Source organism: Narcine bancroftii, chromosome 13 (assembly GCF_036971445.1).
Source record: "Narcine bancroftii isolate sNarBan1 chromosome 13, sNarBan1.hap1, whole genome shotgun sequence".
In the NCBI taxonomy this organism is placed as follows: Eukaryota; Metazoa; Chordata; class Chondrichthyes; order Torpediniformes; family Narcinidae; genus Narcine; species Narcine bancroftii.
In genome coordinates this window covers 41,447,376-41,591,554 of record NC_091481.1, presented here as the reverse complement: position 1 = coordinate 41,591,554, position 144,179 = coordinate 41,447,376, and positions in this window count along the sequence as shown.

Here is a 144,179-nt window from a genome sequence, read left to right as displayed (position 1 = left end):
CAGGGACACATGCAGCTGGATGCACCTCTGTCCGGTGTAATTATCAGGGTGGAGTAATTATCAGGGACAATTGTAGCTGGATGCTCCTCTTGCCGGAGTAATTATCAGGGACACATGCAGGTGGATGCACCTCTTGCCGGAGTAATTATCAGGGACAAGTGCAGCTGGATGCAATTCTTGCCGGAGTAATTATCAGGGATACATGGAGCTGGGTGCACCTCTTGCCGGAGTAATTATCAGGGACACGTATAGCTGGATGCATCTCTTGCCGGAATAATTAACAGGGATAAATGCAGCTGGATGCACCTCTTGCCGGAGTAATTATCAGGGTCACTTGCAGCTGGATGTAACTCTTGGCGCTGTGATTATAAGGGATACGTTCAGCTGGATGCACCACTTGCCAGAGTAATTATCAGGGACACATGCAGCTGGATGCACCTCTTGCCGGAGTAATTATCAGGGACATGTGCAGCTGGATGCACCTCTTGCCACTGTAATTATCAGGGACACGCACAGCTGGATGCATCTCTTGCCGGAATAATTATCAGGGACACATGCAGCTAGATGAACCTCTTGCCGGAGTAATTCTCAGGGTCACTTGCAGCTGGATGTAACTCTTGCCGCTGTAATTATAAGGTTCACTTGCAGCTGGATGCACCTCTGGCCAGTGTAATTATCAGGGTCACCTGCAGCTGGATGCACCTCTTACCATAGTAATGATCAGGGACACGTGCAGCTTGATGCACCTCTTGCCAGAGTAATTATCAGGGACACGTGCAGCTGGATGCACCTCTTGACGGAGTAATTATCAGGGACACGTTCAGCTGGATGCAAATATTGCCAGATTAATTATCTGGGACACATGCAGCTGGATGCACCTCTGGCCGGTGTAATCATCAGGGTCACTTGCAGCTGGATGCACCTCTTGCCGGAGTAATTATCAGGGACACGTTCAGCTGGATGCAAATCTTGCCAGATTAATTATCAGGGACACATGCAGCTGGATGCACCTCTGTCCAGTATAATTATCAGGGTCACTTGCAGCTGGATGTAATTCTTGCCAGAGTAATTATCTGGGACACGTGTAGCTGGATGTTCCTCTTGCCGTAGTAATTATCAGGGACACGTGCAGCTGGATACACCGTTGCCAGAGTACTTATCAGGGATACGTGCAGCTGGATGCACCTCTTGCCAGTGTAATTATCATGGACACATACAGCTGGATACAACTCTTGCCAATGTAATTATCAGCAATACTTGAAGTTGGATGCACCTCTTGCCAGAGTAATTATCAGGGACACATACAGCTGGATGCACCTCTGGCCGGTGTAATTATCAGGGTGGAGTAATTATCACGGACACGTGTAGCTGGTTGATCCTCTTGCCGGAGTAATTATCAGGGACACATGCAGCTGGATGCACCTCTTGCCGGAGTAATTATCAGGGACATGTGCAGCTGGATGCACCTCTTGCCACTGTAATTATCAGGGACACGCACAGCTGGATGTATCACTTGCCGGAATAATGATCAGGGACACATGCAGCTGGATGCACCTCTTGCCGGAGTAATTCTCAGGGTCACCTGCAGCTGGATGCACCTCTTACCATAGTAATGATCAGGGACACGTGCAGCTGGATGCACCTCTTGCCAGAGTAATTATCAGGGACACGTGCAGATGGATGCACCTCTTATCTTTTTAATTATCAGGGACACGTGGAGCTGGATGCACCTCTTGCCAGTGTAATTATCATGGACACATACAGCTGCATGCAACTCTTGCCAGTGTAATTATCAGCGATACTTGAAGTTGGATGCACCACTTGCCAGAGTAATTATCAGGGACACATGCAGCTGGATGCACCTCTGGCTGATGTAATTATCGGGGTCACCTGCAGCTGGATGCACCTCTTGCCACTGTAATTATCAGGGACACATGCAGCTGGATGCACCTCTTGCTGGTATAATTATCAGGGACACGTACAGCTGGATGCATCTCTTGCCGGAATAATCAACAGGGATAAATGCAGCTGGATGCACCTCTTGCCGGAGTAATTATCAGGGTCACTTGCAGCTGGATGTAACTCTTGGCGCTGTAATTATAAGGGATACGTTCAGCTGGATGCACCACTTGCCAGAGTAATTATCAGGGACACATGCAGCTGGATGCACCTCTTGCCGGAGTAATTATCAGGGTCACTTGCAGCTGGATGTAACTCTTGCTGCTGTAATTATAAGGGATACGTTCAGCTGGATGCACCACTTGCCAGAGTAATTATCATGGACACATACAGCTGGATACAACTCTTTCCAGTGTAATTATCAGCGATACTTGAAGTTGGATGCACCTCTTGCCAGAGTAATTATCAGGGACACATGCAGCTGGATGCACCTCTGGCTGATGTAATTATCAGGGTCACCTGCATCTGGATGCAAATCTTGCCAGTGTAATTATCAGGGACACATGCAGCTGGATGCACCTCTGGCCGGTGTAATTATCAGTGTGGAGTAATTATCAGGGACACGTGTAGCTGGTTGCTCCTCTTGCCGGAGTAATTATCAGGGACACATGCAGCTGGATGCACCTCTTGCCGGAGTAATTATCAGGGACATGTGCAGCTGGATGCACCTCTTGCCACTGTAATTATCAGGGACACGCACAGCTGGATGCATCTCTTGCCGGAATAATTATCAGGGACACATGCAGCTAGATGAACCTCTTGCCGGAGTAATTCTCAGGGTCACTTGCAGCTGGATGTAACTCTTGCCGCTGTAATTATAAGGTTCACTTGCAGCTGGATGCACCTCTGGCCAGTGTAATTATCAGGGACACGTGCAGCTGGATGCACCTCTTGCCAGAGTAATTATCAGGGACACGTGCAGCTGGATGCACCTCTTGACGGAGTAATTATCAGGGACACGTTCAGCTGGATGCAAATATTGCTAGATTAATTATCAGGGACACATGCAGCTGGATGCACCTCTGGCCGGTGTAATTATCAGGGTCACTTGCAGCTGGATGCACCTCTTGCCGGAGTAATTATCAGGGACACGTTCAGCTGGATGCAAATCTTGCCAGATTAATTATCAGGGACACATGCAGCTGGATGCACCTCTGTCCAGTGTAATTATCAGGGTCACTTGCAGCTGGATGTAATTCTTACCAGAGTAATTATCTGGGACACGTGTAGCTGGATGTTCCTCTTGCCGTAGTAATTATCAGGGACACGTGCAGCTGGATACACCTCTTGCCAGAGTACTTATCAGGGATACGTGCAGCTGGATGCACCTCTTGCCAGTGTAATTATGATGGACACATACAGCTGGATACAACTCTTGCCAATGTAATTATCAGCAATACTTGAAGTTGGATGCACCTCTTGCCAGAGTAATTATCAAGGACACATGCAGCTGGATGCACCTCTGGCCGGTGTAATTATCAGGGTGGAGTAATTATCAGGGACACATGCAGCTGGATGCACCTCTTGCCACTGTAATTATCAGGGACACGCACAGCTGGATGTATCACTTGCCGGAATAATTATCAGGGACACATGCAGCTGGATGCACCTCTTGCCGGAGTAATTCTCAGGGTCACTTGCAGCTGGATGTAACTCTTGCCGCTGTAATTATAAGGTTCACTTGCAGCTGGATGCACCTCTGGCCAGTGTAATTATCAGGGTCACCTGCAGCTGGATGCACCTCTTTCCATATTAATGATCAGGGACACGTGCAGCTGGATGCACCTCTTGCCAGAGTAATTATCAGGGACACGTGCAGATGGATGCACCTCTTATCTTTTTAATTATCAATGACACGTGGAGCTGGATGCACCTCTTGCCAGTGTAATTATCATGTACACATACAGCTGGATGCATCTCTTGCCGGAATAATTATCAGGGACACATGCAGCTGGATACACCTCTGGCCGGTGTAATTATAGGGTCACTTGCAGCTGGATGTAATTCTTGCCAGAATAATTATCTGGGACACGTGTAGCTGGATGTTCCTCTTGCCCGAGTAATTATCAGGGACACGTGCAGCTGTATACACCTCTTGCCAGAGTACTTATCAGGGATACGTGCAGCTGGATGCACCTCTTGCCAGTGTAATTATCATGTACACATACAGCTGGATACAACTCTTGCCAATGCAATTATCAGCAATACTTGAAGTTGGATGCACCTCTTGCCAGAGTAATTATCAGGGACACATGCAGCGGGATGCACCTCTGGCTGATGCAATTATCAGGGTCACCTGTAGCTGGATGCACCTCTTGCCACTGTAATTATCAGGGACACATGCAGCTGGATGCACCTTTTGCTGGTGTAATTATCAGGGTCACTTGTAGCTGGATGAACCTCTTGCCGGTATAATTATCAGGGACACGTGCAGCTGGATGCACCTCTTGCCGGAGTAATTATCAGGGTCACTTGCAGCTGGATGCACCTCTGGCCGGTGTAATTATCAGGGTGGAGTAATTATCAGGGACACGTGTAGCTGGATGCTCCTCTTGCCGGAGTAATTATCAGGGACACATGCAGCTGGATGCACCTCTTGCCCGAGTAATTATCAGGGACACGTACAGCTGGATGCATCTTTTGCCGGAATAATTATCAGGGACACATGCAGCTGGATGCACCTCTTGCCGGAGTAATTATCAGGGTCACTTGCAGCTGGATGTAACTCTTGCCGCTGTAATTATAAGGTTCACTTGAAGCTGGATGCACCTCTGGCCAGGGTAATTATCAGGGTCACCTGCAGCTGGATGCAGCTCTTACCATAGTAATGATCAGGGGCACGTGCAGCTGGATGCACCTCTTGCCAGAGTAATTATCAGGGACACGTGGAGATGGATGCAGCACTTGTCTTTTTAATTATGAGGGACACGTGGAGCTGGATGTACCTCTTGCCACTGTAATTATCATGGACACATACAGCTGGATGCAACTCTTGCAGTGTAATTATCAGCGATACTTGTAGTTGGATGCACCTCTTATCCAGAGTAATTATCAGGGACACATGCAGCTGGATGCACCTCTGGCTGATGTAATTATCGGGGTCACCTGCAGCTGGATGCACCTCTTGCCACTGTAATTATCAGGGACACATGCAGCTGGATGCACCTCTTGCTGGTATAATTATCAGGGACAGGTACAGCTGGATGCATCTCTTGCCGGAATAATTAACAGGGATAAATGCAGCTGGATGCACCTCTTGCCGGAGTAATTATCAGGGTCACTTGCAGCTGGATGTAACTCTTGGCGCTGTAATTATAAGGGATACGTTCAGCTGGATGCACCACTTGCCAGAGTAATTATCAGGGACACATGCAGCTGGATGCACCTCTTGCCGGAGTAATTATCAGGGTCACTTGCAGCTGGATGTAACTCTTGCTGCTGTAATTATAAGGGATACGTTCAGCTGGATGCACCACTTGCCAGAGTAATTATCATGGACACATACAGCTGGATACAACTCTTGCCAGTGTAATTATCAGCGATACTTGAAGTTGGATGCACCTCTTGCCAGAGTAATTATCAGGGACACATGCAGCTGGATGCACCTCTGGCTGATGTAATTATCAGGGTCACCTGCAGCTGGATGCAAATCTTGCCAGTGTAATTATCAGGGACACATGCAGCTGGATGCACCTCTGGCTGGTGTAATTATCAGGGTGGAGTAATTATCAGGGACACGTGTAGCTGGTTGCTCCTCTTGCCGGAGTAATTATCAGGGACACATGCAGCTGGATGCACCTCTTGCCGGAGTAATTATCAGGGACATGTGCAGCTGGATGCATCTCTTGCCACTGTAATTATCAGGGACACGCACAGCTGGATGCATCTCTTGCCGGAATAATTATCAGGGACACATGCAGCTAGATGAACCTCTTGCCGGAGTAATTCTCAGGGTCACTTGCAGCTGGATGTAACTCTTGCCGCTGTAATTATAAGGTTCACTTGCAGCTGGATGCACCTCTGGCCAGTGTAATTATCAGGGTCACCTGCAGCTGGATGCACCTCTTACCATAGTAATGATCAGGGACACGTGCAGCTGGATGCACCTCTTGCCAGAGTAATTATCAGGGACACGTGCAGCTGGATGCACCTCTTGACGGAGTAATTATCAGGGACACGTTCAGCTGGATGCAAATATTCCTAGATTAATTATCAGGGACACATGCAGCTGGATGCACCTCTTGCCGGTGTAATTATCAGGGTCACTTGCAGCTGGATGCACCTCTTGCCAGAGTAATTATCAGGGACACGTTCAGCTGGATGCAAATCTTGCCAGATTAATTATCAGGGACACATGCAGCTGGATGCACCTCTGTCCAGTGTAATTATCAGGGTCACTTGCAGCTGGATGTAATTCTTGCCAGAGTAATTATCTGGGACACGTGTAGCTGGATGTTCCTCTTTCCGTAGTAATTATCAGGGACACATGCAGCTGGATGCACCTTTTGCTGGTGTAATTATCAGGGTCACTTGTAGCTGGATGAACCTCTTGCCGGTATAATTATCAGGGACACGTGCAGCTGGATGCACCTCTTGCCGGAGTAATTATCAGGGTCACTTGCAGCTGGATGCACCTCTGGCCGGTGTAATTATCAGGGTGGAGTAATTATCAGGGACACGTGTAGCTGGATGCTCCTCTTGCCGGAGTAATTATCAGGGACACATGCAGTTGGATGCACCTCTTTCCCGAGTAATTATCAGGGACACGTACAGCTGGATGCATCTTTTGCCGGAATAATTATCAGGGACACATGCAGCTGGATGCACCTCTTGCCGGAGTAATTATCAGGGACATGTGCAGCTGGATGCACCTCTTGCCACTGTAATTATCAGGGACACGCACAGCTGGATGTATCACTTGCCGGAATAATGATCAGGGACACATGCAGCTGGATGCACCTCTTGCCGGAGTAATTCTCAGGGTCACTTGCAGCTGGATGTAACTCTTGCCACTGTAATTATAAGGTTCACTTGCAGCTGGATGCACCTCTGGCCAGTGTAATTATCAGGGTCACCTGCAGCTGGATGCACCTCTTACCATAGTAATGATCAGGGACACGTGCAGCTGGATGCACCTCTTGCCAGTGTAATTATCAGGGACACATGCAGCTGGATGCACCTCTGGCCGGTGTAATTATAATGTTCACATGCAGCTGGATGCACCTCTTACCAGAGTAATTATCAGGGACACTTGCAGCTGGATGCACCTCTTGCCGGAGTCATTATCAGGGACACGTTCAGCTGGATGCAAATCTTGCCAGTGTAATTATCAAGGACACATGCAGCTGGATGCACCTCTGGCCGGTGTAATTATCAGGGTGGAGTAATTATAAGGGACAAGTGTAGGTGGATGCTCCTCTTGCCGGAGTAATTATCAGGGACACATGCAGCTGGATGCACCTCTTGCTGGTGTAATTATCAGGGTCACTTGCAGCTGGATAAACCTCTTGCCGGTGTAATTATCAGGGACACGCACAGCTGGATGCATCTCTTGCCGGAATAATTATCAGGGACACATGCAGCTAGATGAACCTCTTGCCGGAGTAATTCTCAGGGTCACTTGCAGCTGGATGTAACTCTTGCCGCTGTAATTATAAGGTTCACTTGCAGCTGGATGCACCTCTGGCCAGTGTAATTATCAGGGTCACCTGCAGCTGGATGCACCTCTTACCATAGTAATGATGAGGGACACGTGCAGCTTGATGCACCTCTTGCCAGAGTAATTATCAGGGACACGTGCAGCTGGATGCACCTCTTGACGGAGTAATTATCAGGGACACGTTCAGCTGGATGCAAATATTGCCAGATTAATTATCTGGGACACATGCAGCTGGATGCACCTCTGGCCGGTGTAATCATCAGGGTCACTTGCAGCTGGATGCACCTCTTGCCGGAGTAATTATCAGGGACACGTTCAGCTGGATGCAAATCTTGCCAGATTAATTATCAGGGACACATGCAGCTGGATGCACCTCTGTCCAGTGTAATTATCAGGGTCACTTGCAGCTGGATGTAATTCTTGCCAGAGTAATTATCTGGGACACGTGTAGCTGGATGTTCCTCTTGCCGTAGTAATTATCAGGGACACGTGCAGCTGGATACACCGTTGCCAGAGTACTTATCAGGGATACGTGCAGCTGGATGCACCTCTTGCCAGTGTAATTATCATGGACACATACAGCTGGATACAACTCTTGCCAATGTAATTATCAGCAATACTTGAAGTTGGATGCACCTCTTGCCAGAGTAATTATCAGGGACACATACAGCTGGATGCACCTCTGGCCGGTGTAATTATCAGGGTGGAGTAATTATCACGGACACGTGTAGCTGGTTGATCCTCTTGCCGGAGTAATTATCAGGGACACATGCAGCTGGATGCACCTCTTGCCGGAGTAATTATCAGGGACATGTGCAGCTGGATGCACCTCTTGCCACTGTAATTATCAGGGACACGCACAGCTGGATGTATCACTTGCCGGAATAATGATCAGGGACACATGCAGCTGGATGCACCTCTTGCCGGAGTAATTCTCAGGGTCACCTGCAGCTGGATGCACCTCTTACCATAGTAATGATCAGGGACACGTGCAGCTGGATGCACCTCTTGCCAGAGTAATTATCAGGGACACGTGCAGATGGATGCACCTCTTATCTTTTTAATTATCAGGGACACGTGGAGCTGGATGCACCTCTTGCCAGTGTAATTATCATGGACACATACAGCTGCATGCAACTCTTGCCAGTGTAATTATCAGCGATACTTGAAGTTGGATGCACCACTTGCCAGAGTAATTATCAGGGACACATGCAGCTGGATGCACCTCTGGCTGATGTAATTATCGGGGTCACCTGCAGCTGGATGCACCTCTTGCCACTGTAATTATCAGGGACACATGCAGCTGGATGCACCTCTTGCTGGTATAATTATCAGGGACACGTACAGCTGGATGCATCTCTTGCCGGAATAATCAACAGGGATAAATGCAGCTGGATGCACCTCTTGCCGGAGTAATTATCAGGGTCACTTGCAGCTGGATGTAACTCTTGGCGCTGTAATTATAAGGGATACGTTCAGCTGGATGCACCACTTGCCAGAGTAATTATCAGGGACACATGCAGCTGGATGCACCTCTTGCCGGAGTAATTATCAGGGTCACTTGCAGCTGGATGTAACTCTTGCTGCTGTAATTATAAGGGATACGTTCAGCTGGATGCACCACTTGCCAGAGTAATTATCATGGACACATACAGCTGGATACAACTCTTTCCAGTGTAATTATCAGCGATACTTGAAGTTGGATGCACCTCTTGCCAGAGTAATTATCAGGGACACATGCAGCTGGATGCACCTCTGGCTGATGTAATTATCAGGGTCACCTGCATCTGGATGCAAATCTTGCCAGTGTAATTATCAGGGACACATGCAGCTGGATGCACCTCTGGCCGGTGTAATTATCAGGGTGGAGTAATTATCAGGGACACGTGTAGCTGGTTGCTCCTCTTGCCGGAGTAATTATCAGGGACACATGCAGCTGGATGCACCTCTTGCCGGAGTAATTATCAGGGACATGTGCAGCTGGATGCACCTCTTGCCACTGTAATTATCAGGGACACGCACAGCTGGATGCATCTCTTGCCGGAATAATTATCAGGGACACATGCAGCTAGATGAACCTCTTGCCGGAGTAATTCTCAGGGTCACTTGCAGCTGGATGTAACTCTTGCCGCTGTAATTATAAGGTTCACTTGCAGCTGGATGCACCTCTGGCCAGTGTAATTATCAGGGACACGTGCAGCTGGATGCACCTCTTGCCAGAGTAATTATCAGGGACACGTGCAGCTGGATGCACCTCTTGACGGAGTAATTATCAGGGACACGTTCAGCTGGATGCAAATATTGCTAGATTAATTATCAGGGACACATGCAGCTGGATGCCCCTCTGGCCGGTGTAATTATCAGGGTCACTTGCAGCTGGATGCACCTCTTGCCGGAGTAATTATCAGGGACACGTTCAGCTGGATGCAAATCTTGCCAGATTAATTATCAGGGACACATGCAGCTGGATGCACCTCTGTCCAGAGTAATTATCAGGGTCACTTGCAGCTGGATGTAATTCTTGCCAGAGTAATTATCTGGGACACGTGTAGCTGGATGTTCCTCTTGCCGTAGTAATTATCAGGGACACGTGCAGCTGGATACACCTCTTGCCAGAGTACTTATCAGGGATACGTGCAGCTGGATGCACCTCTTGCCAGTGTAATTATGATGGACACATACAGCTGGATACAACTCTTGCCAATGTAATTATCAGCAATACTTGAAGTTGGATGCACCTCTTGCCAGAGTAATTATCAGGGACACATGCAGCTGGATGCACCTCTGGCCGGTGTAATTATCAGGGTGGAGTAATTATCACGGACACGTGTAGCTGGTTGCTCCTCTTGCCGGAGTAATTATCAGGGACACATGCAGCTGGATGCACCTCTTGCCACTGTAATTATCAGGGACACGCACAGCTGGATGTATCACTTGCCGGAATAATTATCAGGGACACATGCAGCTGGATGCACCTCTTGCCGGAGTAATTCTCAGGGTCACTTGCAGCTGGATGTAACTCTTGCCGCTGTAATTATAAGGTTCACTTGCAGCTGGATGCACCTCTGGCCAGTGTAATTATCAGGGTCACCTGCAGCTGGATGCACCTCTTACCATAGTAATGATCAGGGACACGTGCAGCTGGATGCACCTCTTGCCAGAGTAATTATCAGGGACACGTGCAGATGGATGCACCTCTTATCTTTTTAATTATCAATGACACGTGGAGCTGGATGCACCTCTTGCCAGTGTAATTATCATGTACACATACAGCTGGATGCATCTCTTGCCGGAATAATTATCAGGGACACATGCAGCTGGATACACCTCTGGCCGGTGTAATTATAGGGTCACTTGCAGCTGGATGTAATTCTTGCCAGAATAATTATCTGGGACACGTGTAGCTGGATGTTCCTCTTGCCCGAGTAATTATCAGGGACACGTGCAGCTGTATACACCTCTTGCCAGAGTACTTATCAGGGATACGTGCAGCTGGATGCACCTCTTGCCAGTGTAATTATCATGTACACATACAGCTGGATACAACTCTTGCCAATGCAATTATCAGCAATACTTGAAGTTGGATGCACCTCTTGCCAGAGTAATTATCAGGGACACATGCAGCGGGATGCAACTCTGGCTGATGCAATTATCAGGGTCACCTGTAGCTGGATGCACCTCTTGCCACTGTAATTATCAGGGACACATGCAGCTGGATGCACCTTTTGCTGGTGTAATTATCAGGGTCACTTGTAGCTGGATGAACCTCTTGCCGGTATAATTATCAGGGACACGTGCAGCTGGATGCACCTCTTGCCGGAGTAATTATCAGGGTCACTTGCAGCTGGATGCACCTCTGGCCGGTGTAATTATCAGGGTGGAGTAATTATCAGGGACACGTGTAGCTGGATGCTCCTCTTGCCGGAGTAATTATCAGGGACACATGCAGCTGGATGCACCTCTTGCCCGAGTAATTATCAGGGACACGTACAGCTGGATGCATCTTTTGCCGGAATAATTATCAGGGACACATGCAGCTGGATGCACCTCTTGCCGGAGTAATTATCAGGGTCACTTGCAGCTGGATGTAACTCTTGCCGCTGTAATTATAAGGTTCACTTGAAGCTGGATGCACCTCTGGCCAGGGTAATTATCAGGGTCACCTGCAGCTGGATGCAGCTCTTACCATAGTAATGATCAGGGGCACGTGCAGCTGGATGCACCTCTTGCCAGAGTAATTATCAGGGACACGTGGAGATGGATGCAGCACTTGTCTTTTTAATTATCAGGGACACGTGGAGCTGGATGTACCTCTTGCCACTGTAATTATCATGGACACATACAGCTGGATGCAACTCTTGCCAGTGTAATTATCAGCGATACTTGTAGTTGGATGCACCTCTTATCCAGAGTAATTATCAGGGACACATGCAGCTGGATGCACCTCTGGCTGATGTAATTATCAGGGTCACCTGCAGCTGGATGCAAATCTTGCCAGTGTAATTATCAGGGACACATGCAGCTGGATGCACCTCTGGCCGGTGTAATTATCAGGGTGGAGTAATTATCAGGGACACGTGTAGCTGGTTGCTCCTCTTGCCGGAGTAATTATCAGGGACACATGCAGTTGGATGCACCTCTTGCCGGAGTAATTATCGGGGACATGTGCAGCTGGATGCACCTCTTGCCACTGTAATTATCAGGGACACGCACAGCTGGATGCATCACTTTCCGGAATAATTATCAGGGACACATGCAGCTGGATGCACCACTTGCCGGAGTAATTCTCAGGGTCACTTGCAGCTGGATGTAACTCTTGCCGCTGTAATTATCAGGGACACATGCAGCTGGATGCACCTCTGTCCGGTGTAATTATCAGGGTGGAGTAATTATCAGGGACAATTGTAGCTGGATGCTCCTCTTGCCGGAGTAATTATCAGGGAAACATGCAGGTGGATGCACCTCTTGCCGGAGTAATTATCAGGGACAAGTGCAGCTGGATGCATCTCTTGCCGGAATAATTAACAGGGATAAATGCAGCTGGATGCACCTCTTGCCGGAGTAATTATCAGGGTCACTTGCAGCTGGATGTAACTCTTTGCGCTGTGATTATAAGGGATACGTTCAGCTGGATGCACCACTTGCCAGAGTAATTATCAGGGACACATGCAGCTGGATGCACCTCTTGCCGGAGTAATTATCAGGGTCACTTGCAGCTGGATGTAACTCTTGCTGCTGTAATTATAAGGGATACGTTCAGCTGGATGCACCACTTGCCAGAGTAATTATCATGGACACATACAGCTGGATACAACTCTTGCCAGTGTAATTATCAGCGATACTTGAAGTTGGATGCACCTCTTGCCAGAGTAATTATCAGGGACACATGCAGCTGGATGCACCTCTGGCTGATGTAATTATCAGGGTCACCTGCATCTGGATGCAAATCTTGCCAGTGTAATTTTCAGGGACACATGCAGCTGGATGCACCTCTGGCCGGTGTAATTATCAGGGTGGAGTAATTATCAGGGACACATGCAGCTGGATGCACCTCTTGCTGGAGTAATTATCAGGGACATGTGCAGCTGGATGCACCTCTTGCCACTGTAATTATCAGGGACACGCACAGATGGATGCATCTCTTGCCGGAATAATTATCAGGGACACATGCAGCTAGATGAACCTCTTGCCGGAGTAATTATCAGGGTCACTTGCAGCTGGATGTAACTCTTGCCGCTGTAATTATAAGGTTCACTTGCAGCTGGATGCACCTCTGGCCAGTGTAATTATCAGGGTCACCTGCAGCTGGATGCACCTCTTACCATAGTAATGATCAGGGACACGTGCAGCTTGATGCACCTCTTGCCAGAGTAATTATCAGGGACACGTGCAGCTGGATGCACCTCTTGACGGAGTAATTATCAGGGACACGTTCAGCTGGATGCAAATATTGCCAGATTAATTATCTGGGACACATAGAGCTGGATGCACCTCTGGCCGGTGTAATTATCAGGGTCACTTGCAGCTGGATGCACCTCTTGCCGGAGTAATTATCAGGGACACGTTCAGCTGGATGCAAATCTTGCCAGATTAATTATCAGGGACACATGCAGCTGGATGCACCTCTGTCCAGTGTAATTATCAGGGTCACTTGCAGCTGGATGTAATTCTTGCCAGAGTAATTATCTGGGACACGTGTAGCTGGATGTTCCTCTTGCCGTAGTAATTACCAGGGACACGTGCAGCTGGATACACCGTTGCCAGAGTACTTATCAGGGATACGTGCAGCTGGATGCACCTCTTGCCAGTGTAATTATCATGGACACATACAGCTGGATACAACTCTTGCCAATGTAATTATCAGCAATACTTGAAGTTGGATGCACCTCTTGCCAGAGTAATTATCAGGGACACATACAGCTGGATGCACCTCTGGCCGGTGTAATTATCAGGGTGGAGTAATTATCACGGACACGTGTAGCTGGTTGATCCTCTTGCCGGAGTAATTATCAGGGACACATGCAGCTGGATGCACCTCTTGCCGGAGTAATTATCAGGGACATGTGCAGCTGGATGCACCTCTTGCCACTGTAATTATCAGGGACACGCACAGCTGGATGTATCACTTGCCGGAATAATGATCAGGGACACATGCAGCTGGATGCACCTCTTGCCGGAGTAATTCTCAGGGTCACCTGCAGCTGGATGCACCTCTTACCATAGTAATGATCAGGGACACGTGCAGCTGGATGCACCTCTTGCCAGAGTAATTATCAGGGACACGTGCAGATGGATGCACCTCTTATCTTTTTAATTATCAGGGACACGTGGAGCTGGATGCACCTCTTGCCAGTGTAATTATCATGGACACATACAGCTGCATGCAACTCTTGCCAGTGTAATTATCAGCGATACTTGAAGTTGGATGCACCACTTGCCAGAGTAATTATCAGGGACACATGCAGCTGGATGCACCTCTGGCTGATGTAATTATCGGGGTCACCTGCAGCTGGATGCACCTCTTGCCACTGTAATTATCAGGGACACATGCAGCTGGATGCACCTCTTGCTGGTATAATTATCAGGGACACGTACAGCTGGATGCATCTCGCCGGAATAATTAACAGGGATAAATGCAGCTGGATGCACCTCTTGCCGGAGTAATTATCAGGGTCACTTGCAGCTGGATGTAACTCTTGGCGCTGTAATTATAAGGGATACGTTCAGCTGGATGCACCACTTGCCAGAGTAATTATCATGGACACATACAGCTGGATACAACTCTTTCCAGTGTAATTATCAGCGATACTTGAAGTTGGATGCACCTCTTGCCAGAGTAATTATCAGGGTCACATGCAGCTGGATGCACCTCTGGCTGATGTAATTATCAGGGTCACCTGCAGCTGGATGCAAATCTTGCCAGTGTAATTATCAGGGACACATGCAGCTGGATGCACCTCTGGCCGGTGTAATTATCAGGGTGGAGTAATTATCAGGGACACGTGTAGCTGGCTGCTCCTCTTGCCGGAGTAATTATCAGGGACACATGCAGCTGGATGCACCTCTTGCCGGAGTAATTATCAGGGACATGTGCAGCTGGATGCACCTCTTGCCACTGTAATTATCAGGGACACGCACAGCTGGATGCATCTCTTGCCGGAATAATTATCAGGGACAAATGCAGGTAGATGAACCTCTTGCCGGAGTAATTCTCAGGGTCACTTGCAGCTGGATGTAACTCTTGCCGCTGTAATTATAAGGTTCACTTGCAGCTGGATGCACCTCTGGCCAGTGTAATTATCAGGGACACGTGCAGCTGGATGCACCTCTTGCCAGAGTAATTATCAGGGACACGTGCAGCTGGATGCACCTCTTGACGGAGTAATTATCAGGGACACGTTCAGCTGGATGCAAATATTGCTAGATTAATTATCAGGGACACATGCAGCTGGATGCACCTCTGGCCGGTGTAATTATCAGGGTCACTTGCAGCTGGATGCACCTCTTGCCGGAGTAATTATCAGGGACACGTTCAGCTGGATGCAAATCTTGCCAGATTAATTATCAGGGACACATGCAGCTGGATGCACCTCTGTCCAGTGTAATTATCAGGGTCACTTACAGCTGGATGTAATTCTTGCCAGAGTAATTATCTGGGACACGTGTAGCTGGATGTTCCTCTTGCCGTAGTAATTATCAGGGACACGTGCAGCTGGATACACCTCTTGCCAGAGTACTTATCAGGGATACGTGCAGCTGGATGCACCTCTTGCCAGTGTAATTATGATGGACACATACAGCTGGATACAACTCTTGCCAATGTAATTATCAGCAATACTTGAAGTTGGATGCACCTCTTGCCAGAGTAATTATCAGGGACACATGCAGCTGGATGCACCTCTGGCCGGTGTAATTATCAGGGTGGAGTAATTATCACGGACACGTGTAGCTGGTTGCTCCTCTTGCCGGAGTAATTATCAGGGACACATGCAGCTGGATGCACCTCTTGCCACTGTAATTATCAGGGACACGCACAGCTGCTTGCATTACTTGCCGGAATAATTATCATGGACACATACAGCTGCATGCAACTCTTGCCAGTGTAATTATCAGCGATACTTGAAGTTGGATGCACCACTTGCCAGAGTAATTATCAGGGACACATGCAGCTGGATGCACCTCTGGCTGATGTAATTATCAGGATCACCTGCAGCTGGATGCACCTCTTGCCAGAGTAATTATCAGGGACACGTTCAGCTGGATGCAAATCTTGCCAGTGTAATTATCAGTGACACATGCAGCTGGATGCACCTCTGGCCGGTGTAATTATCAGGGTGGAGTAATTATCAGGGACAATTGTAGCTGGATGCTCCTCTTGCTGGAGTAATTTTCAGGGTCACTTGCAGCTCGATGTAATTCATGCCAGAGTAATTATCTGGGACACGTGTAGCTGGATGTTCCTCTTGCCGGAGTAATTATCAGGGACACGTGCAGCTGGATGCACCTCTTGCCAGAGTACTTATCAGGGATACGTGCAGCTGGATGCACCTCTTGCCAGTGTAATTTTCATGGACACATACAGCTGGATACAACTCTTGCCAATGTAATTATCAGCAATACTTGAAGTTGGATGCACCTCTTGCCAGAGTAATTATCAGGGACACATGCAGCTGGATGCACCTCTGGCTGATGTAATTATCAGGATCACCTGCAGCTGGATGCACCTCTTGCCAGAGTAATTATCAGGGACACGTTCAGCTGGATGCAAATCTTGCCAGTGTAATTATCAGTGACAAATGCAGCTGGATGCACCTCTGGCCGGTGTAATTATCAGGGTGGAGTAATTATCAGGGACAATTGTAGCTGGATGCTCCTCTTGCCGGAGTAATTATCAGGGACACATTCAGGTGGATGCACCTCTTGCCGGAGTAATTATCAGGGACATGTGCAGCTGGATGCAATGCTTGCCGGAGTAATTATCAGGGATACATGCAGCTGGATGCACCTCTTGCCGGAGTAATTATCAGGGACACGTACAGCTGGATGCATCTCTTGCCAGAATGATTAACAGGGATAAATGCAGCTGGATGCACCTCTTGCCGGAGTAATTATCAGGGTCACTTGCAGCTGGATGTAACTCTTGGCGCTGTAATTATAAGGTATACGTTCAGCTGGATGCACCACTTGCCAGAGTAATTATCAGGGACACATGCAGCTGGATGCACCTCTTGCCGGAGTAATTATCAGGGTCACTTGCAGCTGGATGTAACTCTTGCTGCTGTAATTATAAGGGATACGTTCAGCTGGATACACCACTTGCCAGAGTAATTATCATGGACACATACAGCAGGATACAACTCGTGCTAGTGTAATTATCAGCGATACTTGAAGTTGGATGCACCTCTTGCCAGAGTAATTATCAGGGACACATGCAGCTGGATGCACCTCTGGCTGATGTAATTATCAGGGTCACCTGCAGCTGGATGCAAATCTTGCCAGTGTAATTATCAGGGACACATGCAGCTGGATGCACCTCTGGCCGGTGTAATTATCAGGGTGGAGTAATTATCAGGGACACGTGTAGCTATTTGCTCCTCTTGCCGGAGTAATTATCAGGGACACATGCAGCTGGATGCACCTCTTGCCGGAGTAATTATCAGGGACATGTGCAGCTGGATGCACCTCTTGCCACTGTAATTATCAGGGACACGCACAGCTGGATGCATCTCTTGCCGGAATAATTATCAGGGACACATGCAGCTGGATGCACCTCTGGTCGGTGTAATTATAGGGTCACTTGCAGCTGGATGTAATTCTTGCCAGAGTAATTATCTGGGACACGAGTAGCTGGATGTTCCTCTTGCCGGAGTAATTATCAGGGACACGTGCAGCTGGATACACCTCTTGCCAGAGTACTTATCAGGGATACGTGCAGCTGGATGGACCTCTTGCCAGTGTAATTATCATGGACACATACAGCTGGATACAACTCTTGCCAATGCAATTATCAGCAATACTTGAAGTTGGATGCACCTCTTGCAGAGTAATTATCAGGGACACATGCAGCTGGATGCACCTATGGCTGATGTAATTATCAGGGTCACCTGCAGCTGGATGCACCTCTTGCCACTGTAATTATCAGGGACACATGCAGCTGGACGCACCTTTTGCTGGTGTAATTATCAGGGTCACTTGCAGCTGGATGAACCTCTTGCCGGTATAATTATCAGGGACACGTGCAGCTGGATTCACCTCTTTCCAGTGTAATTATCAGGGTCACTTGCAGCTGGATGCACCTCTTGCCGGAGTAATTATCAGGGACATGTGCAGCTGGATGCACCTCTTGTCTTTGTAATTATCAGGGACACGTGCAGCTGGATGCACCTCTTGCCGGAGTAATTATCAGGGTCACTTGCAGCTGGATGCACCTCTGTCAGGTGTAATTATCAGGATCACCTGCAGCTGGATGCACCTCTTGCCAGAGTAATTATCAGGGACACTTGCAGCTGGATGCACCACTTGCCTGAATAATTATCAGGGACACGTTCAGCTGGATGCAAATCTTGCCAGTGTAATTATCAGGGACACATGTAGCTGGATGCACCTCTGGCCGGTGTAATTATCAGGGTGGAGTAATTATCAGGGACACGTGTAGCTGGAAGCTCCTCTTGCCGGAGTAATTATCAGGGACACATGCAGCTGGATGCACCTCTTGCCCGAGTAATTTTCAGGGACACGTACAGCTGGATGCATCTCTTGCCGGAGTAATTATCAGGGTCACTTGCAGCTGGATGTAACTCTTGCCGCTGTAATTATAAGGTTCACTTGAAGCTGGATGCACCTCTGGCCAGGGTAATTATCAGGGTCACCTGCAGCTGGATGCACCTCTTACCATAGTAATGATCAGGGACACGTGCAGCTGGATGCACCTCTTGCCAGAGTAATTATCAGGGACACGTGGAGATGGATACAGCTCTTGTCTTTTTAATTATCAGGTACACGTGGAGCTGGATGTACCTCTTGCCAGTGTAATTATCATGGACACATACAGCTGGATGCAACTCTTTCCAGTGTAATTATCAGCGATACTTGTAGTTGGATGCACCTCTTATCCAGAGTAATTATCAGGGACATATGCAGCTGGACGCACCTCTGGCTGATGTAATTATCAGGGTCACCTGCAGTGGATGCACCTCTTGCCAGAGTAATTATCAGGGACACTTGCAGCTGGAAGCACCTCTTGCCGTAGTCATTATCAGGGACACGTGGAGCTGGATGCACCTCTTGCCACTGTAATTATCAGGGACACGTACAGCTGGATGCATCTCTTGCCGGAATAATTTTCAGGGACACATGCAGCTGGATGCACCTCTTGCCGGAGTAATTATCAGGGTCACTTGCAGCTGGATGTAACTCTTGCCGCTGTAATTATAAGGTTCACTTGCAGCTGGATGCACCTCTGGCCAGTGTAATTATCAGGGTCACCTGCAGCTGTATGCACCTCTTACCATAGTAATGATCTGGGACACGTGCAGCTGGATGCACCTCTTGCCAGAGTAATTATCAGGAACACGTGCAGATTGATGCACCTCTTGTCTTTTAAATTATCAGGGACACGTGGAGCTGGATGCACCTCTTGCCAGTGTAATTATCATGGACACATACAGCTTCATGCAACTCTTGCCAGTGTAATTATCAGCGATACTTGACGTTGGATGCACCTCTTATCCAGAGTAATTATCAGGGACACATGCAACTGGATGCACCTCTGGCTGATGTAATTATCAGGGTCACCTGCAGCTGGATGCACCTCTTGCCAGTGTAATTATCAGGGACACATGCAGCTGGATGCACCTCTTGCTGGTGTAATTATCAGGGTCACTTGCAGCTGGATAAACCTCTTGCCGGTGTAATTATCAGGGACACGTGTAGTTGGAATCACCTCTTGCCAGTGTAATTATCAGGGTCACTTGCAGCTGGATGCACCTCTTGCCGGAGTAATTATCAGGGACACGTGCAGCTCGATGCACCTCTTGCCAGAGTACTTATCAGGGATACGTGCAGCTGGATGCACCTCTTGCCAGATTAATTATCAGGGACACGTGGAGATGGATGCAGCTCTTGTCTTTTTAATTATCACAGACACGTGGAGCTGGATGTACCTCTTGCCAGTGTAATTATCATGGACACATACAGCTGGATGCAACTGTTTCCATTGTAATTATCAGCGATACTTGTAGTTGGATGCACCTCTTATCCAGAGTAATTATCAGGGACACATGCAGCTGGACGCACCTCTGGCTGATGTAATTATCAGGGTCACCTGCAGTGGATGCACCTCTTGCCAGAGTAATTATCAGGGACACTTGCAGCTGGATGCACCTCTTGCCGTAGTCATTATCAGGGACACGTGGAGCTGGATGCACCTCTTGCCACTGTAATTATCAGGGACACGTACAGCTGGATGCATCTCTTGCCGGAATAATTATCAGGGACACATGCAGCTGGATGCACCTCTTGCCGGAGTAATTATCAGGGTCACTTGCAGCTGGATGTAACTCTTGCCGCTGTAATTATAAGGTTCACTTGCAGCTGGATGCACCTCTGGCCAGTGTAATTATCAGGGTCACCTGCAGCTGGATGCACCTCTTACCATAGTAATGATCAGGGACACGTGCAGCTGGATGCACCTCTTGCCAGAGTAATTATCAGGAACACGTGCAGATTGATGCACCTCTTGTCTTTTTAATTATCAGGGACACGTGGAGCTGGATGCACCTCTTGCCAGTGTAATTATCATGGACACATACAGCTTCATGCAACTCTTGCCAGTGTAAATATCAGCGATACTTGAAGTTGGATGCACCTCTTATCCAGAGTAATTATCAGGGACACATGCAACTGGATGCACCTCTGGCTGATGTAATTATCAGGGTCACCTGCAGCTGGATGCACCTTTTGCCAGTGTAATTATCAGGGACACATGCAGCTGTATGCACCTCTTGCCGGAGTAATTATCAGGGACACGTGCAGCTGGATGCAACTCTGGCCGGTGTAATTATAATCTTCACTTGCAGCTGGATGCACCTCTTACCAGAGTAATTATCAGGGACACTTGCAGCTGGATGCACCTCTTGCCGGAGTCATTATCAGGGAGACGTGCAGCTGGATGCAAATCTTGCAAGTGTAATTATCAAGGACACATGCAGCTGGATGCACCTCTGGCCGGTGTAATTATCAGGGTGGAGTAATTATCAGGGACAAGTGTAGGTGGATGCTCCTCTTGCCGGAGTAATTATCAGGGACACATGCAGCTGGATGCACCTCTGGCCAGTGTAATTATCAGGGTCACTTGCAGCTCGATGTAATTCTTGCCAGAGTAATTATCTGGGACACGTGTAGCTGGATGTTCCTCTTGCCGGAGTAATTATCAGGGACACGTGCAGCTGGATGCACCTCTTGCCAGAGTACTTATCAGGGATACGTGCAGCTGGATGCACCTCTTGCCAGTGTAATTATCATGGACACATACATCTGGATACAACTCTTGCCAATGTAATTATCAGCAATACTTGAAGTTGGATGCACCTCTTGCCAGAGTAATTATCAGGGACACATGCAGCTGGATGCACCTCTGGCTGATGTAATTATCAGGATCACCTGCAGATGGATGCACCTCTTGCCAGAGTAATTATCAGGGACACATGCAGCTGGATGCACCTCTGGCCGGTGTAATTATCAGGGTGGAGTAATTATCAGGGACAATTGTAGCTGGATGCTCCTCTCGCCGGAGTAATTATCAGGGACACATGCAGGTGGATGCACCTCTTGCCGGAGTAATTATCAGGGACATGTGCAGCTGGATGCAACTCTTGCCGGAGTAATTATCAGGGATACATGCAGCTGGATGCACCTCTTGCCGGAGTAATTATCAGGGACACGTACAGCTGGATGCATCTCTTGCCGGAATAATTAACAGGGATAAATGCAGCTGGATGCACCTCTTGCCGGAGTAATTATCAGGGTCACTTGCAGCTGGATGTAACTCTTGGCGCAGTAATTATAAGGGATACGTTCAGCTGGATGCACCACTTGCCAGAGTAATTATCAGGTACACATGCAGCTGGATGCACCTCTTGCCGGAGTAATTATCAGGGTCACTTGCAGCTGGATGTAACTCTTGCTGCTGTAATTATAAGGGATACGTTCAGCTGGATGCACCACTTGCCAGAGTAATTATCATGGACACATACAGCTGGATACAACTCTTACCAGTGTAATTATCAGCGATACTTGAAGTTGGATGCACCTCTTGCCAGAGTAATTATCAGGGACACATGCAGCTGGATGCACCTCTGGCTGATGTAATTATCAGGGTCACCTGCAGCTGGATGCAAATCTTGCCAGTGTAATTATCAGGGACACATGCAGCTGGATGCATCTCTGGCCGATGTAATTATCAGGGTGGAGTAATCATCAGGGACACGTGTAGCTGGTTGCTCCTCTTGCCGGAGTAATTATCAGGGACACATGCAGCTGGATGCACCTCTTGCCGGAGTAATTATCAGAGACATGTGCAGCTGGATGCACCTCTTGCCACTGTAATTATCAGGGACACGCACAGCTGGATGCATCTCTTGCCGGAATAATTATCAGGGACACATGCAGCTGGATGCACCTCTGGCCGGTGTAACTATAGGGTCACTTGCAGCTGGATGTAATTCTTGCCAGAGTAATTATCTGGGACACGTGTAGCTGGATGTTCCTCTTGCCCGAGTAATTATCAGGGACACGTGCAGCTGGATACACCTCTTGCCAGAGTACTTATCAGGGATACGTGCAGCTGGATGCACCTCTGGCTGATGTAATTATCAGGGTCACCTGTAGCTGGATGCACCTCTTGCCACTGTAATTATCAGGGAGACATGCAGCTGGATGCACCTTTTGCTGGTGTAATTATCAGGGTCACTTGCAGCTGGATGAACCTCTTGCCGGTATAATTATCAGGGACACGTGCAGCTGGATTCACCTCTTGCCAGAGTAATTATCAGGGACACATGCAGCTGGATGCACCTCTGGCCGGTGTAATTATCAGGGTGGAGTAATTATCAGGGACAATTGTAGCTGGATGCTCCTCTTGCCGGAGTAATTATCAGGGACACATGCAGGTGGATGCACCTCTTGCCGGAGTAATTATCAGGGACATGTGCAGCTGGATGCAACTCTTGCCGGAGTAATTATCAGGGATACATGCAGCTGGATGCACCTCTTGCCGGAGTAATTATCAGGGACACGTACAGCCGGATGCATCTCTTGCCGGAATAATTAATAGGGATAAATTCAGCTGGATGCACCTCTTGCCGGAGTAATTATCAGGGTCACTTGCAGCTGGATGTAACTCTTGGCGCTGTAATTATAAGGGATACGTTCAGCTGGATGCACCACTTGCCAGAGTAATTATCAGGGACACATGCAGCTGGATGCACCTCTTGCCGGAGTAATTATCAGGGTCACTTGCAGCTGGATGTATCTCTTGCTGCTGTAATTATAAGGGATACGTTCAGCTGGATGCACCACTTGCCAGAGTAATTATCATGGACACATACAGCTGGATACAACTCTTGCCAGTGTAATTATCAGCGATACTTGAAGTTGGATGCACCTCTTGCCAGAGTAATTATCAGGGACACATGCAGCTGGATGCACCTCTGGCTGATGTAATTATCAGGGTCACCTGCAGCTGGATGCAAATCTTGCCAGTGTAATTATCAGGGACACATGCAGCTGGATGCATCTCTGGCCGATGTAATTATCAGGGTGGAGTAATTATCAGGGACACGTGTAGCTGGTTGCTCCTCTTGCCGGAGTAATTATTAGGGACACATGCAGCTGGATGCACATCTTGCCGGAGTAATTATCAGGGACATGTGCAGCTGGATGCACCTCTTGCCACTGTAATTATCAGGGACACGCACAGCTGGATGCATCTCTTGCCGGAATAATTATCAGGGACACATGCAGCTGGATGCACCTCTGGCTGATGTAATTATCAGGGTCACCTGCAGCTGGATGCACCTCTTGCCGGAGTAATTATCAGAGACATGTGCAGCTGGATGCACCTCTTGTCTTTGTAATTATCAGGGACACGTGCAGCTGGATGCACCTCTTGCCGGAGTAATTATCAGGGTCACTTGCAGCTGGATGCACCTCTGTCTGGTGTAATTATCAGGATCACCTGCAGCTGGATGCACCTCTTGCCAGAGTAATTATCAGGGACACTTGCAGCTGGATGCACCACTTGCCTGAGTAATTATCAGGGACACGTTCAGCTGGATGCAAATCTTGCCAGTGTAATTATCAGGGACACATGTAGCTGGATGCACCTCTGGCCGGTGTAATTATCAGGGTGGAGTAATTATCAGGGACACGTGTAGCTGGAAGCTCCTCTTGCCGGAGTAATTATCAGGGACACATGCAGCTGGATGCACCTCTTGCCCGAGTAATTTTCAGGGACACGTACAGCTGGATGCATCTCTTGCCGGAGTAATTATCAGGGACACATGCAGCTGGATGCACCTCTTGCCCGAGTAATTTTCAGGGACACGTGCAGCTGGATACACCTCTTGCCAGAGTAATTATCAGGGACACGTGGAGATGGATACAGCTCTTGTCTTTTTAATTATCAGGTACACGTGGAGCTGGATGTACCTCTTGCCAGTGTAATTATCATGGACACATACAGCTGGATGCAACTCTTTCCAGTGTAATTATCAGCGATACTTGTAGTTGGATGCACCTCTTATCCAGAGTAATTATCAGGGACACATGCAGCTGGACGCACCTCTGGCTGATGTAATTATCAGGGTCACCTGCAGTGGATGCACCTCTTGCCAGAGTAATTATCAGGGACACTTGCAGCTGGAAGCACCTCTTGCCGTAGTCATTATCAGGGACACGTGGAGTTGGATGCACCTCTTGCCACTGTAATTATCAGGGACACGTACAGCTGGATGCATCTCTTGCCGGAATAAATTTCAGGGACACATGCAGCTGGATGCACCTCTTGCCGGAGTAATTATCAGGGTCACTTGCAGCTGGATGTAACTCTTGCCGCTGTAATTATAAGGTTCACTTGCAGCTGGATGCACCTCTGGCCAGTGTAATTATCAGGGTCACCTGCAGCTGTATGCACCTCTTACCATAGTAATGACCTGGGACACGTGCAGCTGGATGCACCTCTTGCCAGAGTAATTATCAGGAACACGTGCAGATTGATGCACCTCTTGACTTTTTAATTATCAGGGACACGTGGAGCTGGATGCACCTCTTGCCAGTGTAATTATCATGGACACATACAGCTTCATGCAACTCTTGCCAGTGTAATTATCAGCGATACTTGACGTTGGATGCACCTCTTATCCAGAGTAATTATCAGGGACACATGCAACTGGATGCACCTCTGGCTGATGTAATTATCAGGGTCACCTGCAGCTGGATGCACCTCTTGCCAGTGTAATTATCAGGGACACATGCAGCTGGATGCACCTCTTGCTGGTGTAATTATCAGGGTCACTTGCAGCTGGATAAACCTCTTGCCGGTGTAATTATCAGGGACACGTGTAGTTGGATTCACCTCTTGCCAGTGTAATTATCAGGGTCACTTGCAGCTGGATGCACCTCTTGCCGGAGTAATTATCAGGGACACGTGCAGCTCGATGCACCTCTTGCCAGAGTACTTATCAGGGATACGTGCAGCTGGATGCACCTCTTGCCAGATTAATTATCAGGGACACGTGGAGATGGATGCAGCTCTTGTCTTTTTAATTATCACAGACACGTGGAGCTGGATGTACCTCTTGCCAGTGTAATTATCATGGACACATACAGCTGGATGCAACTCTTTCCATTGTAATTATCAGCGATACTTGTAGTTGGATGCACCTCTTATCCAGAGTAATTATCAGGGACACATGCAGCTGGACGCACCTCTGGCTGATGTAATTATCAGGGTCACCTGCAGTGGATGCACCTCTTGCCAGAGTAATTATCAGGGACACTTGCAGCTGGATGCACCTCTTGCCGTAGTCATTATCAGGGACACGTGGAGCTGGATGCACCTCTTGCCACTGTAATTATCAGGGACACGTACAGCTGGATGCATCTCTTGCCGGAATAATTATCAGGGACACATGCAGCTGGATGCACCTCTTGCCGGAGTAATTATCAGGGTCACTTGCAGCTGGATGTAACTCTTGCCGCTGTAATTATAAGGTTCACTTGCAGCTGGATGCACCTCTGGCCAGTGTAATTATCAGGGTCACCTGCAGTGGATGCACCTCTTGCCAGAGTAATTATCAGGAACACGTGCAGATTGATGCACCTCTTGTCTTTTTAATTATCAGGGACACGTGGAGCTGGATGCACCTCTTGCCAGTGTAATTATCATGGACACATACAGCTTCATGCAACTCTTGCCAGTGTAAATATCAGCGATACTTGAAGTTGGATGCACCTCTTATCCAGAGTAATTATCAGGGACACATGCAACTGGATGCACCTCTGGCTGATGTAATTATCAGGGTCACCTGCAGCTGGATGCACCTTTTGCCAGTGTAATTATCAGGGACACATGCAGCTGTATGCACCTCTTGCCGGAGTAATTATCAGGGACACGTGCAGCTGGATGCAACTCTGGCCGGTGTAATTATAATGTTCACTTGCAGCTGGATGCACCTCTTACCAGAGTAATTATCAGGGACACTTGCAGCTGGATGCACCTCTTGCCGGAGTCATTATCAGGGAGACGTGCAGCTGGATGCAAATCTTGCAAGTGTAATTATCAAGGACACATGCAGCTGGATGCACCTCTGGCCGGTGTAATTATCAGGGTGGAGTAATTATCAGGGACAAGTGTAGGTGGATGCTCCTCTTGCCGGAGTAATTATCAGGGACACATGCAGCTGGATGCACCTCTGGCCAGTGTAATTATCAGGGTCACTTGCAGCTCGATGTAATTCTTGCCAGAGTAATTATCTGGGACACGTGTAGCTGGATGTTCCTCTTGCCGGAGTAATTATCAGGGACACGTGCAGCTGGATGCACCTCTTGCCAGAGTACTTATCAGGGATACGTGCAGCTGGATGCACCTCTTGCCAGTGTAATTATCATGGACACATACATCTGGATACAACTCTTGCCAATGTAATCATCAGCAATACTTGAAGTTGGATGCACCTCTTGCCAGAGTAATTATCAGGGACACATGCAGCTGGATGCACCTCTGGCTGATGTAATTATCAGGATCACCTGCAGCTGGATGCACCTCTTGCCAGAGTAATTATCAGGGACACATGCAGCTGGATGCACCTCTGGCCGGTGTAATTATCAGGGTGGAGTAATTATCAGGGACAATTGTAGCTGGATGCTCCTCTCGCCGGAGTAATTATCAGGGACACATGCAGGTGGATGCACCTCTTGCCGGAGTAATTATCAGGGACATGTGCAGCTGGATGCAACTCTTGCCGGAGTAATTATCAGGGATACATGCAGCTGGATGCACCTCTTGCCGGAGTAATTATCAGGGACACGTACAGCTGGATGCATCTCTTGCCGGAATAATTAACAGGGATAAATGCAGCTGGATGCACCTCTTGCCGGAGTAATTATCAGGGTCACTTGCAGCTGGATGTAACTCTTGGCGCTCTAATTATAAGGGATACGTTCAGCTGGATGCACCACTTGCCAGAGTAATTATCAGGTACACATGCAGCTGGATGCACCTCTTGCCGGAGTAATTATCAGGGTCACTTGCAGCTGGATGTAACTCTTGCTGCTGTAATTATAAGGGATACGTTCAGCTGGATGCACCACTTGCCAGAGTAATTATCATGGACACATACAGCTGGATACAACTCTTACCAGTGTAATTATCAGCGATACTTGAAGTTGGATGCACCTCTTGCCAGAGTAATTATCAGGGACACATGCAGCTGGATGCACCTCTGGCTGATGTAATTATCAGGGTCACCTGCAGCTGGATGCAAATCTTGCCAGTGTAATTATCAGGGACACATGCAGCTGGATGCATCTCTGGCCGATGTAATTATCAGGGTGGAGTAATCATCAGGGACACGTGTAGCTGGTTGCTCCTCTTGCCGGAGTAATTATCAGGGACACATGCAGCTGGATGCACCTCTTGCCGGAGTAATTATCAGAGACATGTGCAGCTGGATGCACCTCTTGCCACTGTAATTATCAGGGACACGCACAGCTGGATGCATCTCTTGCCGGAATAATTATCAGGGACACATGTAGCTGGATGCACCTCTGGCCGGTGTAACTATAGGGTCACTTGCAGCTGGATGTAATTCTTGCCAGAGTAATTATCTGGGACACGTGTAGCTGGATGTTCCTCTTGCCCGAGTAATTATCAGGGACACGTGCAGCTGGATACACCTCTTGCCAGAGTACTTATCAGGGATACGTGCAGCTGGATGCACCTCTGGCTGATGTAATTATCAGGGTCACCTGTAGCTGGATGCACCTCTTGCCACTGTAATTATCAGGGAGACATGCAGCTGGATGCACCTTTTGCTGGTGTAATTATCAGGGTCACTTGCAGCTGGATGAACCTCTTGCCGGTATAATTATCAGGGACACGTGCAGCTGGATTCACCTCTTGCCAGAGTAATTATCAGGGACACATGCAGCTGGATGCACCTCTGGCCGGTGTAATTATCAGGGTGGAGTAATTATCAGGGACAATTGTAGCTGGATGCTCCTCTTGCCGGAGTAATTATCAGGGACACATGCAGGTGGATGCACCTCTTGCCGGAGTAATTATCAGGGACATGTGCAGCTGGATGCACCTCTTGCCACTGTAATTATCAGGGACACATGCAGCTGGATGCACCTCTTGCCGGAGTAATTATCAGGGACACATGCAGCTGGATGCACCTCTGGCTGATGTAATTATCAGGGTCACCTGCAGCTGGATGCATATCTTGCCAGTGTAATTATCAGGGACACATGCAGCTTGATGCATCTCTGGCCGATGTAATTATCAGGGTGGAGTAATTATCAGGGACACGTGTAGCTGGTTGCTCCTCTTGCCGGAGTAATTATTAGGGACACGTGCAGCTGGATGCACCTCTTGCCGGAGTAATTATCAGGGACATGTGCAGCTGGATGCACCTCTTGCCACTGTAATTATCAGGGACACGCACAGCTGGATGCATCTCTTGCCGGAATAATTATCAGGGACACATGCAGCTGGATGCACCTTTTGTCTTTGTAATTATCAGGGACACGTGCAGCTGGATGCACCTCTTGCCGGAGTAATTATCAGGGTCACTTGCAGCTGGATGCACCTCTGTCTGGTGTAATTATCAGGATCACCTGCAGCTGGATGCACCTCTTGCCAGAGTAATTATCAGGGACACTTGCAGCTGGATGCACCACTTGCCTGAGTAATTATCAGGGACACGTTCAGCTGGATGCAAATCTTGCCAGTGTAATTATCAGGGACACATGTAGCTGGATGCACCTCTGGCCGGTGTAATTATCAGGGTGGAGTAATTATCAGGGACACGTGTAGCTGGAAGCTCCTCTTGCCGGAGTAATTATCAGGGACACATGCAGCTGGATGCACCTCTTGCCCGAGTAATTTTCAGGGACACGTACAGCTGGATGCATCTCTTGCCGGAGTAATTATCAGGGACACATGCAGCTGGATGCACCTCTTGCCCGAGTAATTTTCAGGGACACGTGCAGCTGGATGCACCTCTTGCCAGAGTAATTATCAGGGACACGTGGAGATGGATACAGCTCTTGTCTTTTTAATTATCAGGTACACGTGGAGCTGGATGTACCTCTTGCCAGTGTAATTATCATGGACACATACAGCTGGATGCAACTCTTTCCAGTGTAATTATCAGCGATACTTGTAGTTGGATGCACCTCTTATCCAGAGTAATTATCAGGGACACATGCAGCTGGACGCACCTCTGGCTGATGTAATTATCAGGGTCACCTGCAGTGGATGCACCTCTTGCCAGAGTAATTATCAGGGACACTTGCAGCTGGAAGCACCTCTTGCCGTAGTCATTATCAGGGACACGTGGAGTTGGATGCACCTCTTGCCACTGTAATTATCAGGGACACGTACAGCTGGATGCATCTCTTGCCGGAATAATTTTCAGGGACACATGCAGCTGGATGCACCTCTTGCCGGAGTAATTATCAGGGTCACTTGCAGCTGGATGTAACTCTTGCCGCTGTAATTATAAGGTTCACTTGCAGCTGGATGCACCTCTGGCCAGTGTAATTATCAGGGTCACCTGCAGCTGTATGCACCTCTTACCATAGTAATGACCTGGGACACGTGCAGCTGGATGCACCTCTTGCCAGAGTAATTATCAGGAACACGTGCAGATTGATGCACCTCTTGTCTTTTTAATTATCAGGGACACGTGGAGCTGGATGCACCTCTTGCCAGTGTAATTATCATGGACACATACAGCTTCATGCAACTCTTGCCAGTGTAATTATCAGCGATACTTGACGTTGGATGCACCTCTTATCCAGAGTAATTATCAGGGACACATGCAACTGGATGCACCTCTGGCTGATGTAATTCTCAGGGTCACCTGCAGCTGGATGCACCTCTTGCCAGTGTAATTATCAGGGACACATGCAGCTGGATGCACCTCTTGCTGGTGTAATTATCAGGGTCACTTGCAGCTGGATAAACCTCTTGCCGGTGTAATTATCAGGGACACGTGTAGTTGGATTCACCTCTTGCCAGTGTAATTATCAGGGTCACTTGCAGCTGGATGCACCTCTTGCCGGAGTAATTATCAGGGACACGTGCAGCTCGATGCACCTCTTGCCAGAGTACTTATCAGGGATACGTGCAGCTGGATGCACCTCTTGCCAGATTAATTATCAGGGACACGTGGAGATGGATGCAGCTCTTGTCTTTTTAATTATCACAGACACGTGGAGCTGGATGTACCTCTTGCCAGTGTAATTATCATGGACACATACAGCTGGATGCAACTCTTTCCATTGTAATTATCAGCGATACTTGTAGTTGGATGCACCTCTTATCCAGAGTAATTATCAGGGACACATGCAGCTGGACGCACCTCTGGCTGATGTAATTATCAGGGTCACCTGCAGTGGATGCACCTCTTGCCAGAGTAATTATCAGGGACACTTGCAGCTGGATGCACCTCTTGCCGTAGTCATTATCAGGGACACGTGGAGCTGGATGCACCTCTTGCCACTGTAATTATCAGGGACACGTACAGCTGGATGCATCTCTTGCCGGAATAATTATCAGGGACACATGCAGCTGGATGCACCTCTTGCCGGAGTAATTATCAGGGTCACTTGCAGCTGGATGTAACTCTTGCCGCTGTAATTATAAGGTTCACTTGCAGCTGGATGCACCTCTGGCCAGTGTAATTATCAGGGTCACCTGCAGCTATATGCACCTCTTACCATAGTAATGATCAGGGACACGTGCAGCTGGATGCACCACTTGCCAGAGTAATTATCAGGAACACGTGCAGATTGATGCACCTCTTGTCTTTTTAATTATCAGGGACACGTGGAGCTGGATGCACCTCTTGCCAGTGTAATTATCATGGACACATACAGCTTCATGCAACTCTTGCCAGTGTAAATATCAGCGATACTTGAAGTTGGATGCACCTCTTATCCAGAGTAATTATCAGGGACACATGCAACTGGATGCACCTCTGGCTGATGTAATTATCAGGGTCACCTGCAGCTGGATGCACCTTTTGCCAGTGTAATTATCAGGGACACATGCAGCTGTATGCACCTCTTGCTGGAGTAATTATCAGGGACACGTGCAGCTGGATGCAACTCTGGCCGGTGTAATTATAATGTTCACTTGCAGCTGGATGCACCTCTTACCAGAGTAATTATCAGGGACACTTGCAGCTGGATGCACCTCTTGCCGGAGTCATTATCAGGGAGACGTGCAGCTGGATGCAAATCTTGCAAGTGTAATTATCAAGGACACATTCAGCTGGATGCACCTCTGGCCGGTGTAATTATCAGGGTGGAGTAATTATCAGGGACAAGTGTAGGTGGATGCTCCTCTTGCCGGAGTAATTATCAGGGACACATGCAGCTGGATGCACCTCTGGCCAGTGTAATTATCAGGGTCACTTGCAGCTCGATGTAATTCTTGCCAGAGTAATTATCTGGGACACGTGTAGCTGGATGTTCCTCTTGCCGGAGTAATTATCAGGGACACGTGCAGCTGGATGCACCTCTTGCCAGAGTACTTATCAGGGATACGTGCAGCTGGATGCACCTCTTGCCAGTGTAATTATCATGGACACATACATCTGGATACAACTCTTGCCAATGTAATTATCAGCAATACTTGAAGTTGGATGCACCTCTTGCCAGAGTAATTATCAGGGACACATGCAGCTGGATGCACCTCTGGCTGATGTAATTATCAGGATCACCTGCAGCTGGATGCACCTCTTGCCAGAGTAATTATCAGGGACACATGCAGCTGGATGCACCTCTGGCCGGTGTAATTATCAGGGTGGAGTAATTATCAGGGACAATTGTAGCTGGATGCTCCTCTCGCCGGAGTAATTATCAGGGACACATGCAGGTGGATGCACCTCTTGCCGGAGTAATTATCAGGGACATGTGCAGCTGGATGCAACTCTTGCCGGAGTAATTATCAGGGATACATGCAGCTGGATGCACCTCTTGCCGGAGTAATTATCAGGGACACGTACAGCTGGATGCATCTCTTGCCGGAATAATTAACAGGGATAAATGCAGCTGGATGCACCTCTTGCCGGAGTAATTATCAGGGTCACTTGCAGCTGGATGTAACTCTTGGCGCTGTAATTATAATGGATACGTTCAGCTGGATGCACCACTTGCCAGAGTAATTATCAGGTACACATGCAGCTGGATGCACCTCTTGCCGGAGTAATTATCAGGGTCACTTGCAGCTGGATGTAACTCTTGCTGCTGTAATTATAAGGGATACGTTCAGCTGGATGCACCACTTGCCAGAGTAATTATCATGGACACATACAGCTGGATACAACTCTTACCAGTGTAATTATCAGCGATACTTGAAGTTGGATGCACCTCTTGCCAGAGTAATTATCAGGGACACATGCAGCTGGATGCACCTCTGGCTGATGTAATTATCAGGGTCACCTGCAGCTGGATGCAAATCTTGCCAGTGTAATTATCAGGGACACATGCAGCTGGATGCATCTCTGGCCGATGTAATTATCAGGGTGGAGTAATTATCAGGGACACGTGTAGCTGGTTGCTCCTCTTGCCGGAGTAATTATCAGGGACACATGCAGCTGGATGCACCTCTTGCCGGAGTAATTATCAGAGACATGTGCAGCTGGATGCACCTCTTGCCACTGTAATTATCAGGGACACGCACAGCTGGATGCATCTCTTGCCGCAATAATTATCAGGGACACATGCAGCTGGATGCACCTCTGGCCGGTGTAACTATAGGGTAACTTGCAGCTGGATGTAATTCTTGCCAGAGTAATTATCTGGGACACGTGTAGCTGGATGTTCCTCTTGCCCGAGTAATTATCAGGGACACGTGCAGCTGGATACACCTCTTGCCAGAGTACTTATCAGGGATACGTGCAGCTGGATGCACCTCTGGCTGATGTAATTATCAGGGTCACCTGTAGCTGGATGCACCTCTTGCCACTGTAATTATCAGGGAGACATGCAGCTGGATGCACCTTTTGCTGGTGTAATTATCAGGGTCACTTGCAGCTGGATGAACCTCTTGCCGGTATAATTATCAGGGACACGTGCAGCTGGATTCACCTCTTGCCAGAGTAATTATCAGGGACACATGCAGCTGGATGCACCTCTGGCCGGTGTAATTATCAGGGTGGAGTAATTATCAGGGACAATTGTAGCTGGATGCTCCTCTTGCCGGAGTAATTATCAGGGACACATGCAGGTGGATGCACCTCTTGCCGGAGTAATTATCAGGGACATGTGCAGCTGGATGCAACTCTTGCCGGAGTAATTATCAGGGATACATGCAGCTGGATGCACCTCTTGCCGGAGTAATTATCAGGGACACGTACAGCCGGATGCATCTCTTGCCGGAATAATTAATAGGGATAAATTCAGCTGGATGCACCTCTTGCCGGAGTAATTATCAGGGTCACTTGCAGCTGGATGTAACTCTTGGCGCTGTAATTATAAGGGATACGTTCAGCTGGATGCACCACTTGCCAGAGTAATTATCAGGGACACATGCAGCTGGATGCACCTCTTGCCGGAGTAATTATCAGGGTCACTTGCAGCTGGATGTATCTCTTGCTGCTGTAATTATAAGGGATACGTTCAGCTGGATGCACCACTTGCCAGAGTAATTATCATGGACACATACAGCTGGATACAACTCTTGCCAGTGTAATTATCAGCGATACTTGAAGTTGGATGCACCTCTTGCCAGAGTAATTATCAGGGACACATGCAGCTGGATGCACCTCTGGCTGATGTAATTATCAGGGTCACTTGCTGCTGGATGCAAATCTTGCCAGTGTAATTATCAGGGACACATGCAGCTGGATGCATCTCTGGCCGATGTAATTATCAGGGTGGAGTAATTATCAGGGACACGTGTAGCTGGTTGCTCCTCTTGCCGGAGTAATTATTAGGGACACATGCAGCTGGATGCACCTCTTGCTGGAGTAATTATCAGGGACATGTGCAGCTGGATGCACCTCTTGCCACTGTAATTATCAGGGACACGCACAGCTGGATGCATCTCTTGCCGGAATAATTATCAGGGACACATGCAGCTGGATGCACCTCTGGCTGATGTAATTATCAGGGTCACCTGCAGCTGGATGCAAATCTTGCCAGTGTAATTATCAGGGACACATGCAGCTGGATGCATCTCTGGCCGATGTAATTATCAGGGTGGAGTAATTATCAGGGACACGTGTAGCTGGTTGCTCCTCTTGCCGGAGTAATTATCAGGGACACATGCAGCTGGATGCACCTCTTGCCGGAGTACTTATCAGGGATACGTGCAGCTGGATGCACCTCTTGCCAGTGTAATTATCATGGACACATACAGCTGGATAAAACTCTTGCCAATGTAATTATCAGCAATACTTTAAGTTGGATGCACCTCTTGCCAGAGTAATTATCAGGGATACGTTCAGCTGGATGCAAATCTTGCCAGTGTAATTATGAGGGATACATGCAGCTGGATGCACCTCCGGCCGGTGTAATTATAATGTTCACTTGCAGCTGGATGCACCTCTTACCAGAGTAATTATCAGGGACACTTTCAGCTGGATGCACCTCTTGCCGGAGTCATTATCAGGGACACGTTCAGCTGGATGCAAATCTTGCCAGTGTAATTATCAAGGACACATGCAGCTGGATGCACCTCTGGCCGGTGTAATTATCAGGGTGGAGTAATTATCAGGGACAAGTGTAGGTGGATGCTCCTCTTGCCAGAGTAATTATCAGGGACATGTGCAGCTGGATGCACCTCTTGCCACTGTAATTATCAGGGACACGCACAGCTGGATGCATCACTTGCCGGAATAATTATCAGGGACACATGCAGCTGGATGCACCTCTTGCCGGAGTAATTCTCAGGGTCACTTGCAGCTGGATGTAACTCTTGCCGCTGTAATTATAAGGTTCACTTGCAGCTGGATGCACCTCTGGCCAGTGTAATTATCAGGGTCACCTGCAGCTGGATGCACCTCTTACCATAGTAATGATCAGGGACACGTGCAGCTGGATGCACCTCTTGCCAGTGTAATTATCAGGGACACATGCAGCTGGATGCACCTCTGGCCGGTGTAATTATAATGTTCACTTGCAGTTGGATGCACCTCTTACCAGAGTAATTATCAGGGAAACTTGCAGCTGGATGCATCTCTTGCCGGAGTCATTATCAGGGTGGAGTAATTATCAGGGACAAGTGTAGGTGGATGCTCCTCTTGCCAGAGTAATTATCAGGGACACATGCAGCTGGATGCACCTCTTGCTGGTGTAATTATCAGGGTCACTTGCAGCTGGATAAACCTCTTGCCGGTGTAATTATCAGGGACACGTGTCGCTGGATTCACCTCTTGCCAGTGTAATTATCAGGGTCACTTGCAGCTGGATGCATCTCTTGTCGGAGTAATTATCAGGGACACGTGCAGCTCGATGCACATCTTGCCAGAGGACTTATCAGGGATACGTGCAGCTGGATGCACCTCTTGCCAGTGTAATTATCATGGACACATACAGCTGGATATAACTCTTGCCAGTGTAATTATCAGCGATACTTGAAGTTGGATGCACCTCTTGCCAGAGTAATTATCAGGGACACATGCAGCTGGATGGACCTCTGGCTGATGTAATTATCAGGGCCACCTGCTGCTGGATGCAAATCTTGCCAGTGTAATTATCAGGGACACATGCAGCTGGATGCACCTCTTGCCGGTGTAATTATCAGGGTGGAGTAATTATCAGGGACACGTGTAGGTGGTTGCTCCTCTTGCCGGAGTAATTATCAGGGACACATGCAGCTGGATGCACCTCTTGCCGGAGTAAATATCAGGGACATGTGCAGCTGGATGCACCTCTTGCCACTGTAATTATCAGGGACACGCACAGCTGGATGCATCACTTGCCGGAATAATTATCAGGGACACATGCAGCTGGATGCACCTCTTACCGGAGTAATTCTCAGGGTCACTTGCAGCTGGATGTAACTCTTGCCGCTGTAATTATAAGGGTCACTTGCAGCTGGATGTAACTCTTGCCGCTGTAATTATAAGGTTCACTTGCAGCTGGATGCACCTCTGGCCAGTGTAATTATCAGGGTCACCTGCAGCTGGATGCACCTCTTACCATAGTAATGATCAGGGACACGTGCAGCTGGATGCACCTCTTGTCTTTTTAATTATCAGGGACACGTGGAGCTGGATGCACCTCTTGCCAGTGTAATTATCATGGACACATACAGCTGCATGCAACTCTTGCCAGTGTAATTATCAGCGATACTTGAAGTTGGATGCACCTCTTATCCAGAGTAATTATCAGGGTCACATGCAGCTGGATGCACCTCTTGGCAGTGTAATTATCAGGGACACATGCAGCTGGATGCACCTCTTGCCGGAGTACTTATCAGGGATACGTGCAGCTGGATGCACCTCTTGCCAGTGTAATTATCATGGACACATACAGCTGGATAAAACTCTTGCCAATGTAATTATCAGCAATACTTTAAGTTGGATGCACCTCTTGCCAGAGTAATTATCAGGGATACGTTCAGCTGGATGCAAATCTTGCCAGTGTAATTATGAGGGATACATGCAGCTGGATGCACCTCCGGCCGGTGTAATTATAATGTTCACTTGCAGCTGGATGCACCTCTTACCAGAGTAATTATCAGGGACACTTTCAGCTGGATGCACCTCTTGCCGGAGTCATTATCAGGGACACGTTCAGCTGGATGCAAATCTTGCCAGTGTAATTATCAAGGACACATGCAGCTGGATGCACCTCTGGCCGGTGTAATTATCAGGGTGGAGTAATTATCAGGGACAAGTGTAGGTGGATGCTCCTCTTGCCAGAGTAATTATCAGGGACATGTGCAGCTGGATGCACCTCTTGCCACTGTAATTATCAGGGACACGCACAGCTGGATGCATCACTTGCCGGAATAATTATCAGGGACACATGCAGCTGGATGCACCTCTTGCCGGAGTAATTCTCAGGGTCACTTGCAGCTGGATGTAACTCTTGCCGCTGTAATTATAAGGTTCACTTGCAGCTGGATGCACCTCTGGCCAGTGTAATTATCAGGGTCACCTGCAGCTGGATGCACCTCTTACCATAGTAATGATCAGGGACACGTGCAGCTGGATGCACCTCTTGCCAGTGTAATTATCAGGGACACATGCAGCTGGATGCACCTCTGGCCGGTGTAATTATAATGTTCACTTGCAGTTGGATGCACCTCTTACCAGAGTAATTATCAGGGAAACTTGCAGCTGGATGCATCTCTTGCCGGAGTCATTATCAGGGTGGAGTAATTATCAGGGACAAGTGTAGGTGGATGCTCCTCTTGCCAGAGTAATTATCAGGGACACATGCAGCTGGATGCACCTCTTGCTGGTGTAATTATCAGGGTCACTTGCAGCTGGATAAACCTCTTGCCGGTGTAATTATCAGGGACACGTGTCGCTGGATTCACCTCTTGCCAGTGTAATTATCAGGGTCACTTGCAGCTGGATGCATCTCTTGTCGGAGTAATTATCAGGGACACGTGCAGCTCGATGCACATCTTGCCAGAGGACTTATCAGGGATACGTGCAGCTGGATGCACCTCTTGCCAGTGTAATTATCATGGACACATACAGCTGGATATAACTCTTGCCAGTGTAATTATCAGCGATACTTGAAGTTGGATGCACCTCTTGCCAGAGTAATTATCAGGGACACATGCAGCTGGATGGACCTCTGGCTGATGTAATTATCAGGGCCACCTGCTGCTGGATGCAAATCTTGCCAGTGTAATTATCAGGGACACATGCAGCTGGATGCACCTCTTGCCGGTGTAATTATCAGGGTGGAGTAATTATCAGGGACACGTGTAGGTGGTTGCTCCTCTTGCCGGAGTAATTATCAGGGACACATGCAGCTGGATGCACCTCTTGCCGGAGTAAATATCAGGGACATGTGCAGCTGGATGCACCTCTTGCCACTGTAATTATCAGGGACACGCACAGCTGGATGCATCACTTGCCGGAATAATTATCAGGGACACATGCAGCTGGATGCACCTCTTACCGGAGTAATTCTCAGGGTCACTTGCAGCTGGATGTAACTCTTGCCGCTGTAATTATAAGGGTCACTTGCAGCTGGATGTAACTCTTGCCGCTGTAATTATAAGGTTCACTTGCAGCTGGATGCACCTCTGGCCAGTGTAATTATCAGGGTCACCTGCAGCTGGATGCACCTCTTACCATAGTAATGATCAGGGACACGTGCAGCTGGATGCACCTCTTGTCTTTTTAATTATCAGGGACACGTGGAGCTGGATGCACCTCTTGCCAGTGTAATTATCATGGACACATACAGCTGCATGCAACTCTTGCCAGTGTAATTATCAGCGATACTTGAAGTTGGATGCACCTCTTATCCAGAGTAATTATCAGGGTCACATGCAGCTGGATGCACCTCTGGCTGATGTAATTTTCAGGGTCACCTGCAGCTGGATGCACCTCTTGGCAGTGTAATTATCAGGGACACATGCAGCTGGATGCACCTCTGGCCGGTGTAATTATAATGTTCACTTGCAGCTGGATGCACCTCTTACCAGAGTAATTATCAGGTACACATGCAGCTGGATGCACCTCTTGTCTTTGTAATTATCAGGAAAACGTGCAGCTGGATGTAACTCTTGCCTCTGTAATTATCAGGGACACATGCAGCTGGATGCACCTCTTGCCAGTGTAATTATCAGGGACACATGCAGCTAGATGCACATCTTGCCGGAGTAATTATCAGGGACACTTGCAGCTGGATGCACCTCTTGCTGGAGTCATTATCAGGGACACGTTCAGCTGGATGCAAATCTTGCCAGTGTAATTATCTTGGACACATACAGCTGGATATAACTCTTGCCAGTGTAATTATCAGCGATACTTGAAGTTGGATGCACCTCTTGCCAGAGTAATTATCAGGGACACATGCAGCTGGATGGACCTCTGGCTGATGTAATTATCAGGGTCACCTGCTGCTGGATGCACCTCTTGCCGGTGTAATTATCAGGGTGGAGTAATTATCAGGGACACGTGTAGCTGGTTGCTCCTCTTGCCGGAGTAATTATCAGGGACACATGCAGCTGGATGCACCACTTGCCGGAGTAATTATCAGGGACATGTGCAGCTGGATGCACCTCTTGCCACTGTAATTATCAGGGACACGCACAGCTGGATGCATCACTTGCCGGAATAATTATCAGGGACACATGCAGCTGGATGCACCTCTTACCGGAGTAATTCTCAGGGTCACTTGCAGCTGGATGTAACTCTTGCCGCTGTAATTATAAGGGTCACTTGCAGCTGGATGTAACTCTTGCCGCTGTAATTATAAGGTTCACTTGCAGCTGGATGCACCTCTGGCCAGTGTAATTATCAGGGTGACCTGCAGCTGGATGCACCTCTTACCATAGTAATGATCAGGGACACGTGCAGTTGGATGCACCTCTTGCCAGAGTAATTATCAGGGACACGTGCAGATGGATGCACCTCTTGTCTTTTCAATTATCGGGGACACGTGGAGCTGGATGCAACTCTTGCCAGTGTAATTATCAGCGATACTTGAAGTTGGATGCACCTCTTATCCAGAGTAATTATCATGGACACATGCAGCTGGATGCACCTCTGGCTGATGTAATTATCAGGGTCACCTGCAGCTGGATGCACCTCCTGCCAGTGTAATTATCAGGGAGACATGCAGCTAGATGCACTTCTGGCCGGTGTAATTATAATGTTCACTTGCAGCTGGATGCACCTCTTACCAGAGTAATTATTAGGGACAAATGCAGCTGGATCCACCTCTTGTCTTTGAAATTATCAGGAAAACGTACAGCTGGAGGCACCTCTTGCCGGAATAATTATCAGGTACACATGCAGCTGGATGCACCTCTTGTCGTTGTAATTATCAGGAAAATGTGCAGCTGGATGTAACTCTTGCCGGAGTAATTATCAGGGTCGCTTGCATCTGGCTGTAACTCTTGCTGCTGTATTTATAAGGTCACATGCAGCTGGATGCACCTCTTGTCTTTGTAATTATCAGGGACACGTGCGGCTGGATGCACCTTTGGCCGCTGTAATTATCAGGGACACATGCAGCTGGATGCACCTCTTGCCGGAGTAATTATCAGGGTCACTTGCATCTGGCTGTAACTCTTGCTGCTGTATTTATAAGGTCACATGCAGCTGGATGCACCTCTTGTCTTTGTAATTATCAGGGACACGTGCGGCTGGATGCACCTTTGGCCGCTGTAATTAACAGGGACACATGCAGCTGGATGCACCTCTTGCCAGAGTAGTTATCAGGGTTACGTGCAGCTGGATGCACCTCTTGCCAGCGTAATTATCATGAACACATACAGCTGGATACAACTCTTGCCAATGTAATTATCAGCAATACTTGAAGTTGGATGCACCTCTTGCCAGAGTAATTATCAGGGACACATGCAGCTGGATGCACCTCTGCCTGGTGTAATTATCAGGATCACCTGCGGCTGGATGCACCTCTTGCCAGAGTAATTATCAGGGACCCGTGCAGCTGGATGCACCTCTTGCCGGAGTAATTATCAGGGACACGTGCAGCTGGATGCACCTCTTGCCGGAGTAATTATCAAGGATACGTTCAGCTGGATGCAAATCTTGACAGATTAATTATCAGGGACACATGCAGCTGGATGCACCTCTGGCCAGTGTAATTATCAGGGTCAATTGCAGCTGGATGTAATTATTGCCAGAGTAATTATCTGGGACACGTGTAGCTGGATGTTCCTCTTGCCGGAGTAATTATCAGGGACACGTGCAGCTGGATGCACCTCTTGCCAGAGTACTTATCAGGGATACGTGCAGCTGGATGCACCTCTTGCCAGTGTAATTATCATGGACACATACAGCTGGATACAACTCTTGCCAATATAATTATCAGCAATACTTGAAGTTGGATGCACCTCTTGCCAGAGTAATTATCAGGGACACATGCAGCTGGATGCACCTCTGGCTGATGTAATTATCAGGGTCACCTGCAGCTGGATGCAAATCTTGCCAGTGTAATTATCAGGGACACATGCAGCTGGATGCACCTCTGGCCGGTGTAATTATCAGGGTGGAGTAATTATCAGGGACACGTGTAGCTATTTGCTCCTCTTGCCGGAGTAATTATCAGGGACACATGCAGCTGGATGCACCTCTTGCCGGAGTAATTATCAGGGACATGTGCAGCTGGATGCACCTCTTGCCACTGTAATTATCAGGGACACGCACAGCTGGATGCATCTCTTGCCGGAATAATTATCAGGGACACATGCAGCTTGATGCACCTCTGGTCGGTGTAATTATAGGGTCACTTGCAGCTGGATGTAATTCTTGCCAGAGTAATTATCTGGGACACGAGTAGGTGGATGTTCCTCTTGCCGGAGTAATTATCAGGGACACGTGCAGCTGGATACACCTCTTGCCAGAGTACTTATCAGGGATACGTGCAGCTGGATGCACCTCTTGCCAGAGTAATTATCAGGGACACGTTCAGCTGGATGCAAATCCTGCCAGTGTAATTATCAGGGACACATGCAGCTGGATACACCTCTGGCCGGTGTAATTATAATGTTCACTTGCAGCTGGATGCACCTCTTACCAGAGTAATTATCAGGGACACATGCAGCTGGATGCACCTCTTGCCGGAGTCATTATCAGGGAAACGTTCAGCTGGATGCAAATCTTGCCAGTGTAATTATCAAGGACACATGCAGCTGGATGCAGCTCAGGCAGTGTAATTATCAGGGACACATGCAGCTGGATGCACCTCTGGCCGGTGTAATTATAATGTTCACGTGCAGCTGGATACACCTCTTGCCAGAGTACTTATCAGGGATACGTGCAGCTGGATGCACCTATTGCCAGTGTAATTATCATGGACACATACAGCTGGATATAACTCTTGCCAGTGTAATTATCAGCGATACTTGAAGTTGGATGCACCTCTTGCCAGAGTAATTATCAGGGACACATGCAGCTGGATGGACCTCTGGCTGATGTAATTATCAGGGTCACCTGCTGCTGGATGCAAATCTTGCCAGTGTAATTATCAGGGACACATGCAGCTGGATGCACCTCTTGCCGGTGTAATTATCAGGGTGGAGTAATTATCAGGGACATGTGTAGGTGGTTGCTCCTCTTGCCGGAGTAATTATCAGGGACACATGCAGCTGGATGCACCTCTTGCCGGAGTAAATATCAGGGACATGTGCAGCTGGATGCACCTCTTGCCACTGTAATTATCAGGGACACGCACAGCTGGATGCATCACTTGCCGGAATAATTATCAGGGACACATGCAGCTGGATTCACCTCTTACCGGAGTAATTCTCAGGGTCACTTGCAGCTGGATGTAACTCTTGCCGCTGTAATTATAAGGGTCACTTGCAGCTGGATGTAACTCTTGCCGCTGTAATTATAAGGTTCACTTGCAGCTGGATGCACCTCTGGCCAGTGTAATTATCGGGGTCACCTGCAGCTGGATGCACCTCTTACCATAGTAATGATCAGGGACACGTGCAGCTGGATGCACCTCTTGTCTTTTTAATTATCAGGGACACGTGGAGCTGGATGCACCTCTTGCCAGTGTAATTATCATGGACACATACAGCTGCATGCAACTCTTGCCAGTGTAATTATCAGCGATACTTGAAGTTGGATGCACCTCTTATCCAGAGTAATTATCAGGGTCACATGCAGCTGGATGCACCTCTGGCTGATGTAATTATCAGGGTCACCTGCAGCTGGATGCACCTCTTGCCAGTGTAATTATCAGGGACACATGCAGCTGGATGCACCTCTGGCCGGTGTAATTATAATGTTCACTTGCAGCTGGATGCACCTCTTACCAGAGTAATTATCAGGTACACATGCAGCTGGATGCACCTCTTGTCTTTGTAATTATCAGGAAAACGTGCAGCTGGATGTAACTCTTGCCTCTGTAATTATCAGGGACACATGCAGCTGGATGCACCTCTTGCCAGTGTAATTATCAGGGACACATGCAGCTAGATGCACATCTTGCCGGAGTAATTATCAGGGACACTTGCAGCTGGATGAACCTCTTGCTGGTGTCATTATCAGGGACACGTTCAGCTGGATGCAAATCTTGCCAGTGTAATTATCTTGGACACATACAGCTGGATATAACTCTTGCCAGTGTAATTATCAGCGATACTTGAAGTTGGATGCACCTCTTGCCAGAGTAATTATCAGGGACACATGCAGCTGGATGGACCTCTGGCTGATGTAATTATCAGGGTCACCTGCTGCTGGATGCAAATCTTGCCAGTGTAATTATCAGGGACACATGCAGCTGGATGCACCTCTTGCCGGTGTAATTATCAGGGTGGAGTAATTATCAGGGACACGTGTAGCTGGTTGCTCCTCTTGCCGGAGTAATTATCAGGGACACATGCAGCTGGATGCACCTCTTGCCGGAGTAATTATCAGGGACATGTGCAGCTGGATGCACCTCTTGCCACTGTAATTATCAGGGACACGCACAGCTGGATGCATCACTTGCCGGAATAATTATCAGGGACACATGCAGCTGGATGCACCTCTTACCGGAGTAATTCTCAGGGTCACTTGCAGCTGGATGTAACTCTTGCCGCTGTAATTATAAGGGTCACTTGCAGCTGGATGTAACTCTTGCCGCTGTAATTATAAGGTTCACTTGCAGCTGGATGCACCTCTGGCCAGTGTAATTATCAGGGTGACCTGCAGCTGGATGCACCTCTTACCATAGTAATGATCAGGGACACGTGCAGTTGGATGCACCTCTTGGCAGAGTAATTATCAGGGACACGTGCAGATGGATGCACCTCTTGTCTTTTCAATTATCGGGGACACGTGGAGCTGGATGCAACTCTTGCCAGTGTAATTATCAGCGATACTTGAAGTTGGATGCACCTCTTATCCAGAGTAATTATCATGGACACATGCAGCTGGATGCACCTCTGGCTGATGTAATTATCAGGGTCACCTGCAGCTGGATGCACCTCCTGCCAGTGTAATTATCAGGGAGACATGCAGCTAGATGCACTTCTGGCCGGTGTAATTATAATGTTCACTTGCAGCTGGATGCACCTCTTACCAGAGTAATTATTAGGGACAAATGCAGCTGGATCCACCTCTTGTCTTTGAAATTATCAGGAAAACGTACAGCTGGAGGCACCTCTTGCCGGAATAATTATCAGGTACACATGCAGCTGGATGCACCTCTTGTCGTTGTAATTATCAGGAAAATGTGCAGCTGGATGTAACTCTTGCCGGAGTAATTATCAGGGTCGCTTGCATCTGGCTGTAACTCTTGCTGCTGTATTTATAAGGTCACATGCAGCTGGATGCACCTCTTGTCTTTGTAATTATCAGGGACACGTGCGGCTGGATGCACCTTTGGCCGCTGTAATTATCAGGGACACATGCAGCTGGATGCACCTCTTGCCGGAGTAATTATCAGGGTCACTTGCATCTGGCTGTAACTCTTGCTGCTGTATTTATAAGGTCACATGCAGCTGGATGCACCTCTTGTCTTTGTAATTATCAGGGACACGTGCGGCTGGATGCACCTTTGGCCGCTGTAATTAACAGGGACACATGCAGCTGGATGCACCTCTTGCCAGAGTAGTTATCAGGGTTACGTGCAGCTGGATGCACCTCTTGCCAGCGTAATTATCATGAACACATACAGCTGGATACAACTCTTGCCAATGTAATTATCAGCAATACTTGAAGTTGGATGCACCTTTTGCCAGAGTAATTATCAGGGACACATGCAGCTGGATGCACCTCTGCCTGGTGTAATTATCAGGATCACCTGCGGCTGGATGCACCTCTTGCCAGAGTAATTATCAGGGACCCGTGCAGCTGGATGCACCTCTTGCCGGAGTAATTATCAGGGACACGTGCAGCTGGATGCACCTCTTGCCGGAGTAATTATCAAGGATACGTTCAGCTGGATGCAAATCTTGACAGATTAATTATCAGGGACACATGCAGCTGGATGCACCTCTGGCCAGTGTAATTATCAGGGTCAATTGCAGCTGGATGTAATTATTGCCAGAGTAATTATCTGGGACACGTGTAGCTGGATGTTCCTCTTGCCGGAGTAATTATCAGGGACACGTGCAGCTGGATGCACCTCTTGCCAGAGTACTTATCAGGGATACGTGCAGCTGGATGCACCTCTTGCCAGTGTAATTATCATGGACACATACAGCTGGATACAACTCTTGCCAATATAATTATCAGCAATACTTGAAGTTGGATGCACCTCTTGCCAGAGTAATTATCAGGGACACATGCAGCTGGATGCACCTCTGGCTGATGTAATTATCAGGGTCACCTGCAGCTGGATGCAAATCTTGCCAGTGTAATTATCAGGGACACATGCAGCTGGATGCACCTCTGGCCGGTGTAATTATCAGGGTGGAGTAATTATCAGGGACACGTGTAGCTATTTGCTCCTCTTGCCGGAGTAATTATCAGGGACACATGCAGCTGGATGCACCTCTTGCCGGAGTAATTATCAGGGACATGTGCAGCTGGATGCACCTCTTGCCACTGTAATTATCAGGGACACGCACAGCTGGATGCATCTCTTGCCGGAATAATTATCAGGGACACATGCAGCTTGATGCACCTCTGGTCGGTGTAATTATAGGGTCACTTGCAGCTGGATGTAATTCTTGCCAGAGTAATTATCTGGGACACGAGTAGGTGGATGTTCCTCTTGCCGGAGTAATTATCAGGGACACGTGCAGCTGGATACACCTCTTGCCAGAGTACTTATCAGGGATACGTGCAGCTGGATGCACCTCTTGCCAGAGTAATTATCAGGGACACGTTCAGCTGGATGCAAATCCTGCCAGTGTAATTATCAGGGACACATGCAGCTGGATACACCTCTGGCCGGTGTAATTATAATGTTCACTTGCAGCTGGATGCACCTCTTACCAGAGTAATTATCAGGGACACATGCAGCTGGATGCACCTCTTGCCGGAGTCATTATCAGGGAAACGTTCAGCTGGATGCAAATCTTGCCAGTGTAATTATCAAGGACACATGCAGCTGGATGCAGCTCAGGCAGTGTAATTATCAGGGACACATGCAGCTGGATGCACCTCTGGCCGGTGTAATTATAATGTTCACGTGCAGCTGGATACACCTCTTGCCAGAGTACTTATCAGGGATACGTGCAGCTGGATGCACCTATTGCCAGTGTAATTATCATGGACACATACAGCTGGATATAACTCTTGCCAGTGTAATTATCAGCGATACTTGAAGTTGGATGCACCTCTTGCCAGAGTAATTATCAGGGACACATGCAGCTGGATGGACCTCTGGCTGATGTAATTATCAGGGTCACCTGCTGCTGGATGCAAATCTTGCCAGTGTAATTATCAGGGACACATGCAGCTGGATGCACCTCTTGCCGGTGTAATTATCAGGGTGGAGTAATTATCAGGGACATGTGTAGGTGGTTGCTCCTCTTGCCGGAGTAATTATCAGGGACACATGCAGCTGGATGCACCTCTTGCCGGAGTAAATATCAGGGACATGTGCAGCTGGATGCACCTCTTGCCACTGTAATTATCAGGGACACGCACAGCTGGATGCATCACTTGCCGGAATAATTATCAGGGACACATGCAGCTGGATTCACCTCTTACCGGAGTAATTCTCAGGGTCACTTGCAGCTGGATGTAACTCTTGCCGCTGTAATTATAAGGGTCACTTGCAGCTGGATGTAACTCTTGCCGCTGTAATTATAAGGTTCACTTGCAGCTGGATGCACCTCTGGCCAGTGTAATTATCAGGGTCACCTGCAGCTGGATGCACCTCTTACCATAGTAATGATCAGGGACACGTGCAGCTGGATGCACCTCTTGTCTTTTTAATTATCAGGGACACGTGGAGCTGGATGCACCTCTTGCCAGTGTAATTATCATGGACACATACAGCTGCATGCAACTCTTGCCAGTGTAATTATCAGCGATACTTGAAGTTGGATGCACCTCTTATCCAGAGTAATTATCAGGGTCACATGCAGCTGGATGCACCTCTGGCTGATGTAATTATCAGGGTCACCTGCAGCTGGATGCACCTCTTGCCAGTGTAATTATCAGGGACACATGCAGCTGGATGCACCTCTGGCCGGTGTAATTATAATGTTCACTTGCAGCTGGATGCACCTCTTACCAGAGTAATTATCAGGTACACATGCAGCTGGATGCACCTCTTGTCTTTGTAATTATCAGGAAAACGTGCAGCTGGATGTAACTCTTGCCTCTGTAATTATCAGGGACACATGCAGCTGGATGCACCTCTTGCCAGTGTAATTATCAGGGACACATGCAGCTAGATGCACATCTTGCCGGAGTAATTATCAGGGACACTTGCAGCTGGATGAACCTCTTGCTGGTGTCATTATCAGGGACACGTTCAGCTGGATGCAAATCTTGCCAGTGTAATTATCTTGGACACATACAGCTGGATATAACTCTTGCCAGTGTAATTATCAGCGATACTTGAAGTTGGATGCACCTCTTGCCAGAGTAATTATCAGGGACACATGCAGCTGGATGGACCTCTGGCTGATGTAATTATCAGGGTCACCTGCTGCTGGATGCAAATCTTGCCAGTGTAATTATCAGGGACACATGCAGCTGGATGCACCTCTTGCCGGTGTAATTATCAGGGTGGAGTAATTATCAGGGACACGTGTAGCTGGTTGCTCCTCTTGCCGGAGTAATTATCAGGGACACATGCAGCTGGATGCACCTCTTGCCGGAGTAATTATCAGGGACATGTGCAGCTTGATGCACCTCTTGCCACTGTAATTATCAGGGACACGCAGAGCTGGATGCATCACTTGCCGGAATAATTATCAGGGACACATGCAGCTGGATGCACCTCTTACCGGAGTAATTCTCAGGGTCACTTGCAGCTGGATGTAACTCTTGCCGCTGTAATTATAAGGGTCACTTGCAGCTGGATGTAACTCTTGCCGCTGTAATTATAAGGTTCACTTGCAGCTGGATGCACCTCTGGCCAGTGTAATTATCAGGGTGACCTGCAGCTGGATGCACCTCTTACCATAGTAATGATCAGGGACACGTGCAGTTGGATCCACCTCTTGCCAGAGTAATTATCAGGGACACGTGCAGATGGATGCACCTCTTGTCTTTTTAATTATCGGGGACACGTGGAGCTGGATGCACCTCTTGCCAGTGTAATTATCATGGACACATACAGCTGCATGCAACTCTTGCCAGTGTAATTATCAGCGATACTTGAAGTTGGATGCACCTCTTATCCAGTAATTATCAGGGACACATGCAGCTGGATGCACCTCTGTCTGATGTAATTATCAGGGACACATGCAGCTGGATGCACCTCTTGCCAGTTTAATTATCAGGGACACATGCAGCTAGATGCACCTCTTGCCGGAGTAATTATCAGGGACACTTGCAGCTGGATGCACCTCTTGCTGGAGTCATTATCAGGGACACGTTCAGCTGGATGCAAATCTTGCCAGTGTAATTATCAAGGACACATGCAGCTGGATGCACCTCTGGCCGGTGTAATTATCAGGGTGGAGTAATTATCAGGGACAAGTGTAGGTGGATGCTCCTCTTGCCGGAGTAATTATCAGGGACACATGCAGCTGGATGCACCTGTTGCTGGTGTAATTATCAGGGTCACTTGCATCTGGATAAACCTCTTGCCAGTGTTATTATCAGGGACATGTGTAGCTGGATTCACCTCTTGCCAGTTTAATTATCAGGGTCACTTGCAGCTGGATGCACCTCTTGCGGGAGTAATTATCAGGGACACGTGCAGCTGGATACACCTCTTGCCAGAGTACTTATCAGGGATACGTGCAGCTGGATGCACCTCTTGCCAGTGTAATTATCATGGACACATACAGCCGGATACAACTCTTGCTAGTGTAATTTTCAGCGATACTTGAAGTTGGATGCACCTCTTGCCAGAGTAATTATCAGGGACACATGCAGCTGGATGCACCTCTGGCTGATGTAATTATCAGGGTCACCTGCAGCTGGATGCAAATCTTGCCAGTGTAATTATAAGGGACACATGCAGCTGGATGCACCTCTTGCCGGTGTAATTATCAGGGTGGAGTAATGATCAGGGACACGTGTAGCTGGTTGCTCCTCTTGCCGGAGTAATTATCAGGGACACATGCAGCTGGATGTACCTCTTGCCGGAGTAATTATGAGGGACATGTGCAGCTGGATGCACCTCCTGCCACTGTAATTATCAGGGACACGCACAACTGCTTGCATTACTTGCCGGAATAATTATCAGGGACACATGCAGCTGGATGCAGCTCCTGCCGGAGTAATTCTCAGGGTCACTTGCAGCTGGATGTAACTCTTGACGCTGTAATTATAAGGTTCACTTGCAGCTGGATGCACCTCTGGCCAGTGTAATTATCAGGGTCACCTGCAGCTGGATGCACCTCTTACCATAGTAATGATCAGGGACACGTGCAGTTGGATGCACCTCTTGCCAGAGTAATTATCAGGGACACGTGCAGATGGATGCACCTCTTGTCTTTTCAATTATCGGGGACACGTGGAGCTGGATGCAACTCTTGCCAGTGTAATTATCATGGACACATACAGCTGCATGCAACTCTTGCCAGTGTAATTATCAGCGATACTTGAAGTTGGATGCACCTCTTATCCAGAGTAATTATCAGGGACACATGCAGCTGGATGCACCTCTGGCTGATGTAATTATCAGGGTCACCTGCAGCTGGATGCACCTCTTGCCAGTGTAATTATCAGGGACACATGCAGCTAGATGCACTTCTGGCCGGTGTAATTATAATGTTCACTTGCAGCTGGATGCACCTCTTACCAGAGTAATTATTAGGGACAAATGCAGCTGGATCCACCTCTTGTCTTTGAAATTATCAGGAAAACGTATAGCTGGAGGCACCTCTTGCCGGAATAATTATCAGGTACACATGCAGCTGGATGCACCTCTTGTCGTTGTAATTATCAGGAAAACGTGCAGCTGGATGTAACTCTTGCCGGAGTAATTATCAGGGACACTTGCATCTGGCTGTAACTCTTGCTGCTGTATTTATAAGGTCACATGCAGCTGGATGCACCTCTTGTCTTTGTAATTATCAGGGACACGTGCGGCTGGATGCACCTTTGGCCGCTGTAATTATCAGGGACACATGCAGCTGGATGCACCTCTTGCCGGAGTAATTATCAGGGTCACTTGCATCTGGCTGTAACTCTTGCTGCTGTATTTATAAGGTCACATGCAGCTGGATGCACCTCTTGTCTTTGTAATTATCAGGGACACGTGCGGCTGGATGCACCTTTGGCCGCTGTAATTATCAGGGACACATGCAGCTGGATGCACCTCTTGCCAGAGTAGTTATCAGGGTTACGTGCAGCTGGATGCACCTCTTGCCAGCGTAATTATCATGAACACATACAGCTGGATACAACTCTTGCCAATGTAATTATCAGCAATACTTGAAGTTGGATGCACCTCTTGCCAGAGTAATTATCAGGGACACATGCAGCTGGATGCACCTCTGCCTGGTGTAATTATCAGGATCACCTGCGGCTGGATGCACCTCTTGCCAGAGTAATTATCAGGGACCCGTGCAGCTGGATGCACCTCTTGCCGGAGTAATTATCAGGGACACGTGCAGCTGGATGCACCTCTTGCCGGAGTAATTATCAGGGATACGTTCAGCTGGATGCAAATCTTGACAGATTAATTATCAGGGACACATGCAGCTGGATGCACCTCTGGCCAGTGTAATTATCAGGGTCAATTGCAGCTGGATGTAATTATTGCCAGAGTAATTATCTGGGACACGTGTAGCTGGATGTTCCTCTTGCCGGAGTAATTATCAGGGACACGTGCAGCTGGATGCACCTCTTGCCAGAGTACTTATCAGGGATACGTGCAGCTGGATGCACCTCTTGCCAGTGTAATTATCATGGACACATACAGCTGGATACAACTCTTGCCAATATAATTATCAGCAATACTTGAAGTTGGATGCACCTCTTGCCAGAGTAATTATCAGGGACACATGCAGCTGGATGCACCTCTGGCTGATGTAATTATCAGGGTCACCTGCAGCTGGATGCAAATCTTGCCAGTGTAATTATCAGGGACACATGCAGCTGGATGCACCTCTGGCCGGTGTAATTATCAGGGTGGAGTAATTATCAGGGACACGTGTAGCTATTTGCTCCTCTTGCCGGAGTAATTATCAGGGACACATGCAGCTGGATGCACCTCTTGCTGGAGTAATTATCAGGGACATGTGCAGCTGGATGCACCTCTTGCCACTGTAATTATCAGGGACACGCACAGCTGGATGCATCTCTTGCCGGAATAATTATCAGGGACACATGCAGCTTGATGCACCTCTGGTCGGTGTAATTATAGGGTCACTTGCAGCTGGATGTAATTCTTGCCAGAGTAATTATCTGGGACACGAGTAGGTGGATGTTCCTCTTGCCGGAGTAATTATCAGGGACACGTGCAGCTGGATACACCTCTTGCCAGAGTACTTATCAGGGATACGTGCAGCTGGATGCACCTCTTGCCGGAGTAATTATCAGGGACATGTGCAGCTGGATGCACCTCTTGCCACTGTAATTATCAGGGACACGCACAGCTGGATGCATCTCTTGCCGGAATAATTATCAGGGACACATGCAGCTTGATGCACCTCTGGTCGGTGTAATTATAGGGTCACTTGCAGCTGGATGTAATTCTTGCCAGAGTAATTATCTGGGACACGAGTAGGTGGATGTTCCTCTTGCCGGAGTAATTATCAGGGACACGTGCAGCTGGATACACCTCTTGCCAGAGTACTTATCAGGGATACGTGCAGCTGGATGCACCTCTTGCCAGAGTAATTATCAGGGACACGTTCAGCTGGATGCAAATCCTGCCAGTGTAATTATCAGGGACACATGCAGCTGGATGCACCTCTGGCCGGTGTAATTATAATGTTCACTTGCAGCTGGATGCACCTCTTACCAGAGTAATTATCAGGGACACATGCAGCTGGATGCACCTCTTGCCGGAGTCATTATCAGGGAAACGTTCAGCTGGATGCAAATCTTGCCAGTGTAATTATCAAGGACACATGCAGCTGGATGCAGCTCAGGCCGGTGTAATTATCAGGGACACATGCAGCTGGATGCACCTCTGGCCGGTGTAATTATAATGTTCACGTGCAGCTGGATACACCTCTTGCAAGAGTACTTATCAGGGACACGCACAGCTGGATGCATCTCTTGCCGGAATAATTATCAGGGACACATGCAGCTTGATGCACCTCTGGTCGGTGTAATTATAGGGTCACTTGCAGCTGGATGTAATTCTTGCCAGAGTAATTATCTGGGACACGAGTAGGTGGATGTTCCTCTTGCCGGAGTAATTATCAGGGACACGTGCAGCTGGATACACCTCTTGCCAGAGTACTTATCAGGGATACGTGCAGCTGGATGCACCTCTTGCCAGAGTAATTATCAGGGACACGTTCAGCTGGATGCAAATCCTGCCAGTGTAATTATCAGGGACACATGCAGCTGGATGCACCTCTGGCCGGTGTAATTATAATGTTCACTTGCAGCTGGATGCACCTCTTACCAGAGTAATTATCAGGGACACATGCAGCTGGATGCACCTCTTGCCGGAGTCATTATCAGGGAAACGTTCAGCTGGATGCAAATCTTGCCAGTGTAATTATCAAGGACACATGCAGCTGGATGCAGCTCAGGCCGGTGTAATTATCAGGGACACATGCAGCTGGATCCACCTCTGGCCGGTGTAATTATAATGTTCACGTGCAGCTGGATACACCTCTTGCCAGAGTACTTATCAGGGATACGTGCAGCTGGATGCACCTCTTGCCAGTGTAATTATCATGGACACATACAGCTGGATATAACTCTTGCCAGTGTAATTATCAGCGATACTTGAAGTTGGATGCACCTCTTGCCAGAGTAATTATCAGGGACACATGCAGCTGGATGGACCTCTGGCTGATGTAATTATCAGGGTCACCTGCTGCTGGATGCAAATCTTGCCAGTGTAATTATCAGGGACACATGCAGCTGGATGCACCTCTTGCCGGTGTAATTATCAGGGTGGAGTAATTATCAGGGACACGTGTAGGTGGTTGCTCCTCTTGCCGGAGTAATTATCAGGGACACATGCAGCTGGATGCACCTCTTGCCGGAGTAAATATCAGGGACATGTGCAGCTGGATGCACCTCTTGCCACTGTAATTATCAGGGACACGCACAGCTGGATGCATCACTTGCCGGAATAATTATCAGGGACACATGCAGCTGGATGCACCTCTTACCGGAGTAATTCTCAGGGTCACTTGCAGCTGGATGTAACTCTTGCCGCTGTAATTATAAGGGTCACTTGCAGCTGGATGTAACTCTTGCCGCTGTAATTATAAGGTTCACTTGCAGCTGGATGCACCTCTGGCCAGTGTAATTATCAGGGTCACCTGCAGCTGGATGCACCTCTTACCATAGTAATGATCAGGGACACGTGCAGCTGGATGCACCTCTTGTCTTTTTAATTATCAGGGACACGTGGAGCTGGATGCACCTCTTGCCAGTGTAATTATCATGGACACATACAGCTGCATGCAACTCTTGCCAGTGTAATTATCAGCGATACTTGAAGTTGGATGCACCTCTTATCCAGAGTAATTATCAGGGTCACATGCAGCTGGATGCACCTCTGGCTGATGTAATTATCAGGGTCACCTGCAGCTGGATGCACCTCTTGCCAGTGTAATTATCAGGGATACGTGCAGCTGGATGCACCTCTTGCCAGTGTAATTATCATGGACACATACAGCTGGATATAACTCTTGCCAGTGTAATTATCAGCGATACTTGAAGTTGGATGCACCTCTTGCCAGAGTAATTATCAGGGACACATGCAGCTGGATGGACCTCTGGCTGATGTAATTATCAGGGTCACCTGCTGCTGGATGCAAATCTTGCCAGTGTAATTATCAGGGACACATGCAGCTGGATGCACCTCTTGCCGGTGTAATTATCAGGGTGGAGTAATTATCAGGGACACGTGTAGGTGGTTGCTCCTCTTGCCGGAGTAATTATCAGGGACACATGCAGCTGGATGCACCTCTTGCCGGAGTAAATATCAGGGACATGTGCAGCTGGATGCACCTCTTGCCACTGTAATTATCAGGGACACGCACAGCTGGATGCATCACTTGCCGGAATAATTATCAGGGACACATGCAGCTGGATGCACCTCTTACCGGAGTAATTCTCAGGGTCACTTGCAGCTGGATGTAACTCTTGCCGCTGTAATTATAAGGGTCACTTGCAGCTGGATGTAACTCTTGCCGCTGTAATTATAAGGTTCACTTGCAGCTGGATGCACCTCTGGCCAGTGTAATTATCAGGGTCACCTGCAGCTGGATGCACCTCTTACCATAGTAATGATCAGGGACACGTGCAGCTGGATGCACCTCTTGTCTTTTTAATTATCAGGGACACGTGGAGCTGGATGCACCTCTTGCCAGTGTAATTATCATGGACACATACAGCTGCATGCAACTCTTGCCAGTGTAATTATCAGCGATACTTGAAGTTGGATGCACCTCTTATCCAGAGTAATTATCAGGGTCACATGCAGCTGGATGCACCTCTGGCTGATGTAATTATCAGGGTCACCTGCAGCTGGATGCACCTCTTGCCAGTGTAATTATCAGGGACACATGCAGCTGGATGCACCTCTGGCCGGTGTAATTATAATGTTCACTTGCAGCTGGATGCACCTCTTACCAGAGTAATTATCAGGTACACATGCAGCTGGATGCACCTCTTGTCTTTGTAATTATCAGGTAAACGTGCAGCTGGATGTAACTCTTGCCTCTGTAATTATCAGGGACACATGCAGCTGGATGCACCTCTTGCCAGTGTAATTATCAGGGACACATGCAGCTAGATGCACATCTTGCCGGAGTAATTATCAGGGACACTTGCAGCTGGATGCACCTCTTGCTGGAGTCATTATCAGGGACACGTTCAGCTGGATGCAAATCTTGCCAGTGTAATTATCTTGGACACATACAGCTGGATATAACTCTTGCCAGTGTAATTATCAGCGATACTTGAAGTTGGATGCACCTCTTGCCAGAGTAATTATCAGGGACACATGCAGCTGGATGGACCTCTGGCTGATGTAATTATCAGGGTCACCTGCTGCTGGATGCAAATCTTGCCAGTGTAATTATCAGGGACACATGCAGCTGGATGCACCTCTTGCCGGTGTAATTATCAGGTTGGAGTAATTATCAGGGACACGTGTAGCTGGTTGCTCCTCTTGCCGGAGTAATTATCAGGGACACATGCAGCTGGATGCACCTCTTGCCGGAGTAATTATCAGGGACATGTGCAGCTTGATGCACCTCTTGCCACTGTAATTATCAGGGACACGCACAGCTGGATGCATCACTTGCCGGAATAATTATCAGGGACACATGCAGCTGGATGCACCTCTTACCGGAGTAATTCTCAGGGTCACTTGCAGCTGGATGTAACTCTTGCCGCTGTAATTATAAGGGTCACTTGCAGCTGGATGTAACTCTTGCCGCTGTAATTATAAGGTTCACTTGCAGCTGGATGCACCTCTGGCCAGTGTAATTATCAGGGTGACCTGCAGCTGGATGCACCTCTTACCATAGTAATGATCAGGGACACGTGCAGTTGGATGCACCTCTTGCCAGAGTAATTATCAGGGACACGTGCAGATGGATGCACCTCTTGTCTTTTTAATTATCGGGGACACGTGGAGCTGGATGCACCTCTTGCCAGTGTAATTATCATGGACACATACAGCTGCATGCAACTCTTGCCAGTGTAATTATCAGCGATACTTGAAGTTGGATGCGCCTCTTATCCAGAGTAATTATCAGGGACACATGCAGCTGGATGCACCTCTGGCTGATGTAATTATCAGGGACACATGCAGCTGGATGCACCTCTTGCCAGTTTAATTATCAGGGACACATGCAGCTAGATGCACCTCTTGCCGGAGTAATTATCAGGGACACTTGCAGCTGGATGCACCTCTTGCTGGAGTCATTATCAGGGACACGTTCAGCTGGATGCAAATCTTGCCAGTGTAATTATCAAGGACACATGCAGCTGGATGCACCTCTGGCCGGTGTAATTATCAGGGTGGAGTAATTATCAGGGACAAGTGTAGGTGGATGCTCCTCTTGCCGGAGTAATTATCAGGGACACATGCAGCTGGATGCACCTGTTGCTGGTGTAATTATCAGGGTCACTTGCAGCTGGATAAACCTCTTGCCGGTGTTATTATCAGGGACATGTGTAGCTGGATTCACCTCTTGCCAGTTTAATTATCAGGGTCACTTGCAGCTGCATGCACCTCTTGCCGGAGTAATTATCAGGGACACGTGCAGCTGGATACACCTCTTGCCAGAGTACTTATCAGGGATACGTGCAGCTGGATGCACCTCTTGCCAGTGTAATTATCATGGACACATACAGCCGGATACAACTCTTGCTAGTGTAATTTTCAGCGATACTTGAAGTTGGATGCACCTCTTGCCAGAGTAATTATCAGGGACACATGCAGCTGGATGCACCTCAGGCTGATGTAATTATCAGGGTCACCTGCAGCTGGATGCAAATCTTGCCAGTGTAATTATCAGGGACACATGCAGCTGGATGCACCTCTTGCCGGTGTAATTATCAGGGTGGAGTAATGATCAGGGACACGTGTAGCTGGTTGCTCCTCTTGCCGGAGTAATTATCAGGGACACATGCAGCTGGATGTACCTCTTGCCGGAGTAATTATGAGGGACATGTGCAGCTGGATGCACCTCCTGCCACTGTAATTATCAGGGACACGCACAGCTGCTTGCATTACTTGCTGGAATAATTATCAGGGACACATGCAGCTGGATGCAGCTCCTGCCGGAGTAATTCTCAGGGTCACTTGCAGCTGGATGTAACTCTTGACGCTGTAATTATAAGGTTCACTTGCAGCTGGATGCACCTCTGGCCAGTGTAATTATCAGGGTCACCTGCAGCTGGATGCACCTCTTACCATAGTAATGATCAGGGAAACGTTCAGCTGGATGCACCTCTTGCCAGAGTAATTATCAGGGACACGTGCAGATGGATGCACCTCTTGTCTTTTTAATTATCAGGGACACGTGGAGCTGGATGCACCTCTTGCCAGTGAAATTATCATGGACACATACAGCTGCATGCAACTCTTGCCAGTGTAATTATCAGCGATACTTGAAGTTGGATGCACCTCTTATCCAGAGTAATTATCATGGACACATGCAGCTGGATGCACCTCTGGCTGATGTAGTTATCAGGGTCACCTGCAGCTGGATGCACCTCTTGCCAGTGTAATTATCAGGGACACATGCAGCTAGATGCACTTCTGGCCGGTGTAATTATAATGTTCACTTGCAGCTGGATGCACCTCTTACCAGAGTAATTATTAGGGACAAATGCAGCTGGATCGACCTCTTGTCTTTGAAATTATCAGGAAAACGTATAGCTGGAGGCACCTCTTGCCGGAATAATTATCAGGTACACATGCAGCTGGATGCACCTCTTGTCGTTGTAATTATCAGGAAAACGTGCAGCTGGATGTAACTCTTGCCGGAGTAATTATCAGGGTCACTTGCATCTGGCTGTAACTCTTGCTGCTGTATTTATAAGGTCACATGCAGCTGGATGCACCTCTTGTCTTTGTAATTATCAGGGACACGTGCGTCTGGATGCACCTTTGGCCGCTGTAATTATCAGGGACACATGCAGCTGGATGAACCTCTTGCCGGAGTAATTATCAGGGTCACTTGCATCTGGCTGTAACTCTTGCTGCTGTATTTATAAGGTCACATGCAGCTGGATGCACCTCTTGTCTTTGTAATTATCAGGGACACGTGCGGCTGGATGCACCTTTGGCCGCTGTAATTATCAGGGACACATGCAGCTGGATGCACCTCTTGCCAGAGTAGTTATCAGGGTTACGTGCAGCTGGATGCACCTCTTGCCAGCGTAATTATCATGAACACATACAGCTGGATACAACTCTTGCCAATGTAATTATCAGCAATACTTGAAGTTGGATGCACCTCTTGCCAGAGTAATTATCAGGGACACATGCAGCTGGATGCACCTCTGCCTGGTGTAATTATCAGGATCACCTGCGGCTGGATGCACCTCTTGCCAGAGTAATTATCAGGGACCCGTGCAGCTGGATGCACCTCTTGCCGGAGTAATTATCAGGGACACGTGCAGCTGGATGCACCTCTTGCCGGAGTAATTATCAGGGATACGTTCAGCTGGATGCAAATCTTGACAGATTAATTATCAGGGACACATGCAGCTGGATGCACCTCTGGCCAGTGTAATTATCAGGGTCAATTGCAGCTGGATGTAATTATTGCCAGAGTAATTATCTGGGACACGTGTAGCTGGATGTTCCTCTTGCCGGAGTAATTATCAGGGACACGTGCAGCTGGATGCACCTCTTGCCAGAGTACTTATCAGGGATACGTGCAGCTGGATGCACCTCTTGCCAGTGTAATTATCATGGACACATACAGCTGGATACAACTCTTGCCAATATAATTATCAGCAATACTTGAAGTTGGATGCACCTCTTGCCAGAGTAATTATCAGGGACACATGCAGCTGGATGCACCTCTGGCTGATGTAATTATCAGGGTCACCTGCAGCTGGATGCAAATCTTGCCAGTGTAATTATCAGGGACACATGCAGCTGGATGCACCTCTGGCCGGTGTAATTATCAGGGTGGAGTAATTATCAGGGACACGTGTAGCTATTTGCTCCTCTTGCCGGAGTAATTATCAGGGACACATGCAGCTGGATGCACCTCTTGCCGGAGTAATTATCAGGGACATGTGCAGCTGGATGCACCTCTTGCCACTGTAATTATCAGGGACACGCACAGCTGGATGCATCTCTTGCCGGAATAATTATCAGGGACACATGCAGCTTGATGCACCTCTGGTCGGTGTAATTATAGGGTCACTTGCAGCTGGATGTAATTCTTGCCAGAGTAATTATCTGGGTCACGAGTAGGTGGATGTTCCTCTTGCCGGAGTAATTATCAGGGACACGTGCAGCTGGATACACCTCTTGCCAGAGTACTTATCAGGGATACGTGCAGCTGGATGCACCTCTTGCCAAAGTAATTATCAGGGACACGTTCAGCTGGATGCAAATCCTGCCAGTGTAATTATCAGGGACACATGCAGCTGGATGTACCTCTGGCCGGTGTAATTATAATGTTCACTTGCAGCTGGATGCACCTCTTACCAGAGTAATTATCAGGGACACATGCAGCTGGATGCACCTCTTGCCGGAGTCATTATCAGGGAAACGTTCAGCTGGATGCAAATCTTGCCAGTGTAATTATCAAGGACACATGCAGCTGGATGCAGCTCAGGCCGGTGTAATTATCAGGGACACATGCAGCTGGATGCACCTCTGGCCGGTGTAATTATAATGTTCACTTGCAGCTGGATGCACCTCTTACCAGAGTAATTATCAGGGACACTTGCAGCTGGATGCACCTCTTGCCGGAGTCATTATCAGGGACACGTTCAGCTGGATGCAAAACTTGCCAGTGTAATTATCAAGGACACATGCAGCTGGATGCACCTCTGGCCGGTGTAATTATCAGGGTGGAGTAATTATCAGGGACAAGTGTAGGTGGATGCTCCTCTTGCCGCAGTAATTATCAGGGACATGTGCAGCTGGATGCAACTCTTGCCACTGTAATTATCAGGGACACGCACAGCTGGATGCATCACTTGCCGGAATAGTTATCAGGGACACATTCAGCTGGATGCACCTCTTGGCGGAGTAATTCTCAGGGTCACTTGCAGCTGGATGTAACTCTTGCCGCTGTAATTATAAGGTTCACTTGCAGCTGGATGCACCTCTGGCCAGTGTAATTATCAGGGTCACCTGCAGCTGGATTCACCTCTTACCATAGTAATGATCAGGGACACGTGCAGCTGGATGCACCTCTTGCCAGTGTAATTATCAGGGACACATGCAGCTGGATGCACCTCTGGCCGGTGTAATTATAATGTTCACTTGCAGCTGGATGCACCTCTTACCAGAGTAATTATCAGGGACACTTGCAGCTGGATGCACCTCTTGCCGGAGTCATTATCAGGGACACGTTCAGCTGGATGCAAATCTTGCCAGTGTAATTATCAAGGACACATGCAGCTGGATGAACCTCTGGCCGGTGTAATTATCAGGGTGGAGTAATTATCAGGGACAAGTGTAGGTGGATGCTCCTCTTGCCGGAGTAATTATCAGTGACACATGCAGCTGGATGCACCTCTTGCTGGTGTAATTATCAGGGTCACTTGCAGCTGGATAAACCTCTTGCCGGTGTAATTATCAGGGACACGTGTCGCTGGATTCACCTCTTGCCAGTGTAATTATCAGGGTCACTTGCAGCTGGATGCACCTCTTGCCGGAGTAATTATCAGGGACACGTGCAGCTCGATGCACATCTTGCCAGAGGACTTATCAGGGATACGTGCAGCTGGATGCACCTCTTGCCAGTGTAATTATCATGGACACATACAGCTGGATACAACTCTTGCCAGTGTAATTATCAGCGATACTTGAAGTTGGATGCACCTCTTGCCAGAGTAATTATCAGGGACACATGCAGCTGGATGCACCTCTGGCCGGTGTAATTATCAGGGTGGAGTAATTATCAGGGACACGTGTAGCTGGTTGCTCCTCTTGCCGGAGTAATTATCAGGGACACATGCAGTTGGATGCACCTCTTGCCGGAGTAATTATCAGGGACATGTGCAGCTGGATGCACCTCTTACCATAGTAATGATCAGGGACACGTGCAGCTGGATGCACCTCTTGCCAGAGTAATTATCAGGGACACGTGCAGATGGATGCATCTCTTGTCTTTTTAATTATCAGCGACACGTGGAGCTGGAGGCACCTCTTGCCAGTGTAATTATCATGGACACATACAGCTGCATGCAACTCTTGCCAGTGTAATTATCAGCGATACTTGAAGTTGGATGCACCTCTTATCCAGAGTAATTATCAGAGACACATGCAGCTGGATGCACCTCTGGCTGATGTAATTATCAGGGTCACCTGCAGCTGGATGCACCTCTTGCCAGTGTAATTATCAGGGACACATGCACCTCTGGCCGGTGTAATTATAATGTTCACTTGCAGCTGGATGCACCTCTTACCAGAGTAATTATCAGGTACACATGCAGCTGGATGCACCTCTTGTCTTTGTAATTATCAGGAAAACGTGCAGCTGGATGTAACTCTTGCCGCTGTAATTATCAGGGACACATGCAGCTGGATGCACCTCTTGCCGGAGTAATTATCAGGGTCACTTGCAGCTGGCTGTAACTCTTGCTGCTGTACTTATAAGGTCACATGCAGCTGGATGCACCTCTTGTCTTTGTAATTATCAGGGACACGTGCGGCTGGATGCACTTTTGGCCGCTGTAATTATCAGGGACACATGCAGCTGGATGCACCTCTTGCCAGAGTACTTATCAGGGATACATGCAGCTGGATGCACCTCTTGCCAGCGTAATTATCATGGACACATTCAGCTAGATACAACTCTTGTCAATGTAATTATCAGCAATATTTGAAGTTGGATGCACCTCTTGCCAGAGTAATTATCAGGGACACATGCAGCTGGATGCACCTCTGGCTGGTGTAATTATCAGGATCACCTGCAGCTGGATGCACCTCCTCCCAGAGTAATTATCAGGGACCCGTGCAGCTGGATGCACCTCTTGCCGGAGTAATTATCAGGGACACATGCAGCTGGATGCACCTCTTGCCAGTGTAATTTTCATGGACACATACAGCTGGATACAACTCTTGCCAATGTAATTATCAGCAATACTTGAAGTTGGATGCACCTCTTGCCAGAGTAATTATCAGGGACACATGCAGCTGGATGCACCTCTGGCTGATGTAATTATCAGGATCACCTGCAGCTGGATGCACCTCTTGCCAGAGTAATTATCAGGGACACGTTCAGCTGGATGCAAATCTTGCCAGTGTAATTATCAGTGACACATGCAGCTGGATGCACCTCTGGCCGGTGTAATTATCAGGGTGGAGTAATTATCAGGGACAATTGTAGCTGGATGCTCCTCTTGCCGGAGTAATTATCAGGGTCACTTGCAGCTCGATGTTATTCATGCCAGAGTAATTATCTGGGACACGTGTAGCTGGATGTTCCTCTTGCCGGAGTAATTATCAGGGACACGTGCAGCTGGATGCACCTCTTGCCAGTGTAATTATCAGGGACACATGCAGCTGGATGCACCTCTGGCCGGTGTAATTATAATGTTCACTTGCAGCTGGATGCACCTCTTACCAGAGTAATTATCAGGGACACTTGCAGCTGGATGCACCTCTTGCCGGAGTCATTATCAGGGACACGTTCAGCTGGATGCAAATCTTGCCAGTGTAATTATCAAGGACACATGCAGCTGGATGAACCTCTGGCCGGTGTAATTATCAGGGTGGAGTAATTATCAGGGACAAGTGTAGGTGGATGCTCCTCTTGCCGGAGTAATTATCAGTGACACATGCAGCTGGATGCACCTCTTGCTGGTGTAATTATCAGGGTCACTTGCAGCTGGATAAACCTCTTGCCGGTGTAATTATCAGGGACACGTGTCGCTGGATTCACCTCTTGCCAGTGTAATTATCAGGGTCACTTGCAGCTGGATGCACCTCTTGCCGGAGTAATTATCAGGGACACGTGCAGCTCGATGCACATCTGGCCAGTGTAATTATCAGGGTCAATTGCAGCTGGATGTAATTATTGCCAGAGTAATTATCTGGGACACGTGTAGCTGGATGTTCCTCTTGCCGGAGTAATTATCAGGGACACGTGCAGCTGGATGCACCTCTTGCCAGAGTACTTATCAGGGATACGTGCAGCTGGATGCACCTCTTGCCAGTGTAATTATCATGGACACATACAGCTGGATACAACTCTTGCCAATATAATTATCAGCAATACTTGAAGTTGGATGCACCTCTTGCCAGAGTAATTATCAGGGACACATGCAGCTGGATGCACCTCTGGCTGATGTAATTATCAGGGTCACCTGCAGCTGGATGCAAATCTTGCCAGTGTAATTATCAGGGACACATGCAGCTGGATGCACCTCTGGCCGGTGTAATTATCAGGGTGGAGTAATTATCAGGGACACGTGTAGCTATTTGCTCCTCTTGCCGGAGTAATTATCAGGGACACATGCAGCTGGATGCACCTCTTGCCGGAGTAATTATCAGGGACATGTGCAGCTGGATGCACCTCTTGCCACTGTAATTATCAGGGACACGCACAGCTGGATGCATCTCTTGCCGGAATAATTATCAGGGACACATGCAGCTTGATGCACCTCTGGTCGGTGTAATTATAGGGTCACTTGCAGCTGGATGTAATTCTTGCCAGAGTAATTATCTGGGTCACGAGTAGGTGGATGTTCCTCTTGCCGGAGTAATTATCAGGGACACGTGCAGCTGGATACACCTCTTGCCAGAGTACTTATCAGGGATACGTGCAGCTGGATGCACCTCTTGCCAGAGTAATTATCAGGGACACGTTCAGCTGGATGCAAATCCTGCCAGTGTAATTATCAGGGACACATGCAGCTGGATGTACCTCTGGCCGGTGTAATTATAATGTTCACTTGCAGCTGGATGCACCTCTTACCAGAGTAATTATCAGGGACACATGCAGCTGGATGCACCTCTTGCCGGAGTCATTATCAGGGAAACGTTCAGCTGGATGCAAATCTTGCCAGTGTAATTATCAAGGACACATGCAGCTGGATGCAGCTCAGGCCGGTGTAATTATCAGGGACACATGCAGCTGGATGCACCTCTGGCCGGTGTAATTATAATGTTCACTTGCAGCTGGATGCACCTCTTACCAGAGTAATTATCAGGGACACTTGCAGCTGGATGCACCTCTTGCCGGAGTCATTATCAGGGACACGTTCAGCTGGATGCAAAACTTGCCAGTGTAATTATCAAGGACACATGCAGCTGGATGCACCTCTGGCCGGTGTAATTATCAGGGTGGAGTAATTATCAGGGACAAGTGTAGGTGGATGCTCCTCTTGCCGCAGTAATTATCAGGGACATGTGCAGCTGGATGCAACTCTTGCCACTGTAATTATCAGGGACACGCACAGCTGGATGCATCACTTGCCGGAATAGTTATCAGGGACACATTCAGCTGGATGCACCTCTTGGCGGAGTAATTCTCAGGGTCACTTGCAGCTGGATGTAACTCTTGCCGCTGTAATTATAAGGTTCACTTGCAGCTGGATGCACCTCTGGCCAGTGTAATTATCAGGGTCACCTGCAGCTGGATTCACCTCTTACCATAGTAATGATCAGGGACACGTGCAGCTGGATGCACCTCTTGCCAGTGTAATTATCAGGGACACATGCAGCTGGATGCACCTCTGGCCGGTGTAATTATAATGTTCACTTGCAGCTGGATGCACCTCTTACCAGAGTAATTATCAGGGACACTTGCAGCTGGATGCACCTCTTGCCGGAGTCATTATCAGGGACACGTTCAGCTGGATGCAAATCTTGCCAGTGTAATTATCAAGGACACATGCAGCTGGATGAACCTCTGGCCGGTGTAATTATCAGGGTGGAGTAATTATCAGGGACAAGTGTAGGTGGATGCTCCTCTTGCCGGAGTAATTATCAGTGACACATGCAGCTGGATGCACCTCTTGCTGGTGTAATTATCAGGGTCACTTGCAGCTGGATAAACCTCTTGCCGGTGTAATTATCAGGGACACGTGTCGCTGGATTCACCTCTTGCCAGTGTAATTATCAGGGTCACTTGCAGCAGGATGCACCTCTTGCCGGAGTAATTATCAGGGACACGTGCAGCTCGATGCACATCTTGCCAGAGGACTTATCAGGGATACGTGCAGCTGGATGCACCTCTTGCCAGTGTAATTATCATGGACACATACAGCTGGATACAACTCTTGCCAGTGTAATTATCAGCGATACTTGAAGTTGGATGCACCTCTTGCCAGAGTAATTATCAGGGACACATGCAGCTGGATGCACCTCTGGCCGGTGTAATTATCAGGGTGGAGTAATTATCAGGGACACGTGTAGCTGGTTGCTCCTCTTGCCGGAGTAATTATCAGGGACACATGCAGTTGGATGCACCTCTTGCCGGAGTAATTATCAGGGACATGTGCAGCTGGATGCACCTCTTACCATAGTAATGATCAGGGACACGTGCAGCTGGATGCACCTCTTGCCAGAGTAATTATCAGGGACACGTGCAGATGGATGCATCTCTTGTCTTTTTAATTATCAGCGACACGTGGAGCTGGAGGCACCTCTTGCCAGTGTAATTATCATGGACACATACAGCTGCATGCAACTCTTGCCAGTGTAATTATCAGCGATACTTGAAGTTGGATGCACCTCTTATCCAGAGTAATTATCAGAGACACATGCAGCTGGATGCACCTCTGGCTGATGTAATTATCAGGGTCACCTGCAGCTGGATGCACCTCTTGCCAGTGTAATTATCAGGGACACATGCACCTCTGGCCGGTGTAATTATAATGTTCACTTGCAGCTGGATGCACCTCTTACCAGAGTAATTATCAGGTACACATGCAGCTGGATGCACCTCTTGTCTTTGTAATTATCAGGAAAACGTGCAGCTGGATGTAACTCTTGCCGCTGTAATTATCAGGGACACATGCAGCTGGATGCACCTCTTGCCGGAGTAATTATCAGGGTCACTTGCAGCTGGCTGTAACTCTTGCTGCTGTACTTATAAGGTCACATGCAGCTGGATGCACCTCTTGTCTTTGTAATTATCAGGGACACGTGCGGCTGGATGCACTTTTGGCCGCTGTAATTATCAGGGACACATGCAGCTGGATGCACCTCTTGCCAGAGTACTTATCAGGGATACATGCAGCTGGATGCACCTCTTGCCAGCGTAATTATCATGGACACATTCAGCTAGATACAACTCTTGTCAATGTAATTATCAGCAATATTTGAAGTTGGATGCACCTCTTGCCAGAGTAATTATCAGGGACACATGCAGCTGGATGCACCTCTGGCTGGTGTAATTATCAGGATCACCTGCAGCTGGATGCACCTCCTGCCAGAGTAATTATCAGGGACCCGTGCAGCTGGATGCACCTCTTGCCGGAGTAATTATCAGGGACACATGCAGCTGGATGCACCTCTTGCCAGTGTAATTTTCATGGACACATACAGCTGGATACAACTCTTGCCAATGTAATTATCAGCAATACTTGAAGTTGGATGCACCTCTTGCCAGAGTAATTATCAGGGACACATGCAGCTGGATGCACCTCTGGCTGATGTAATTATCAGGATCACCTGCAGCTGGATGCACCTCTTGCCAGAGTAATTATCAGGGACACGTTCAGCTGGATGCAAATCTTGCCAGTGTAATTATCAGTGACACATGCAGCTGGATGCACCTCTGGCCGGTGTAATTATCAGGGTGGAGTAATTATCAGGGACAATTGTAGCTGGATGCTCCTCTTGCCGGAGTAATTATCAGGGTCACTTGCAGCTCGATGTTATTCATGCCAGAGTAATTATCTGGGACACGTGTAGCTGGATGTTCCTCTTGCCGGAGTAATTATCAGGGACACGTGCAGCTGGATGCACCTCTTGCCAGAGTACTTATCAGGGATACGTGCAGCTGGATGCACCTCTTGCCAGTGTAATTTTCATGGACACATACAGCTGGATACAACTCTTGCCAATGTAATTATCAGCAATACTTGAAGTTCGATGCACCTCTTGCCAGAGTAATTATCAGGGACACATGCAGCTGGATGCACCTCTTGCCGGAGTAATTCTCAGGGTCACTTGCAGCTGGATGTAACTCTTGCCGCTGTAATTATAAGGTTCACTTGCAGCTGGATGCACCTCTGGCCAGTGTAATTATCAGGGTCACCTGCAGCTGGATGCACCTCTTACCATAGTAATGATCAGGGACACGTGCAGCTGGATGCACCTCTTGCCAGTGTAATTATCAGGGACACATGCAGCTGGATGCACATCTGGCCGGTGTAATTATAATGTTCACTTGCAGCTGGATGCACCTCTTACCAGAGTAATTATCAGGGAAACTTGCAGCTGGATGCACCTCTTGCCGGAGTCATTATCAGGGTGGAGTAATTATCAGGGACAAGTGTAGGTGGATGCTCCTCTTGCCGGAGTAATTATCAGGGACACATGCAGCTGGATGCACCTCTTGCTGGTGTAATTATCAGGGTCACTTGCAGCTGGATAAACCTCTTGCCGGTGTAATTATCAGGGACACGTGTCGCTGGATTCACCTCTTGCCAGTGTAATTATCAGGGTCACTTGCAGCTGGATGCATCTCTTGCCGGAGTAATTATCAGGGACACGTGCAGCTCGATGCACATCTTGCCAGAGGACTTATCAGGGATACGTGCAACTGGATGCACCTCTTGCCAGTGTAATTATCATGGACACATACAGCTGGATATAACTCTTGCCAGTGTAATTATCAGCGATACTTGAAGTTGGATGCACCTCTTGCCAGAGTAATTATCAGGGACACATGCAGCTGGATGGACCTCTGGCTGATGTAATTATCAGGGTCACCTGCTGCTGGATGCAAATCTTGCCAGTGTAATTATCAGGGACACATGCAGCTGGATGCACCTCTTGCCGGTGTAATTATCAGGGTGGAGTAATTATCAGGGACACGTGTAGGTGGTTGCTCCTCTTGCCGGAGTAATTATCAGGGACACATGCAGCTGGATGCACCTCTTGCCGGAGTAATTATCAGGGACATGTGCAGCTGGATGCACCTCTTGCCACTGTAATTATCAGGGACACGCACAGCTGGATGCATCACTTGCCGGAATAATTATCAGGGACACATGCAGCTGGATGCACCTCTTACCGGAGTAATTCTCAGGGTCACTTGCAGCTGGATGTAACTCTTGCCGCTGTAATTATAAGGGTCACTTGCAGCTGGATGTAACTCTTGCCGCTGTAATTATAAGGTTCACTTGCAGCTGGATGCACCTCTGGCCAGTGTAATTATCAGGGTCACCTGCAGCTGGATGCACCTCTTACCATAGTAATGATCAGGGACACGTGCAGCTGGATGCACCTCTTGTCTTTTTAATTATCAGGGACACGTGGAGCTGGATGCACCTCTTGCCAGTGTAATTATCATGGACACATACAGCTCATGCAACTCTTGCCAGTGTAATTATCAGCGATACTTGAAGTTGGATGCACCTCTTATCCAGAGTAATTATCAGGGACACATGCAGCTGGATGCACCTCTGGCTGATGTAATTATCAGGGTCACCTGCAGCTGGATGCACCTCTTGCCAGTGTAATTATCAGGGACACATGCAGCTGGATGCACCTCTGGCCGGTGTAATTATAATGTTCACTTGCAGCTGGATGCACCTCTTACCAGAGTAATTATCAGGTACACATGCAGCTGGATGCACCTCTTGTCTTTGTAATTATCAGGAAAACGTGCAGCTGGATGTAACTCTTGCCTCTGTAATTATCAGGGACACATGCAGCTGGATGCACCTCTTGCCGGAGTAATTATCAGGAACACTTGCAGCTGGATGCACCTCTTGCTGGAGTCATTATCAGGGACACGTTCAGCTGGATGCAAATCTTGCCAGTGTAATTATCTTGGACACATACAGCTGGATATAACTCTTGCCAGTGTAATTATCAGCGATACTTGAAGTTGGATGCACCTCTTGCCAGAGTAATTATCAGGGACACATGCAGCTGGATGGACCTCTGGCTGATGTAATTATCAGGGTCACCTGCTGCTGGATGCAAATCTTGCCAGTGTAATTATCAGGGACACATGCAGCTGGATGCACCTCTTGCCGGTGTAATTATCAGGGTGGAGTAATTATCAGGGACACGTGTAGCTGGTTGCTCCTCTTGCCGGAGTAATTATCAGGGACACATGCAGCTGGATGCACCTCTTGCCGGAGTAATTATCAGGGACATGTGCAGCTGGATGCACCTCTTGCCACTGTAATTATCAGGGACACGCACAGCTGGATGCATCACTTGCCGGAATAATTATCAGGGACACATGCAGCTGGATGCACCTCTTACCGGAGTAATTCTCAGGGTCACTTGCAGCTGGATGTAACTCTTGCCGCTGTAAGTATAAGGGTCACTTGCAGCTGGATGTAACTCTTGCCGCTGTAATTATAAGGTTCACTTGCAGCTGGATGCACCTCTGGCCAGTGTAATTATCAGGGTGACCTGCAGCTGGATGCACCTCTTACCATAGTAATGATCAGGGACACGTGCAGTTGGATGCACCTCTTGCCAGAGTAATTATCAGGGACACGTGCAGATGGATGCACCTCTTGTCTTTTTAATTATCGGGGACACGTGGAGCTGGATGCACCTCTTGCCAGTGTAATTATCATGGACACATACAGCTGCATGCAACTCTTGCCAGTGTAATTATCAGCGATACTTGAAGTTGGATGCACCTCTTATCCAGAGTAATTATCAGGGACACATGCAGCTGGATGCACCTCTGGCTGATGTAATTATCAGGGTCACCTGCAGCTGGATGCACCTCTTGCCAGTGTAATTATCAGGGACACATGCAGCTGGATGCACCTCTGGCCGGTGTAATTATAATGTTCACTTGCAGCTGGATGCACCTCTTACCAGAGTAATTATCAGGTACACATGCAGCTGGATGCACCTCTTGTCTTTGTAATTATCAGGAAAACGTGCAGCTGGATGTAACTCTTGCCTCTGTAATTATCAGGGACACATGCAGCTGGATGCACCTCTTGCCAGTGTAATTATCAGGGACACATGCAGCTAGATGCACCTCTTGCCGGAGTAATTATCAGGGACACTTGCAGCTGGATGCACCTCTTGCTGGAGTCATTATCAGGGACACGTTCAGCTGGATGCAAATCTTGCCAGTGGAATTATCAAGGACACATGCAGCTGGATGCACCTCTGGCCGGTGTAATTATCAGGGTGGAGTAATTATCAGGGACAAGTGTAGGTGGATGCTCCTCTTGCCGGAGTAATTATCAGGGACACATGCAGCTGGATGCACCTGTTGCTGGTGTAATTATCAGGGTCACTTGCAGCTGGATAAACCTCTTGCCGGTGTTATTATCAGGGACATGTGTAGCTGGATTCACCTCTTGCCAGTTTAATTATCAGGGTCACTTGCAGCTGGATGCACCTCTTGCCGGAGTAATTATCAGGGACACGTGCAGCTGGATACACCTCTTGCCAGAGTACTTATCAGGGATACGTGCAGCTGGATGCACCTCTTGCCAGTGTAATTATCATGGACACATACAGCCGGATACAACTCTTGCTAGTGTAATTATCAGCGATACTTGAAGTTGGATGCACCTCTTGCCAGAGTAATTATCAGGGCCACATGCAGCTGGATGCACCTCTGGCTGATGTAATTATCAGGGTCACCTGCAGCTGGATGCAAATCTTGCCAGTGTAATTATCAGGGACACATGCAGCTGGATGCACCTCTTGCCGGTGTAATTATCAGGGTGGAGTAATGATCAGGGACACGTGTAGCTGGTTGCTCCTCTTGCCGGAGTAATTATCAAGGACGCATGCAGCTGGATATACCTCTTGCCGGAGTAATTATGAGGGACATGTGCAGCTGGATGCACCTCTTGCCACTGTAATTATCAGGGACACGCACAGCTGGATGCATTACTTGCCGGAATAATTATCAGGGACACATGCAGCTGGATGCAGCTCCTGCCGGAGTAATTCTCAGGGTCACTTGCAGCTGGATGTAACTCTTGCCGCTGTAATTATAAGGTTCACTTGCAGCTGGATGCACCTCTGGCCAGTGTAATTATCAGGGTCACCTGCAGCTGGATGCACCTCTTACCATAGTAATGATCAGGGAAACGTTCAGCTGGATGCACCTCTTGCCAGAGTAATTATCAGGGACACGTGCAGATGGATGCACCTCTTGTCTTTTTAATTATCAGGGACACGTGGAGCTGGATGCACCTCTTGCCAGTGTAATTATCATGGACACATACAGCTGCATGCAACTCTTGCCAGTGTAATTATCAGCGATACTTGAAGTTGGATGCACCTCTTATCCAGAGTAATTATCATGGACACATGCAGCTGGATGCACCTCTGGCTGATGTAATTATCAGGGTCACCTGCAGCTGGATGCACCTCTTGCCAGTGTAATTATCAGGGACACATGCAGCTAGATGCACTTCTGGCCGGTGTAATTATAATGTTCACTTGCAGCTGGATGCACCTCTTACCAGAGTAATTATTAGGGACAAATGCAGCTGGATCCACCTCTTGTCTTTGAAATTATCAGGAAAACGTACAGCTGGAGGCACCTCTTGCCGGAATAATTATCAGGTACACATGCAGCTGGATGCACCTCTTGTCGTTGTAATTATCAGGAAAACGTGCAGCTGGATGTAACTCTTGCCGGAGTAATTATCAGGGTCACTTGCATCTGGCTGTAACTCTTGCTGCTGTATTTATAAGGTCACATGCAGCTGGATGCACCTCTTGTCTTTGTAATTATCAGGGACACGTGCGGCTGGATGCACCTTTGGCCGCTGTAATTATCAGGGACACATGCAGCTGGATGCACCTCTTGCCGGAGTAATTATCAGGGTCACTTGCATCTGGCTGTAACTCTTGCTGCTGTATTTATAAGGTCACATGCAGCTGGATGCACCTCTTGTCTTTGTAATTATCAGGGACACGTGCGGCTGGATGCACCTTTGGCCGCTGTAATTATCAGGGACACATGCAGCTGGATGCACCTCTTGCCAGAGTAGTTATCAGGGTTACGTGCAGCTGGATGCACCTCTTGCCAGCGTAATTATCATGAACACATACAGCTGGATACAACTCTTGCCAATGTAATTATCAGCAATACTTGAAGTTGGATGCACCTCTTGCCAGAGTAATTATCAGGGACACATGCAGCTGGATGCACCTCTGCCTGGTGTAATTATCAGGATCACCTGCAGCTGGATGCACCTCTTGCCAGAGTAATTATCAGGGACCCGTGCAGCTGGATGCACCCCTTGCCGGAGTAATTATCAGGGACACGTGCAGCTGGATGCACCTCTTGCCGGAGTAATTATCAGGGATACGTTCAGCTGGATGCAAATCTTGACAGATTAATTATCAGGGACACATGCAGCTGGATGCACCTCTGGCCAGTGTAATTATCAGGGTCAATTGCAGCTGGATGTAATTATTGCCAGAGTAATTATCTGGGACACGTGTAGCTGGATGTTCCTCTTGTCGGAGTAATTATCAGGGACACGTGCAGCTGGATGCACCTCTTGCCAGAGTACTTATCAGGGATACGTGCAGCTGGATGCACCTCTTGCCAGTGTAATTATCATGGACACATACAGCTGGATACAACTCTTGCCAATGTAATTATCAGGAATACTTGAAGTTGGATGCACCTCTTGCCAGAGTAATTATCAGGGACACATGCAGCTGGATGCACCTCTGGCTGATGTAATTATCAGGGTCACCTGCAGCTGGATGCAAATCTTGCCAGTGTAATTATCAGGGACACATGCAGCTGGATGCACCTCTGGCCGGTGTAATTATCAGGGTGGAGTAATTATCAGGGACACGTGTAGCTATTTGCTCCTCTTGCCGGAGTAATTATCAGGGACACATGCAGCTGGATGCACCTCTTGCCGGAGTAATTATCAGGGACATGTGCAGCTGGATGCACCTCTTGCCACTGTAATTATCAGGGACACGCACAGCTGGATGCATCTCTTGCCGGAATAATTATCAGGGACACATGCAGCTGGATGCACCTCTGGTCGGTGTAATTATAGGGTCACTTGCAGCTGGATGTAATTCTTGCCAGAGTAATTATCTGGGACACGAGTAGGTGGATGTTCCTCTTGCCGGAGTAATTATCAGGGACACGTGCAGCTGGATACACCTCTTGCCAGAGTACTTATCAGGGATACGTGCAGCTGGATGCACCTCTTGCCAGAGTAATTATCAGGGACACGTTCAGCTGGATGCAAATCCTGCCAGTGTAATTATCAGGGACACATGCAGCTGGATGCACCTCTGGCCGGTGTAATTATAATGTTCACTTGCAGCTGGATGCACCTCTTACCAGAGTAATTATCAGGGACACATGCAGCTGGATGCACCTCTTGCCGGAGTCATTATCAGGGAAAAGTTCAGCTGGATGCAAATCTTGCCAGTGTAATTATCAAGGACACATGCAGCTGGATGCAGCTCAGGCCGGTGTAATTATCAGGGACACATGCAGCTGGATGCACCTCTGGCCGGTGTAATTATAATGTTCACTTGCAGCTGGATGCACCTCTTACCAGAGTAATTATCAGGGACACTTGCAGCTGGATGCACCTCTTGTCGGAGTCATTATCAGGGACACGTTCAGCTGGATGCAAAACTTGCCAGTGTAATTATCAAGGACACATGCAGCTGGATGCACCTCTGGCCGGTGTAATTATCAGGGTGGATTAATTATCAGGGACAAGTGTAGGTGGATGCTCCTCTTGCCGCAGTAATTATCAGGGACATGTGCAGCTGGATGCAACTCTTGCCACTGTAATTATCAGGGACACGCACAGCTGGATGCATCACTTGCCGGAATAGTTATCAGGGACACATTCAGCTGGATGCACCTCTTGGCGGAGTAATTCTCAGGGTCACTTGCAGCTGGATGTAACTCTTGCCGCTGTAATTATAAGGTTCACTTGCAGCTGGATGCACCTCTGGCCAGTGTAATTATCAGGGTCACCTGCAGCTGGATTCACCTCTTACCATAGTAATGATCAGGGACACGTGCAGCTGGATGCACCTCTTGCCAGTGTAATTATCAGGGACACATGCAGCTGGATGCACCTCTGGCCGGTGTAATTATAATATTCACTTGCAGCTGGATGCACCTCTTACCAGAGTAATTATCAGGGACACTTGCAGCTGGATGCACCTCTTGCCGGAGTCATTATCAGGGACACGTTCAGCTGGATGCAAATCTTGCCAGTGTAATTATCAAGGACACATGCAGCTGGATGCACCTCTGGCCGGTGTAATTATCAGGGTGGAGTAATTATCAGGGACAAGTGTAGGTGGATGCTCCTCTTGCCGGAGTAATTATCAGTGACACATGCAGCTGGATGCACCTCTTGCTGGTGTAATTATCAGGGTCACTTGCAGCTGGATAAACCTCTTGCCGGTGTAATTATCAGGGACACGTGTCGCTGGATTCACCTCTTGCCAGTGTAATTATCAGGGTCACTTGCAACTGGATGCACCTCTTGCCGGAGTAATTATCAGGGACACGTGCAGCTCGATGCACATCTTGCGAGAGGACTTATCAGGGATACGTGCAGCTGGATGCACCTCTTGCCAGTGTAATTATCATGGACACATACAGCTGGATACAACTCTTGCCAGTGTAATTATCAGCGATACTTGAAGTTGGATGCACCTCTTGCCAGAGTAATTATCAGGGACACATGCAGCTGGATGCACCTCTGGCCGGTGTAATTATCAGGGTGGAGTAATTATCAGGGACACGTGTAGCTGGTTGCTCCTCTTGCCGGAGTAATTATCAGGGACACATGCAGTTGGATGCACCTCTTGCCGGAGTAATTATCAGGGACATGTGCAGCTGGATGCACCTCTTACCATAGTAATGATCAGGGACACGTGCAGCTGGATGCACCTCTTGCCAGAGTAATTATCAGGGACACGTGCAGATGGATGCATCTCTTGTCTTTTTAATTATCAGTGACACGTGGAGCTGGATGCACCTCTTGCCAGTGTAATTATCATGGACACATACAGCTGCATGCAACTCTTGCCAGTGTAATTATCAGCGATACTTGAAGTTGGATGCACCTCTTATCCAGAGTAATTATCAGAGACACATGCAGCTGGATGCACCTCTGGCTGATGTAATTATCAGGGTCACCTGCAGCTGGATGCACCTCTTACCAGAGTAATTATCAGGTACACATGCAGCTGGATGCACCTCTTGTCTTTGTAATTATCAGGAAAACGTGCAGCTGGATGTAACTCTTGCCGCTGTAATTATCAGGGACACATGCAGCTGGATGCACCTCTTGCCGGAGTAATTATCAGGGTCACTTGCAGCAGGCTGTAACTCTTGCTGCTGTACTTATAAGGTCACATGCAGCTGGATGCACCTCTTGTCTTTGTAATTATCAGGGACACGTGCGGCTGGATGCACTTTTGGCCGCTGTAATTATCAGGGACACATGCAGCTGGATGCACCTCTTGCCAGAGTACTTATCAGGGATACATGCAGCTGGATGCACCTCTTGCCAGCGTAATTATCATGGACACATTCAGCTGGATACAACTCTTGTCAATGTAATTATCAGCAATATTTGAAGTTGGATGCACCTCTTGCCAGAGTAATTATCAGGGACACATGCAGCTGGATGCACCTCTGGCTGGTGTAATTATCAGGATCACCTGCAGCTGGATGCACCTCTTGCCAGAGTAATTATCAGGGACCCGTGCAGCTGGATCCACCTCTTGCCGGAGTAATTATCAGGGACACATGCAGCTGGATGCACCTCTTGCCAGTGTAATTTTCATGGACACATACAGCTGGATACAACTCTTGCCAATGTAATTATCAGCAATACTTGAAGTTGGATGCACCTCTTGCCAGAGTAATTATCAGGGACACATGCAGCTGGATGCACCTCTGGCTGATGTAATTATCAGGATCACCTGCAGCTGGATGCACCTCTTGCCAGAGTAATTATCAGGGACACGTTCAGCTGGATGCAAATCTTGCCAGTGTAATTATCAAGGACACATGCAGCTGGATGCACCTCTGGCCGGTGTAATTATCAGGGTGGAGTAATTATCAGGGACAATTGTAGCTGGATGCTCCTCTTGCCGGAGTAATTATCAGGGACACGTGCAGCTGGATGCACCTCTTGCCAGAGTACTTATCAGGGATACGTGCAGCTGGATGCACCTCTTGCCAGTGTAATTTTCATGGACACATACAGCTGGATACAACTCTTGCCAATGTAATTATCAGCAATACTTGAAGTTGGATGCACCTCTTGCCAGAGTAATTATCAGGGACACATGCAGCTGGATGCACCTCTGGCTGATGTAATTATCAGGATCACCTGCAGCTGGATGCACCTCTTGCCAGAGTAATTATCATGGACACGTTCAGCTGGATGCAAATCTTGCCAGTGTAATTATCAGTGACAAATGCAGCTGGATGCACCTCTGGCCGGTGTAATTATCAGGGTGGAGTAATTATCAGGGACAATTGTAGCTGGATGCTCCTCTTGCCGGAGTAATTATCAGGGACACATGCAGGTGGATGCACCTCTTGCCGGAGTAATTATCAGGGACATGTGCAGCTGGATGCAATGCTTGCCGGAGTAATTATCAGGGATACATGCAGCTGGATGCACCTCTTGCCGGAGTAATTATCAGGGACACGTACAGCTGGATGCATCTCTTGCCAGAATAATTAACAGGGATAAATGCAGCTGGATGCACCTCTTGCCGGAGTAATTATCAGGGTCACTTGCAGCTGGATGTAACTCTTGGCGCTGTAATTATAAGGTATACGTTCAGCTGGATGCACCACTTGCCAGAGTAATTATCAGGGACACATGCAGCTGGATGCACCTCTTGCCGGAGTAATTATCAGGGTCACTTGCAGCTGGATGTAACTCTTGGCGCTGTAATTATAAGGTATACGTTCAGCTGGATGCACCACTTGCCAGAGTAATTATCAGGGATACGTTCAGCTGGATACACCACTTGCCAGAGTAATTATCATGGACACATACAGCAGGATACAACTCGTGCTAGTGTAATTATCAGCGATACTTGAAGTTGGATGCACCTCTTGCCAGAGTAATTATCAGGGACACATGCAGCTGGATGGACCTCTGGCTGATGTAATTATCAGGGTCACCTGCTGCTGGATGCAAATCTTGCCAGTGTAATTATCAGGGACACATGCAGCTGGATGCACCTCTGGTCGGTGTAATTATAGGGTCACTTGCAGCTGGATGTAATTCTTGCCAGAGTAATTATCTGGGACACGAGTAGCTGGATGTTCCTCTTGCCGGAGTAATTATCAGGGACACGTGCAGCTGGATACACCTCTTGCCAGAGTACTTATCAGGGATACGTGCAGCTGGATGGACCTCTTGCCAGTGTAATTATCATGGACACATACAGCTGGATACAACTCTTGCCAATGCAATTATCAGCAATACTTGAAGTTGGATGCACCTCTTGCCAGAGTAATTATCAGGGACACATGCAGCTGGATGCACCTCTGGCTGATGTAATTATCAGGGTCACCTGCAGCTGGATGCACATCTTGCCACTGTAATTATCAGGGACACATGCAGCTGGACGCACCTTTTGCTGGTGTAATTATCAGGGTCACTTGCAGCTGGATGAACCTCTTGCCGGTATAATTATCAGGGAGACGTGCAGCTGGATTCACCTCTTTCCAGTGTAATTATCAGGGTCACTTGCAGCTGGATGCACCTCTTGCCGGAGTAATTATCCGAGACATGTGCAGCTGGATGCACCTCTTGTCTTTGTAATTATCATGGACACGTGCAGCTGGATGCACCTCTTGCCGGAGTAATTATCAGGGTCACTTGCAGCTGGATGCACCTCTGTCTGGTGTAATTATCAGGATCACCTGCAGCTGGATGCACCTCTTGCCAGAGTAATTATCAGGGACACTTGCAGCTGGATGCACCACTTGCCTGAGTAATTATCAGGGACACGTTCAGCTGGATGCAAATCTTGCCAGTGTAATTATCAGGGACACATGTAGCTGGATGCACCTCTGGCCGGTGTAATTATCAGGGTGGAGTAATTATCAGGGACACGTGTAGCTGGAAGCTCCTCTTGCCGGAGTAATTATCAGGGACACATGCAGCTGGATGCACCTCTTGCCCGAGTAATTTTCAGGGACACGTACAGCTGGATGCATCTCTTGCCGGAATAATTATCAGGGACACATGCAGCTGGATGCACCTCTTGCCGGAGTAATTATCAGGGTCACTTGCAGCTGGATGTAACTCTTGCCGCTGTAATTATAAGGTTCACTTGAAGCTGGATGCACCTCTGGCCAGGGTAATTATCAGGGTCACCTGCAGCTGGATGCACCTCTTACCATAGTAATGATCAGGGACACGTGCAGCTGGATGCACCTCTTGCCAGAGTAATTATCAGGGACACGTGGAGATGGATACAGCTCTTGTCTTTTTAATTATCAGGTACACGTGGAGCTGGATGTACCTCTTGCCAGTGTAATTATCATGGACACATACAGCTGGATGCAACTCTTTCCAGTGTAATTATCAGCGATACTTGTAGTTGGATGCACCTCTTATCCAGAGTAATTATCAGGGACACATGCAGCTGGATGCACCTCTGGCTGATGTAATTATCAGGGTCACCTGCAGCTGGATGCACCTCTTGCCAGTGTAATTATCAGGGACACATGCAGCTGGATGCACCTCTTGCTGGTGTAATTATCAGGGTCACTTGCAGCTGGATAAACCTCTTGCCGGTGTAATTATCAGGGACACGTGTAGTTGGATTCACCTCTTGCCAGTGTAATTATCAGGGTCACTTGCAGCTGGATGCACCTCTTGCCGGAGTAATTATCAGGGACACGTGCAGCTCGATGCACCTCTTGCCAGAGTACTTATCAGGGATACGTGCAGCTGGATGCACCTCTTGCCAGATTAATTATCAGGGACACGTGGAGATGGATGCAGCTCTTGTCTTTTTAATTATCACAGACACGTGGAGCTGGATGTACCTCTTGCCAGTGTAATTATCATGGACACATACAGCTGGATGCAACTCTTTCCATTGTAATTATCAGCGATACTTGTAGTTGGATGCACCTCTTATCCAGAGTAATTATCAGGGACACATGCAGCTGGACGCACCTCTGGCTGATGTAATTATCAGGGTCACCTGCAGTGGATGCACCTCTTGCCAGAGTAATTATCAGGGACACTTGCAGCTGGATGCACCTCTTGCCGTAGTCATTATCAGGGACACGTGGAGCTGGATGCACCTCTTGCCACTGTAATTATCAGGGTCACGTACAGCTGGATGCATCTCTTGCCGGAATAATTATCAGGGACACATGCAGCTGGATGCACCTCTTGCCGGAGTAATTATCAGGGTCACTTGCAGCTGGATGTAACTCTTGCCGCTGTAATTATAAGGTTCACTTGCAGCTGGATGCACCTCTGGCCAGTGTAATTATCAGGGTCACCTGCAGCTGGATGCACCTCTTACCATAGTAATGATCAGGGACACGTGCAGCTGGATGCACCTCTTGCCAGAGTAATTATCAGGAACACGTGCAGATTGATGCACCTCTTGTCTTTTTAATTATCAGGGACGCGTGGAGCTGGATGCACCTCTTGCCAGAGTAATTATCAGGAACACGTGCAGATTGATGCACCTCTTGTCTTTTTAATTATCAGGGACACTTGCAGCTGGATGCAACTCTTGCCAGTGTAATTATCAGCGATACTTGAAGTTGGATGCACCTCTTATCCAGAGTAATTATCAGGGACACATGCAACTGGATACACCTCTGGCTGATGTAATTATCAGGGTCACCTGCAGCTGGATGCACCTTTTGCCAGTGTAATTATCAGGGACACATGCAGCTGTATGCACCTCTTGCCGGAGTAATTATCAGGGACACGTGCAGCTGGATGCAACTCTGGCCGGTGTAATTATAATGTTCACTTGCAGCTGGATGCACCTCTTACCAGAGTAATTATCAGGGACACTTGCAGCTGGATGCACCTCTTGCCGGAGTCATTATCAGGGAGACGTGCAGCTGGATGCAAATTTTGCAAGTGTAATTATCAAGGACACATGCAGCTGGATGCACCTCTGGCCGGTGTAATTATCAGGGTGGAGTATTTATCAGGGACAAGTGTAGGTGGATGCTCCTCTTGCCGGAGTAATTATCAGGGACACATGCAGCTGGATGCACCTCTGGCCAGTGTAATTATCAGGGTCACTTGCAGCTCGATGTAATTCTTGCCAGAGTAATTATCTGGGACACGTGTAGCTGGATGTTCCTCTTGCCGGAGTAATTATCAGGGACACGTGCAGCTGGATGCACCTCTTGCCAGAGTACTTATCAGGGATACGTGCAGCTGGATGCACCTCTTGCCAGTGTAATTATCATGGACACATACATCTGGATACAACTCTTGCCAATGTAATTATCAGCAATACTTGAAGTTGGATGCACCTCTTGCCAGAGTAATTATCAGGGACACATGCAGCTGGATGCACCTCTGGCTGATGTAATTATCAGGATCACCTGCAGCTGGATGCACCCCTTGCCAGAGTAATTATCAGGGACACATGCAGCTGGATGCACCTCTGGCCGGTGTAATTATCAGGGTGGAGTAATTATCAGGGACAATTGTAGCTGGATGCTCCTCTCGCCGGAGTAATTATCAGGGACACATGCAGGTGGATGCACCTCTTGCCGGAGTAATTATCAGGGACATGTGCAGCTGGATGCAACTCTTGCCGGAGTAATTATCAGGGATACATGCAGCTGGATGCACCTCTTGCCGCAGTAATTATCAGGGACACGTACAGCTGGATGCATCTCTTGCCGGAATAATTAACAGGGATAAATGCAGCTGGATGCACCTCTTGCCGGAGTAATTATCAGGGTCACTTGCAGCTGGATGTAACTCTTGGCGCTGTAATTATAATGGATACGTTCAGCTGGATGCACCACTTGCCAGAGTAATTATCATGGACACATACAGCTGGATACAACTCTTACCAGTGTAATTATCAGCGATACTTGAAGTTGGATGCACCTCTTGCCAGAGTAATTATCAGGGACACATGCAGCTGGATGCACCTCTGGCTGATGTAATTATCAGGGTCACCTGCAGCTGGATGCAAATCTTGCCAGTGTAATTATCAGGGACACATGCAGCTGGATGCATCTCTGGCCGATGTAATTATCAGGGTGGAGTAATTATCAGGGACACGTGTAGCTGGTTGCTCCTCTTGCCGGAGTAATTATCAGGGACACATGCAGCTGGATGCACCTCTTGCCGGAGTAATTATCAGAGACATGTGCAGCTGGATGCACCTCTTGCCACTGTAATTATCAGGGACACGCACAGCTGGATGCATCTCTTGCCGGAATAATTATCAGGGACACATGCAGCTGGATGCACCTCTGGCCGGTGTAACTATAGGGTCACTTGCAGCTGGATGTAATTCTTGCCAGAGTAATTATCTGGGACACGTGTAGCTGGATGTTCCTCTTGTTCGAGTAATTATCAGGGACACGTGCAGCTGGATACACCTCTTGCCAGAGTACTTATCAGGGATACGTGCAGCTGGATGCACCTCTGGCTGATGTAATTATCAGGGTCACCTGTAGCTGGATGCACCTCTTGCCACTGTAATTATCAGGGAGACATGCAGCAGGATGCACCTTTTGCTGGTGTAATTATCAGGGTCACTTGCAGCTGGATGAACCTCTTGCCAGAGTAATTATCAGGGACACATGCAGCTGGATGCACCTCTGGCCGGTGTAATTATCAGGGTGGAGTAATTATCAGGGACAATTGTAGCTGGATGCTCCTCTTGCCGGAGTAATTATCAGGGACACATGCAGGTGGATGCACCTCTTGCCGGAGTAATTATCAGGGACATGTGCAGCTGGATGCAACTCTTGCCGGAGTAATTATCAGGGATACATGCAGCTGGATGCACCTCTTGCCGGAGTAATTATCAGGGACACGTACAGCCGGATGCATCTCTTGCCGGAATAATTAATAGGGATAAATTCAGCTGGATGCACCTCTTGCCGGAGTAATTATCAGGGTCACTTGCAGCTGGATGTAACTCTTGGCGCTGTAATTATAAGGGATACGTTCAGCTGGATGCACCACTTGCCAGAGTAATTATCAGGGACACATGCAGCTGGATGCACCTCTTGCCGGAGTAATTATCAGGGTCACTTGCAGCTGGATGTATCTCTTGCTGCTGTAATTATAAGGGATACGTTCAGCTGGATGCACCACTTGCCAGAGTAATTATCATGGACACATACAGCTGGATACAACTCTTGCCAGTGTAATTATCAGCGATACTTGAAGTTGGATGCACCTCTTGCCAGAGTAATTATCAGGGACACATGCAGCTGGATGCACCTCTGGCTGATGTAATTATCAGGGTCACCTGCAGCTGGATGCAAATCTTGCCAGTGTAATTATCAGGGACACATGCAGCTGGATGCATCTCTGGCCGATGTAATTATCAGGGTGGAGTAATTATCAGGGACACGTGTAGCTGGTTGCTCCTCTTGCCGGAGTAATTATTAGGGACACATGCAGCTGGATGCACCTCTTGCCGGAGTAATTATCAGGGACATGTGCAGCTGGATGCACCTCTTGCCACTGTAATTATGAGGGACACGCACAGCTGGATGCATCTCTTGCCGGAATAATTATCAGGGACACATGCAGCTGGATGCACCTCTGGCTGATGTAATTATCAGGGTCACCTGCAGCTGGATGCAAATCTTGCCAGTGTAATTATCTGGGACACATGCAGCTGGATGCATCTCTGGCCGATGTAATTATCAGGGTGGAGTAATTATCAGGGACACGTGTAGCTGGTTGCTCCTCTTGCATGAGTAATTATTAAGGACACATGCAGCTGGATGCACCTCTTGCCGGAGTAATTATCAGGGACACGTGCAGCTGGATGCACCTCTTGCCAGAGTACTTATTAGGGATACGTGCAGCTGGATGCACCTCTTGCCAGTGTAATTATCATGGACACATACAGCTGGATAAAACTCTTGCCAATGTAATTATCAGCAATACTTTAAGTTGGATGCACCTCTTGCCAGAGTAATTATCAGGGAGACATGCAGCAGGATGCACCTCTGGCTGATGTAATTATCAGGGTCACCTGCAGCTGGATGCACCTCTTACTAGAGTAATTATCAGGGATACGTTCAGCTGGATGCAAATCTTGCCAGTGTAATTATCAGGGATACATGCAGCTGGATGCACCTCTGGCCGGTGTAATTATAATGTTCACTTGCAGCTCGATGCACCTCTTACCAGAGTAATTATCAGGGACACTTTCAGCTGGATGCACCTCTTGCCGGAGTCATTATCAGGGACACGTTCAGCTGGATGCAAATCTTGCCAGTGTAATTATCAAGGATACATGCAGCTGGATGCACCTCAGGGTGTAATTATCAGGGACACATGCAGCTGGATGAACCTCTGGCCGGTGTAATTATAATGTTCACTTGCAGCTGGATGCACCTCTTACCAGAGTAATTATCAGGGACACTTGCAGCTGGATGCACCTCTTGCCGGAGTCATTATCAGGGACACGTTCAGCTGGATGCAAATCTTGCCAGTGTAATTATCAAGGACACATGCAGCTGGATGCACCTCTGGCCGGTGTAATTATCAGGGTGGAGTAATTATCAGGGACAAGTGTAGGTGGATGCTCCTCTTGCCAGAGTAATTATCAGGGACATGTGCAGCTGGATGCACCTCTTGCCACTGTAATTATCAGGGACACGCACAGCTGGATGCATCACTTGCCGGAATAATTATCAGGGACACATGCAGCTGGATGCACCTCTTGCCGGAGTAATTCTCAGGGTCACTTGCAGCTGGATGTAACTCTTGCCGCTGTAATTATAAGGTTCACTTGCAGCTGGATGCACCTCTGGCCAGTGTAATTATCAGGGTCACCTGCAGCTGGATGCACCTCTTACCATAGTAATGATCAGGGACACGTGCAGCTGGATGCACCTCTTGCCAGTGTAATTATCAGGGACACATGCAGCTGGATGCACCTCTGGCCGGTGTAATTATAATGTTCACTTGCAGCTGGGTGCACCTCTTACCAGAGTAATTATCAGGGAAACTTGCAGCTGGATGCATCTCTTGCCGGAGTCATTATCAGGGTGGAGTAATTATCAGGGACAAGTGTAGGTGGATGCTCCTCTTGCCGGAGTAATTATCAGGGACACATGCAGCTGGATGCACCTCTTGCTGGTGTAATTATCAGGGTCACTTGCAGCTGGATAAACCTCTTGCCGGTGTAATTATCAGGGACACGTGTCGCTGGATTCACCTCTTGCCAGTGTAATTATCAGGGTCACTTGCAGCTGGATGCATCTCTTGCCGGAGTAATTATCAGGGACACGTGCAGCTCGATGCACATCTTGCCAGAGGACTTATCAGGGATACGTGCAGCTGGATGCACCTTTTGCCAGTGTAATTATCATGGACACATACAGCTGGATATAACTCTTGCCTGTGTAATTATCAGCGATACTTGAAGTTGGATGCACCTCTTGCCAGAGTAATTATCAGGGACACATGCAGCTGGATGGACCTCTGGCTGATGTAATTATCAGGGTCACCTGCTGCTGGATGCAAATCTTGCCAGTGTAATTATCAGGGACACATGCAGCTGGATGCACCTCTTGCCGGTGTAATTATCAGGGTGGAGTAATTATCAGGGACACGTGTAGGTGGTTGCTCCTCTTGCCGGAGTAATTATCAGGGACACATGCAGCTGGATGCACCTCTTGCCGGAGTAATTATCAGGGACATGTGCAGCTGGATGCACCTCTTGCCACTGTAATTATCAGGGACACGCACAGCTGGATGCATCACTTGCCGGAATAATTATCAGGGACACATGCAGCTGGATGCACCTCTTACCGGAGTAATTCTCAGGGTCACTTGCAGCTGGATGTAACTCTTGCCGCTGTAATTATAAGGGTCACTTGCAGCTGGATGTAACTCTTGCCGCTGTAATTATAAGGTTCACTTGCAGCTGGATGCACCTCTGGCCAGTGTAATTATCAGGGTCACCTGCAGCTGGATGCACCTCTTACCATAGTAATGATCAGGGACACGTGCAGCTGGATGCACCTCTTGTCTTTTTAATTATCAGGGACACGTGGAGCTGGATGCACCTCTTGCCAGTGTAATTATCATGGACACATACAGCTGCATGCAACTCTTGCCAGTGTAATTATCAGCGATACTTGAAATTGGATGCACCTCTTATCCAGAGTAATTATCAGGGACACATGCAGCTGGATGCACCTCTGGCTGATGTAATTATCAGGGTCACCTGCAGCTGGATGCACCTCTTGCCAGTGTAATTATCAGGGACACATGCAGCTGGATGCACCTCTGGCCGGTGTAATTATAATGTTCACTTGCAGCTGGATGCACCTCTTACCAGAGTAATTATCAGGTACACATGCAGTTGGATGCACCTCTTGTCTTTGTAATTATCAGGAAAACGTGCAGCTGGATGTAACTCTTGCCTCTGTAATTATCAGGGACACATGCAGCTGGATGCACCTCTTGCCAGTGTAATTATCAGGGACACATGCAGCTAGATGCACCTCTTGCCGGAGTAATTATCAGGAACACTTGCAGCTGGATGCACCTCTTGCTGGAGTCATTATCAGGGACACGTTCAGCTGGATGCAAATCTTGCCAGTGTAATTATCTTGGACACATACAGCTGGATATAACTCTTGCCAGTGTAATTATCAGCGATACTTGAAGTTGGATGCACCTCTTGCCAGAGTAATTATCAGGGACACATGCAGCTGGATGGACCTCTGGCTGATGTAATTATCAGGGTCAACTGCTGCTGGATGCAAATCTTGCCAGTGTAATTATCAGGGACACATGCAGCTGGATGCACCTCTTGCCGGTGTAATTATCAGGGTGGAGTAATTATCAGGGACACGTGTAGCTGGTTGCTCCTCTTGCCGGAGTAATTATCAGGGACACATGCAGCTGGATGCACCTCTTGCTGGAGTAATTATCAGGGACATGTGCAGCTGGATGCACCTCTTGCCACTGTAATTATCAGGGACACGCACAGCTGGATGCATCACTTGCCGGAATAATTATCAGGGACACATGCAGCTGGATGCACCTCTTACCGGAGTAATTCTCAGGGTCACTTGCAGCTGGATGTAACTCTTGCCGCTGTAATTATAAGGGTCACTTGCAGCTGGATGTAACTCTTGCCGCTGTAATTATAAGGTTCACTTGCAGCTGGATGCACCTCTGGCCAGTGTAATTATCAGGGTGACCTGCAGCTGGATGCACCTCTTACCATAGTAATGATCAGGGACACGTGCAGTTGGATGCACCTCTTGCCAGAGTAATTATCAGGGACACGTGCAGATGGATGCACCTCTTGTCTTTTTAATTATCGGGGACACGTGGAGCTGGATGCACCTCTTGCCAGTGTAATTATCATGGACACATACAGCTGCATGCAACTCTTGCCAGTGTAATTATCAGCGATACTTGAAGTTGGATGCACCTCTTATCCAGAGTAATTATCAGGGACACATGCAGCTGGATGCACCTCTGGCTGATGTAATTATCAGGGTCACCTGCAGCTGGATGCACCTCTTGCCAGTGTAATTATCAGGGACACATGCAGCTGGATGCACCTCTGGCCGGTGTAATTATAATGTTCACTTGCAGCTGGATGCACCTCTTACCAGAGTAATTATCAGGTACACATGCAGCTGGATGCACCTATTGTCTTTATAATTATCAGGAAAACGTGCAGCTGGATGTAACTCTTGCCTCTGTAATTATCAGGGACACATGCAGCTGGATGCACCTCTTGCCAGTGTAATTATCAGGGACACATGCAGCTAGATGCACCTCTTGCCGGAGTAATTATCAGGGACACTTGCAGCTGGATGCACCTCTTGCTGGAGTCATTATCAGGGACACGTTCAGCTGGATGCAAATCTTGCCAGTGTAATTATCAAGGACACATGCAGCTGGATGCACCTGTTGCAGGTGTAATTATCAGGGTCACTTGCAGCTGGATAAACCTCTTGCCGGTGTTATTATCAGGGACATGTGAAGCTGGATTCACCTCTTGCCAGTTTAATTATCAGGGTCACTTGCAGCTGGATGCACCTCTTGCCGGAGTAATTATCAGGGACACGTGCAGCTGGATACACCTCTTGCCAGAGTACTTATCAGGGATACGTGCAGCTGGATGCACCTCTTGCCAGTGTAATTATCATGGACACATACAGCCGGATACAACTCTTGCTAGTGTAATTACCAGCGATACTTGAAGTTGGATGCACCTCTTGCCAGAGTAATTATCAGGGACACATGCAGCTGGATGCACCTCTGGCTGATGTAATTATCAGGGTCACCTGCAGCTGGATGCAAATCTTGCCAGTGTAATTATCAGGGACACATGCAGCTGGATGCACCTCTTGCCGGTGTAATTATCAGGGTGGAGTAATGATCAGGGACACGTGTAGCTGGTTGCACCTCTTGCCGGAGTAATTATCAGGGACACATGCAGCTGGATGTACCTCTTGCCGGAGTAATTATGAGGGACATGTGCAGCTGGATGCACCTCTTGCCACTGTAATTATCAGGGACACGCACAGCTGGATGCATTACTTGCCGGAATAATTATCAGGGACACATGCAGCTGGATGCAGCTCCTGCCGGAGTAATTCTCAGGGTCACTTGCAGCTGGATGTAACTCTTGCCGCTGTAATTATAAGGTTCACTTGCAGCTGGATGCACCTCTGGCCAGTGTAATTATCAGGGTCACCTGCAGCTGGATGCACCTCTTACCATAGTAATGATCAGGGAAACGTTCAGCTGGATGCACCTCTTGCCAGAGTAATTATCAGGGACACGTGCAGATGGATGCACCTCTTGTCTTTTTAATTATCAGGGACACGTGGAGCTGGATGCACCTCTTGCCAGTGTAATTATCATGGACACATACAGCTGCATGCAACTCTTGCCAGTGTAATTATCAGCGATACTTGAAGTTGGATGCACCTCTTATCCAGAGTAATTATCATGGACACATGCAGCTGGATGCACCTCTGGCTGATGTAATTATCAGGGTCACCTGCAGCTGGATGCACCTCTTGCCAGTGTAATTATCAGGGACACATGCAGCTAGATGCACTTCTGGCTGGTGTAATTATAATGTTCACTTGCAGCTGGATGCACCTCTTACCAGAGTAATTATTAGGGACAAATGCAGCTGGATCCACCTCTTGTCTTTGAAATTATCAGGAAAACGTACAGCTGGAGGCACCTCTTGCCGGAATAATTATCAGGTACACATGCAGCTGGATGCACCTCTTGTCGTTGTAATTATCAGGAAAACGTGCAGCTGGATGTAACTCTTGCCGGAGTAATTATCAGGGTCACTTGCATCTGGCTGTAACTCTTGCTGCTGTATATATAAGGTCACATGCAGCTGGATGCACCTCTTGTCTTTGTAATTATCAGGGACACGTGCGGCTGGATGCACCTTTGGCCGCTGTAATTATCAGGGACACATGCAGCTGGATGCACCTCTTGCCGGAGTAATTATCAGGGTCACTTGCATCTGGCTGTAACTCTTGCTGCTGTATTTATAAGGTCACATGCAGCTGGATGCACCTCTTGTCTTTGTAATTATCAGGGACACGTGCGGCTGGATGCACCTTTGGCCGCTGTAATTATCAGGGACACATGCAGCTGGATGCACCTCTTGCCAGAGTAGTTATCAGGGTTACGTGCAGCTGGATGCACCTCTTGCCAGCGTAATTATCATGAACACATACAGCTGGATACAACTCTTGCCAATGTAATTATCAGCAATACTTGAAGTTGGATGCACCTCTTGCCAGAGTAATTATCAGGGAGACATGCAGCTGGATGCACCTTTGGCCGCTGTAATTATCAGGGACACATGCAGCTGGATGCACCTCTGCCTGGTGTAATTATCAGGATCACCTGCGGCTGGATGCACCTCTTGCCAGAGTAATTATCAGGGACCCGTGCAGCTGGATGCACCTCTTGCCGGAGTAATTATCAGGGACACGTGCAGCTGGATGCACCTCTGGCCAGTGTAATTATCAGGGTCAATTGCAGCTGGATGTAATTATTGCCAGAGTAATTATCTGGGACACGTGTAGCTGGATGTTCCTCTTGCCGGAGTAATTATCAGGGACACGTGCAGCTGGATGCACCTCTTGCCGGAGTAATTATCAGGGACACATGCAGCTGGATGCACCTCTTGCCGGAGTAATTATCAGGGACATGTGCAGCTGGATGCACCTCTTTCCACTGTAATTATCAGGGACACGCACAGCTGGATGCATCACTTGCCGGAATAATTATCAGGGACACATGCAGCTGGATGCACCTCTTACCGGAGTAATTCTCAGGGTCACTTGCAGCTGGATGTAACTCTTGCCGCTGTAATTATAAGGGTCACTTGCAGCTGGATGTAACTCTTGCCGCTGTAATTATAAGGTTCACTTGCAGCTGGATGCACCTCTGGCCAGTGTAATTATCAGGGTGACCTGCAGCTGGATGCACCTCTTACCATAGTAATGATCAGGGACACGTGCAGTTGGATGCACCTCTTGCCAGAGTAATTATCAGGGACACGTGCAGATGGATGCACCTCTTGTCTTTTTAATTATCGGGGACACGTGGAGCTGGATGCACCTCTTGCCAGTGTAATTATCATGGACACATACAGCTGCATGCAACTCTTGCCAGTGTAATTATCAGCGATACTTGAAGTTGGATGCACCTCTTATCCAGAGTAATTATCAGGGACACATGCAGCTGGATGCACCTCTGGCTGATGTAATTATCAGGGTCACCTGCAGCTGGATGCACCTCTTGCCAGTGTAATTATCAGGGACACATGCAGCTGGATGCACCTCTGGCCGGTGTAATTATAATGTTCACTTGCAGCTGGATGCACCTCTTACCAGAGTAATTATCAGGTACACATGCAGCTGGATGCACCTCTTGTCTTTATAATTATCAGGAAAACGTGCAGCTGGATGTAACTCTTGCCTCTGTAATTATCAGGGACACATGCAGCTGGATGCACCTCTTGCCAGTGTAATTATCAGGGACACATGCAGCTAGATGCACCTCTTGCCGGAGTAATTATCAGGGACACTTGCAGCTGGATGCACCTCTTGCTGGAGTCATTATCAGGGTCACTTGCAGCTGGATAAACCTCTTGCCGGTGTTATTATCAGGGACATGTGTAGCTGGATTCACCTCTTGCCAGTTTAATTATCAGGGTCACTTGCAGCTGGATGCACCTCTTGCCGGAGTAATTATCAGGGACACGTGCAGCTGGATACACCTCTTGCCAGAGTACTTATCAGGGATACGTGCAGCTGGATGCACCTCTTGCCAGTGTAATTATCATGGACACATACAGCCGGATACAACTCTTGCTAGTGTAATTACCAGCGATACTTGAAGTTGGATGCACCTCTTGCCAGAGTAATTATCAGGGACACATGCAGCTGGATGCACCTCTGGCTGATGTAATTATCAGGGTCACCTGCAGCTGGATGCAAATCTTGCCAGTGTAATTATCAGGGACACATGCAGCTGGATGCACCTCTTGCCGGTGTAATTATCAGGGTGGAGTAATGATCAGGGACACGTGTAGCTGGTTGCACCTCTTGCCGGAGTAATTATCAGGGACACATGCAGCTGGATGTACCTCTTGCCGGAGTAATTATGAGGGACATGTGCAGCTGGATGCACCTCTTGCCACTGTAATTATCAGGGACACGCACAGCTGGATGCATTACTTGCCGGAATAATTATCAGGGACACATGCAGCTGGATGCAGCTCCTGCCGGAGTAATTCTCAGGGTCACTTGCAGCTGGATGTAACTCTTGCCGCTGTAATTATAAGGTTCACTTGCAGCTGGATGCACCTCTGGCCAGTGTAATTATCAGGGTCACCTGCAGCTGGATGCACCTCTTACCATAGTAATGATCAGGGAAACGTTCAGCTGGATGCACCTCTTGCCAGAGTAATTATCAGGGACACGTGCAGATGGATGCACCTCTTGTCTTTTTAATTATCAGGGACACGTGGAGCTGGATGCACCTCTTGCCAGTGTAATTATCATGGACACATACAGCTGCATGCAACTCTTGCCAGTGTAATTATCAGCGATACTTGAAGTTGGATGCACCTCTTATCCAGAGTAATTATCATGGACACATGCAGCTGGATGCACCTCTGGCTGATGTAATTATCAGGGTCACCTGCAGCTGGATGCACCTCTTGCCAGTGTAATTATCAGGGACACATGCAGCTAGATGCACTTCTGGCTGGTGTAATTATAATGTTCACTTGCAGCTGGATGCACCTCTTACCAGAGTAATTATTAGGGACAAATGCAGCTGGATCCACCTCTTGTCTTTGAAATTATCAGGAAAACGTACAGCTGGAGGCACCTCTTGCCGGAATAATTATCAGGTACACATGCAGCTGGATGCACCTCTTGTCGTTGTAATTATCAGGAAAACGTGCAGCTGGATGTAACTCTTGCCGGAGTAATTATCAGGGTCACTTGCATCTGGCTGTAACTCTTGCTGCTGTATATATAAGGTCACATGCAGCTGGATGCACCTCTTGTCTTTGTAATTATCAGGGACACGTGCGGCTGGATGCACCTTTGGCCGCTGTAATTATCAGGGACACATGCAGCTGGATGCACCTCTTGCCGGAGTAATTATCAGGGTCACTTGCATCTGGCTGTAACTCTTGCTGCTGTATTTATAAGGTCACATGCAGCTGGATGCACCTCTTGTCTTTGTAATTATCAGGGACACGTGCGGCTGGATGCACCTTTGGCCGCTGTAATTATCAGGGACACATGCAGCTGGATGCACCTCTTGCCAGAGTAGTTATCAGGGTTACGTGCAGCTGGATGCACCTCTTGCCAGCGTAATTATCATGAACACATACAGCTGGATACAACTCTTGCCAATGTAATTATCAGCAATACTTGAAGTTGGATGCACCTCTTGCCAGAGTAATTATCAGGGAGACATGCAGCTGGATGCACCTTTGGCCGCTGTAATTATCAGGGACACATGCAGCTGGATGCACCTCTGCCTGGTGTAATTATCAGGATCACCTGCGGCTGGATGCACCTCTTGCCAGAGTAATTATCAGGGACCCGTGCAGCTGGATGCACCTCTTGCCGGAGTAATTATCAGGGACACGTGCAGCTGGATGCACCTCTGGCCAGTGTAATTATCAGGGTCAATTGCAGCTGGATGTAATTATTGCCAGAGTAATTATCTGGGACACGTGTAGCTGGATGTTCCTCTTGCCGGAGTAATTATCAGGGACACGTGCAGCTGGATGCACCTCTTGCCAGAGTACTTATCAGGGATACGTGCAGCTGGATGCACCTCTTGCCAGTGTAATTATCATGGACACATACAGCCGGATACAACTCTTGCTAGTGTAATTATCAGCGATACTTGAAGTTGGATGCACCTCTTGCCAGAGTAATTATCAGGGACACATGCAGCTGGATGCACCTCTGGCTGATGTAATTATCAGGGTCACCTGCAGCTGGATGCAAATCTTGCCAGTGTAATTATCAGGGACACATGCAGCTGGATGCACCTCTTGCCGGTGTAATTATCAGGGTGGAGTAATGATCAGGGACACGTGTAGCTGGTTGCTCCTCTTGCCGGAGTAATTATCAGGGACACATGCAGCTGGATGTACCTCTTGCCGGAGTAATTATGAGGGACATGTGCAGCTGGATGCACCTCTTGCCACTGTAATTATCAGGGACACGCACAGCTGGATGCATTACTTGCCGGAATAATTATCAGGGACACATGCAGCTGGATGCAGCTCCTGCCGGAGTAATTCTCAGGGTCACTTGCAGCTGGATGTAACTCTTGCCGCTGTAATTATAAGGTTCACTTGCAGCTGGATGCACCTCTGGCCAGTGTAATTATCAGGGTCACCTGCAGCTGGATGCACCTCTTACCATAGTAATGATCAGGGAAACGTTCAGCTGGATGCACCTCTTGCCAGAGTAATTATCAGGGACACGTGCAGATGGATGCACCTCTTGTCTTTTTAATTATCAGGGACACGTGGAGCTGGATGCACCTCTTGCCAGTGTAATTATCATGGACACATACAGCTGCATGCAACTCTTGCCAGTGTAATTATCAGCGATACTTGAAGTTGGATGCACCTCTTATCCAGAGTAATTATCATGGACACATGCAGATGGATGCACCTCTGGCTGATGTAATTATCAGGGTCACCTGCAGCTGGATGCACGTCTTGCCAGTGTAATTATCAGGGACACATGCAGCTAGATGCACTTCTGGCCGGTGTAATTATAATGTTCACTTGCAGCTGGATGCACCTCTTACCAGAGTAATTATTAGGGACAAATGCAGCTGGATCCACCTCTTGACTTTGAAATTATCAGGAAAACGTACAGCTGGAGGCACCTCTTGCCGGAATAATTATCAGGTACACATGCAGCTGGATGCACCTCTTGTCGTTGTAATTATCAGGAAAACGTGCAGCTGGATGTAACTCTTGCCGGAGTAATTATCAGGGTCACTTGCATCTGGCTGTAACTCTTGCTGCTGTATATATAAGGTCACATGCAGCTGGATGCACCTCTTGTCTTTGTAATTATCAGGGACACGTGCGGCTGGATGCACCTTTGGCCGCTGTAATTATCAGGGACACATGCAGCTGGATGCACCTCTTGCCGGAGTAATTATCAGGGTCACTTTCATCTGGCTGTAACTCTTGCTGCTGTATTTATAAGGTCACATGCAGCTGGATGCACCTCTTGTCTTTGTAATTATCAGGGACACGTGCGGCTGGATGCACCTTTGGCCGCTGTAATTATCAGGGACACATGCAGCTGGATGCACCTCTTGCCAGAGTAGTTATCAGGGTTACGTGCAGCTGGATGCACCTCTTGCCAGCGTAATTATCATGAACACATACAGCTGGATACAACTCTTGCCAATGTAATTATCAGCAATACTTGAAGTTGGATGCACCTCTTGCCAGAGTAATTATCAGGGACACATGCAGCTGGATGCACCTCTGCCTGGTGTAATTATCAGGATCACCTGCGGCTGGATGCACCTCTTGCCAGAGTAATTATCAGGGACCCGTGCAGCTGGATGCACCTCTTGCCGGAGTAATTATCAGGGACACGTGCAGCTGGATGCACCTCTGGCCAGTGTAATTATCAGGGTCAATTGCAGCTGGATGTAATTATTGCCAGAGTAATTATCTGGGACACGTGTAGCTGGATGTTCCTCTTGCCGGAGTAATTATCAGGGACACGTGCAGCTGGATGCACCTCTTGCCAGAGTACTTATCAGGGATACGTGCAGCTGGATGCACCTCTTGCCAGTGTAATTATCATGGACACATACAGCTGGATACAACTCTTGCCAATGTAATTATCAGCAATACTTGAAGTTGGATGCACCTCTTGCCAGAGTAATTATCAGGGACACATGCAGCTGGATGCACCTCTGGCTGATGTAATTATCAGGGTCACCTGCAGCTGGATGCAAATCTTGCCAGTGTAATTATCAGGGACACATGCAGCTGGATGCACCTCTGGCCGGTGTAAATATAAGGGTGGAGTAATTATCAGGGACACGTGTAGCTATTTGCTCCTCTTGCCGGAGTAATTATCAGGGACACATGCAGCTGGATGCACCTCTTGCCGGAGTAATTATCAGGGACATGTGCAGCTGGATGCACCTCTTGCCACTGTAATTATCAGGGACACGCACAGCTGGATGCATCTCTTGCCGGAATAATTATCAGGGACACATGCAGCTGGATGCACCTCTGGTCGGTGTAATTATAGGGTCACTTGCAGCTGGATGTAATTCTTGCCAGAGTAATTATCTGGGACACGAGTAGGTGGATGTTCCTCTTGCCGGAGTAATTATCAGGGACACGTGCAGCTGGATACACCTCTTGCCAGAGTACTTATCAGGGATACGTGCAGCTGGATGCACCTCTTGCCAGAGTAATTATCAGGGACACGTTCAGCTGGATGCAAATCCTGCCAGTGTAATTATCAGGGACACATGCAGCTGGATGCACCTCTGGCCGGTGTAATTATAATGTTCACTTGCAGCTGGATGCACCTCTTACCAGAGTAATTATCAGGGACACTTGCAGCTGGATGCACCTCTTGCCGGAGTCATTATCAGGGACACGTTCAGCTGGATGCAAAACTTGCCAGTGTAATTATCAAGGACACATGCAGCTGGATGCACCTCTGGCCGGTGTAATGATCAGGGTGGAGTAATTATCAGGGACAAGTGTAGGTGGATGCTCCTCTTGCCGCAGTAATTATCAGGGACATGTGCAGCTGGATGCAACTCTTGCCACTGTAATTATCAGGGACACGCACAGCTGGATGCATCACTTGCCGGAATAGTTATCAGGGACACATTCAGCTGGATGCACCTCTTGGCGGAGGAATTCTCAGGGTCACTTGCAGCTGGATGTAACTCTTGCTGCTGTAATTATAAGGGATACGTTCAGCTGGATGCACCACTTGCCAGAGTAATTATCATGGACACATACAGCTGGATACAACTCTTACCAGTGTAATTATCAGCGATACTTGAAGTTGGATGCACCTCTTGCCAGAGTAATTATCAGGGACACATGCAGCTGGATGCACCTCTGGCTGATGTAATTATCAGGGTCACCTGCAGCTGGATGCAAATCTTGCCAGTGTAATTATCAGGGACACATGCAGCTGGATGCATCTCTGGCGGATGTAATTATCAGGGTGGAGTAATTATCAGAGACACGTGTAGCTGGTTGCTCCTCTTGCCGGAGTAATTATCAGGGACACATGCAGCTGGATGCACCTCTTGCCGGAGTAATTATCAGAGACATGTGCAGCTGGATGCACCTCTTGCCACTGTAATTATCAGGGACACGCACAGCTGGATGCATCTCTTGCCGGAATAATTATCAGGGACACATGCAGCTGGATGCACCTCTGGCCGGTGTAACTATAGGGTCACTTGCAGCTGGATGTAATTCTTGCCAGAGTAATTATCTGGGACACGTGTAGCTGGATGTTCCTCTTGTTCGAGTAATTATCAGGGACACGTGCAGCTGGATACACCTCTTGCCAGAGTACTTATCAGGGATACGTGCAGCTGGATGCACCTCTGGCTGATGTAATTATCAGGGTCACCTGTAGCTGGATGCACCTCTTGCCACTGTAATTATCAGGGAGACATATAGCTGGATGCACCTTTTGCTGGTGTAATTATCAGGGTCACTTGCAGCTGGATGAACCTCTTGCCGGTATAATTATCAGGGACACGTGCAGCTGGATTCACCTCTTGCCAGAGTAATTATCAGGGACACATGCAGCTGGATGCACCTCTGGCCGGTGTAATTATCAGGGTGGAGTAATTATCAGGGACAATTGTAGCTGGATGCTCCTCTTGCCGGAGTAATTATCAGGGACACATGCAGGTGGATGCACCTCTTGCCGGAGTAATTATCAGGGACATGTGCAGCTGGATGCAACTCTTGCCGGAGTAATTATCAGGGATACATGCAGCTGGATGCACCTCTTGCCGGAGTAATTATCTGGGACACGTACAGCCGGATGCATCTCTTGCCGGAATAATTAATAGGGATAAATTCAGCTGGATGCACCTCTTGCCGGAGTAATTATCAGGGTCACTTGCAGCTGGATGTAACTCTTGGCGCTGTAATTATAAGGGATACGTTCAGCTGGATGCACCACTTGACAGAGTAATTATCTGGGACACATGCAGCTGGATGCACCTCTTGCCGGAGTAATTATCAGGGTCACTTGCAGCTGGATGTATCTCTTGCTGCTGTAATTATAAGGGATACGTTCAGCTGGATGCACCACTTGCCAGAGTAATTATCATGGACACATACAGCTGGATACAACTCTTGGCAGTGTAATTATCAGCGATACTTGAAGTTGGATGCACCTCTTGCCAGAGTAATTATCAGGGACACATGCAGCTGGATGCACCTCTGGCTGATGTAATTATCAGGGTCACCTGCAGCTGGATGCAAATCTTGCCAGTGTAATTATCAGGGACACATGCAGCTGGATGCATCTCTGGCCGATGTAATTATCAGGGTGGAGTAATTATCAGGGACACGTGTAGCTGGTTGCTCCTCTTGCCGGAGTAATTATTAGGGACACATGCAGCTGGATGCACCTCTTGCCGGAGTAATTATCAGGGACATGTGCAGCTGGATGCACCTCTTGCCACTGTAATTATCAGGGACACGCACAGCTGGATGCATCTCTTGCCGGAATAATTATCAGGGACACATGCAGCTGGATGCACCTCTGGCTGATGTAATTATCAGGGTCACCTGCAGCTGGATGCAAATCTTGCCAGTGTAATTATCTGGGACACATGCAGCTGGATGCATCTCTGGCCGATGTAATTATCAGGGTGGAGTAATTATCAGGGACACGTGTAGCTGGTTGCTCCTCTTCCCGGAGTAATGATTAGGGACACATGCAGCTGGATGCACCTCTTGCCGGAGTAATTATCAGGGACATGTGCAGCTGGATGCAACTCTTGCCGGAGTAATTATCAGGGATACATGCAGCTGGATGCACCTCTTGCCGGAGTAATTATCAGGGTCACCTGCAGCTGGATGCAAATCTTGCCAGTGTAATTATCAGGGACACATGCAGCTGGATGCACCTCTGGCCGGTGTAAATATAAGGGTGGAGTAATTATCAGGGACACGTGTAGCTATTTGCTCCTCTTGCCGGAGTAATTATCAGGGACACATGCAGCTGGATGCACCTCTTGCCGGAGTAATTATCAGGGACATGTGCAGCTGGATGCACCTCTTGCCACTGTAATTATCAGGGACACGCACAGCTGGATGCATCTCTTGCCGGAATAATTATCAGGGACACATGCAGCTGGATGCACCTCTGGTCGGTGTAATTATAGGGTCACTTGCAGCTGGATGTAATTCTTGCCAGAGTAATTATCTGGGACACGAGTAGGTGGATGTTCCTCTTGCCGGAGTAATTATCAGGGACACGTGCAGCTGGATACACCTCTTGCCAGAGTACTTATCAGGGATACGTGCAGCTGGATGCACCTCTTGCCAGAGTAATTATCAGGGACACGTTCAGCTGGATGCAAATCCTGCCAGTGTAATTATCAGGGACACATGCAGCTGGATGCACCTCTGGCCGGTGTAATTATAATGTTCACTTGCAGCTGGATGCACCTCTTACCAGAGTAATTATCAGGGACACTTGCAGCTGGATGCACCTCTTGCCGGAGTCATTATCAGGGACACGTTCAGCTGGATGCAAAACTTGCCAGTGTAATTATCAAGGACACATGCAGCTGGATGCACCTCTGGCCGGTGTAATGATCAGGGTGGAGTAATTATCAGGGACAAGTGTAGGTGGATGCTCCTCTTGCCGCAGTAATTATCAGGGACATGTGCAGCTGGATGCAACTCTTGCCACTGTAATTATCAGGGACACGCACAGCTGGATGCATCACTTGCCGGAATAGTTATCAGGGACACATTCAGCTGGATGCACCTCTTGGCGGAGGAATTCTCAGGGTCACTTGCAGCTGGATGTAACTCTTGCTGCTGTAATTATAAGGGATACGTTCAGCTGGATGCACCACTTGCCAGAGTAATTATCATGGACACATACAGCTGGATACAACTCTTACCAGTGTAATTATCAGCGATACTTGAAGTTGGATGCACCTCTTGCCAGAGTAATTATCAGGGACACATGCAGCTGGATGCACCTCTGGCTGATGTAATTATCAGGGTCACCTGCAGCTGGATGCAAATCTTGCCAGTGTAATTATCAGGGACACATGCAGCTGGATGCATCTCTGGCGGATGTAATTATCAGGGTGGAGTAATTATCAGAGACACGTGTAGCTGGTTGCTCCTCTTGCCGGAGTAATTATCAGGGACACATGCAGCTGGATGCACCTCTTGCCGGAGTAATTATCAGAGACATGTGCAGCTGGATGCACCTCTTGCCACTGTAATTATCAGGGACACGCACAGCTGGATGCATCTCTTGCCGGAATAATTATCAGGGACACATGCAGCTGGATGCACCTCTGGCCGGTGTAACTATAGGGTCACTTGCAGCTGGATGTAATTCTTGCCAGAGTAATTATCTGGGACACGTGTAGCTGGATGTTCCTCTTGTTCGAGTAATTATCAGGGACACGTGCAGCTGGATACACCTCTTGCCAGAGTACTTATCAGGGATACGTGCAGCTGGATGCACCTCTGGCTGATGTAATTATCAGGGTCACCTGTAGCTGGATGCACCTCTTGCCACTGTAATTATCAGGGAGACATATAGCTGGATGCACCTTTTGCTGGTGTAATTATCAGGGTCACTTGCAGCTGGATGAACCTCTTGCCGGTATAATTATCAGGGACACGTGCAGCTGGATTCACCTCTTGCCAGAGTAATTATCAGGGACACATGCAGCTGGATGCACCTCTGGCCGGTGTAATTATCAGGGTGGAGTAATTATCAGGGACAATTGTAGCTGGATGCTCCTCTTGCCGGAGTAATTATCAGGGACACATGCAGGTGGATGCACCTCTTGCCGGAGTAATTATCAGGGACATGTGCAGCTGGATGCAACTCTTGCCGGAGTAATTATCAGGGATACATGCAGCTGGATGCACCTCTTGCCGGAGTAATTATCTGGGACACGTACAGCCGGATGCATCTCTTGCCGGAATAATTAATAGGGATAAATTCAGCTGGATGCACCTCTTGCCGGAGTAATTATCAGGGTCACTTGCAGCTGGATGTAACTCTTGGCGCTGTAATTATAAGGGATACGTTCAGCTGGATGCACCACTTGACAGAGTAATTATCTGGGACACATGCAGCTGGATGCACCTCTTGCCGGAGTAATTATCAGGGTCACTTGCAGCTGGATGTATCTCTTGCTGCTGTAATTATAAGGGATACGTTCAGCTGGATGCACCACTTGCCAGAGTAATTATCATGGACACATACAGCTGGATACAACTCTTGGCAGTGTAATTATCAGCGATACTTGAAGTTGGATGCACCTCTTGCCAGAGTAATTATCAGGGACACATGCAGCTGGATGCACCTCTGGCTGATGTAATTATCAGGGTCACCTGCAGCTGGATGCAAATCTTGCCAGTGTAATTATCAGGGACACATGCAGCTGGATGCATCTCTGGCCGATGTAATTATCAGGGTGGAGTAATTATCAGGGACACGTGTAGCTGGTTGCTCCTCTTGCCGGAGTAATTATTAGGGACACATGCAGCTGGATGCACCTCTTGCCGGAGTAATTATCAGGGACATGTGCAGCTGGATGCACCTCTTGCCACTGTAATTATCAGGGACACGCACAGCTGGATGCATCTCTTGCCGGAATAATTATCAGGGACACATGCAGCTGGATGCACCTCTGGCTGATGTAATTATCAGGGTCACCTGCAGCTGGATGCAAATCTTGCCAGTGTAATTATCTGGGACACATGCAGCTGGATGCATCTCTGGCCGATGTAATTATCAGGGTGGAGTAATTATCAGGGACACGTGTAGCTGGTTGCTCCTCTTCCCGGAGTAATGATTAGGGACACATGCAGCTGGATGCACCTCTTGCCGGAGTAATTATCAGGGACATGTGCAGCTGGATGCAACTCTTGCCGGAGTAATTATCAGGGATACATGCAGCTGGATGCACCTCTTGCCGGAGTAATTATCAGGGACACGTACAGCTGGATGCATCTCTTGCCGGAATAATTAACAGGGATAAATGCAGCTGGATGCACCTCTTGCCGGAGTAATTATCAGGGTCACTTGCAGCTGGATGTAACTCTTGGCGCTGTAATTATAAGGGATACGTTCAGCTGGATGCACCACTTGCCAGAGTAATTATCAGGTACACATGCAGCTGGATGCACCTCTTGCCGGAGTAATTATCAGGGTCACTTGCAGCTGGATGTAACTCTTGCTGCTGTAATTATAAGGGATACGTTCAGCTGGATGCACCACTTGCCAGAGTAATTATCATGGACACATACAGCTGGATACAACTCTTACCAGTGTAATTATCAGCGATACTTGAAGTTGGATGCACCTCTTGCCAGAGTAATTATCAGGGACACATGCAGCTGGATGCACCTCTGGCTGATGTAATTATCAGGGTCACCTGCAGCTGGATGCAAATCTTGCCAGTGTAATTATCAGGGACACATGCAGCTGGATGCATCTCTGGCGGATGTAATTATCAGGGTGGAGTAATTATCAGGGACACGTGTAGCTGGTTGCTCCTCTTGCCGGAGTAATTATCAGGGACACATGCAGCTGGATGCACCTCTTGCCGGAGTAATTATCAGAGACATGTGCAGCTGGATGCACCTCTTGCCACTGTAATTATCAGGGACACGCACAGCTGGATGCATCTCTTGCCGGAATAATTATCAGGGACACATGCAGCTGGATGCACCTCTGGCCGGTGTAACTATAGGGTCACTTGCAGCTGGATGTAATTCTTGCCAGAGTAATTATCTGGGACACGTGTAGCTGGATGTTCCTCTTGTTCGAGTAATTATCAGGGACACGTGCAGCTGGATACACCTCTTGCCAGAGTACTTATCAGGGATACGTGCAGCTGGATGCACCTCTGGCTGATGTAATTATCAGGGTCACCTGTAGCTGGATGCACCTCTTGCCACTGTAATTATCAGGGAGACATGCAGCTGGATGCACCTTTTGCTGGTGTAATTATCAGGGTCACTTGCAGCTGGATGAACCTCTTGCCGGTATAATTATCAGGGACACGTGCAGCTGGATTCACCTCTTGCCAGAGTAATTATCAGGGACACATGCAGCTGGATGCACCTCTGGCCGGTGTAATTATCAGGGTGGAGTAATTATCAGGGACAATTGTAGCTGGATGCTCCTCTTGCCGGAGTAATTATCAGGGACACATGCAGGTGGATGCACCTCTTGCCGGAGTAATTATCAGGGACATGTGCAGCTGGATGCAACTCTTGCCGGAGTAATTATCAGGGATACATGCAGCTGGATGCACCTCTTGCCGGAGTAATTATCAGGGACACGTACAGCCGGATGCATCTCTTGCCGGAATAATTAATAGGGATAAATTCAGCTGGATGCACCTCTTGCCGGAGTAATTATCAGGGTCACTTGCAGATGGATGTAACTCTTGGCGCTGTAATTATAAGGGATACGTTCAGCTGGATGCACCACTTGCCAGAGTAATTATCAGGGACACATGCAGCTGGATGCACCTCTTGCCGGAGTAATTATCAGGGTCACTTGCAGCTGGATGTATCTCTTGCTGCTGTAATTATAAGGGATACGTTCAGCTGGATGCACCACTTGCCAGAGTAATTATCATGGACACATACAGCTGGATACAACTCTTGCCAGTGTAATTATCAGCGATACTTGAAGTTGGATGCACCTCTTGCCAGAGTAATTATCAGGGACACATGCAGCTGGATGCACCTCTGGCTGATGTAATTATCAGGGTCACCTGCAGCTGGATGCAAATCTTGCCAGTGTAATTATCAGGGACACATGCAGCTGGATGCATCTCTGGCCGATGTAATTATCAGGGTGGAGTAATTATCAGGGACACGTGTAGCTGGTTGCTCCTCTTGCCGGAGTAATTATTAGGGACACATGCAGCTGGATGCACCTCTTGCCGGAGTAATTATCAGGGACATGTGCAGCTGGATGCACCTCTTGCCACTGTAATTATCAGGGACACGCACAGCTGGATGCATCTCTTGCCGGAATAATTATCAGGGACACATGCAGCTGGATGCACCTCTGGCTGATGTAATTATCAGGGTCACCTGCAGCTGGATGCAAATCTTGCCAGTGTAATTATCTGGGACACATGCAGCTGGATGCATCTCTGGCCGATGTAATTATCAGGGTGGAGTAATTATCAGGGACACGTGTAGCTGGTTGCTCCTCTTGCCGGAGTAATTATTAGGGACACATGCAGCTGGATGCACCTCTTGCCGGAGTAATTATCAGGGACACGTGCAGCTGGATGCACCTCTTGCCAGAGTACTTGTCAGGGATACGTGCAGCTGGATGCACCTCTTGCCAGTGTAATTATCATGGACACATACAGCTGGATAAAACTCTTGCCAATGTAATTATCAGCAATACTTTAAGTTGGATGCACCTCTTGCCAGAGTAATTATCAGGGAGACATGCAGCTGGATGCACCTCTGGCTGATGTAATTATCAGGGTCACCTGCAGCTGGATGCACCTCTTACTAGAGTAATTATCAGGGATACGTTCAGCTGGATGCAAATCTTGCCAGTGTAATTATCAGGGATACATGCAGCTGGATGCACCTCTGGCCGGTGTAATTATAATGTTCACTTGCAGCTCGATGCACCTCTTACCAGAGTAATTATCAGGGACACTTTCAGCTGGATGCACCTCTTGCCGGAGTCATTATCAGGGACACGTTCAGCTGGATGCAAATCTTGCCAGTGTAATTATCAAGGATACATGCAGCTGGATGCACCTCAGGGTGTAATTATCAGGGACACATGCAGCTGGATGAACCTCTGGCCGGTGTAATTATAATGTTCACTTGCAGCTGGATGCACCTTTTACCAGAGTAATTATCAGGGACACTTGCAGCTGGATGCACCTCTTGCCGGAGTCATTATCAGGGACACGTTCAGCTGGATGCAAATCTTGCCAGTGTAATTATCAAGGACACATGCAGCTGGATGCACCTCTGGCCGGTGTAATTATCAGGGTGGAGTAATTATCAGGGACAAGTGTAGGTGGATGCTCCTCTTGCCAGAGTAATTATCAGGGACATGTGCAGCTGGATGCACCTCTTGCCACTGTAATTATCAGGGACACGCACAGCTGGATGCATCACTTGCCGGAATAATTATCAGGGACACATGCAGCTGGATGCACCTCTTGCCGGAGTAATTCTCAGGGTCACTTGCAGCTGGATGTAACTCTTGCCGCTGTAATTATAAGGTTCACTTGCAGCTGGATGCACCTCTGGCCAGTGTAATTATCAGGGTCACCTGCAGCTGGATGCACCTCTTACCATAGTAATGATCAGGGACACGTGCAGCGGGATGCACCTCTTGCCAGTGTAATTATCAGGGACACATGCAGCTGGATGCACCTCTGGCCGGTGTAATTATAATGTTCACTTGCAGCTGGATGCACCTCTTACCATAGTAATGATCAGGGACACGTGCAGCTGGATGCACCTCTTGCCAGAGTAATTATCAGGAACACGTGCAGATTGATGCACCTCTTGTCTTTTTAATTATCAGGGACACGTGGAGCTGGATGCACCTCTTGCCAGTGTAATTATCATGGACACATACAGCTTCATGCAACTCTTGCCAGTGTAATTATCAGCGATACTTGAAGTTGGATGCACCTCTTATCCAGAGTAATTATCAGGGACACATGCAACTGGATGCACCTCTGGCTGATGTAATTATCAGGGTCACCTGCAGCTGGATGCACCTTTTGCCAGTGTAATTATCAGGGACACATGCAGCTGGATGCACCTCTTGCCGGAGTAATTATCAGGGACACGTGCAGCTGGATGCAACTCTGGCCGGTGTAATTATAATGTTCACTTGCAGCTGGATGCACCTCTTACCAGAGTAATTATCAGGGACACTTGCAGCTGGATGCACCTCTTGCCGGAGTCATTATCAGGGAGACGTGCAGCTGGATGCAAATCTTGCAAGTGTAATTATCAAGGACACATGCAGCTGGATGCACCTCTGGCCGGTGTAATTATCAGGGTGGAGTAATTATCAGGGACAAGTGTAGGTGGATGCTCCTCTTGCCGGAGTAATTATCAGGGACACATGCAGCTGGATGCACCTCTGGCCAGTGTAATTATCAGGGTCACTTGCAGCTCGATGTAATTCTTGCCAGAGTAATTATCTGGGACACGTGTAGCTGGTTGCTCCTCTTGCCGGAGTAATTATTAGGGACACATGCAGCTGGATGCACCTCTTGCCGGAGTAATTATCAGGGACATGTGCAGCTGGATGCACCTCTTGCCACTGTAATTATCAGGGACACGCACAGCTGGATGCATCTCTTGCCGGAATAATTATCAGGGACACATGCAGCTGGATACACCTCTGGCCGGTGTAATTATAGGGTCACTTGCAGCTGGATGTAATTCTTGCCAGAGTAATTATCTGGGACACGTGTAGCTGGATGTTCCTCTTGCCTGTGAAATTATCAGGGACACGTGCAGCTGGATACACCTCTTGCCACAGTACTTATCAGGGATACGTGCAGCTGGATGCACCTCTTGCCAGTGTAATTATCATGTACACATACAGCTGGATACAACTCTTGCCAATGCAATTATCAGCAATACTTGAAGTTTGATGCACCTCTTGCCAGAGTAATTCTCAGGGACACATGCAGCGGGATGCACCTCTGGCTGATGCAATTATCAGGGTCACCTGTTGCTGGATGCACCTCTTGCCACTGTAATTATCAGGGACACATGCAGCTGGATGCACCTCTGGCCGGTGTAATTATCAGGGTGGAGTAATTATCAGGGACACGTGTAGCTGGATGCTCCTCTTGCCGGAGTAATTATCAGGGACACATGCAGCTGGATGCACCTCTTGCCCGAGTAATTATCAGGGACACGTACAGCTGGATGCATCTTTTGCCAGAATAATTATCAGGGACACATGCAGCTGGATGCACCTCTTGCCGGAGTAATTCTCAGGGTGACTTGCAGCTGGATGTAACTCTTGCCGCTGTAATTATAAGGTTCACTTGAAGCTGGATGCACCTCTGGCCAGGGTAATTATCAGGGTCACCTGCAGCTGGATGCAGCTCTTACCATAGTAATGATCAGGGACACGTGCAGCTGGATGCACCTCTTGCCAGAGTAATTATCAGGGACACGTGGAGATGAATGCAGCACTTGTCTTTTTAATTATCAGGGACACGTGGAGCTGGATGTACCTCTTGCCAGTGTAATTATCATGGACACATACAGCTGGATGCAACTCTTGCCAGTGTAATTATCAGCGATACTTGTAGTTGGATGCACCTCTTATCCAGAGTAATTATCAGGGACACATGCAGCTGGACGCACCTCTGGCTGATGTAATTATCAGGGTCACCTGCAGTGGATGCACCTCTTGCCAGAGTAATTATCAGGGACACTTGCAGCTGGATGCACATCTTTCCGGAGTCATTATCAGGGACACGTCGAGCTGGATGCACCTCTTGCCACTGTAATTATCAGGGACACGTACAGCTGGATGCATCTCTTGCTGGAATAATTATCAGGGACACATGCAGCTGGATGCACCTCTTGTCTTTGTAATTATCAGGGTCACTTGCAGCTGGATGTAACTCTTGCCGCTGTAATTATAAGGTTCACTTGCAGCTGGATGCACCTCTGGCCAGTGTAATTATCAGGGTCACCTGCAGCTGGATGCACCTTTTACCATAGTAATGATCAGGGACACGTGCAGCTGGATGCACCTCTTACCAAGTAATTATCAGGAACACGTGCAGATTGATGCACCTCTTGTCTTTTTAATTATCAGGGACACGTGGAGCTGGATGCACCTCTTGCCAGTGTAATTATCATGGGCACATACAGCTTCATGCAACACTTGCCAGTGTAATTATCAGCGATACTTGAAGTTGGATGCACCTCTTATCCAGAGTAATTATCAGGGACACATGCAACTGGATGCACCTCTGGCTGATGTAATTATCAGGGTCACCTGCAGCGGGATGCACCTCTTGCCAGTGTAATTATCAGGGACACATGCAGCTAGATGCACCTCTTGCCGGAGTAATTATCAGGGACACGTGCAGCTGGATGCAACTCTGGCCGGTGTAATTATAATGTTCACTTGCAGCTGGATGCACCTCTTACCAGAGTAATTATCAGGGACACTTGCAGCTGGATGCACCTCTTGCCGGAGTCATTATCAGGGAGACGTGCAGCTTGATGCAAATCTTGCCAGTGCAATTATCAAGGACACATGCAGCTGGATGCACCTCTGGCCGCTGTAATTATCAGGGTGGAGTAATTATCAGGGACAAGTGTAGGTGGATGCTCCTCTTGCCGGAGTAATTATCAGGGACACATGCAGCTGGATGCACCTCTTGCTGGTGTAATTATCAGGGTCACTTGGAGCTGGATAAACCTCTTGCCGGTGTAATTATCTGGGACACGTGTAGTTGGATTCACCTCTTGCCAGTGTAATTATCAGGGTCACTTGCAGCTGGATGCACCTCTTGCCGGACTAATTATCAGGGGCACGTGCAGCTCGATGCACCTCTCGCCAGAGTACTTATCAGGGATACGTGCAGCTGGATGCACCTCTTGCCAGTGTAATTATCATGGACACATACAGCTGGATACAACTCTTGCCAGAGTAATTATCAGGGACACATGCAGCTGGATGCACCTCAAGCTGACGTAATTATCAGGGTCACCTGCAGCTGCATGCAAATCTTGCCAGTGTAATTATCAGGGACACATGCAGCTGGATGCACCTCTGGCCGGTGTAATTATCAGGGTGGAGTAATTATCAGGGACACGTGTAGCTGGATGCACCTCTTGCCGTAGTAATTATCAGGGACATGTGCAGCTGGATGCACCTCTTGACACTGTAATTATCAGCTGTGGATTAATTATCAGGGACACGTGTAGCTGGATGCACCTCTTGCCGGAGTAATTATCAGGGACATGTGCAGCTGGATGCATCTCTTGCCAGAATAATTATCAGGGAAACATGCAGCTGGATGCACCCCTTGCCAGAGTAATTCTCAGGGTCACTTGCAGCTGGATGTAACTCTTGCCGCTGTAATTATAAGGTTCACTTGCAGCTGGATGCACCTCTGGCCAGTGTAATTATCAGGGTCACCTGCAGCTGGATTCACATCTTACCATAGTAATGATCAGGGACACGTGCAGCTGGATGCACCTCTTGCCAGAGTAATTATCAGGGACACGTGCACATGGATGCACCTCTTGCCGGAGTAATTATCAGGGACACGTTCAGCTGGATGCAAATATTGCCAGATTAATTATCAGGGACACATGCAGCTGGATGAACCTCTAGCCGGTGTAATTATCAGGGTCAATTGCAGCTGGATGAACCTCTTGCCAGAGTAATTATCAGGGACCCGTGCAGCTGGATGCACCTCTTGCCAGAGTAATTATCAGGGACACGTGCAGCTGGATCCACCTCTTGCCGGAGTAATTATCAGGGAAACGTTCAGCTGGATGCAAATCTTGCCAGATTAATTATCAGGGACACATGCAGCTGGATGCACCTCTGGCCGGTGTAATTATCAGGGTCACTTGCAGCTGGATGTAATTCTTGCCAGAGTAATTATCTGGGACACGTGTAGCTGGATTCACCTCTTGCCAGTGTAATTATCAGGGTCAATTGCAGCTGGATACACCTCTTGCCGGAGTAATTATCAGGGACATGTGCAGCTGGATGCACCTCTTGTCTTTGTAATTATCAGGGACACGTGCAGCTGGATGCACCTCTTGCCGGAGTAATTATCAGGGTCACTTGCAGCTGGATGCAGCTCTGTCTGATGTAATTATCAGGGTCACCTGCAGCTGGATGCACCTCTTGCCAGAGTAATTATCAGGGACACGTTCAGCTGGATGCAAATCTTGCCAGTGTAATTATCAGGGACACATGCAGCTGGATGATCCTCTGGCCGGTGTAATTATCAGGGTGGAGTAATTATCAGGGACACGTGTAGCTGGATGCTCCTCTTGCCGGAGTAATTATCAGGGACACATGCAGGTGGATGCACCTCTTGCCGGAGTAATTATCAGGGACACGTTCAGCTGGATGCAAATATTGCCAGATTAATTATCAGGGACACATGCAGCTGGATGCACTCTTGCCGGAACAATTAACAGGGATAAATGCAGCTGGATGCACCTCTTGCCGGAGTAATTATCAGGGTCACTTGCAGCTGGATGTAACTCTTGGCGCTCTAATCATAAGGGATACGTTCAGCTGGATGCACCACTTGCCAGAGTAATGATCAGGGACACATGCAGCTGGATGCACCTCTTGCCGGAGTAATTATCAGGGTCACTTGCAGCTGGATGTAACTCTTGCTGCTGTAATTATATGGGATACGTTCAGCTGGATGCACCACTTGCCAGAGTAATTATCATGGTCACATACAGTTGGATACAACTCTTGCCAGTGTAATTATCAGCGATACTTGAAGTTGGATGCACCTCTTGCCAGAGTAATTATCAGGGACACATGCAGCTGGATGCACCTCTGGCTGATGTAATTATCTGGGTCACCTGCAGCTGGATGCAAATCTTGCCAGTGTAATTATCAGGGACACATGCAGCTGGATGCACCTCTGGCCGGTGTAATTATCTGGGTGGAGTAATTATCAGGGACACGTGTAGCTGGTTGCTCCTCTTGCCGGAGTAATTATCAGGGACACATGCAGCTGGATGCACCTCTTGCCGGAGTAATTATCAGGGACATGTGCAGCTGGATGCACCTCTTGCCACTGTAATTATCAGGGACACGCACAGCTGGATGCATCTCTTGCCGGAATAATTATCAGGGACACATGCAGCTGGATGCACCTCTTGCCGGAGTAATTCTCAGGGTGACTTGCAGCTGGATGTAACTCTTGCCGCTGTAATTATAAGGTTCACTTGCAGCTGGATGCACCTCTGGCCAGTGTAATTATCAGGGTCACCTGCAGCTGGATGCACCTCTTACCATAGTAATGATCAGGGACACGTGCAGCTGGATGCACCTCTTGCCAGGGTAATTATCAGGGACACGTGCAGCTGGATGCACCTCTTGCCGGAGTAATTATCAGGGACACGTTCAGCTGGATGCAAATATTGCCAGATTAATTATCAGGGACACATGCAGCTGGATGCACCTCTGGCCGGTGTAAGTATCAGGGTCACTTGCAGCTGGATGCACCTCTTGCCAGAGTAATTATCAGGGACCCGTGCAGCTGGATGCACCTCTTGAAGGAGTAATTATCAGGGACACGTGCAGCTGGATCCACCTCTTGCCGGAGAAATTATCAGGGACACGTTCAGCTGGATGCAAATCTTGCCAGATTAATTATCAGGGACACATGCAGCTGGATGCACCTCTGGCCGGTGTAATTATCAGGGTCACTTGCAGCTGGATGTTCCTCTTGCTGGAGTAATTATCAGGGACACGTGCAGCTGGATACACCTCTTGCCAGATTACTTATCAGGGATACGTGCAGCTGGATGCACCTCTTGCCAGTGTAATTATCATGGACACATACAGCTGGATACAACTCTTGCCAATGTAATTATCAGCAATACTTGAAGTTGGATGCACCTATTGCCAGAGTAATTATCAGGGACACATGCAGCTGGATGCACCTCTGGCTGATGTAATTATCAGGGTCACCTGCAGCTGGATGCACCTCTTGCCACTGTAAATATCAGGGACACATGCAGCTGGATGCAAATCTTGCCAGTGTAATTATCAGGGACACATGCAGCTGGATGCACCTCTGGCCGGTGTAATTATCAGGGTGGAGTAATTATCAGGGACACGTGTAGCTGGTTGCTCCTCTTGCCGGAGTAATTATCAGGGACACATGCAGGTGGATGCACCTCTTGCCGGAGTAATTATCAGGGACATGTGCAGCTGGATGCAACTCTTGCCGGAGTAATTATCAGGGATACATGCAGCTGGATGCACCTCTTGCCGGAGTAATTATCAGGGACACGTACAGCTGGATGCATCTCTTGCTGGAACAATTAACAGGGATAAATGCAGCTGGATGCACCTCTTGCCGGAGTAATTATCAGGGTCACTTGCATCTGGATGTAACTCTTGGCGCTCTAATCATAAGGGATACGTTCAGCTGGATGCACCACTTGCCAGAGTAATGATCAGGGACACATGCAGCTGGATGCACCTCTTGCCGGAGTAATTATCAGGGTCACTTGCAGCTGGATGTAACTCTTGCTGCTGTAATTATAAGGGATACGTTCAGCTGGATGCACCACTTGCCAGAGTAATTATCATGGACACATACAGTTGGATACAACTCTTGCCAGTGTAATTATCAGCGATACTTGAAGTTGGATGCACCTCTTGCCAGAGTAATTATCAGGGACACATGCAGCTGGATGCACCTTTGGCTGATGTAATTATCAGGGACGTGTGCAGCTGGATGCACCTCTTGCCACTGTAATTATCAGGGACACGCACAGCTGGATGCATCTCTTGCCAGAATAATTATCAGGGACACATGCAGCTGGATGCACCTCTTGCCGGAGTAATTCTCAGGGTGACTTGCAGCTGGATGTAACTCTTGCCGCTGTAATTATAAGGTTCACTTGCAGCTGGATGCACCTCTGGCCAGTGTAATTATCAGGGTCACCTGCAGCTGGATGCACCTCTTACCATAGTAATGATCAGGGACACGTGCAGCTGGATGCACCTCTTGCCAGAGTAATTATCAGGGACACGTGCAGCTGGATGCACCTCTTGCCGGAGTAATTATCAGGGACACGTTCAGCTGGATGCAAATATTGCCAGATTAATTATCAGGGACACATGCAGCTGGATGCACCTCTGGCCGGTGTAAATATCAGGGTCACTTGCAGCTGGATGCACCTCTTGCCAGAGTAATTATCAGGGACCCGTGCAGCTGGATGCACCTCTTGAAGGAGTAATTATCAGGGACACGTGCAGCTGGATGCACCTCTTGCCAGTGTAATTATCATGGACACATACAGCTGGATACAACTCTTGCCAATGTAATTATCAGCAATACTTGAAGTTGGATGCACCTATTGCCAGAGTAATTATCAGGGACACATGCAGCTGGATGCACCTCTGGCTGATGTAATTATCAGGGTCACCTGCAGCTGGATGCACCTCTTGCCACTGTAAATATCAGGGACACATGCAGCTGGATGCACCTCTTGCTGGTGTAATTATCAGGGTCACTTGCAGCTGGATGAACCTCTTGCCGGTATAATTATCAGGGACACGTACAGCTGGATTCACCTCTTGCCAGTGTAATTATCAGGGTCACTTGCAGCTGGATACACCTCTTGCCGGAGTAATTATCAGGGACACATGCAGCTGGATGCACCTCTTGCCCGAGTAACTATCAGGGACACGTACAGCTGGATGCATCTCTTGCCGGAATAATTATCAGGGACACATGCAGCTGGATGCACCACTTGCCGGAGTAATTATCAGGGTCACTTGCAGCTGGATGTAACTCTTGCCGCTGTAATTATAAGGTTCACTTGAAGCTGGATGCACCTCTGGCCAGGGTAATTATCAGGGTCACCTGCAGCTGGATGCACCTCTTACCATAGTAATGATCAGGGACACGTGCAGCTGGATGCACCTCTTGCCAGAGTAATTATCAGGGACACGTGGAGATGGATGCAGCTCTTGTGTTTTTAATTATCAGGGACACTTGGAGCTGGATGTACCTCTTGCCAGTGTAATTATCATGGACACATACTGCTGGATGCAACTCTTGCCAGTGTAATTATCAGCGATACTTGTAGTTGGATGCACCTCTTATCCAGAGTAATTATCAGGGACACATGCAGCTGGACGCACCTCTGGCTGATGTAATTATCAGGGTCACCTGCAGTGGATGCACCTCTTGCCACTGTAATTATCAGGGACACGTACAGCTGGATGCATCTCTTGCCGGAATAATTATCAGGGACACATGCAGCTGGATGCACCTCTTGCCGGAGTAATTATCAGGGTCACTTGCAGCTGGATGTAACTCTTGCCGCTGTAATTATAAGGTTCACTTGCAGCTGGATGCACCACTGGCCAGTGTAATTATCAGGGTCACTTGCAGCTGGATGCACCTCTGGCCAGTGTAATTATCAGGGTCACCTGCAGCTGGATGCACCTCTTACCATAGTAATGATCAGGGACACGTGCAGCTGGATGCACCTCTTGCCAGAGTAATTATCAGGGACACATGCAGCTGGATGCACCTCTTGCCGGAGTAATTATCAGGGACATGTGCAGCTGGATGCACCTCTTGCCACTGTAATTATCAGGGACACGCACAGCTGCATGCATTTCTTGCCGGAATAATTATCAGGGACACATGCAGCTGGATGCACCTCTTGCCGGAGTAATTCTCAGGGTGACTTGCAGCTGGATGTAACTCTTGCCGCTGTAATTATAAGGTTCACTTGCAGCTGGATGCACCTCTGGCCAGTGTAATTATCATGGTCACCTGCAGCTGGATGCACCTCTTACCATAGTAATGATCAGGGACACGTGCAGCTGGATGCACCTCTTGCCAGAGTAATTATCAGGGACACGTGCAGCTGGATGCACCTCTTGTCTTTGTAATTATCAGGTACACGTGCAGCTGGATGCACCTCTTGCCGGAGTAATTATCAGGGACACATGCAGCTGGATGCACCTCTTGCCCGAGTAACTATCAGGGACACGTACAGCTGGATGCATCTCTTGCCGGAATAATTATCAGGGACACATGCAGCTGGATGCACCTCTTGCTGGAGTAATTATCAGGGTCACTTGCAGCTGGATGTAACTCTGGCCGGTGTAATTATAATGTTCACTTGCAGCTGGATGCACCTCTTACCAGAGTAATTATCAGGGACACTTGCAGCTGGATGCACCTTTTGCCGGAGTCATTATCAGGGACACGCGCAGCTGGATGCACCTCTTGCCGGAGTAATTATCAGGGTCACTTGCAGCTGGATGCAGCTCTGGCTGATGTAATTATCAGGGTCACCTGCAGCTGGATGCACCTCTTGCCACTGTAATTATCAGGGACACATGCAGCTGGATGCACCTCTTGCTGGTGTAATGATCAGGGTCACTTGCAGCTGGATGAACCCCTTGCCGGTATAATTATCAGGGACACGTGCAGCTGGATTCACCTCTTGCAAGTGTAATTATCAGGGTCACTTGCAGCTGGATACACCTCTTGCCGGAGTAATTATAAGGGACATGTGCAGCTGGATGCACCTCTTGTCTTTGTAATTATCAGGGACACGTGCAGCTGGATGCACCTCTTGCCGGAGTAATTATCAGGGTCACTTGCAGCTGGATGCACCTCTTGCCAGTGTAATTATCATGGACACATACAGATTCATGCACCTCTTGCCAGTGTAATTATCAGGGACACATGCAGCTGGGTGCACCTCTGGCCGGTGTAATTATCAGGGTCACTTGCAGCTGGATGCACCTCTTGCCAGAGTAATTATCAGGGACCCTTGCAGCTGGATGCACCTCTTGCCAGAGTAATTATCAGGGACACGTTCAGCTGGATGCAAATCTTGCCAGATTAATTATCAGGGACACATGCAGCTGGATGCACCTCTGGCCGGTGTAATTATCAGGGTCACTTGCAGCTGGATGTAATTCTTGCCAGTGTAATTATCTGCGACACGTGTAGCTGGATGTTCCTCTTGCCGGAGTAATTATCAGGGATACGTGCAGCTGGATACACCTTTTGCCAGAGTACTTATCAGGAATACGTGCAGCTGGATGCACCTCTTGCCAGTGTAATTATCATGGACACATACAGCTGGATACAACTCTTGCCAATGCAATTATCAGCAATACTTGAATTTGGATGCACCTCTTGCCAGAGTAATTATCAGGGACACATGCAGCTGGATGCACCTCTGGCTGATGTAATTATCAGGGTCACCTGCAGCTGGATGCACCTCTTGCCACTGTAATTATCAGGGACACATGCAGCTGGATGCACCTTTTGCTGGTGTAATTATCAGGGTGACTTGCAGCTGGATGAACCTCTTGCCGGTATATTTATCAGGGACACGTGCAGCTGGATTCACCTCTTGCCAGTGTAATTATCAGGGTCACTTGCAGCTGGATGCACCTCTTGCCGGAGTAATTATCAGGGACATGTGCAGCTGGATGCACCTCTTGTCTTTGTAATTATCATGGACACATGCAGCTGGATGCACCTCTTGCCGGAGTAATTATCAGGGTCACTTGCAGCTGGATGCACCTCTGTCTGGTGTAATTATCAGGATCACCTGCAGCTGGATGCACCTCTTGCCAGAGTAATTATCAGGGACACTTGCTGCTGGATGCACCTCTTGCCGGAGTAATTATCAGGGACACGTTCAGCTGGATGCAAATCTTGCCAGTGTAATTATCATGGACACATGTAGCTGGATGCACCTCTGGCTGGTGTAATTATCAGGGTGGAGTAATTATCAGGGACACGTGTAGCTGGATGCTCCTCTTGCCGGAGTAATTATCAGGGACACATGCAGCTGGATGCACCTCTTGCCGAGTAATTATCAGGGACACGTACAGCTGGATGCATCTCTTGCCGGAATAATTATCAGGGACACATGCAGCTGGATGCACCTCTTGCCGGAGTAATTATCAGGGTCACTTGCAGCTGGATGTAACTCTTGCCGCTGTAATTATAAGGTTCACTTGAAGCTGGATGCACCTCTGGCCAGGGTAATTATCAGGGTCACCTGCAGCTGGATGCACCTCTTACCATAGTAATGATCAGGGACACGTGCAGCTGGATGCACCTCTTGCCAGTGTAATTATCATGGACACATACAGCTGGATACAACTCTTGCCAATGCAATTATCAGCAATACTTGAATTTGGATGCACCTCTTGCCAGAGTAATTCTCAGGGTCACTTGGAGCTGGATGTAACTCTTGCCGCTGCAATTATAAGGTTCACTTGCAGCTGGATGCACCTCAGGCCAGTGTAATTATCAGGGTCACCTGCAGCTGGATGCACTTCTTACCATAGCAATGATCAGGGACACGTGCAGCTGGATGCACCTCTTGCTAGAGTAATTATCAGGGACACGTGCAGATGGATGCACCTCTTTCCGGAGTAATTATCAGGGACACGTTCAGCTGGATGCAAATATTGCCAGATTAATTATCAGGGACACATGCAGCTGGATGCACCTCTGGCCGGTGTAATTATCAGGGTCACTTGCAGCTGGATGAACCTCTTGCCAGAGTAATTATCAGGGACCCGTGCAGCTGGATGCACCTCTTGCCGGAGTAATTATCAGGGACACGTGCAGCTGGATCCACCTCTTGCCGGAGTAATTATCAGGGAAACGTTCAGCTGGATGCAAATCTTGCCAGATTAATTATCAGGGACACATGCAGCTGGATGCACCTCTGGCCGGTGTAATTTCAGGGTCACTTGCAGCTGGATGTAATTCTTGCCAGAGTAATTATCTGGGACACGTCTAGCTGGATTCACCTCTTGCCAGTGTAATTATCAGGGTCACTTGCAGCTGGATACACCTCTTGCCGGAGTAATTATCAGGGACATGTGCAGCTGTATACACCTCTTGTCTTTGTAATTATCAGGGACACGTGCAGCTGGATGCACCTCTTGCCGGAGTAATTATCAGGGTCACTTGCAGCTGGATGCAGCTCTGTCTGATGTAATTATCAGGGTCACCTGCAGCTGGATGCACCTCTTGCCACTGTAATTATCAGGGACACATGCAGCTGGATGCACCTCTTGCTGGTGTAATTATCAGGGTCACTTGCAGCTGGATGAACCTCTTGCCGGTATAATTATCAGGGACACGTGCAGCTGGATTCACCTCTTGCCAGTGTAATTATCAGGGTCACTTGCAGCTGGATACACTTCTTTCCGGAGTAATTATCAGGGACATGTGCAGCTGGATGCACCTCTTGTCTTTGTAATTATCAGGGACACGTGCAGCTGGATGCACCTCTTGCCGGAGTAATTATCAGGGTCACTTGCAGCTGGATGCACCTCTTGCCAGTGTAATTATCATGGACACATACAGCTTCATGCAACTCTTGCCAGTGTAATTATCAGCGATACTTGAAGTTGGATGCACCTCTTATCAAGAGTAATTATCAGGGACACATGCAGCTGGATGCACCTCTGGCTGATGTAATTATCAGGGTCACCTGCAGCTGGATGCACCTCTTGCCAGTGTAATTATCAGGGACACATGCAGCTGGATGCACCTCTGGCCGGTGTAATTATCAGGGTCACCTGCAGCTGGATGCACCTCTTGCCAGAGTAATTATCAGGGACCCGTGCAGCTGGATGCACCTCTTGCCAGAGTAATTATCAGGGACACGTTCAGCTGGATGCAAATCTTGCCAGATTAATTATCAGGGACACATGCAGCTGGATGCACCTCTGGCCGGTGTAATTATAGGGTCACTTGCAGCTGGATGTAATTCTTGCCAGAGTAATTATCTGGAACACGTGTAGCTGGATGTTCCTCTTGCCGGAGTAATTATCAGGGATACGTGCAGCTGGATACACCTTTTGCCAGAGTACTTATCAGTGATACGTGCAGCTGGATGCACTTCTTGCCAGTGTAATTATCATGGACACATACAGCTGGATACAACTCTTGCCAATGCAATTATCAGCAATACTTGAAGTTGGATGCACCTCTTGCCAGAGTAATTATCAGGGACACATGCAGCTGGATGCAGCTCTGTCTGATGTAATTATCAGGGTCACCTGCAGCTGGATGCACCTCTTGCCACTGTAATTATCAGGGACACATGCAGCTGGATGCACCTTTTGCTGGTGTAATTATCAGGGTCACTTGCAGCTGGATGAACCTCTTGCCGGTATAATTATCAGGGACACGTGCAGCTGGATTCATCTCTTGCCAGTGTAATTATCAGGGTCACTTGCAGCTGGATGCACCTCTTGCCGGAGTTATTATCAGGGACATGTGCAGCTGGATGCACCTCTTGTCTTTGTAATTATAAGGGACACGTGCAGCTGGATGGACCTCTTGCCGGAGTAATTATCAGGGTCACTTGCAGCTGGATGCACCTCTGTCTGGTGTAATTATCAGGATCACCTGCAGCTGGATGCACCTCTTGCCAGAGTAATTATCAGGGACACTTGCAGCTGGATGCACCTCTTGCCGGAGTAATTATCAGGGACACGTTCAGCTGGATGCAAATCTTGCCAGTGTAATTATCAGGGACACATGTAGCTGGATGCACATCTGGCCGGTGTAATTATCAGGGTGGAGTAATTATCAGGGACACGTGTAGCTGGATGCTCCTCTTGCCGGAGTAATTATCAGGGACACATGCAGCTGGATGCACGTCTTGCCGAGTAATTATCAGGGACACGTACAGCTGGATGCATCTCTTGCCGGAATAATTATCAGGGACACATGCAGCTGGATGCACCTCTTGCCGGAGTAATTATCAGGGTCACTTGCAGCTGGATGTAACTCTTGCCGCTGTAATTATAAGGTTCACTTGAAGCTGGATGCACCTCTGGCCAGGGTAATTATCAGGGTCACCTGCAGCTGGATGCACATCTTACCATAGTAATGATCAGGGACACGTGCAGCTGGATGCACCTCTTGCCAGAGTAATTATCAGGGACACGTGGAGATGGATGCAGCTCTTGTCTTTTTAATGATCAGGGACACGTGCAGCTGGATGCACCTCTTGCCGGAGTAAATATCAGGGACACGTGCAGCTGGATGCACCTCTTGCCAGTGTAATTATCATGGACACATACAGCTCCATGCAACTCTTGCCAGTGTAATTATCAGCGATACTTGAAGTTGGATGCACCTCTTATCAAGAGTAATTATCAGGGACACATGCAGCTGGATGCACCTCTGGCTGATGTAATTATCAGGGTCACCTGCAGCTGGATGCACCTCTTGCCAGTGTAATTATCAGGGACACATGCAGCTGGATGCACCTCTGGCCGGTGTAATTATCAGGGTCACTTGCAGCTGGATGCACCTCTTTCCAGAGTAATTATCAGGGACCCGTGCAGCTGGATGCACCTCTTGCCAGAGTAATTATCAGGGACACGTTCAGCTGGATGCAAATCTTTCCAGATTAATTATCAGGGACACATGCAGCTGGATGCACCTCTGGCCGGTGTAATTATCAGGGTCACTTGCAGCTGGATGTAATTCTTGCCAGTGTAATTATCTGCGACACGTGTAGCTGGATGTTCCTCTTGCCGGAGTAATTATCAGGGATACGTGCAGCTGGATACACCTTTTGCCAGAGTGCTTATCAGTGATACGTGCAGCTGGATGCACCTCTTGCCAGTGTAATTATCATGGACACATACAGCTGGATACAACTCTTGCCAATGCAATTATCAGCAATACTTGAAGTTGGATGCACCTCTTGCCAGAGTAATTATCAGGGACACATGCAGCTGGATGCACCTCTGGCTGATGTAATTATCAGGGTCACCTGCAGCTGGATGCACCTCTTACCATAGTAATGATCAGGGACACGTGCAGCGGGATGCACCTCTTGCCAGTGTAATTATCAGGGACACATGCAGCTGGATGCACCTCTGGCCGGTGTAATTATAATGTTCACTTGCAGCTGGATGCACCTCTTACCATAGTAATGATCAGGGACACGTGCAGCTGGATGCACCTCTTGCCAGAGTAATTATCAGGAACACGTGCAGATTGATGCACCTCTTGTCTTTTTAATTATCAGGGACACGTGGAGCTGGATGCACCTCTTGCCAGTGTAATTATCATGGACACATACAGCTTCATGCAACTCTTGCCAGTGTAATTATCAGCGATACTTGAAGTTGGATGCACCTCTTATCCAGAGTAATTATCAGGGACACATGCAACTGGATGCACCTCTGGCTGATGTAATTATCAGGGTCACCTGCAGCTGGATGCACCTTTTGCCAGTGTAATTATCAGGGACACATGCAGCTGGATGCACCTCTTGCCGGAGTAATTATCAGGGACACGTGCAGCTGGATGCAACTCTGGCCGGTGTAATTATAATGTTCACTTGCAGCTGGATGCACCTCTTACCAGAGTAATTATCAGGGACACTTGCAGCTGGATGCACCTCTTGCCGGAGTCATTATCAGGGAGACGTGCAGCTGGATGCAAATCTTGCAAGTGTAATTATCAAGGACACATGCAGCTGGATGCACCTCTGGCCGGTGTAATTATCAGGGTGGAGTAATTATCAGGGACAAGTGTAGGTGGATGCTCCTCTTGCCGGAGTAATTATCAGGGACACATGCAGCTGGATGCACCTCTGGCCAGTGTAATTATCAGGGTCACTTGCAGCTCGATGTAATTCTTGCCAGAGTAATTATCTGGGACACGTGTAGCTGGTTGCTCCTCTTGCCGGAGTAATTATTAGGGACACATGCAGCTGGATGCACCTCTTGCCGGAGTAATTATCAGGGACATGTGCAGCTGGATGCACCTCTTGCCACTGTAATTATCAGGGACACGCACAGCTGGATGCATCTCTTGCCGGAATAATTATCAGGGACACATGCAGCTGGATACACCTCTGGCCGGTGTAATTATAGGGTCACTTGCAGCTGGATGTAATTCTTGCCAGAGTAATTATCTGGGACACGTGTAGCTGGATGTTCCTCTTGCCTGTGAAATTATCAGGGACACGTGCAGCTGGATACACCTCTTGCCACAGTACTTATCAGGGATACGTGCAGCTGGATGCACCTCTTGCCAGTGTAATTATCATGTACACATACAGCTGGATACAACTCTTGCCAATGCAATTATCAGCAATACTTGAAGTTTGATGCACCTCTTGCCAGAGTAATTCTCAGGGACACATGCAGCGGGATGCACCTCTGGCTGATGCAATTATCAGGGTCACCTGTTGCTGGATGCACCTCTTGCCACTGTAATTATCAGGGACACATGCAGCTGGATGCACCTCTGGCCGGTGTAATTATCAGGGTGGAGTAATTATCAGGGACACGTGTAGCTGGATGCTCCTCTTGCCGGAGTAATTATCAGGGACACATGCAGCTGGATGCACCTCTTGCCCGAGTAATTATCAGGGACACGTACAGCTGGATGCATCTTTTGCCAGAATAATTATCAGGGACACATGCAGCTGGATGCACCTCTTGCCGGAGTAATTCTCAGGGTGACTTGCAGCTGGATGTAACTCTTGCCGCTGTAATTATAAGGTTCACTTGAAGCTGGATGCACCTCTGGCCAGGGTAATTATCAGGGTCACCTGCAGCTGGATGCAGCTCTTACCATAGTAATGATCAGGGACACGTGCAGCTGGATGCACCTCTTGCCAGAGTAATTATCAGGGACACGTGGAGATGAATGCAGCACTTGTCTTTTTAATTATCAGGGACACGTGGAGCTGGATGTACCTCTTGCCAGTGTAATTATCATGGACACATACAGCTGGATGCAACTCTTGCCAGTGTAATTATCAGCGATACTTGTAGTTGGATGCACCTCTTATCCAGAGTAATTATCAGGGACACATGCAGCTGGACGCACCTCTGGCTGATGTAATTATCAGGGTCACCTGCAGTGGATGCACCTCTTGCCAGAGTAATTATCAGGGACACTTGCAGCTGGATGCACATCTTTCCGGAGTCATTATCAGGGACACGTCGAGCTGGATGCACCTCTTGCCACTGTAATTATCAGGGACACGTACAGCTGGATGCATCTCTTGCTGGAATAATTATCAGGGACACATGCAGCTGGATGCACCTCTTGTCTTTGTAATTATCAGGGTCACTTGCAGCTGGATGTAACTCTTGCCGCTGTAATTATAAGGTTCACTTGCAGCTGGATGCACCTCTGGCCAGTGTAATTATCAGGGTCACCTGCAGCTGGATGCACCTTTTACCATAGTAATGATCAGGGACACGTGCAGCTGGATGCACCTCTTACCAAGTAATTATCAGGAACACGTGCAGATTGATGCACCTCTTGTCTTTTTAATTATCAGGGACACGTGGAGCTGGATGCACCTCTTGCCAGTGTAATTATCATGGGCACATACAGCTTCATGCAACACTTGCCAGTGTAATTATCAGCGATACTTGAAGTTGGATGCACCTCTTATCCAGAGTAATTATCAGGGACACATGCAACTGGATGCACCTCTGGCTGATGTAATTATCAGGGTCACCTGCAGCGGGATGCACCTCTTGCCAGTGTAATTATCAGGGACACATGCAGCTAGATGCACCTCTTGCCGGAGTAATTATCAGGGACACGTGCAGCTGGATGCAACTCTGGCCGGTGTAATTATAATGTTCACTTGCAGCTGGATGCACCTCTTACCAGAGTAATTATCAGGGACACTTGCAGCTGGATGCACCTCTTGCCGGAGTCATTATCAGGGAGACGTGCAGCTTGATGCAAATCTTGCCAGTGCAATTATCAAGGACACATGCAGCTGGATGCACCTCTGGCCGCTGTAATTATCAGGGTGGAGTAATTATCAGGGACAAGTGTAGGTGGATGCTCCTCTTGCCGGAGTAATTATCAGGGACACATGCAGCCGGATGCACCTCTTGCTGGTGTAATTATCAGGGTCACTTGGAGCTGGATAAACCTCTTGCCGGTGTAATTATCTGGGACACGTGTAGTTGGATTCACCTCTTGCCAGTGTAATTATCAGGGTCACTTGCAGCTGGATGCACCTCTTGCCGGACTAATTATCAGGGGCACGTGCAGCTCGATGCACCTCTTGCCAGAGTACTTATCAGGGATACGTGCAGCTGGATGCACCTCTTGCCAGTGTAATTATCATGGACACATACAGCTGGATACAACTCTTGCCAGAGTAATTATCAGGGACACATGCAGCTAGATGCACCTCAAGCTGACGTAATTATCAGGGTCACCTGCAGCTGCATGCAAATCTTGCCAGTGTAATTATCAGGGACACATGCAGCTGGATGCACCTCTGGCCGGTGTAATTATCAGGGTGGAGTAATTATCAGGGACACGTGTAGCTGGATGCACCTCTTGCCGTAGTAATTATCAGGGACATGTGCAGCTGGATGCACCTCTTGACACTGTAATTATCAGCTGTGGAGTAATTATCAGGGACACGTGTAGCTGGATGCACCTCTTGCCGGAGTAATTATCAGGGACATGTGCAGCTGGATGCATCTCTTGCCAGAATAATTATCAGGGAAACATGCAGCTGGATGCACCCCTTGCCAGAGTAATTCTCAGGGTCACTTGCAGCTGGATGTAACTCTTGCCGCTGTAATTATAAGGTTCACTTGCAGCTGGATGCACCTCTGGCCAGTGTAATTATCAGGGTCACCTGCAGCTGGATTCACATCTTACCATAGTAATGATCAGGGACACGTGCAGCTGGATGCACCTCTTGCCAGAGTAATTATCAGGGACACGTGCACATGGATGCACCTCTTGCCGGAGTAATTATCAGGGACACGTTCAGCTGGATGCAAATATTGCCAGATTAATTATCAGGGACACATGCAGCTGGATGCACCTCTAGCCGGTGTAATTATCAGGGTCAATTGCAGCTGGATGAACCTCTTGCCAGAGTAATTATCAGGGACCCGTGCAGCTGGATGCACCTCTTGCCAGAGTAATTATCAGGGACACGTGCAGCTGGATCCACCTCTTGCCGGAGTAATTATCAGGGAAACGTTCAGCTGGATGCAAATCTTGCCAGATTAATTATCAGGGACACATGCAGCTGGATGCACCTCTGGCCGGTGTAATTATCAGGGTCACTTGCAGCTGGATGTAATTCTTGCCAGAGTAATTATCTGGGACACGTGTAGCTGGATTCACCTCTTGCCAGTGTAATTATCAGGGTCAATTGCAGCTGGATACACCTCTTGCCGGAGTAATTATCAGGGACATGTGCAGCTGGATGCACCTCTTGTCTTTGTAATTATCAGGGACACGTGCAGCTGGATGCACCTCTTGCCGGAGTAATTATCAGGGTCACTTGCAGCTGGATGCAGCTCTGTCTGATGTAATTATCAGGGTCACCTGCAGCTGGATGCACCTCTTGCCAGAGTAATTATCAGGGACACGTTCAGCTGGATGCAAATCTTGCCAGTGTAATTATCAGGGACACATGCAGCTGTATGATCCTCTGGCCGGTGTAATTATCAGGGTGGAGTAATTATCAGGGACACGTGTAGCTGGATGCTCCTCTTGCCGGAGTAATTATCAGGGACACATGCAGGTGGATGCACCTCTTGCCGGAGTAATTATCAGGGACACGTTCAGCTGGATGCAAATATTGCCAGATTAATTATCAGGGACACATGCAGCTGGATGCACTCTTGCCGGAACAATTAACAGGGATAAATGCAGCTGGATGCACCTCTTGCCGGAGTAATTATCAGGGTCACTTGCAGCTGGATGTAACTCTTGGCGCTCTAATCATAAGGGATACGTTCAGCTGGATGCACCACTTGCCAGAGTAATGATCAGGGACACATGCAGCTGGATGCACCTCTTGCCGGAGTAATTATCAGGGTCACTTGCAGCTGGATGTAACTCTTGCTGCTGTAATTATATGGGATACGTTCAGCTGGATGCACCACTTGCCAGAGTAATTATCATGGTCACATACAGTTGGATACAACTCTTGCCAGTGTAATTATCAGCGATACTTGAAGTTGGATGCACCTCTTGCCAGAGTAATTATCAGGGACACATGCAGCTGGATGCACCTCTGGCTGATGTAATTATCTGGGTCACCTGCAGCTGGATGCAAATCTTGCCAGTGTAATTATCAGGGACACATGCAGCTGGATGCACCTCTGGCCGGTGTAATTATCTGGGTGGAGTAATTATCAGGGACACGTGTAGCTGGTTGCTCCTCTTGCCGGAGTAATTATCAGGGACACATGCAGCTGGATGCACCTCTTGCCGGAGTAATTATCAGGGACATGTGCAGCTGGATGCACCTCTTGCCACTGTAATTATCAGGGACACGCACAGCTGGATGCATCTCTTGCCGGAATAATTATCAGGGACACATGCAGCTGGATGCACCTCTTGCCGGAGTAATTCTCAGGGTGACTTGCAGCTGGATGTAACTCTTGCCGCTGTAATTATAAGGTTCACTTGCAGCTGGATGCACCTCTGGCCAGTGTAATTATCAGGGTCACCTGCAGCTGGATGCACCTCTTACCATAGTAATGATCAGGGACACGTGCAGCTGGATGCACCTCTTGCCAGGGTAATTATCAGGGACACGTGCAGCTGGATGCACCTCTTGCCGGAGTAATTATCAGGGACACGTTCAGCTGGATGCAAATATTGCCAGATTAATTATCAGGGACACATGCAGCTGGATGCACCTCTGGCCGGTGTAAGTATCAGGGTCACTTGCAGCTGGATGCACCTCTTGCCAGAGTAATTATCAGGGACCCGTGCAGCTGGATGCACCTCTTGAAGGAGTAATTATCAGGGACACGTGCAGCTGGATCCACCTCTTGCCGGAGAAATTATCAGGGACACGTTCAGCTGGATGCAAATCTTGCCAGATTAATTATCAGGGACACATGCAGCTGGATGCACCTCTGGCCGGTGTAATTATCAGGGTCACTTGCAGCTGGATGTTCCTCTTGCTGGAGTAATTATCAGGGACACGTGCAGCTGGATACACCTCTTGCCAGATTACTTATCAGGGATACGTGCAGCTGGATGCACCTCTTGCCAGTGTAATTATCATGGACACATACAGCTGGATACAACTCTTGCCAATGTAATTATCAGCAATACTTGAAGTTGGATGCACCTATTGCCAGAGTAATTATCAGGGACACATGCAGCTGGATGCACCTCTGGCTGATGTAATTATCAGGGTCACCTGCAGCTGGATGCACCTCTTGCCACTGTAAATATCAGGGACACATGCAGCTGGATGCAAATCTTGCCAGTGTAATTATCAGGGACACATGCAGCTGGATGCACCTCTGGCCGGTGTAATTATCAGGGTGGAGTAATTATCAGGGACACGTGTAGCTGGTTGCTCCTCTTGCCGGAGTAATTATCAGGGACACATGCAGGTGGATGCACCTCTTGCCGGAGTAATTATCAGGGACATGTGCAGCTGGATGCAACTCTTGCCGGAGTAATTATCAGGGATACATGCAGCTGGATGCACCTCTTGCCGGAGTAATTATCAGGGACACGTACAGCTGGATGCATCTCTTGCTGGAACAATTAACAGGGATAAATGCAGCTGGATGCACCTCTTGCCGGAGTAATTATCAGGGTCACTTGCAGCTGGATGTAACTCTTGGCGCTCTAATCATAAGGGATACGTTCAGCTGGATGCACCACTTGCCAGAGTAATGATCAGGGACACATGCAGCTGGATGCACCTCTTGCCGGAGTAATTATCAGGGTCACTTGCAGCTGGATGTAACTCTTGCTGCTGTAATTATAAGGGATACGTTCAGCTGGATGCACCACTTGCCAGAGTAATTATCATGGACACATACAGTTGGATACAACTCTTGCCAGTGTAATTATCAGCGATACTTGAAGTTGGATGCACCTCTTGCCAGAGTAATTATCAGGGACACATGCAGCTGGATGCACCTTTGGCTGATGTAATTATCAGGGACGTGTGCAGCTGGATGCACCTCTTGCCACTGTAATTATCAGGGACACGCACAGCTGGATGCATCTCTTGCCAGAATAATTATCAGGGACACATGCAGCTGGATGCACCTCTTGCCGGAGTAATTCTCAGGGTGACTTGCAGCTGGATGTAACTCTTGCCGCTGTAATTATAAGGTTCACTTGCAGCTGGATGCACCTCTGGCCAGTGTAATTATCAGGGTCACCTGCAGCTGGATGCACCTCTTACCATAGTAATGATCAGGGACACGTGCAGCTGGATGCACCTCTTGCCAGAGTAATTATCAGGGACACGTGCAGCTGGATGCACCTCTTGCCGGAGTAATTATCAGGGACACGTTCAGCTGGATGCAAATATTGCCAGATTAATTATCAGGGACACATGCAGCTGGATGCACCTCTGGCCGGTGTAAATATCAGGGTCACTTGCAGCTGGATGCACCTCTTGCCAGAGTAATTATCAGGGACCCGTGCAGCTGGATGCACCTCTTGAAGGAGTAATTATCAGGGACACGTGCAGCTGGATGCACCTCTTGCCAGTGTAATTATCATGGACACATACAGCTGGATACAACTCTTGCCAATGTAATTATCAGCAATACTTGAAGTTGGATGCACCTATTGCCAGAGTAATTATCAGGGACACATGCAGCTGGATGCACCTCTGGCTGATGTAATTATCAGGGTCACCTGCAGCTGGATGCACCTCTTGCCACTGTAAATATCAGGGACACATGCAGCTGGATGCACCTCTTGCTGGTGTAATTATCAGGGTCACTTGCAGCTGGATGAACCTCTTGCCGGTATAATTATCAGGGACACGTACAGCTGGATTCACCTCTTGCCAGTGTAATTATCAGGGTCACTTGCAGCTGGATACACCTCTTGCCGGAGTAATTATCAGGGACACATGCAGCTGGATGCACCTCTTGCCCGAGTAACTATCAGGGACACGTACAGCTGGATGCATCTCTTGCCGGAATAATTATCAGGGACACATGCAGCTGGATGCACCACTTGCCGGAGTAATTATCAGGGTCACTTGCAGCTGGATGTAACTCTTGCCGCTGTAATTATAAGGTTCACTTGAAGCTGGATGCACCTCTGGCCAGGGTAATTATCAGGGTCACCTGCAGCTGGATGCACCTCTTACCATAGTAATGATCAGGGACACGTGCAGCTGGATGCACCTCTTGCCAGAGTAATTATCAGGGACACGTGGAGATGGATGCAGCTCTTGTGTTTTTAATTATCAGGGACACTTGGAGCTGGATGTACCTCTTGCCAGTGTAATTATCATGGACACATACTGCTGGATGCAACTCTTGCCAGTGTAATTATCAGCGATACTTGTAGTTGGATGCACCTCTTATCCAGAGTAATTATCAGGGACACATGCAGCTGGACGCACCTCTGGCTGATGTAATTATCAGGGTCACCTGCAGTGGATGCACCTCTTGCCACTGTAATTATCAGGGACACGTACAGCTGGATGCATCTCTTGCCGGAATAATTATCAGGGACACATGCAGCTGGATGCACCTCTTGCCGGAGTAATTATCAGGGTCACTTGCAGCTGGATGTAACTCTTGCCGCTGTAATTATAAGGTTCACTTGCAGCTGGATGCACCACTGGCCAGTGTAATTATCAGGGTCACTTGCAGCTGGATGCACCTCTGGCCAGTGTAATTATCAGGGTCACCTGCAGCTGGATGCACCTCTTACCATAGTAATGATCAGGGACACGTGCAGCTGGATGCACCTCTTGCCAGAGTAATTATAAGGGACACATGCAGCTGGATGCACCTCTTGCCGGAGTAATTATCAGGGACATGTGCAGCTGGATGCACCTCTTGCCACTGTAATTATCAGGGACACGCACAGCTGCATGCATTTCTTGCCGGAATAATTATCAGGGACACATGCAGCTGGATGCACCTCTTGCCGGAGTAATTCTCAGGGTGACTTGCAGCTGGATGTAACTCTTGCCGCTGTAATTATAAGGTTCACTTGCAGCTGGATGCACCTCTGGCCAGTGTAATTATCATGGTCACCTGCAGCTGGATGCACCTCTTACCATAGTAATGATCAGGGACACGTGCAGCTGGATGCACCTCTTGCCAGAGTAATTATCAGGGACACGTGCAGCTGGATGCACCTCTTGTCTTTGTAATTATCAGGTACACGTGCAGCTGGATGCACCTCTTGCCGGAGTAATTATCAGGGACACATGCAGCTGGATGCACCTCTTGCCCGAGTAACTATCAGGGACACGTACAGCTGGATGCATCTCTTGCCGGAATAATTATCAGGGACACATGCAGCTGGATGCACCTCTTGCTGGAGTAATTATCAGGGTCACTTGCAGCTGGATGTAACTCTGGCCGGTGTAATTATAATGTTCACTTGCAGCTGGATGCACCTCTTACCAGAGTAATTATCAGGGACACTTGCAGCTGGATGCACCTTTTGCCGGAGTCATTATCAGGGACACGCGCAGCTGGATGCACCTCTTGCCGGAGTAATTATCAGGGTCACTTGCAGCTGGATGCAGCTCTGGCTGATGTAATTATCAGGGTCACCTGCAGCTGGATGCACCTCTTGCCACTGTAATTATCAGGGACACATGCAGCTGGATGCACCTCTTGCTGGTGTAATGATCAGGGTCACTTGCAGCTGGATGAACCCCATGCCGGTATAATTATCAGGGACACGTGCAGCTGGATTCACCTCTTGCAAGTGTAATTATCAGGGTCACTTGCAGCTGGATACACCTCTTGCCGGAGTAATTATAAGGGACATGTGCAGCTGGATGCACCTCTTGTCTTTGTAATTATCAGGGACACGTGCAGCTGGATGCACCTCTTGCCGGAGTAATTATCAGGGTCACTTGCAGCTGGATGCACCTCTTGCCAGTGTAATTATCATGGACACATACAGATTCATGCAACTCTTGCCAGTGTAATTATCAGCGATACTTGAAGTTGGATGCACCTCTTATCAAGAGTAATTATCAGGGACACATGCAGCTGGATGCACCTCTGGCTGATGTAATTATCAGGGTCACCTGCAGCTGGATGCACCTCTTGCCAGTGTAATTATCAGGGACACATGCAGCTGGGTGCACCTCTGGCCGGTGTAATTATCAGGGTCACTTGCAGCTGGATGCACCTCTTGCCAGAGTAATTATCAGGGACCCTTGCAGCTGGATGCACCTCTTGCCAGAGTAATTATCAGGGACACGTTCAGCTGGATGCAAATCTTGCCAGATTAATTATCAGGGACACATGCAGCTGGATGCACCTCTGGCCGGTGTAATTATCAGGGTCACTTGCAGCTGGATGTAATTCTTGCCAGTGTAATTATCTGCGACACGTGTAGCTGGATGTTCCTCTTGCCGGAGTAATTATCAGGGATACGTGCAGCTGGATACACCTTTTGCCAGAGTACTTATCAGGAATACGTGCAGCTGGATGCACCTCTTGCCAGTGTAATTATCATGGACACATACAGCTGGATACAACTCTTGCCAATGCAATTATCAGCAATACTTGAATTTGGATGCACCTCTTGCCAGAGTAATTATCAGGGACACATGCAGCTGGATGCACCTCTGGCTGATGTAATTATCAGGGTCACCTGCAGCTGGATGCACCTCTTGCCACTGTAATTATCAGGGACACATGCAGCTGGATGCACCTTTTGCTGGTGTAATTATCAGGGTGACTTGCAGCTGGATGAACCTCTTGCCGGTATATTTATCAGGGACACGTGCAGCTGGATTCACCTCTTGCCAGTGTAATTATCAGGGTCACTTGCAGCTGGATGCACCTCTTGCCGGAGTAATTATCAGGGACATGTGCAGCTGGATGCACCTCTTGTCTTTGTAATTATCATGGACACATGCAGCTGGATGCACCTCTTGCCGGAGTAATTATCAGGGTCACTTGCAGCTGGATGCACCTCTGTCTGGTGTAATTATCAGGATCACCTGCAGCTGGATGCACCTCTTGCCAGAGTAATTATCAGGGACACTTGCTGCTGGATGCACCTCTTGCCGGAGTAATTATCAGGGACACGTTCAGCTGGATGCAAATCTTGCCAGTGTAATTATCATGGACACATGTAGCTGGATGCACCTCTGGCTGGTGTAATTATCAGGGTGGAGTAATTATCAGGGACACGTGTAGCTGGATGCTCCTCTTGCCGGAGTAATTATCAGGGACACATGCAGCTGGATGCACCTCTTGCCGAGTAATTATCAGGGACACGTACAGCTGGATGCATCTCTTGCCGGAATAATTATCAGGGTCACTTGCAGCTGGATGTAACTCTTGCCGCTGTAATTATAAGGTTCACTTGCAGCTGGATGCACCACTGGCCAGTGTAATTATCAGGGTCACTTGCAGCTGGATGCACCTCTGGCCAGTGTAATTATCAGGGTCACCTGCAGCTGGATGCACCTCTTACCATAGTAATGATCAGGGACACGTGCAGCTGGATGCACCTCTTGCCAGAGTAATTATCAGGGACACATGCAGCTGGATGCACCTCTTGCCGGAGTAATTATCAGGGACATGTGCAGCTGGATGCACCTCTTGCCACTGTAATTATCAGGGACACGCACAGCTGCATGCATTTCTTGCCGGAATAATTATCAGGGACACATGCAGCTGGATGCACCTCTTGCCGGAGTAATTCTCAGGGTGACTTGCAGCTGGATGTAACTCTTGCCGCTGTAATTATAAGGTTCACTTGCAGCTGGATGCACCTCTGGCCAGTGTAATTATCATGGTCACCTGCAGCTGGATGCACCTCTTACCATAGTAATGATCAGGGACACGTGCAGCTGGATGCACCTCTTGCCAGAGTAATTATCAGGGACACGTGCAGCTGGATGCACCTCTTGTCTTTGTAATTATCAGGTACACGTGCAGCTGGATGCACATCTTGCCGGAGTAATTATCAGGGACACATGCAGCTGGATGCACCTCTTGCCCGAGTAACTATCAGGGACACGTACAGCTGGATGCATCTCTTGCCGGAATAATTATCAGGGACACATGCAGCTGGATGCACCTCTTGCTGGAGTAATTATCAGGGTCACTTGCAGCTGGATGTAACTCTGGCCGGTGTAATTATAATGTTCACTTGCAGCTGGATGCACCTCTTACCAGAGTAATTATCAGGGACACTTGCAGCTGGATGCACCTTTTGCCGGAGTCATTATCAGGGACACGCGCAGCTGGATGCACCTCTTGCCGGAGTAATTATCAGGGTCACTTGCAGCTGGATGCAGCTCTGGCTGATGTAATTATCAGGGTCACCTGCAGCTGGATGCACCTCTTGCCACTGTAATTATCAGGGACACATGCAGCTGGATGCACCTCTTGCTGGTGTAATGATCAGGGTCACTTGCAGCTGGATGAACCCCATGCCGGTATAATTATCAGGGACACGTGCAGCTGGATTCACCTCTTGCAAGTGTAATTATCAGGGTCACTTGCAGCTGGATACACCTCTTGCCGGAGTAATTATAAGGGACATGTGCAGCTGGATGCACCTCTTGTCTTTGTAATTATCAGGGACACGTGCAGCTGGATGCACCTCTTGCCGGAGTAATTATCAGGGTCACTTGCAGCTGGATGCACCTCTTGCCAGTGTAATTATCATGGACACATACAGATTCATGCAACTCTTGCCAGTGTAATTATCAGCGATACTTGAAGTTGGATGCACCTCTTATCAAGAGTAATTATCAGGGACACATGCAGCTGGATGCACCTCTGGCTGATGTAATTATCAGGGTCACCTGCAGCTGGATGCACCTCTTGCCAGTGTAATTATCAGGGACACATGCAGCTGGGTGCACCTCTGGCCGGTGTAATTATCAGGGTCACTTGCAGCTGGATGCACCTCTTGCCAGAGTAATTATCAGGGACCCTTGCAGCTGGATGCACCTCTTGCCAGAGTAATTATCAGGGACACGTTCAGCTGGATGCAAATCTTGCCAGATTAATTATCAGGGACACATGCAGCTGGATGCACCTCTGGCCGGTGTAATTATCAGGGTCACTTGCAGCTGGATGTAATTCTTGCCAGTGTAATTATCTGCGACACGTGTAGCTGGATGTTCCTCTTGCCGGAGTAATTATCAGGGATACGTGCAGCTGGATACACCTTTTGCCAGAGTACTTATCAGGAATACGTGCAGCTGGATGCACCTCTTGCCAGTGTAATTATCATGGACACATACAGCTGGATACAACTCTTGCCAATGCAATTATCAGCAATACTTGAATTTGGATGCACCTCTTGCCAGAGTAATTATCAGGGACACATGCAGCTGGATGCACCTCTGGCTGATGTAATTATCAGGGTCACCTGCAGCTGGATGCACCTCTTGCCACTGTAATTATCAGGGACACATGCAGCTGGATGCACCTTTTGCTGGTGTAATTATCAGGGTGACTTGCAGCTGGATGAACCTCTTGCCGGTATATTTATCAGGGACACGTGCAGCTGGATTCACCTCTTGCCAGTGTAATTATCAGGGTCACTTGCAGCTGGATGCACCTCTTGCCGGAGTAATTATCAGGGACATGTGCAGCTGGATGCACCTCTTGTCTTTGTAATTATCATGGACACATGCAGCTGGATGCACCTCTTGCCGGAGTAATTATCAGGGTCACTTGCAGCTGGATGCACCTCTGTCTGGTGTAATTATCAGGATCACCTGCAGCTGGATGCACCTCTTGCCAGAGTAATTATCAGGGACACTTGCTGCTGGATGCACCTCTTGCCGGAGTAATTATCAGGGACACGTTCAGCTGGATGCAAATCTTGCCAGTGTAATTATCATGGACACATGTAGCTGGATGCACCTCTGGCTGGTGTAATTATCAGGGTGGAGTAATTATCAGGGACACGTGTAGCTGGATGCTCCTCTTGCCGGAGTAATTATCAGGGACACATGCAGCTGGATGCACCTCTTGCCGAGTAATTATCAGGGACACGTACAGCTGGATGCATCTCTTGCCGGAATAATTATCAGGGACACATGCAGCTGGATGCACCTCTTGCCGGAGTAATTATCAGGGTCACTTGCAGCTGGATGTAACTCTTGCCGCTGTAATTATAAGGTTCACTTGAAGCTGGATGCACCTCTGGCCAGGGTAATTATCAGGGTCACCTGCAGCTGGATGCACCTCTTACCATAGTAATGATCAGGGACACGTGCAGCTGGATGCACCTCTTGCCAGTGTAATTATCATGGACACATACAGCTGGATACAACTCTTGCCAATGCAATTATCAGCAATACTTGAATTTGGATGCACCTCTTGCCAGAGTAATTCTCAGGGTCACTTGGAGCTGGATGTAACTCTTGCCGCTGCAATTATAAGGTTCACTTGCAGCTGGTTGCACCTCAGGCCAGTGTAATTATCAGGGTCACCTGCAGCTGGATGCACTTCTTACCATAGCAATGATCAGGGACACGTGCAGCTGGATGCACCTCTTGCTAGAGTAATTATCAGGGACACGTGCAGATGGATGCACCTCTTTCCGGAGTAATTATCAGGGACACGTTCAGCTGGATGCAAATATTGCCAGATTAATTATCAGGGACACATGCAGCTGGATGCACCTCTGGCCGGTGTAATTATCAGGGTCACTTGCAGCTGGATGAACCTCTTGCCAGAGTAATTATCAGGGACCCGTGCAGCTGGATGCACCTCTTGCCGGAGTAATTATCAGGGACACGTGCAGCTGGATCCACCTCTTGCCGGAGTAATTATCAGGGAAACGTTCAGCTGGATGCAAATCTTGCCAGATTAATTATCAGGGACACATGCAGCTGGATGCACCTCTGGCCGGTGTAATTTCATGGTCACTTGCAGCTGGATGTAATTCTTGCCAGAGTAATTATCTGGGACACGTCTAGCTGGATTCACCTCTTGCCAGTGTAATTATCAGGGTCACTTGCAGCTGGATACACCTCTTGCCGGAGTAATTATCAGGGACATGTGCAGCTGTATACACCTCTTGTCTTTGTAATTATCAGGGACACGTGCAGCTGGATGCACCTCTTGCCGGAGTAATTATCAGGGTCACTTGCAGCTGGATGCAGCTCTGTCTGATGTAATTATCAGGGTCACCTGCAGCTGGATGCACCTCTTGCCACTGTAATTATCAGGGACACATGCAGCTGGATGCACCTCTTGCTGGTGTAATTATCAGGGTCACTTGCAGCTGGATGAACCTCTTGCCGGTATAATTATCAGGGACACGTGCAGCTGGATTCACCTCTTGCCAGTGTAATTATCAGGGTCACTTGCAGCTGGATACACTTCTTTCCGGAGTAATTATCAGGGACATGTGCAGCTGGATGCACCTCTTGTCTTTGTAATTATCAGGGACACGTGCAGCTGGATGCACCTCTTGCCGGAGTAATTATCAGGGTCACTTGCAGCTGGATGCACCTCTTGCCAGTGTAATTATCATGGACACATACAGCTTCATGCAACTCTTGCCAGTGTAATTATCAGCGATACTTGAAGTTGGATGCACCTCTTATCAAGAGTAATTATCAGGGACACATGCAGCTGGATGCACCTCTGGCTGATGTAATTATCAGGGTCACCTGCAGCTGGATGCACCTCTTGCCAGTGTAATTATCAGGGACACATGCAGCTGGATGCACCTCTGGCCGGTGTAATTATCAGGGTCACCTGCAGCTGGATGCACCTCTTGCCAGAGTAATTATCAGGGACCCGTGCAGCTGGATGCACCTCTTGCCAGAGTAATTATCAGGGACACGTTCAGCTGGATGCAAATCTTGCCAGATTAATTATCAGGGACACATGCAGCTGGATGCACCTCTGGCCGGTGTAATTATAGGGTCACTTGCAGCTGGATGTAATTCTTGCCAGAGTAATTATCTGGAACACGTGTAGCTGGATGTTCCTCTTGCCGGAGTAATTATCAGGGATACGTGCAGCTGGATACACCTTTTGCCAGAGTACTTATCAGTGATACGTGCAGCTGGATGCACTTCTTGCCAGTGTAATTATCATGGACACATACAGCTGGATACAACTCTTGCCAATGCAATTATCAGCAATACTTGAAGTTGGATGCACCTCTTGCCAGAGTAATTATCAGGGACACATGCAGCTGGATGCAGCTCTGTCTGATGTAATTATCAGGGTCACCTGCAGCTGGATGCACCTCTTGCCACTGTAATTATCAGGGACACATGCAGCTGGATGCACCTTTTGCTGGTGTAATTATCAGGGTCACTTGCAGCTGGATGAACCTCTTGCCGGTATAATTATCAGGGACACGTGCAGCTGGATTCATCTCTTGCCAGTGTAATTATCAGGGTCACTTGCAGCTGGATGCACCTCTTGCCGGAGTTATTATCAGGGACATGTGCAGCTGGATGCACCTCTTGTCTTTGTAATTATAAGGGACACGTGCAGCTGGATGGACCTCTTGCCGGAGTAATTATCAGGGTCACTTGCAGCTGGATGCACCTCTGTCTGGTGTAATTATCAGGATCACCTGCAGCTGGATGCACCTCTTGCCAGAGTAATTATCAGGGACACTTGCAGCTGGATGCACCTCTTGCCGGAGTAATTATCAGGGACACGTTCAGCTGGATGCAAATCTTGCCAGTGTAATTATCAGGGACACATGTAGCTGGATGCACATCTGGCCGGTGTAATTATCAGGGTGGAGTAATTATCAGGGACACGTGTAGCTGGATGCTCCTCTTGCCGGAGTAATTATCAGGGACACATGCAGCTGGATGCACGTCTTGCCGAGTAATTATCAGGGACACGTACAGCTGGATGCATCTCTTGCCGGAATAATTATCAGGGACACATGCAGCTGGATGCACCTCTTGCCGGAGTAATTATCAGGGTCACTTGCAGCTGGATGTAACTCTTGCCGCTGTAATTATAAGGTTCACTTGAAGCTGGATGCACCTCTGGCCAGGGTAATTATCAGGGTCACCTGCAGCTGGATGCACATCTTACCATAGTAATGATCAGGGACACGTGCAGCTGGATGCACCTCTTGCCAGAGTAATTATCAGGGACACGTGGAGATGGATGCAGCTCTTGTCTTTTTAATGATCAGGGACACGTGCAGCTGGATGCACCTCTTGCCGGAGTAAATATCAGGGACACGTGCAGCTGGATGCACCTCTTGCCAGTGTAATTATCATGGACACATACAGCTCCATGCAACTCTTGCCAGTGTAATTATCAGCGATACTTGAAGTTGGATGCACCTCTTATCAAGAGTAATTATCAGGGACACATGCAGCTGGATGCACCTCTGGCTGATGTAATTATCAGGGTCACCTGCAGCTGGATGCACCTCTTGCCAGTGTAATTATCAGGGACACATGCAGCTGGATGCACCTCTGGCCGGTGTAATTATCAGGGTCACTTGCAGCTGGATGCACCTCTTTCCAGAGTAATTATCAGGGACCCGTGCAGCTGGATGCACCTCTTGCCAGAGTAATTATCAGGGACACGTTCAGCTGGATGCAAATCTTTCCAGATTAATTATCAGGGACACATGCAGCTGGATGCACCTCTGGCCGGTGTAATTATCAGGGTCACTTGCAGCTGGATGTAATTCTTGCCAGTGTAATTATCTGCGACACGTGTAGCTGGATGTCCTCTTGCCGGAGTAATTATCAGGGATACGTGCAGCTGGATACACCTTTTGCCAGAGTGCTTATCAGTGATACGTGCAGCTGGATGCACCTCTTGCCAGTGTAATTATCATGGACACATACAGCTGGATACAACTCTTGCCAATGCAATTATCAGCAATACTTGAAGTTGGATGCACCTCTTGCCAGAGTAATTATCAGGGACACATGCAGCTGGATGCACCTCTGGCTGATGTAATTATCAGGGTCACCTGCAGCTGGATGCACCTCTTGCCACTGTAATTATCAGGGACACATGCAGCTGGATGCACCTTTTGCTGGTGTAATTATCAGGGTCACTTGCAGCTGGATGAACCTCTTGCCGGTATAATTATCAGGGACACGTGCAGCTGGATTCACCTCTTGCCAGTGTAATTATCAGGGTCACTTGCAGCTGGATGCACCTCTTGCCGGAGTAATTATCAGGGACATGTGCAGCTGGATGCACCTCTTGTCTTTGTAATTATAAGGGACACGTGCAGCTGGATGGACCTCTTGCCGGAGTAATTATCAGGGTCACTTGCAGCTGGATGCACCTCTGTCTGGTGTAATTATCAGGATCACCTGCAGCTGGATGCACTTCTTGCCAGAGTAATTATCAGGGACACTTGCAGCTGGATGCACCTCTTGCCGGAGTAATTATCAGGGACACGTTCAGCTGGATGCAAATCTTGCCAGTGTAATTATCAGGGACACATGTAGCTGGATGCACCTCTGGCCGGTGTAATTATCAGGGTGGAGTAATTATCAGGGACACGTGTAGCTGGATGCTCCTCTTGCCGGAGTAATTATCAGGGACACATGCAGCTGGATGCACCTCTTGCCGAGTAATTATCAGGGACACGTACAGCTGGATGCATCTCTTGCCGGAATAATTATCAGGGACACATGCAGCTGGATGCACCTCTTGCGGAGTAATTATCAGGGTCACTTGCAGCTGGATGTAACTATTGCCGCTGTAATTATAAGGTTCACTTGAAGCTGGATGCACCTCTGGCCAGGGTAATTATCAGGGTCACCTGCAGCTGGATGCACCTCTTACCATAGTAATGATCAGGGACACGTGCAGCTGGATGCACCTCTTGCCAGAGTAATTATCAGGGACACGTGGAGATGGATGCAGCTCTTGTCTTTTTAATGATCAGGGACACGTGCAGCTGGATGCACCTCTTGCCGGAGTAATTATCAGGGACACGTGCAGCTGGATGCAACTCTGGCCGGTGTAATTATAATGTTCACTTGCAGCTGGATGCACCTCTTACCAGAGTAATTATCAGGGACACTTGCAGCTGGATGCACCTTTTGCCGGAGTCATTATCAGGGACACGCGCAGCTGGATGCACCTCTTGCCGGAGTAATTATCAGGGTCACTTGCAGCTGGATGCAGCTCTGGCTGATGTAATTATCAGGGTCACCTGCAGCTGGATGCACCTCTTGCCACTGTAATTATCAGGGACACATGCAGCTGGATGCACCTCTTGCTGGTGTAATGATCAGGGTCACTTGCAGCTGGATGAACCCCTTGCCGGTATAATTATCAGGGACACGTGCAGCTGGATTCACCTCTTGCAAGTGTAATTATCAGGGTCACTTGCAGCTGGATACACCTCTTGCCGGAGTAATTATAAGGGACATGTGCAGCTGGACGCACCTCTTGTCTTTGTAATTATCAGGGACACGTGCAGCTGGATGCACCTCTTGCCGGAGTAATTATCAGGGTCACTTGCAGCTGGATGCACCTCTTGCCAGTGTAATTATCATGGACACATACAGATTCATGCAACTCTTGCCAGTGTAATTATCAGCGATACTTGAAGTTGGATGCACCTCTTATCAAGAGTAATTATCAGGGACACATGCAGCTGGATGCACCTCTGGCTGATGTAATTATCAGGGTCACCTGCAGCTGGATGCACCTCTTGCCAGTGTAATTATCAGGGACACATGCAGCTGGGTGCACCTCTGGCCGGTGTAATTATCAGGGCCCCTTGCAGCTGGATGCACCTCTTGCCAGAGTAATTATCAGGGACACGTTCAGCTGGATGCAAATCTTGCCAGATTAATTATCAGGGACACATGCAGCTGGATGCACCTCTGGCCGGTGTAATTATCAGGGTCACTTGCAGCTGGATGTAATTCTTGCCAGTGTAATTATCTGCGACACGTGTAGCTGGATGTTCCTCTTGCCGGAGTAATTATCAGGGATACGTGCAGCTGGATACACCTTTTGCCAGAGTACTTATCAGGAATACGTGCAGCTGGATGCACCTCTTGCCAGTGTAATTATCATGGACACATACAGCTGGATACAACTCTTGCCAATGCAATTATCAGCAATACTTGAATTTGGATGCACCTCTTGCCAGAGTAATTATCAGGGACACATGCAGCTGGATGCACCTCTGGCTGATGTAATTATCAGGGTCACCTGCAGCTGGATGCACCTCTTGCCACTGTAATTATCAGGGACACATGCAGCTGGATGCACCTTTTGCTGGTGTAATTATCAGGGTCACTTGCAGCTGGACGAACCTCTTGCCGGTATATTTATCAGGGACACGTGCAGCTGGATTCACCTCTTGCCAGTGTAATTATCAGGGTCACTTGCAGCTGGATGCACCTCTTGCCGGAGTAATTATCAGGGACATGTGCAGCTGGATGCACCTCTTGTCTTTGTAATTATCATGGACACATGCAGCTGGATGCACCTCTTGCCGGAGTAATTATCAGGGTCACTTGCAGCTGGATGCACCTCTGTCTGGTGTAATTATCAGGATCACCTGCAGCTGGATGCACCTCTTGCCAGAGTAATTATCAGGGACACTTGCAGCTGGATGCACCTCTTGCCGGAGTAATTATCAGGGACACGTTCAGCTGGATGCAAATCTTGCCAGTGTAATTATCAGGGACACATGTAGCTGGATGCACCTCTGGCTGGTGTAATTATCAGGGTGGAGTAATTATCAGGGACACGTGTAGCTGGATGCACCTCTTGCCGAGTAATTATCAGGGACACGTACAGCTGGATGCATCTCTTGCCGGAATAATTATCAGGGACACATGCAGCTGGATGCACCTTTTGCCGGAGTAATTATCAGGGTCACTTGCAGCTGGATGCACCTCTTGCCAGAGTAATTATCAGGGACACGTTCAGCTGGATGCAAATCTTGCCAGATTAATTATCAGGGACACATGCAGCTGGATGCACCTCTGGCCGGTGTAATTATCAGGGTCACTTGCAGCTGGATGTAATTCTTGCCAGTGTAATTATCTGCGACACGTGTAGCTGGATGTTCCTCTTGCCGGAGTAATTATCAGGGATACGTGCAGCTGGATACACCTTTTGCCAGAGTACTTATCAGGAATACGTGCAGCTGGATGCACCTCTTGCCAGTGTAATTATCATGGACACATACAGCTGGATACAACTCTTGCCAATGCAATTATCAGCAATACTTGAATTTGGATGCACCTCTTGCCAGAGTAATTATCAGGGACACATGCAGCTGGATGCACCTCTGGCTGATGTAATTATCAGGGTCACCTGCAGCTGGATGCACCTCTTGCCACTGTAATTATCAGGGACACATGCAGCTGGATGCACCTTTTGCTGGTGTAATTATCAGGGTCACTTGCAGCTGGATGAACCTCTTGCCGGTATATTTATCAGGGACACGTGCAGCTGGATTCACCTCTTGCCAGTGTAATTATCAGGGTCACTTGCAGCTGGATGCACCTCTTGCCGGAGTAATTATCAGGGACATGTGCAGCTGGATGCACCTCTTGTCTTTGTAATTATCATGGACACATGCAGCTGGATGCACCTCTTGCCGGAGTAATTATCAGGGTCACTTGCAGCTGGATGCACCTCTGTCTGGTGTAATTATCAGGATCACCTGCAGCTGGATGCACCTCTTGCCAGAGTAATTATCAGGGACACTTGCAGCTGGATGCACCTCTTGCCGGAGTAATTATCAGGGACACGTTCAGCTGGATGCAAATCTTGCCAGTGTAATTATCAGGGACACATGTAGCTGGATGCACCTCTGGCTGGTGTAATTATCAGGGTGGAGTAATTATCAGGGACACGTGTAGCTGGATGCTCCTCTTGCCGGAGTAATTATCAGGGACACATGCAGCTGGATGCACCTCTTGCCGAGTAATTATCAGGGACACGTACAGCTGGATGCATCTCTTGCCGGAATAAATATCAGGGACACATGCAGCTGGATGCACCTCTTGCCGGAGTAATTATCAGGGTCACTTGCAGCTGGATGTAACTCTTGCCGCTGTAATTATAAGGTTCACTTGAAGCTGGATGCACCTCTGGCCAGGGTAATTATCAGGGTCACCTGTAGCTGGATGCACCTCTTACCATAGTAATGATCAGGGACACGTGCAGCTGGATGCACCTCTTGCCAGTGTAATTATCATGGACACATACAGCTGGATACAACTCTTGCCAATGCAATTATCAGCAATACTTGAATTTGGATGCACCTCTTGCCAGAGTAATTATCAGGGACACATGCAGCTGGATGCACCTCTGGCTGATGTAATTATCAGGGTCACCTGCAGCTGGATGCACCTCTTGCCACTGTAATTATCAGGGACACATGCAGCTGGATGCACCTTTTGCTGGTGTAATTATCAGGGTCACTTGCAGCTGGATGAACCTCTTGCCGGTATATTTATCAGGGACACGTGCAGCTGGATTCACCTCTTGCCAGTGTAATTATCAGGGTCACTTGCAGCTGGATGCACCCCTTGCCGGAGTAATTATCAGGGACATGTGCAGCTGGATGCACCTCTTGTCTTTGTAATTATCAGGGACACATGCAGCTGGATGCACCTCTTGCCGGAGTAATTATCAGGGTCACTTGCAGCTGGATGCACCTCTGTCTGGTGTAATTATCAGGATCACCTGCAGCTGGATGCACCTCTTGCCAGAGTAATTATCAGGGACACTTGCAGCTGGATGCACCTCTTGCCGGAGTAATTATCAGGGACACGTTCAGCTGGATGCAAATCTTGCCAGTGTAATTATCAGGGACACATGTAGCTGGATGCACCTCTGGCTGGTGTAATTATCAGGGTGGAGTAATTATCAGGGACACGTGTAGCTGGATGCTCCTCTTGCCGGAGTAATTATCAGGGACACATGCAGCTGGATGCACCTCTTGCCGAGTAATTATCAGGGACACGTACAGCTGGATGCATCTCTTGCCGGAATAATTATCAGGGACACATGCAGCTGGATGCACCTCTTGCCGGAGTAATTATCAGGGTCACTTGCAGCTGGATGTAACTCTTGCCGCTGTAATTATAAGGTTCACTTGAAGCTGGATGCACCTCTGGCCAGGGTAATTATCAGGGTCACCTGCAGCTGGATGCACCTCTTACCATAGTAATGATCAGGGACACGTGCAGCTGGATGCACCTCTTGCCAGAGTAATTATCAGGGACACGTGGAGATGGATGCAGCTCTTGTCTTTTTAATTATCAGGGACACGTGGAGCTGGATGTACCTCTTGCCAGTGTAATTATCATGGACACATAC